At 35.0% G+C, this 127,399-nt stretch overlaps 7 protein-coding genes and 1 long non-coding RNA gene across 10 annotated transcripts; 1 reads left to right on the forward strand and 7 right to left on the reverse strand.

The window, feature by feature from the left end:
• Positions 1-396: 396 nt before the first annotated feature.
• On the reverse strand, positions 397-1,645 carry LOC130805566 (uncharacterized). Its single transcript, XM_057670344.1, has 2 exons — positions 1,573-1,645; positions 397-767 (listed from the first exon to the last, which is right to left on the reverse strand). The coding sequence occupies exons 1-2, from the start codon at positions 1,643-1,645 to the stop codon at positions 397-399; spliced, it is 444 nt and encodes a 147-aa protein (XP_057526327.1).
• A 41,354-nt stretch (positions 1,646-42,999) lies between these two features.
• On the reverse strand, positions 43,000-48,597 carry LOC130804992 (probable disease resistance protein At5g66910). Its single transcript, XM_057669585.1, has 3 exons — positions 48,506-48,597; positions 45,632-46,902; positions 43,000-45,327 (listed from the first exon to the last, which is right to left on the reverse strand). The coding sequence occupies exon 2, from the start codon at positions 46,764-46,766 to the stop codon at positions 45,993-45,995; it is 774 nt and encodes a 257-aa protein (XP_057525568.1). The 5' UTR covers positions 46,767-46,902; positions 48,506-48,597; the 3' UTR covers positions 43,000-45,327; positions 45,632-45,992.
• Positions 48,598-49,345: 748 nt separating this feature from the next.
• On the reverse strand, positions 49,346-52,916 carry LOC130804993 (uncharacterized). Its single transcript, XR_009040125.1, has 3 exons — positions 52,709-52,916; positions 50,646-50,705; positions 49,346-50,568 (listed from the first exon to the last, which is right to left on the reverse strand). It is a non-coding gene; the product is annotated as an uncharacterized LOC130804993 (long non-coding RNA).
• A 20,620-nt stretch (positions 52,917-73,536) lies between these two features.
• LOC130804994 (uncharacterized) lies at positions 73,537-78,639 on the reverse strand. The gene is made up of 6 exons (XM_057669586.1): positions 78,439-78,639; positions 75,688-75,970; positions 75,270-75,404; positions 75,061-75,117; positions 74,135-74,269; positions 73,537-73,938 (listed from the first exon to the last, which is right to left on the reverse strand). Exons 2-6 carry the CDS (start codon positions 75,964-75,966, stop codon positions 73,873-73,875), a joined length of 672 nt encoding a protein of 223 aa, XP_057525569.1. The 5' UTR covers positions 75,967-75,970; positions 78,439-78,639; the 3' UTR covers positions 73,537-73,872.
• Positions 78,640-82,860: 4,221 nt separating this feature from the next.
• Positions 82,861-84,349, reverse strand: LOC130805567 (uncharacterized). The gene is made up of 3 exons (XM_057670346.1): positions 83,876-84,349; positions 83,622-83,731; positions 82,861-83,455 (listed from the first exon to the last, which is right to left on the reverse strand). Exons 1-3 carry the CDS (start codon positions 84,347-84,349, stop codon positions 82,861-82,863), a joined length of 1,179 nt encoding a protein of 392 aa, XP_057526329.1.
• Positions 84,350-85,464: 1,115 nt separating this feature from the next.
• On the reverse strand, positions 85,465-86,621 carry LOC130805568 (uncharacterized). Its single transcript, XM_057670347.1, has 3 exons — positions 86,393-86,621; positions 86,060-86,281; positions 85,465-85,856 (listed from the first exon to the last, which is right to left on the reverse strand). The coding sequence occupies exons 1-3, from the start codon at positions 86,619-86,621 to the stop codon at positions 85,465-85,467; spliced, it is 843 nt and encodes a 280-aa protein (XP_057526330.1).
• A 2,334-nt stretch (positions 86,622-88,955) lies between these two features.
• Positions 88,956-100,886, reverse strand: LOC130804995 (uracil-DNA glycosylase, mitochondrial). Its single transcript, XM_057669589.1, has 7 exons — positions 100,406-100,886; positions 97,183-97,403; positions 95,676-95,834; positions 92,747-92,777; positions 90,327-90,462; positions 89,857-89,940; positions 88,956-89,531 (listed from the first exon to the last, which is right to left on the reverse strand). Exons 1-7 carry the CDS (start codon positions 100,776-100,778, stop codon positions 89,465-89,467), a joined length of 1,071 nt encoding a protein of 356 aa, XP_057525572.1. The 5' UTR covers positions 100,779-100,886; the 3' UTR covers positions 88,956-89,464.
• A 2,979-nt stretch (positions 100,887-103,865) lies between these two features.
• LOC130804996 (uncharacterized) lies at positions 103,866-114,232 on the forward strand. Of its 3 annotated transcripts, XM_057669592.1 has the most exons (5): positions 103,866-104,135; positions 105,530-105,599; positions 106,015-107,936; positions 113,456-113,525; positions 113,941-114,232. In XM_057669592.1, the coding sequence occupies exons 3-4, from the start codon at positions 106,535-106,537 to the stop codon at positions 113,482-113,484; spliced, it is 1,431 nt and encodes a 476-aa protein (XP_057525575.1). In that variant the 5' UTR covers positions 103,866-104,135; positions 105,530-105,599; positions 106,015-106,534; the 3' UTR covers positions 113,485-113,525; positions 113,941-114,232. The 3 variants fall into 3 exon arrangements, with proteins under 3 accessions (XP_057525575.1, XP_057525573.1, XP_057525574.1); XM_057669590.1 differs by lacking the exons at positions 113,456-113,525; positions 113,941-114,232 and having other exon boundaries at positions 106,015-108,412; XM_057669591.1 differs by lacking the exons at positions 105,530-105,599; positions 113,456-113,525; positions 113,941-114,232 and having other exon boundaries at positions 106,015-108,412.
• The last annotated feature ends 13,167 nt before the right edge of the window (positions 114,233-127,399 follow it).

Here is a 127,399-nt window from a genome sequence, read left to right on the forward strand (position 1 = left end):
CTCATGCAACTTAGTTGTACTCTTTATTTTTGAAATATGTTACCATTGCAATACTTTATGTACAAGGGTATTTGTGTCTTAAAAAATGTGCATTGGTTTTTGAAAACTAGTCGAGACCGGAGGAAATATTTACATTCGCTCCCTCGTCAGATCTACCTCAACTTCTCTTACCCTCTACTATGAGGCTTTCCACTATCCTCACGGGTGCGTTGGCAGTTTTTCTTTTCACATGTCCAAACCACCTCAATCTGTTTTCACACAACTTTGCCGATAATGGGGCAATCCCTGTCTCAGCTCTTGATTCCTAATTCTATCCATCCTCGTGTGCTTGCACATCCACCTTAGCATACGCATCTCTGCTACATCCATATTTTGTTCAAAGGACTTCTTAACGTGCTAGCATTCTGCCTCATAAAGCATTGCCTGTCTGATTGCAACTCGATAAAATTTACCTTTTAGTCTAGTGAGAAACTTCTTTTCACATAAGATCATGGTAGTCGCTCGCCACTTAAGCCACCCTGCTTGAATCTGATGTGTTACATCGTCTTTGATCTCCTCATTACTCTGTATCACAGATCCTAAATATTTAAACTTGGTCATACAAGCGATTACATCTTGACCAATGGTAACCTCGGGGACTCTTTCATGGTCTATCTCACTGAAATTGTATCTCAAATATTCTGTTTTGATACGACTTATAGGCAACCCTTTGTCTTCTTGAAACGTCCTCCACTCTAATTTTGTGTTAGCTTCCTCGCTAGTTTCTGCTATTAGCACAATATTGTCAGCAACAAAATGAATTATAGAACTAGCTTAATTTTTTGATCTAATATAGTGCATCTTAAATATAGCGTTAGTGTGCCTTTTTGAAATATTGGTTCTTAAAGTGAATTTCTTGTTAAAGATTGGTATTGGTTGACCAAAAATGTGCTATTCTTATAAACAACAAATTTCAATTTTGAAACTTGGTTTACAAGGCTTCTCGTAAAAAACTTTTGGCTATGATTATGGCTTTTGAAATGGGTTTTAGCAATGGTAAATGTGTTGTATGTCAAGGATGACCCATGGTCTTAGAATTACGTAATTTCTTCTTGAAATCTGAACTAAATGAACATGAACTGTTACATGGCAGCCCCGTGTTTGAACTTATAACTACATTTTTTGGTTTGATAAGGGCTTAGAATTTTTTTGAAGTCTGGTTAGTTTGCAAGGAATGTAGTTATTTAATAAAGTGGATTGGTAATTTGATAATTTGATAATTCTTACACATATTGCAGTGTATGGATTGGTAAAACTGAACAAAAGTATACATTTGAAGAAACGTAAATTAAGAATATAGTGTGTGGATACTTGGTGTAGCCCTTCACCAGTCAAAACAATATTCCCTAGGTTGTTTACCAAATCTACACGGCCAAATGAGTTTGTCAATAATGTTGGTGTATGGCAAGGGAATGAGTGGTCTTAGCAAATAAAATGGGCAAGACCACTATAGTCATGGGAACAAGGGGATTAGCAAGACCTATTGATAACTATACAGATCAAACCTCCACAATGGGGCAAAAATGAATCTACCTCTTGGAAATGGACATCTAGTGGGGTGTTCTCTGTTAAAAATTTGATAAACAAGATACGTACGCCCAACCATAGTTTACCTTCTCAGGTGACTAGAATCATACACCACCGAGAGCACAAGTCATGCTTTGGCTTGCAGCATTGAATATGCTCAAAATTGCTGAGTACCTCATGCGCATAAATGTGATTGACCATAACCAAGCTATGTGTCCATTTTGTGGTCACTTGTAAGTTTGCAAGGGAAACATGGATGGATGTATATAGTGGTGGAATCTAAAGGGTGTCTAGTCTAATCGGTGCTGCAACGTCATTCATGAATGTATTGGTATCATAATACACAGGAATAAGAAAATAAAGACAATATGGACATCAATATTGTTTTGTGTCAGTTAGAGCCTTTGGTTTGAACGCAATAGAACAAAATTTGAGAGCGTGAAACCAAACTGGGAAAATGTCAGGTATTTGATAAAGATAAGAGTGGGTATTTGGGCAAAGGATCTAATCAAAGATTTCCACTACACCACCTATGACATTACAAACAACGTGAAGGCAATAGTACAGTACAAGCAGTGGCTACAGAGCTTTGGGAGTATGGTGTGTTGGACATTTAGAGTATGATAATCGATGTAAATGTACTATGTATATAATAGGCCAAAAGTACTATGAAAATAGTAGGGACAAAGGTTAAAACCAATGTCCAAAAGGAAAGGATAAACAAAGACAAAAAAACAGAAAGGGAAAAGGCTGTTTCGCGGCACGCGAATTGCTTGGTCACGCAAATTTTTGCCCCTCGCGAAAAGTGTTCTGTGACATTATGTTTTGATCGATGTGATTTCGTGGTTCGCGACAAAACTCGCGGCTCGCGAGTTGCGGTTCTAAATAAGTTCAGAACGATTTTTCCTTTAAGTTCGCAAGTAAGGCATGACTTGTACTGTGGTTATTTGTCTTTGATCAGTCAAAAACCGATGGAAGTTGGCAATATGGTCTAGCCCTCAAAGTACATGGAGGTTACTAATTTCCACGATTAATAGAGGAAATTAACAAGCAAAACATACAACGTTTCTCATATTTTCTGAAATCCTTTTCAATTTTCTTCCAAAGTTCTCTACAAGTTTCTAAGTGAAAGAACTTGATCAACTCTTCTCATTTAATCTCAAAGATTGCTCACAAACTCTCTTATTCTTCACATTGTTCAAATATAGGTGCCTATATTTGAATGCAAACCGTTGTATCTCAAAAATGTATACCAAGTTGTAAAGCCTAAGCACCGTGTAGGCGGAATAACGTTTTTCGAAAAGCGAGATTCGTGCCTTGGTTTGTTATCAAGTATCCGAAGACATAATTGTCTACAAGATCTTCATTGGGATTCATTTGGTTGTCATTGTTGTAAGACATTTCTAAACTATAATTTGTAATAGGTTGTTAACGATTTGTAATTTGGTTTGGTGCTTGTAATATCACTTCAAGTTGTATTTAGATTCAATAATCTAAAAACATTAGTGTGTATTCACAAGTATACTTTACAACATGGTGGACTGAGTCGCAACAATGTAGCAGGAAGATGCGGTAGAAAACAAGAATCCAGAAAAGCCTCGAAGGAAAAACAGCAAAAATCAGTGAGTATTACTAACTGTACCTTGACAGACCTGAATTGTATTTTCGTTTTGTTTTTTGGTGCTTGTTGGTGTAGCTTGTGCAGGATTTTGGAATCATTGGCCTACTACTATCCGGAGGGGAGCTAAACTTGGAACCCAAGCTCACAGCATCACTCACCACCACATAAAGCATCAAAGGACTGCAATCTGAGGAAGAGGGAACAATGGAAAAGATCCTGCACTAAATATACCACAATAGTATGAAAGTTGTTGGACATTTAGAGTACATAATCCATGTAATTAAATTATGCCAAAGGTACTATGCAAATAGTAAGGACTAAGGTTTAAAACTAATGTCCAAAGGGAAAGGAAAAACAGTGCCAAAAACAGAAGGGAAGATGGCAGGCTCGCGAGTTCGCGGATCGCGAAATCTGTCGTCCCTCGAGATTTTGTCACTTAAACATTCTGTTTAGTGCAATAGAAAGTCGCGGCTCGCGTCAAAAATCACGGCTCGCGAGTTACGGTTTTTCTGAAAAGTTCAGAAACGGTTTGTCCTTTAAGTGGCATGTGAGGCTTGTAAGTAGTGCGTTTACTTGGCATTAACCAGTCAAAAACTGATTAAGAAAGTTGGCATTATGGACTACACCTCAAGGAACATGGAAGTTTATTTAATTTCCTATATATAGAGGAAGTTAAGAAGGATTAAACACAACTTCATTCTCTCATTTTCTGAAAACATATTTTCTGAAATACTCCCAAGTTCTCTACAAGTTTTCTAAGTGATAGAACCTGATCAACTCTCTCATTTAACACCTCAAAGATTGCTCATACACTCTCTTGTTCGTCACATTGTTCAAATATAAGTGCATATATTTGAATGCAAACCATTGTATCTCAAAACGTATTCCAAGTGGTTTAGCCTAAGCACCTTGTAGGCGGAATAACGTTTTAGGAAAGCGATTTTACGTGCCTTGGTTTGGTATCAAGTTTTCGAAGACTACAAAGTCTACAAGTTCTTCAAGGTTATTTTCATTTGGTTGTCAAAGGTTGTAATCATTTCTATTACTAGTTTATGTAATAGGTTGTTCATTTTGTAACTTAGTTTTGGTGCTTGTAAATCTCTTCAAGTCATTCATTAATACAACATTATTTACTAACAAAAGTAATAGCAGGTGTGCAAAAGTTGTGGAGGATACCTTGTTCCTGGAAATGGTAGCAATGAGTTTTCAAATGAAAAGTGGAGATCAAAGTTTCACTCGAAAGCAAACAACTCACAGAAGAGGAACCATACAATTAGATAGTGTGGTTTCCTGATTTGGGTTGAATACAGGCCTGCATACCTTTTATTCGAAAGCAAACAACTCACAGAGAAGGAACCATACAATTACATAGTGTGGTTTCCTGATTTGGGTTGAATACAGGCCTGCATACCTTTTATTCTATGTAAATTATACCTGTAAAAGTCTAAATGAAGAATGACTATGAATGCACTAGTACAGGTTCGCTGCAGCAGGCCATGGGTACTGGAGTGCACCAGTTCAGTCTCGCTGCAGCAGACGTGCAGCGTCAGTGCTGTGGTCCTTGAGGCAGTAGTGTGTATTGCTGCGTAAGTGTAGTAGCTGCCACAAGGAGGTTCAAAATATAGACGTTTTTGCTGCCTGCTGCTTGCTACTACCATCGAGTGCATCCGATTGCGGATGGGAACTGGAAAAGCTGCAAGGGAGATTTGGAGTAGACCATGTTTGCTTTGAAGAAACAGCAATAGGATACCTACTGGTACTAGGCGAGTGATGATGGGCAGAATGCGAGAACGCATACAGTATGCAGCTTGCATATGAACAAGTTAAATGGGCTATACTATCCATAGTAATGTTAGCATGTACATTTGTCTTTAGTAGGGTGTTTGACTAGAATGGATGTGTTCTTTTGTAGATGCATAAAATATATCGAAGTATAATACTAGATGTATACAGAGGCCGAAAGATACTTGAACCAGATAACACTAACAGAGGGTGTGACTTAGTAGTTCAGATTTAGAAATCTGTTTTGTTTTGTTGCAAGTAAATCAATAGTAATATTCTTCTTTTTTGTACAGATAGTAATGTATCCAGGGAAGGGTATGACTAAGTAGGTCAGATTAAGGGCTGTGTTGCTTGTGAAATGAACTCCGGAGAGGTGTTCGAGAATCAGTTAAGAGGAGCTGGAGCCTGAAGAAGCAAATGCCTTAATGTCTTGTGTTTTTTAGCAGAATATTTATGAGTCTTCTTTAACTCCCAAACTCTCTTTTGAAGTTAATATGCATCGACCACCGAGTGTTTGTTCGAGAATCAGTTAAGAGGAGCGGGAGCTTCTAGCTACCATCAGACATGTAGTGATCACATCTACTGGATTTACATAGATGTGGCAAATGTATTGTTTTGGTAAAGGGAAATAAAAATCCAAGTTAATGTATTAAATGTAATTAGAAATGCATTCGAAGCCATTCAAAAAGTTGTAAAAAAAATATGAAGAAAAAAGGGGGATGAGAAATATTTCTCCATCCTCCCCTAGGGTGAATTTATCCCCAAAATGAGGGAATTAATTGTTCTTCCATCCCTTTGTTATTTCGCAACCAATTCTTCCATCCTTCAACGACCGGATTCAATTAATTTCCTATCTAACAACTTTATTGTTTTAGTTTGACGTTTATTCTCTCTTCAATATTTACTTTCAATCTAAGCATGTCTCTATAAAGATAATTTAAGCAATGTTAGTCAAATAGTTGGTTAGGTACACAAGTTGTGTCATTTTGGGTATAGTAAAACGTAAAAGAGAGAATATGAGAACCGTTAATATAAAATTCATTGGTGTGATAAAGATGGTAAGAAAATCATGGAAAGATAAAATAGTATATGGGGTGACGTGAATTGGTGAATCACCATAGTGAATGGTCTTTGTAAGGTAGTATGTTTGTTAATTTTTGTAAAATGATCACCTTTATTCCAACCTTATAGCATGCTATGGAAACGTCTTCTAATTCCCCAAAAGCGTTGGAGAAAGGATGAGTAAAGCTTTTGGAGAGAGCAAGTAGAGCTAAGGAATAAAAAAATGAGAAACGTAGGCCAACACTTTGGTGCAATAACATTATGTTCCCGACACATGATTTCAGCACTTAGTGCTAATCCTTTTTGCATAGAGTGAACATCTCAAGCGTCGCTACCTCTCACGGAACGACACCAAGCTTTAAGAATTTATAATATTTTGTTACTTTGTTACTAAACGGATAACGGTAACACCCCTTAATTTCCGACCCCTTACACAAAACCAAAACCACAAAGGACGGGAGGAAATTCGGGTGTTACATTAAAAATAAAATTAAAATAATAATTATAATCTTTTTAAAACTAAGAGTAGAAATTTCGGCAGCATTTATTCTAAAAATCGAGTCCGTGATGAATTAGAAAGCGCAATACAATAATTAAACTTATATAGGGCATCATCGCCTTTATCTCACACCACGACGGAAAGATTCATCGCCGACTCTTCTACTCAACATGCCAAGCATAGATTGTGGTTCTAGTGTAAACGCTTGCGTTTTAAAAATGACATGATACTTTAAATCCATACAAACCAATAAACTACGCAGCGGAAGTATAAATAATACAAGGTGGACACAAGGCCTCATGCCAAAACATATACAATTCAAAGCTTACAAGAGGCATATAGGATGTACAAAATCAAAGATCAGTATCATAACACGAGTTATGCTTTGCACTCATCACTATCCCCCAAATGCAATGCAAAAGAAGCTCCAATAACTGTTACACCTATCTAAGATGATCCTGCTGCTCAACATCAAATCATAGGCCAAATGTATTATGGCAGAAACATCATAGAAAGTTACAATAATCAAACATAAACACAAACACGTACACGTTAGTAACTAACATCAAATATAATAAGGCCGGTGTACAACAATATAAGGAGGATTATAAGGCATAAAGCACAAAGTACAACTAATAACAAGTTCTCATTCATCTATACTTCTTAGTCTCATTTTTTCCTTTCCAGATAATCTTACACTTCTCTTATCAAAATTCTAACACCTCTATAAGTCACGTATGATATCAACTTAACTAAGGGCGTTAACACACTACATAACGCCTAGTGCTAAAGTATGATCTAATGGAGCTTATTTACCATAAAGTAAGAGTAATTAGAGTCTATCTATGGGTTTGTAAGTCCCACGAGGTAACTTAACTAAGGCGTAATCTTTCTATGAATGATAACCCTTAGGGTTCGCGAGACCCAAGGGGCACTTTCACTAGCATAAGCTATTATATCAATGAAGACCTTGGGGTTTGCAAGACTCACGACTATCTCAACTATAAACATTCTATCGAGGAATAAACTTTCTATCTATGAATAAACTTGAGTAAACTTTTTATCAATGAGTAAACTTTCTATTAATGGATAAACTTTCTATCAATGGATAATCTTTCTATCAACAAACAACCTTTCTATCAATAATGAACTTTCTATCATTGAGAACCTTGGGGTTTACAAGACCCACCGGTAACTCAAATAGTGACAATACCAAGGGCGTTATCGGCCAACCGACGGCCAATGGCAAAGTATGAGCTCATACCCCCTCCAGCGATTCACTCGGATTCTACCTTCGGGAAACAAAACCCACTAGGGTACCAATCCAATTGGGGGGGGGGGGGGGGGAGGCCACCATATTGGGGTTTGCAAGGTCCGCATGGTAACACCTCGGTCAAGGAGCGGTATCGGCCAACCGGCGCTTGATGACAAAAAGTATTCTCATACCCCTTCCAGCGATCCACTCGGATCCTACCTTTGGGAAACAAAACTAAACGAGGTACTAAGTTAGTGGAGTCATGTCAATCAAACATGAGAACAACTCTATGTGACAAAGCCAAGGGCGTTATCGGCCAACCGGCGCCCAATGGCAAAGTATGAGCTCATATCCCCTCCAGCGATCCACTCGGATCCTACCTTTGGGAAACAAAACCTGTTGGGGTACCAATCCAGTGGGGGGGGGGGGGAGGCCAACATATTGGGGTTTGCAAGGCCCGCATGGTAACACCTCGGTCAAGGAGCGGTATCGGCCAACCGGCGCCCGGTGACAAAAGTATGAGCATACCCCCGTACGCTGGTCCTCTCGAACCTCACCTTAGGAACTAAACCAACTAAGGTACTAAATCATTAGAGTCACAACAATCAAACTTAAGAACTCTATCTTTCTACTATTAATAAGAGCCCTGGGATAGCAAAGCCCACTGAGCAACTCAAATAAAATCTGAATTCATCTATAGAGGAATCATTCCAACTCTCGGTAAACATAATCTAATTCTATTAATAAGGGAAACGTTCTCAACTTCTACTAATACCTTCGTTCTATGCATCTATATCATTCTAGGTTCAAGAGAATCGAAATCAATAGCTAGGCTTACTTGCTAGTACTCCATAGTTCTAATACAATGCATAAAGTTGCAAATATGGTACTACTTTGAAACATAAGCATATAGTAGTTAGTTACTACGTGTGCGTACCTATAAATGCAGTTGCACGTCAAAAGTAACAAAAATCACCAAAGACGAGGTTTACATTGTCCTAAGAAACGAACACCTATACATATTTAAGGTAAAACTTATAAGTGTACTTGATTCTTTTTAAGAGTTTCTCAAGTTAAAAGAAGTTACTCATCAACCATTCAAACATGCTTAAAGTCATGCTAACACACACCTTAGCTACACTAACAACTCAAACATATACTCGTTCATGAACTATACCCTTAAATCCAACCAACCAGAACACAAGTTTTCCACTTAACAAAGTATGTTCTACGGATAATTTCATGAAAGAGTACGAGACAACCATAAAACTTGCAATTAAAATAATACCATGATTTATCAATATCTACCATGTGATACATTTTAATTAATTAACGATGATAGTACTCACAATAGCAATGATTTACAATGAACTTCACTACATTATTCAAAATCCTTTGTGATTACAAACAAGAATGTAAGAAGTTACTTGTATTGCTCACAACTAACTTATACCAAGGTTATGCAACCTACAACAACAAATAATTCAATTCAACAATGACAATGAACTTACTCACAACACATAACAATAACAATGCCCAACTAACAACCATAGAGTGCCAATGTGACAACTCTAAGCAACTAGTAATATCAACCACAATAACAACAACCATTAACAATATTTACAAAGCCAACCACCATTAACAAAGATAGTAATGACAACTAGCAAGCACTATTAAACCTACAAATAATGTTCACTACGACAACTAATATCGCCACCATTCCACAACAATAAAACTCACCCTCAGCTTATACAAAACTGTCCAGTAGAGCACCACCAAAATACACAAAAGTATTACATACAGCCATTAGTTTTACCATTAATAAAATCCCTAACTCACCCATGTTCAATCCATGATTTTAACACCCATAACCATTTTAGCAAGATTTAATAATTATAGCTGAAATTGACACTAACATTCAAGAACTTACAAAAACTTGAACATTAAAGCAATAAATAAACAAGAAAAAAAAGTAGCTCACAAAGTGGGGTAAGAGAGAGAGGGAGACTGCACAGTGGCAGCCAAGGTGGCGCGTGGCTATGGCGTGGTGGCTGTGGTGGCGCGTGGCTATGGGCATAGTGGCTGTGGTGGCGCGCGACGCGTGTTGTTGGAGGAGGAAAGCCTGCGTGTTGCTGTAGAGTGGGGAGTAGACATGGGAGAGAGACGACGGGCAATTGGTGGTGTTGCGGCGTTGGTGTGCTGTGTGGTGGTGGCGGCTGTGGTGTGTGCGCGAGCCGTGAGAGCAAGAGAGGGTTGCCTTCTTTGTGAGGAGACCGAGAGAAGAAGATGTGAGGTAGAGGGTGCAAGTCTTTCTTTTGTGAGGAACAATGAGTGGTTTTCAAAATCTAAAAGAAAATTTGAAAACAATAAGACAAAAAATAGAAAAAATAAACCAAATAATCTAACTTTCAAACTTATTCCAAAAGTAAGCATGAAAATCTCAAATTTGAGGTTTGGGGCTGTTCGCAGCAGGTCAAAAAAGAAAAAAAATAGCTGTTCCCACTTAGTAACTGGGAACAACTTTGACTTTTTTTGACCTGTTCGCAGTTACTAACTGCGAACAACTAGGGTTTTGAGAAATAGGAAAATAAGAAGGAAAGGAAGCTGCTGCGTATTGAATTTGTGTTTTTGTAATAGAAGCGGCAATCTCGATACATAATTAACATTAATAATAATATTTGCAACAACAATGCGGAAGTCTCAAAGTGCCGATTTGCTAAAAGCTTTTAAAAACTAAAAGCTTTATGACAAACGATAAATATTACATCCGAGAAGGCAAATGAAAATACATGTCGTTTGTTCCAAAAATACATAATAATTAAAACTAAATACGTCAAGATCATCAAACATCAAGTGAATAACAAAATTTAGCTAAGTCCTGGATTGGTACCTGAAACTAATTCCTGCAAAATGTTGCCATCCATAATACGGGTGACAGCTGGTTGAACCGGTCAGCACTTAACGCCGAGCATAACTCCCTATCCAGCTTAAAATACAAAAATTGTACACAATATTTACAAAATAATATTTAAAGTACGAACTTATAACTAATTGATACCACTGTATAATTTTACTATATTCTTTATTGTTCTATACTTTTAAGTCATTAAGATATCATTCTCAACCTTGGCAGAACCTTGGCAGAAGTACGTTACTGCCACTTATACTATCGGTAATCTTAATACTTAAGTAAGTTCATTTGATTAATACTCATAACCGTACCATCATACATCATTGCATCAACACTAATCAAGTTTATCACTGATCAACAAGCAAGCGCAACAATATGACACCTGATATATGTAAGGGTCTGGCTAGATTAGGGCCAAAGCCCTATATCTAACTGTGGTGAGGGTCGTCACCCCGCCAATGTTTATGCTCGAGCTTCTACAGGATAGGTAGGTAACCCCCTGTCTAACACCGCATTTATACATGCAGGCTAACACGGGTGCCGGGATTTTACATGCCGGTCCATGGTTCGACATTACCTTACTATCAGGGTCATTCAACCAATAATCAGATAATTTCACATAAGTTCATCACATTTTCATTATTACATGCTAACTTTGACTTTATTCAACTAAGGTGGTAACTTCTTTATTTAATATAGTTACTACTATAGACTTAAATTTTATGTTTAGGCCATTGTAGTTCATAAATTAATCTTTACTCATTATATTTTATTTATCACTCTATATTTAATACTTTCCTCATTTATCACTAAAAATTTTACTTATTTTATTAATAGTCTCAACTTTAATATTTTCTACTAGTAGCTAATAAAATTTATTTTTCTTGAAATAAACTCCTAAAATCGATATTACCTAACTTACAATCAATACAACTTATTCTTTTCGCATAATTAATTATTTTATTTATAACTCCGAGTTAAATTGTAATCTCGGGATAAGTTTTTCAAATCCAACAATTTCACAAAAGTCAACGTTTCAAGTTTTAGGGAAGCAAGAACTTTATTAAGTTTACAAAAAGATTAATATTTGTTGATTCAATTAGGAACGGGAACAGCAACAAGAGGGGGGGTGAATTGTTGTTGTTGCAAGTTTAAGCGATTGTGCCCTGTTTTTGCGGAATTATTCAAAATAAATAAAGCTTAAACTAAGAGCAAAATAATAAGAGAGAGACACGATTTTACGTGGAAACCTTTTGGGCCTAAACAAAAGGAAAAACCACGACCACTTGGGATTTCTAACAACTTCACTATGTTTAAGGCAATTAGTTACAATTACAATAAACACCTTACTTCACTCGAAGCGAAACAACTAGGCCAACTCTTCACTCTCTAATTGCTTTACTCAAAGCAACAAACTTAGCTTTACAATAAGCTAATCCTCTCTAGCTTCACTAAAAGCTATCTAACTTCCCCCTTAGACTCACCCGAGTCTAATTACATAAACTCTCAAAATCCCTTACAAAAAGGATAGAAATTCTCTAAAATAAATCAAAGAGTTGCACAAGTAAATATTATGAATTAATTGGCAATTTAAAAGCACAAAATATTACTTGTAGAATTTCAAAATCAAACGCACAAAAATTATTTTTCTCTTAAAGCATGCGTTAATTCTCCTTGAAAAACCGAGCTAGTTAGCTTATTTATAATAAAATAAATTTCTAAAAATAGAAAAATATTCCAACCCATTATCCTTAAGCATGGATCAATGAATGATGCTGAATGAATCACAAAACGGTTAATACTTCAGCCTTTGAATAAATCAAACAAACGGTTAAGGCAATCAGTAACCGCTATTTCCTGATAACCGTTGTTCCCTGATAACCGCTGTTCCCTAAAGTAGCAGTTTCTTCAGTAGTAATTCCTGTTCCCCAAATTAATGGCTGGAACTTCATGCTATTTTTAGAAAACGGTTTAGTAAAACGGTTATCTTTTGACTAATTCTAAAAACGGTTATCTTTTGACTAATTCTTAGAAAATGGTTATTTTTACTATCTTTAGGAAAAGATTAATTTTATTATTTTTCAGAAAATCCAAAAATAATTAAGACCTAACTGCTGTTCCTACTTTTTAGTAGATCCAAGTTTATCTCCTAAAAATAAGGAATTAATCTTGAAACCACCACGTAAGGAATTTTAGAAATTCTTTTTGCCAATTAACTTTAATAAACTAATGCAACCAATTAATTTAAATACATTAACTAAAAAATAAAAGATAGAATTTATTAGCTAACGCAAATTGACTTCAGTTTGGGAACACTGCGCTGTCTCCAAATTCCAACTTGCTAGAACATCAAACCTGGGAACAGTAGACTTCCTGTCTCCATTTTACATCCCACGTGATATACTCTTCTAACATCTCTTGAAACCTTTTGACATGTATATTCCCATGAACTAAGCCATAGGTACTATCAACGATCACAATTAATCGGATATCGACCTGCACAAAATCTCTAAACACATATTTGCTAAAGTGTAGTCATCATCAAAACTCAAGAGGTCCAACAAATTCCCCCTTTTTGATGATGACAAACTTTTCAAACAAACTTAAAAACAAAATAGAGTAAACCAATGTTGAAGAGTATGTTAGAGATCAAAACAACTCTTCTTAACTAAATGTCATGAAACAAGTTACTCTAGAAATAATCAAAACAACAACTTTATATTATTTCAGCATAAATTATCCTTAACTCAATAGAAAACCTAGTTTCAATATCAATGAGCAACAACTAACAGCTAGCAACACAAACATCCGAAACCAAACATCAGAAACCAAACCAGCACCTTAATCCATAAGTCCAACATAATAGATTTAACTAGATCTCAAACATGCTCAAGCATTATTTAAGTTTGTGCCAAATATTCCCCCTTTTGACATCATTCAAAAAGAAGATAAGCAATCAAACCACAGCACTAAACATATAGTTATAGTCAAAGAGAGAATAAGGATGCACAAATTAAAAAGCAATAACAATGAATGCAAGCATGATAAGCAATGACTAATCAAACCTAACAGTTAGTAGCATATGTAAAAAGGTTCAACAAAGTTAACAATGTTTAAGATATGTACCCCAGCTGGTACTAAAGACAAAGAAATTGTTTGGTGACAGAGATAGTAGCAATGAAACATAAAAGATATTAAAGGAGAACTAGGAAGCAGGAGCATCTTCATCAATATATTCTGTTTCCACCTCCACTGTGTCCAATTTAGCACCAAGACGAGCCTCCATTTGAGTCATCTGGTCAGCTAATGAGGTTAAGGAAACACGAATTTCATCTTGAAATTTGAAGAAGCGATCCTGCAAATCATCAAGCTTAAGGAGAATAGAGTATAAAGGAGCAGTAGGAATGGTTGTCTGATCAAAGCTTTGTTTTTGAAACGGTTGAACAGGTGGTGGTGATCTTGGTGTTGGTGATGGTGGTGGTGATGGGAAATGATGGGATGGTGGAGTGGTTGGCTTTGGTGAGGGAAAATGACTGGGTTCAGCCATAGAGTCATCATCAAGAGTAACTTCAGGTCCCATCCCCTTGTCTTCTTCCTCCTTATCAGAAGGAACAACCTCCTGTTCCTTAACTCCAGCTCCTTCTTTCTCCTGTTCCTCCTTTTCAACTTCTTTCTCCTGTTCCTCCTGTTCCTCCTTTTCCTTCCCTTCTTCCTCCTGTTTTTCCTTCTCCTTCTCCTCTTCCTCCTGTTCCTCATCATCAGAATCAATCTCAACCTGTTCCACAACATTTTCAAGGATCCCTTCCTCATTTAATTGAAGGCGCAAATTGCTCAAACATTTTGCACCTATCATGTTACTGGGACCCATTGGAAAATTATAATCACCAAGTGGAACATCAAATTTGGAGAAAATCCAGGACAACAAACCACCATAGCTTACCATACATCTTTTGGCTATACAATCATTTAAATGCGAAATCATCAAGGAAGGAAAATTAATCTTTATATTGTTCACCATACAGTAAATCAAAGTGGCATCTCGAAGACTTACCTCACTACGTTTTGAATTTCGTGGTAAAATAAACCTTCGAGCAATGTTGTAGAGTAACTTGTGTAAGGGGGACAAAACATTGTGACTCACTTTACCTCTCTTTTGCCTAACACCTAAACATCTCCAAACATCCTTCTCATCAATTCCAGAAAACGCAATTTTAGACCCAACGTAGTAAACATCAAAACCAGTGGCTGGCACTCCTAGCCACTCTCCTAACGTCAAACTATCAAATTCAATTTCAATTTCTTTAATTGAACTAGAACAAACTCCATCATGAATAGAAAAATTAGAGATGAACTCACGCATAATTTCTGGGTAAATGGGATCGCAGCAGTAATCGCACATGAGTGATTCCCAATGTTGAGTTTGTAGAATTTTGTGAAATTGAGGAAAGTTTGTAGTCTCATACCACTCTTTGTCAAGGCCAAAGTCAACTGACATTTCTTTGGAAAGTTCCTCAGCGTTTAAGTAGTGGGTTACCTTCATTTTCTTTACAGAACGTGTTGGAGGTTTCTTGGATCCTCTTGATCTCTTACTGCTTGCATGTATTTTCGGGGAGATGGGGGTTCCCTCCTGTTCTTTTGATGAAGACTCAGGCTTAGGAGTGTGAGAAGGTGGGTAGATGACTTGAAGAGGTACAGGTTGCTTCATTTTAGGGTTCTGGTTTTTGATTTTCATGGAAGTTTTGGAAGAGAAGAGCAAGAGAAATGGAGAGAATGACGGTTTAGGGTTGAGTGAAAGAGAAAGGGTAGTGATTATGAAATGAAAGATGGAACGTGAGGGAGTAAATATACTGAATGAAATGACGTTGCTTGCTGAACCAGTTTGGCTGAGGCAGTTTTTCAATAGATGCATATGTATATGAATTATGAAAGTGGAACACAACGAGGGAAGAATTATGATGACTCAACTCCTACTTCCAAAAAAAATGCTGGAAAAAAAAATTTTTTTATTTATTTTTTTTATTTATTTTTTATTTTTATTATATATTTATAATAAGAAAATGATAATATTATGCTACTACCGTTTGATCAAAATAATCATGCAATCATAAGAACATCCAAAGTATATACCTTTAAAAAATGCGTACTTGATCCTTTCGATAATTGATCTTTCAATCAAGTTTATTGTGGTTGATTGATCATTTTCAATTTTTATTTTGTCTCTAAGAATCATATATGACACTTCCTTTAATGCAGCTTGATCATGCCAAGTTCCAATCTCATTTTCTCATGCTGTTCCCTTGGAAGCGGTTTGGTCATGATATCTGCTATTTGCTCATTAGTGTTTACATGCTTAACAATAATATTTTTATTTTCAACATTATCCTTAAGAAAATGATGCCTAATATGGATGTGCTTTACTCGTGAGTGATGCACTGGATCTTTGGATATGCATATGGCACTGGTATTATCGCAATAAATAGGAACACATGCATACTTAATACCAAAGTCTCTTAGCTGCTGCTTTATCCATATCATTTGGGAACAGCAAGCTGCTGCTGCTACGTACTCAGCTTCAGCAGTTGATAATGCAACAGTGTTTTGTTTCTTGGAACTCCACGAAACTAAACATGAGCCAAGAAATTGTACCATACCTGACGTGCTTTTTCTATTAACAAGATCTCCTGCATAATCTGCATCACTAAAGCCTTTCAAATCAAAGACATCACTTTTAGGATAAAATAATGATAAATCATTTGTTCCCTTTAGATATCTCAAAATACGTTTCACTGCAGTTAGATGTGATTCTTTAGGGTTAGATTGAAATCTCGCACATAGACCAACACTAAATGCAATATCGGGTCTACTAGCAGTGAGATATAATAAAGATCCAATCATGCCTCTATATATAGTTTGGTCAATATTTGTTCCATTTGTATCTTCATCTAATCTTACATTAGTAGCCATGGGTGTATGGTTGGTTTTAGCGTTATTCAAGCCATATTTCTTAAGAAGTTCTTTTATATATTTTTGTTGATGAATAAAGATACCATTAGCAGTTTGTTTAATTTGCAAACCAAGAAAGAAATTTAATTCTCCCATCATGCTCATTTCAAATTCAGTGCTCATAAGGTTAGCAAATTCTTTACATAGCAATTCATTTGTGGCACCAAAAATAATATCATCAACATATATTTGAACAACTAATATATTGGAACCTTTATTCTTAAAGAATTAGGTTTTATCAATTTTACCTTTAATAAAGTCATTTTGGATCAAAAACTTTGATAGTCTTTCATACCATTGCCTTGGAGCTTGTTTCAACCCATAAAGAGCTTTATCAAGCTTATAGACATGATCAAGACACGAGGTATTCTCAAAGCCAGGCGGTTGTTCAACAAAAACTTCTTCATCAAGAAAACCATTCAAGAAAGCACATTTCACATCCATTTGATATAATTTAAAGTTCATAAATGCAGCAAAAGAAATTAAAATTCTAATAGCTTCTAACCTTGCTACTGGAGCAAATGTCTCAGTATAATCAATACCTTCTTGTTGATTGTACCCTTTGACCACGAGCCTTGCTTTGTTTCTTATAATTATTCCATGCTCATCTAGTTTGTTTCGAAATACCCATTTCAAACCAATTGCCTTCTTGTGTTTTGGTTTGGGTTCTAAATGCCATACTTTGTTCCTTTCAAATTCGTTCAATTCATCTTGCATGGCTATGACCCATTCCGAATCCTTTAGAGCTTCTTCGTGATTTTTGGGTTCAAGTGATGATAGGAACGCAAAATGTGCACAAAAATTTCTCATTTGAGATCGAGTTTGTGTTCCTTTATTCAAATCACTTACAATCAAATCAAGAGGATGGTATTTTTGATATCTCCAAGGTTTTGGCACAAAATCTCTTGTGGGAACAGTAGCATGTTCTGGTTCATCAGCTTGATTAACATTCTGTTCAGCTACTGGATTGTTCTGCTCATCTGTGGGAACAGCTGGATTGGGAACAGTCTGCTGTTCCTGATGTTCTGGCAGTTCCTGAACTTGATCAGTACTTTCTGCTTCTGCTGGAACCGGCTGTTCACCAGCTGTTTCTTGATCATGCACTTTCAATTTTTCATCATCTTCCTCTAGATTTGCAAGACCTATCTTAAAATTATTTGTATCCTGTTCACTTGACAAAAAGTTAGTTTCATCGAAAATTATGTGAACGGATTCTTCCACACCCATTGTTCTTTTGTTATAGACTCTATATGCCTTACTTTGAGATGAGTAGCCAAGAAATACTGCTTCATCACTTCTTTCATCAAATTTACCTATATTCCGTTTTCCATTAACATGTACAAAACATTTGCATCCAAACACACGAAAATAGGCAATATTTGGTTTAACACCTTTAAACAGTTCATAGGGTGTCTTAGAAGTGACTGGTCTTATCAATACTCTATTTAAAATATAACATGCAGTATTAACAGCCTCGGCCCAAAAATTTCTAGGTAAACCACTAGCAATTAACATAGTTCTAGCCATTTCTTCTAAAGTTCTATTTTTCCTTTCTACAACACCATTTTGTTGTGGTGTTCTAGGGGCGGAAAAATTGTGACTTATTCCATGTTCATTGCAATAACTCATAAAACTTGAATTTTCAAATTCTTTACCATGATCTGACCTTATGTGAACAATTTGATTATTGGTAGATTTTTGTATTTTGTTAGCGAAAGAAACAAACTCATTAAAGGCTTCATCTTTACTAACTAGAAATAAAGTCCATGTAAATCTACTATAATCATCAACAATAACAAACACATATCTCTTGCCACTACGGCTTTGTATTCTCATAGGTCCACACAAATCCATATGTAATAATTCAAGCGTTTTTGAGGTGGTCACAACATTCTTTGGTTTAAAAGATGACCTAACTTGTTTTCCTTTGGCACAAGGATCACATATTTCATCCTTAAGGAATTTTATAGATGGTAGTCCTCTAACTAGGTCTTTAGATCTTAATGTATTAATCAATGAATAACTAGCATGACCTAGACGCTTATGCCAAAGAAGTGGGTCATCTTCTATAACACTTAGACACGTTAGACTAGCTTTGGGAACAGTGTCCAGGTCCACTACATAAGTGTTCCCTTTTCTGTTTCCCTCAAGAATGATGTCTCCAGTGTCATTCCTAGAAATAATGCACTTTTCAGAAGTAAAGTTTACAGAGTTACCCTTATCACAAAATTGAGAAATGCTGAGTAAGTTGTGTTTCAAATTCTCGACTAAAAATACATTATCAATGGCGTGGGAACATGACCTTCCAACCTTTCCTTTGGCGATTATCTCACCCTTCATATTGTCACCGAAAGTTACTGTTCCCCCATCATAGGCTTCAAGTGAGAGAAATTTAGATTTGTCACCCGTCATATGCTTGGAACACCCACTGTCGAGATACCATGAGCTGTTCCCCCTCACTTGGACCTGTAAGATAATTAATTGTTAATTATAGGAACCCAGACTTTCTTGGGTTCCTTGTCGATCTTACATGAATCATATTTATCAATTTGAATGTTATCGACATAGTTTCTGTTAGAGACAGTATATTGTTCCCTTTTGGTGCACTGTTCCTTCAGATGGCCAGCTTTTCCACAGAAGGTACAGTACCTGTCTCTAGGAAGATCAACGTAAGCTTTCTTACTTTTGTTATTCTTAAAATATTTTAGGCCTTGTGATTTCTTACTTTTAGCATCTAGAATCCATTTGGGAGTTATTTTGATTTTCCCTTTTTCTCTTGAATTTAATTCAAGATTGTTATTGTTGTTACGGTTGGATTCCGAATTCATTTTTAAATATTGAAAATCATTGCATAAATCTTTGGTAGATGCATCTATCAATTCCTCATTTAAGCCTAATAATTTGTATTGCGATAGCTCAATGTTAAGAATAACATTTTCCTTCTTAAGTCTCTCCATATTTTCCTTTAGGATTATATTTTGGTCCAACAAACCGAAAAATCTGTTTTGGACATCATGTCTAAAGGTGTTTATGTATGAGACATGGTCTTTGCTTACCTTAAGTTCCTTTTCTAACTTGAGACACTTATCATTGCAATTTTCAAGTTTAACTTGTGCCTCTTTTAACAACTCTTTTAATTCATTTTTACTTGGATTGAATGAATGGTCAGAAAATGAATTAGAAATATTTACCTGCTTCTCCTTGCCTTTATGTGTAGCCATGAGACATAGGTTAGCTGTCTCCTCTTCTTCGGGAACAATAGTTTCATTCTCACTTTCAGTTTCTCCCCATGCAGCAATCATGGCCTTACGAAAGTCAGTCTTGTTAAAATTTTCTTTGTTCAACGGTCTTCTTGAATCTCTTGTCTTTCCCTTGCCCTTTTCATTCTTCCATGTTGGGCAATCCTTGATGAAGTGTTCGGTACTTCCACATTTGTGGCATTCAAGATTTTTTGTTCTTCTTTCTCTGTTGTTTCTTTGATTTGCATACCTGCTGTTCCTGAAGAACTTCTTGAATTTTCGTACCAACAAAGCAGCCTCTTCTTCATCACATTCTGATTCGTCCTGTTCCCCCGCTGCCAGAGCCAGTCCCTTGTTCCTAGAACTGTCTGCTGTTCCCAAATGCAATTCATGTGTCATTAGGGAACCAGCCAGCTCCTCTAGATTAAACTTTGTAAAATCTTTGGACTCTTGTATAGCAGTAACCTTGGCCCTCCAGCGCTCATCTTGAGGAAGGCTCCTAAGAATCTTCCTTACTTGTTCATCAGTGGGAATTATTCTTCCAAGAGAGACAAGCTCATTTGTTATGTTGGTGAACCTAGTGAACATCTCTTGGATACTTTCTCTTGGCTCCATAACAAATCTCTCGTATTTAGACATTAACAAATCAATTTTGGACCGTTTTACTTCACTTGTTCCCTCATGGGTAACAGCAAGCAGGTCCCAAATTTGCTTAGCGGATTTGCACCCCATAATTCTATTATGCTCGTTTGGTCCAAGACCACAATGAAGTAATTTTATAACAAGAGCATTTAATTCCATTTTCTGAAAATCTTCTTTTTCATATTCGGTTATAGGTTTGGGAACAATTTCATTGTTGGAGTTAGTAGTGGTTACCTCAAAATCTCCAATTTCTATGACTCTCCAAACTTGATAATTTTCCGCTTTGATGAAGATCTCCATCCTATTCTTCCAGTATGTATAGAATTTTCCATCGAACATTGGCGGTCTTTGAGTTGAATACCCTTCTTCCATTCGCTCGTTCATAATTGACATTTTTCGGGAACACCAGAATCTGCCCTCAGGGTTTCCTGATCTTCTGGGAACAGGGCTCTGATACCAATTGTTGATTCAATTAGGAACGGGAACAGCAACAAGAGGGGGGGTGAATTGTTGTTGTTGCAAGTTTAAGCGATTGTGCCCTGTTTTTGCGGAATTATTCAAAATAAATAAAGCTTAAACTAAGAGCAAAATAATAAGAGAGACACACGATTTTACGTGGAAACCTTTTGGGCCTAAACAAAAGGAAAAACCACGACCACTTGGGATTTCTAACAACTTCACTATGTTTAAGGCAATTAGTTACAATTACAATAAACACCTTACTTCACTCGAAGCGAAACAACTAGGCCAACTCTTCACTCTCTAATTGCTTTACTCAAAGCAACAAACTTAGCTTTACAATAAGCTAATCCTCTCTAGCTTCACTAAAAGCTATCTAACTTCCCCCTTAGACTCACCCGAGTCTAATTACATAAACTCTCAAAATCCCTTACAAAAAGGATAGAAATTCTCTAAAATAAATCAAAGAGTTGCACAAGTAAATATTATGAATTAATTGGCAATTTAAAAGCACAAAATATTACTTGTAGAATTTCAAAATCAAACGCACAAAAATTATTTTTCTCTTAAAGCATGCGTTAATTCTCCTTGAAAAACCGAGCTAGTTAGCTTATTTATAATAAAATAAATTTCTAAAAATAGAAAAATATTCCAACCCATTATCCTTAAGCATGGATCAATGAATGATGCTGAATGAATCACAAAACGGTTAATACTTCAGCCTTTGAATAAATCAAACAAACGGTTAAGGCAATCAGTAACCGCTATTTCCTGATAACCGTTGTTCCCTGATAACCGCTGTTCCCTAAAGTAGCAGTTTCTTCAGTAGTAATTCCTGTTCCCCAAATTAATGGCTGGAACTTCATGCTATTTTTAGAAAACGGTTTAGTAAAACGGTTATCTTTTGACTAATTCTAAAAACGGTTATCTTTTGACTAATTCTTAGAAAATGGTTATTTTTACTATCTTTAGGAAAAGATTAATTTTATTATTTTTCAGAAAATCCAAAAATAATTAAGACCTAACTGCTGTTCCTACTTTTTAGTAGATCCAAGTTTATCTCCTAAAAATAAGGAATTAATCTTGAAACCACCACGTAAGGAATTTTAGAAATTCTTTTTGCCAATTAACTTTAATAAACTAATGCAACCAATTAATTTAAATACATTAACTAAAAAATAAAAGATAGAATTTATTAGCTAACGCAAATTGACTTCAGTTTGGGAACACTGCGCTGTCTCCAAATTCCAACTTGCTAGAACATCAAACCTGGGAACAGTAGACTTCCTGTCTCCATTTTACATCCCACGTGATATACTCTTCTAACATCTCTTGAAACCTTTTGACATGTATATTCCCATGAACTAAGCCATAGGTACTATCAACGATCACAATTAATCGGATATCGACCTGCACAAAATCTCTAAACACATATTTGCTAAAGTGTAGTCATCATCAAAACTCAAGAGGTCCAACAATATTTTAGCAAATAATCATAAATTTAGAACTTCTCAATAATTAATATCTCCAGTTATAAAAACAGAGTGACACTTACAAATTTTTCACAAAAATCAATATTTCAAGTAAACTTTGAAATTCTTACGAAAATCCAATATTTTTAGTTGTAAAGCAAGTAAAACTTTAAAACTTCACAAAAATCATTATTTTAAGTAAACTTTATAATTTTCACGAAAATCAATGTTTTAGACATAAAACGGGCAAAACTTTAGTTTTTGACATTTTCATAAAAATCAATATTTCACTCATAATTTAAGAGACAAATTTCAAAAAATACTTTTATATCTTTGTACATAAATTTTTGCTCAAATAGTAAACTAAAAAAATAAATTATTTTGTACGACTAGATTATTTAATATCATAAAAGTTATCTTTATTAAAATTTCTCATATATTCAAGGAAACACTTTGAATGCTTATGAAAAGTTATTCACAAATATATTTTAACCTTATTATGGATACTTAGTAACTTATATTATTTAATTATTATTTTTATTTATTTATTTTTATTATATATAAACTAATATGGTCAAATGGCCTAGGTTACTTTTGGAGTATTTTTCACTTATAAACAACTTAATTTATTTTATTGTAGTATATCCTAAGTTTAAATAATTAACATAATTACTAAAAAAAATAAAAACTTCAACACAATAACTTGAAAATTCGATAACATAAATATCAAATAAATTCTAATAACAACTTTTTAAATATAATTCTAGTTAATATAACATGTTCATAAAAACTACTCACAACTTATTAAAATTATTTAAAACTAACATAAACATATTAAAAATAAATTCTAGCATAAACATACTTAATTATAATAACATTCCTAATTAATATAACACATAACCCATAAACATATTAACACAATTTAGACATAAGTAAAACTTAATTTTAGTTAGAGCTTAATAATCCACCCAACTTTCTAACATGTTCAAAATTTATTAAACAACATACTAACAATATTTTTAGCATAACATACTTAGTATAAACATAATCATAAATTCATCAACCCATTTCCCTAATTAATCATGCCCCATATATTTCATACTTTGCATATTATAAAGTAAATATAATGTAAAATTTCCACATAAAAAGTAGGGTAAGAAATTATACCATACTACCACCAAGGATTAATACTAAATACTAATTAGGAAAATGGATAGTGTGATCCTCCAAGCCTTCAAGCCCAAAACTCCAAAATGATGATCTTCAAGTACCCAAAATTATACCCAATTATGCTTCTTCTTCTTGATTTTCTTCAACTAATTAATTTTAGGAAATTAGTATATAATATAATGAAGTGAAATTAGGAGCAAATGGAAGAAAAGTAGATGACTTAATTCCTTAATATTACATAACTAGAATGATATATTTTAGGTGAGTTTTGTTTTAAGTTTGCAAGGTTGAATGTTAGGAAAATAGCTAGTATATAAACAAGATATTTATGGGACAAGATCTTATAATATTTGGATAAAAAAAAAATCATGGCTCCATATCCATCCAACATGATGGTAAGGATGAAGTTTGATTTCTTTTCAAACTTACTTTACTTATGTAAGTAAATAAGTAATAAAAAAATATAGGTAGGTTTTGACTAATTAGTTTTAGGTAGTTAGGATTAGTTTAGGTGTAAAAACAAGCTTACAAGTGTAATTAAATTTAGTATTATAATTATACTAGTTTTAAAATAGTTTAAGTGAAAGTGTTAAAGTCGTTAAAATAATTGTTAACGGAATTAATTAGGAATTAAGCATCTAAAACGTAAAGCTTTAGTAAACCGTAAGTTAATTAAATAATTTTGAAATTTTCGAAGTATATAAATTAGTAATTACAACTTTTGGGCTCAAAAAGAATATTTTAGAAATATAAAATGTCGAGTTGGAAATAATTTAAAGAACTCGGACGCGTATTGAAATTTTAAGGGAGTATAAAATTGGATATAAGAATTAAATTCCGAGGAATAAAATTATATAGGATGACTAAATTAAATTGGAGTTAAGGATTATGAATTAAGAATTTATTGGAAAAAAATTAATTGGATGATTAACGGGAAATTTCGAGTCTGTTACTGTTTCTACAGTGATAAAAGTGTTAATGAGTGTGATTGGAGTGTTTTATAGAAGTTTTAAGTTCAGGGGCATTTTCGTCATTTAAAAAAAATAGGGGTGACGATAAAATGAAAAGGGTGGCGATGTTTAAGGATTGGGATTTGAAAATTGGGGTTACATTGTAGAGCTAATCTAGGCTGATGATGATTATAATCATGTGCAAGTGGGAGCTTAAATTATTACAAAGTACTAAAGCAAAATAAATCTAAATCGAGTTCACCAGACTTGTACTAGTCGAACCAACTCATGCCAGTCGATCGATCGATTGGTTCAGTCGAATCGTATTTTCTTTTTACAAAATTTTCTAAGTGTCAAATTTTGAAAACTTGCATAGCTATGGGTCGACTCCTTCATATTTTTTTGTGTCAAAGTTTGACTTTTTTTTTGCTCTGTGGCTTGGGTTTTTGGTTCTTGTGATCTAACGGGAGAATTAAACAAACATTTAGTCTGACCTTATATCATCTTACGCTGTCCATTCACAACACATTTTAACTGCACACATTCTTGGCTTGGACGTTCCTAATATTAGGACGCGTCCTAACCAGCCAATAAACCAACAACACCCGTATCCTAAGTCACCCGTATGGTCATTTTTTATTGTAAGTGTTCAGTTTTATATTGCAAGTGGTTTTTTTTATACTATTGAAAAGTGACCACTTACATTATAAAACTCGTCACTTGAAATACAAAAGTGATGTATTTTATTAGTCGGGTAATCCCATTTATAATGTCCTAAAATTAGGATGATATATTAGAGCAATTGTGACAGCTTCTTTACCAACTTTTTACTTTTATTTCCTATTTTAAATTTTTTTAAAAAAATATATGAACCCTAAATTCCATGTTTTTTACCTTAAAAACTTTCTTTCTTCGATCAAACCTCAAATTCATTTAATACCAACTACCATATGGTTTTGGGAAAGAATGTACATCATCAAGTGTTTATGCAAGTCAACACTCGATACCCGTGGGTTTGTGACCTAAGCCCACGGGTGCCCCGTGGGCGTGTCCACACGAGTGGGCCCATGAGGTGATTCGGTGACGAATTCTCACAGCCTAATATAAGAGTAGCGAAAAGTTTAGGCGAGAAAACTTTGGGTGCAATACGTGGCACAAACTGCTTTTGTATTATAGTAATGTACTAGATGATACTCGTGCAGCGGTGCTATGCAGGGCTTACATAAAATAAAGTTGATATTTAGATATTAAATATGAGTATAATAGGCACAATTGAATGCAAAACTCATAACATTATTAATATTTTCACTGCATTCAATATTTTTTGTCAACTCATCCACTTGTTATCTCTTTTATTACATGTGAGGAAATGGTTTCACCAAGTCTAGAAGAAAACAAAGCTTAAAGAATTTCTTGAAATGAAATGCACAAAATAAAACATGAATTGGTCTGTCAAGATTTTTTGGATTATATTAATAAAGTTTGTAACACTGAACTTCTTGCCTAAATGGCAAAATTCAACAAATCAAAAGTGAATACCAAAGATTAAAAAAAAAAAAAAATCTAAAACTAATGAATAAAAATATTATAAAAATTATAATAATAGAACCAATATAAAGTTCAATAACATTGTAAGATAAAATATTTAAATATGTATTCTAAATAAAGTTAAATTCATTTGTCAAGATATAATACGGAGATTTAAAACTTCATCTTAATTACTGATATGATAAACATCCTGAGCACAAGATAGCATACTGCATCATCTTTGTTATATCCGCGTATTAAAACTCCATATCATCAAATATCAACGACAATATAAAAAACGATTAAACTGTTACATCCTCTAACTAAGCTAATACATACTTCTCCTTTTCAAATTATTAACTACACTTTAATTGTTACAAAGAAGTGAAATCATTTATTAAAAAAAGTTGAAAATATGAACTAAGATGCAAAGACATTGGCCAGTTGTTTGTACGCATACAAATAAGCAAAGAGAAGTTGATAAACTTTGGGTTGACTTGAAGGCATTATACTGCATGAATTAAACAATGTTCATCTATCATGTGTTTTGTCAGCTACGCAAATTGAAAATAGAACTTCAAAGTACAAAGAATTAAACCAAAAAAAAAGAAAAAAAGTAAGAAGTACCTTTGACGAAGATCTTTTTTGATGAAGATAGGCAGATCCAATGAAAATTTATTAGAGGTTATGTCCTTATTAGCAAACCTCTAACTGATTTGTTAAAAAAAGGAGCTTTTCAATGGAGTGCTTTAGCTGAAGAGCCATTTCAAACTTTAAAAAATGCTCTAGTTTCAGCACATGTGCTTGCTATTCCTAACTTCACTATACCATTTGAGGTAGAAACTGATGCCTCCAAGAGTGGTATTGAAGCTGTTTTGATGCAGAAGGGCCACCCTATAGCATATATTAGTAGAAGTTCGGGGCCAAAGAGTGGTTAAATTTGTCTGTGTATGAAAAGGGTGTTAGACATTTAGAGTATATAATCCATGTAGATGAATTATGCCAAAGGTACTATGCAAATAGTAAGGACTAAGGTTTAAAACTAATGTCCAAAGTTAAAGGAAAAACGGAGCCAAAATAGAATGGGGAAAAGCCTGGCTCGCGGCTCGCGACTTGCCTGCTCGCGACGCATTTCGCGACTCGAGATTTTGGCACTTTTACATTCTGTTTTGCGCAATAGAAAGTCGTGGCTCGCGAGTTATGGTTTTTCTGAAAATTTTAGAAACAGTTTTTTCCTTTAAGTGGCATGTGAGGCTTTGAAGTAGTGCGTGTAGTTGGCCTAGATCAGTCAAAATCTGATCAAAAGGTTGGCTTTATGCTCTCAACCTCAAGGAACATGGAAGTTTACTTAATTTCCTATATATAGAGGAAGTTAAGAAGGATTAAACATATAACTTCATTCTCTCATTTCTGAAAACATATTTTTCTGAAATTCTCCCAAGTTTTCTACAAGTCTCTAAGTGATAGAACTTGATCAACTCTCTCATTTAACACCTCAAAGATTGCTCATACACTCTCTCATTCTTCACATTGTTCAAATATAAGTGCATATATTTGAATGCAAACCATTTTATCTTAAAACGTATTCCAAGTGGTTTTGCCTAAGCACCTTGTAGGTAGAATAACATTTTAGGAAAGTGATTTTACGTGCCTTGGTTTGGTATCAAGATCCCGAAGACTACATAGTCTACAATATCTTTAAGGTTTCATTCAATTTGGCTGTCAAAGGGTGTAATCATTTCTATTACTATTTTATGTAATAGGTTGTTCATTTGTAACTTAGTTTTGGTGCTTGCATTGTAAATCTCTTCAAGTCATTCATTAATACAAACAATTTTCTAACAAAGAGGCTATTGGCTTTGGTCTTTGCTGTTGAAAAATGGGAACAATACTTAGTAGGGGGACACTTTATCATCAGAACAGATCAAAAGAGCTTGAAGTGGCTATTACAGCAAAGGATATCCACCCCTTTTCAGTAGTTTTGGCTTTCAAAACTCATGGGAATTTACTATGAAATACAGTACAAGAGTGGAAGTGAAAACCTTGTAGCTGATGCTTTATCAAGAGTCCATGGTTCAGAACTTTTGTGTATAGCTATATCACTCACTTCATCAGACTTAGAGCAGCAAATTAAGGACAGTTACTAGCATGATCCTATCCTTATGGATAAATTACAGACACTGTTGGATGGAGGATCTGTCCAGAATTTTACAGCCAATCAGGGCCTATTGAGGAGAAAAAATAGATTAGTGATAGGTCCAATTGATCAATTGAGGAAGTCCTTAATTGCTTGGCATCATTCCAGCCCTGAATCTGGTCATACAGGAGAGATTTTTTCACTAGAAGGGGATGATTAGATATATAAAACAGTTTATTAGGGAGTGCCATGAAGACAAAGATAAAACAGAATTAAAAGTGTTTCGGGTTTTTTCTTATAAATTCTCATGAATGGTTACAGCCTTATTAATACACAGAAATCTCCTAATTAAGGTAACAAGAAATATACTAAGAATAAGAGTAAAACAGCTAAACTAAATATGGTAAATGCAATATCCGTATATTCCTAAAATATAATATTCGTATATTCCTACACTCCCCCTCAAGTTAGGTAGTGGGATTTCCAATGCCTAACTTGGATAAAGTAGTCTCAAAGACTTCTGCTGTAACTGCTTTAGTGAGGATATCGGCTAGTTGATCTTCTGATTTCAGATGAGGGATTCGAATGATTTTATTCTCCAGTTTTTCTTTTATAAAATGTCTGTCAATCTCCACATGTTTGGTTCGATCATGCTGAACTGGATTCTCCGATATATCAATGGCTGCTTTATTATCACAGAACAACGTACATGTTTCTGATGAGGGGAAGTTTAATTCACCCATAAGCTTCCTTAACCACAAGATTTCTATTATCCCCTTAGCTACTCCCCTGAATTCTGCTTCAGCACTAGAAAGGGCTACTACTTTCTGCTTCTTGCTTCTCCAGGTGACGAGATTTCCCCCTATGAGAGTGAAGTAGCCTGATGTAGATTTTCTGCTATCGATATCTCCTGCCCAGTCTGCATCTGCGTACGCAACGAGATCAAGGTGACCATTTTTTCCGTAGAACACCCCTTTTTCACTCGTGCCTTTTAAGTATCTCAAGATTCTAGTGACAGTTTCCAAGTGTTGTATCTGAGGAGAATGCATAAAGCGACTCACAACTCCTACTGCATAAGCTATGTCAGGTCTGGTATGGGACAGGTAAATCAGTTTCCCTACTAGTTTCTGGTATGTCTCTCTATCAGCTGTTTCTCCTTCCGGTGAGGTTTGAAGTTTGTGGTTCATAGCCATTGGTGTATCAACCGGTTTGCAGTCAAGCATACCTACTTCTGCAAGTAGGTCCAGAACACACTTCTTCTGATTTATGAATATTCCCTTCTTAGATCTATAGACCTCTATCCCAAGGAAGTACTTCAAGTTCCCCAAATCTTTCATCTCAAATTCCTTAAAGAGTTTTTCCTTCAAATCCCTAATCTCTTCTTCATTATCTCCGGTAATGACCATATCATCAACATAAATAATCAAACAAGTCATCCTGTTATTTACCTTCTTCAAGAATAGAGTGTGATCAGAATGGCTCTGTTTGTACCCAAACTTTTTCATAGCGGCTGTGAATCTTCCAAACCATGCCCTTGGGGACTGCTTTAAACCATACAGTGCCCTCCTAAGTCTGCACCCTTCTCCTTGATCAAATTCTTTTGAAAAACCCGGTGGAGCCTGCATGTATACCTCTTCTTCAATTTCTCCATGAAGGAAAGCATTTTTTACATCAAACTGGTACAGGGGCCAATCTTTGTTAGCAGCAATAGAGAACAAAACCCTTATAGTGTCGATTTTTGCTACTGGAGAGAAAGTCTCAGAGTAGTCAATGCCATAGGTTTGGGTGTACCCTTTTGCTACGAGTCGTGCCTTATATCTTTCAATGGTTCCATCAGCATGATATTTTATAGTGAACACCCATTTGCAACCTACAGTTTTCTTTCCTTCAGGAAGAGTGCATTTGTCCCAAGTATTGTTCCATTTAAGGGCCAGAATTTCATTTTCCATTGCCGTTCGCCCTCGGATCCAGGAGAGCTTCATTGGTACTACGAGGAATAGAGCTGGAGTAGAGGCTTGCTTGAAAGGACTTTGCCGTCTGAACCAGATTACTCTCTAGCTTTTGGTTGATAGGATATCTCGACCTTTGTGACTCATATTCTAGATCATATCTCTTGGGAGGGACCCCTCTTGTTCTCCTTGGGGGTAATTCATACCTGCATGAATTTTCAGTAGCACTAGGAACATCATCATTAGTCAATACCTCTTGGGGTTCAGACCCCAATTCCACACCCTGTGATGCGTCAGACGGGACAGGGATGGTATGAGGAGAATGGATAACTATAGTTTCAGTAACAGCATCCGTGGGATTACCTGCTTGCTCTTTGGGGTCTAGATCATCAGATACAGAATAAGAAAGCCAGCTCAAGTCATCACATATAGTCTCCCCCTGAGGACGATGCTGGGGGTAGAAATACGAAGACTCGAAGAAGTCACAATCCATAGTAGTATAGAGTTTATTTTGAGTGGGGTCAAAACAACGATAACCTTTCTGATGTACACCATAGCCCACAAAGATACACTTAACAACACGGGGTTCAAGTTTGTGTCTCACCGGTTTAGGAAGATGAACATACACCACACAGCCAAAGATACGGGGAGGTAAGGAATGAGTACTAGGGATATTAAAGTGGTTTTGAAGAATGTCAAGAGGTGTTTTAAACCGGAGACTTTTTGATGGAAGCCGATTGGTAAGGTAAGTGGCAGAGGCAATAGCTTCAGGCCAAAAATGGGAAGGGACATGGGCTTCAAACATAAGAGCTCGAGCAATCTCAAGTAGAGTTCGATTTTTTCTTTCAGCGACCCCATTTTGTTGTGGTGAGTGTGGACATGATGTTTGGTGAATAATGCCGTGGGTGCTAAAGAAATGTGTCATTTGGTGGTTTATATATTCCCCCCCATTATTAGATCGAATGACTTTGGGCGAAATATTGAATTGATTAACGATCATATGATAAAATTTGGTAACCACATCAAAAACTTCAGATCTGTGTTTTAAGAAATACACCCAACACATTCTAGTACAATCATCAATAAAAGAAATGAAATACGAAAAATGTTGTTTATTAGACTCAGGAGCTGGGCCCCACACATCAGAATGTATCAAACAAAAAGGTTCGCTACTATGATTACTACTAGGATAATAAGATTGTTTGTGACTTTTCGCAAAAACACAAGCTTCACAGTCCAAGGGTACATTACAGTTACTAAAAGATGGAAAAAGGCGTTTTAGATACCCTAAGGATGGATGTCCAAGACGTCTATGCCAAGTCCATAACTGATGATCATAAGACCGATGAGCAAGTGAAGTGTGACCCTTTTGAGTTGTCTCGTCCACGTAGTATAAACCATCTCGTTCAGTACCATGCCCAATAATCTTTCCCGTCCGAGCATCCTGCACAATACAATCAGAAGATGTCATGAGCACAGTACAATTTAATTCCCGAGTTAACTGACTAATAGATAACAATTTATGAGATAAACTCGGAATTAAGAGACAATTTTTTAAACGCAAGGACGGAGAGATAGTAACGGGCCCAGATCGATCAACTCTCACATATTCCCGGTTTGCTGTTTGAATGAACGTACGAGTTTGTGGATTAGTGGACATAAGATCACGAGGGTCGAAGGTCATAGTATCGGTGGCCCCGCAATCAAATATCCATTGGTTGGGTGAGGAATTTTTGCACATAAGCCCAAGTGTTAAGGTGGGCCGTGGGTTTATATGGGTGGATGGTATGATTTTATTAGGGTATGTGGGAGGGTTTATTTGGGTATTTAAGTGGGAAAAGGAAAGTTTGTTTTGTGCCCTTCCCCCCTTTCTCTCTCATGGGCCGTCATCTCCTTCCCCTTCCTCTGTTACTGTTTCACCTTTGTCACCATTGTTGTGGGTCCGTGGCTCCAATGAGTGGGTAGCCTGATCATCTGACATTCTCTCCTGGTGTAGAACTCCGGTGGCCATGTTAGCCTTGCCGCCGGTCTGATTTGTTTGGGCCTTGGTGGCGGTTTTCTGTGGCCGCCGTTCATTCCACCACTCAGGGAAGCCGATCAGTTTAAAGCATCCTTCCTTGGTATGACGAGTACCTCCATAGTGAGTACATCTCAGGTGAGATTTGTCTTCTTTTTCACGCCGGAATGAGGGCAAGTCCGACCGGTGATGTTTCACGGCTAACCTATGTCCAATTTCTGAAGGATTTTTTTTCCGATGATGACACGTGGGTCATTATCTCACGTCTCGAGACCTCACGACGAATGGTGGCATAAGCTATATCAACCGTAGGGAGGGGTTCGAGATTTAGCAGATCTCGTTTTTCTTTATCGAAAACTTCATCTATTCCGGCCAAAAATTGAAAAAGTCTTTGTTTTTGAATGAATTGGTTGAAAATTGTCATGTCCTCGGGATGAATCATCGGATTCGGTTGTCGACGGTCTATCTCCTTCCAAATGGCAATTAGCTTACCATAGTAACTTTCCAGGGTATCCTTGTGCTGCTTGATACTATTTGCTTGACAGTTGAGATCGAACACTTGGAGTTCGTCTCTGCCGCTGCTCAAAAGGGTCTCAATCCCTTTCCATAAGTCCTTTGCTATTGTATAATCAAGAAAATGGTTTATGAGGTCTGTGTCAATATTCGAAATAATCCATGATAGGACTATTGAATCTTTCTGTTTCCATATCTTGTATGCGGGATCGGTAGGACTTGGGGGCTCGTCAAGGATATGGTTGAGACGACCCCTGCAGTCTAAGGCTATATGCATCATCTTACACCAAGATGTATAATTTTGATGATTCAATTTTTCTGCTACTTTGAGATCCGGTGAGACGGTCTCGATTTGGGTTGGTTTATGCATTCGTTCAACTAATTTGAACATATGCTCCATTTGTTCAAAGGTTATAAGTTGCTGGTTTGTGTTTGGTTGATTTTCGTCCATTTTGTCTGAGTTTATTGTTTTGGTTTTGTTTGGTTGGTTTAAAGGTAAATGATGACAACCGAGGTGTTACCGGTCCCGGAAAAACACCGTCGGCTCTGATACCATGAAGACAAAGATAAAACAGAATTAAAAGTGTTTCGGGTTTTTTCTTATTTATTCTCATGAATGGTTACAGCCTTATTAATACACAGAAATCCCCTAATTAAGGTAACAAGAAATATACTAAGAATAAGAGTAAAACAGCTAAACTAAATATGGTAAATGCAATATCCGTATATTCCTAAAATATAATATCCGTATATTCCTACAGGTAACTACCTCAACAAACTAACCAACTTCTAACAACTTATTAACAACTTCTTATTACAATTGTCTAAAATACCCTTACTCATAACATCCTATAACAAATACTCCCCTGTCCAGAAAAACTTGCCCTCAAGTTTATGTTTGAAAGGAAGGAAAAAATTGCTCAAAATCATCTGCAGAAAGCCATTGTGCTTCTTCTAATGGCAAATTGATCCATTTAACCAGATATTGAATCTGTGCCACATTATTGACTTTGATAAATCTTCTATCTATAATAGCCTCTAGATTCTTAGATGGTTTATCTAAAGGATTAGACCCTTGTATCCAGTCAGGGACATGTATTGCAGCAGGAAACTGTCCATAAAAAGGCTTAAGCTGGGATACATGAAAAACATTGTGTATCCTTGCTTCAAGAAGTAGTTGCAACTTATATGCTACTTGTCCTAAAAGTGCTATAATTTTGAATGGTCCATAGTACTTCTGTGAAAGCTTTTGATTGGATCTATGCTGGACTGAAACTTGCCTGTATGGTTGTAGTTTAAGCCAAACCCAGTCACCAACTTGGAAACTCCTTTCAGTTTTATGCCTGTCTGCTTGTACCTTCATTCTATTCTGAGCTTTGCATAATTCTTACTTACACAACCTGATCATAGCTTCTCTTCTTTATAAACTTCTATCTAATGCATCATTAGATGATTCACCAGGTAGATAAGGAAGATGTATAGGGGGTGGTTGGTTTTACACCACCTCATATGGGGTCAACTTAGTAGAGGTGCAAAATGGGTGTTATACCACCATTCAGCAATCGATAACCATTTATGCCACTCTTGTGGCTGAGAACCACACATGCATCCGAGGTACATTTCCAAGCAACGATTGACTACCTCAGTTTGTCCATCACTCTGAGGGTGATATGCTGAAGATAGACAAAATTGAGTCCCTTGTAAAGAAAACAACCCTTGCCAAAAATGACTCATATAGGATCCCTGTCACTTATTATACTCTGTGGCCAACCATGCAACTTGAATACATTATCCAAGTATAATTGTGTTACTTGTAATACAGAAAAAGGATGAGTGAGAGCCATGAAATGTGCATACTTACTAAATCGATCAACCACCACCAAAATAGTGTCTTTGTTACTGGACTTAGGCAGACCAGTTATGAAGTCCACGGATATGTCTTTCCATACTTCATTAGGAATAGGTAAGGGCTGTAATAAGCCTAGAGAAGCTACAAGTTCATACTTAGTTGCTTTACAATATCCGTATATTCCTAAAATATAATATCCGTATATTCCTACATGCCAAACTTGTAAAGCAACTAAGTATGAACTTGTAGCTTCTCTAGGCTTATTACAGCCCTTACCTATTCCTAATGAAGTATGGAAAGACATATCCGTGGACTTCATAACTGGTCTGCCTAAGTCCAGTAACAAAGACACTATTTTGGTGGTGGTTGATCGATTTAGTAAGTATGCACATTTCATGGCTCTCACTCATCCTTTTTCTGTATTACAAGTAACACAATTATACTTGGATAATGTATTCAAGTTGCATGGTTGGCCACAGAGTATAATAAGTGACAGGGATCCTATATGAGTCATTTTTGGCAAGGGTTGTTTTCTTTACAAGGGACTCAATTTTGTCTATCTTCAGCATATCACCCTCAGAGTGATGGACAAACTGAGGTAGTCAATCGTTGCTTGGAAATGTACCTCGGATGCATGTGTGGTTCTCAGCCACAAGAGTGGCATAAATGGTTATCGATTGCTGAATGGTGGTATAACACCCATTTTGCACCTCTACTAAGTTGACCCCATATGAGGTGGTGTAAAACCAACCACCCCCTATACATCTCCCTTATCTACCTGGTGAATCATCTAATGATGCATTAGATAGAAGTTTATAAAGAAGAGAAGCTATGATCAGGTTGTGTAAGTAAGAATTATGCAAAGCTCAGAATAGAATGAAGGTACAAGCAGACAGGCATAAAACTGAAAGGAGTTTCCAAGTTGGTGACTGGGTTTGGCTTAAACTACAACCATACAGGCAAGTTTCAGTCCAGCATAGATCCAATCAAAAGCTTTCACAGAAGTACTATGGACCATTCAAAATTATAGCACTTTTAGGACAAGTAGCATATAAGTTGCAACTACTTCTTGAAGCAAGGATACACAATGTTTTTCATGTATCCCAGCTTAAGCCTTTTTATGGACAGTTTCCTGCTGCAATACATGTCCCTGACTGGATACAAGGGTCTAATCCTTTAGATAAACCATCTAAGAATCTAGAGGCTATTATAGATAGAAGATTTATCAAAGTCAATAATGTGGCACAGATTCAATATCTGGTTAAATGGATCAATTTGCCATTAGAAGAAGCACAATGGCTTTCTGCAGATGATTTTGAGCAATTTTTTCCTTCCTTTCAAACATAAACTTGAGGGCAAGTTTTTCTGGACAGGGGAGTATTTGTTATAGGATGTTATGAGTAAGGGTATTTTAGACAATTGTAATAAGAAGTTGTTAATAAGTTGTTAGAAGTTGGTTAGTTTGTTGAGGTAGTTACCTGTAGGAATATACGGATATTATATTTTAGGAATATACGGATATTGCATTTACCATATTTAGTTTAGCTGTTTTACTCTTATTCTTAGTATATTTCTTGTTACCTTAATTAGGGGATTTCTGTGTATTAATAAGGCTGTAACCATTCATGAGAATAAATAAGAAAAAACCCGAAACACTTTTAATTCTGTTTTATCTTTGTCTTCATGGTATCAGAGCCGACGGTGTTTTTCCGGGACCGGTAACACCTCGGTTGTCATCATTTACCTTTAAACCAACCAAACAAAACCAAAACAATAAACTCAGACAAAATGGACGAAAATCAACCAAACACAAACCAGCAACTTATAACCTTTGAACAAATGGAGCATATGTTCAAATTAGTTGAACGAATGCATAAACCAACCCAAATCGAGACCGTCTCACCGGATCTCAAAGTAGCAGAAAAATTGAATCATCAAAATTATACATCTTGGTGTAAGATGATGCATATAGCCTTAGACTGCAGGGGTCGTCTCAACCATATCCTTGACGAGCCCCCAAGTCCTACCGATCCCGCATACAAGATATGGAAACAGAAAGATTCAATAGTCCTATCATGGATTATTTCGAATATTGACACAGACCTCATAAACCATTTTCTTGATTATACAATAGCAAAGGACTTATGGAAAGGGATTGAGACCCTTTTGAGCAGCGGCAGAGACGAACTCCAAGTGTTCGATCTCAACTGTCAAGCAAATAGTATCAAGCAGCACAAGGATACCCTGGAAAGTTACTATGGTAAGCTAATTGCCATTTGGAAGGAGATAGACCGTCGACAACCGAATCCGATGATTCATCCCGAGGACATGACAATTTTCAACCAATTCATTCAAAAACAAAGACTTTTTCAATTTTTGGCCGGAATAGATGAAGTTTTCGATAAAGAAAAACGAGATCTGCTAAATCTCGAACCCCTCCCTACGGTTGATATAGCTTATGCCACCATTCGTCGTGAGGTCTCGAGACGTGAGATAATGACCCACGTGTCATCATCGGAAAAAAAATCCTTCAGAAATTGGACATAGGTTAGCCGTGAAACATCACCGGTCGGACTTGCCCTCATTCCGGCGTGAAAAAGAAGACAAATCTCACCTGAGATGTACTCACTATGGAGGTACTCGTCATACCAAGGAAGGATGCTTTAAACTGATCGGCTTCCCTGAGTGGTGGAATGAACGGCGGCCACAGAAAACCGCCACCAAGGCCCAAACAAATCAGACCGGCGGCAAGGCTAACATGGCCACCGGAGTTCTACACCAGGAGAGAATGTCAGATGATCAGGCTACCCACTCATTGGAGCCACGGACCCACAACAATGGTGACAAAGGTGAAACAGTAACAGAGGAAGGGGAAGGAGATGACGGCCCATGAGAGAGAAAGGGGGGAAGGGCACAAAACAAACTTTCCTTTTCCCACTTAAATACCCAAATAAACCCTCCCACATACCCTAATAAAATCATACCATCCACCCATATAAACCCACGGCCCACCTTAACACTTGGGCTTATGTGCAAAAATTCCTCACCCAACCAATGGATATTTGATTGCGGGGCCACCGATACTATGACCTTCGACCCTCGTGATCTTATGTCCACTAATCCACAAACTCGTACGTTCATTCAAACAGCAAACCGGGAATATGTGAGAGTTGATCGATCTGGGCCCGTTACTATCTCTCCGTCCTTGCGTTTAAAAAATTGTCTCTTAATTCCGAGTTTATCTCATAAATTGTTATCTATTAGTCAGTTAACTCGGGAATTAAATTGTACTGTGCTCATGACATCTTCTGATTGTATTGTGCAGGATGCTCGGACGGGAAAGATTATTGGGCATGGTACTGAACGAGATGGTTTATACTACGTGGACGAGACAACTCAAAAGGGTCACACTTCACTTGCTCATCGGTCTTATGATCATCAGTTATGGACTTGGCATAGACGTCTTGGACATCCATCCTTAGGGTATCTAAAACGCCTTTTTCCATCTTTTAGTAACTGTAATGTACCCTTGGACTGTGAAGCTTGTGTTTTTGCGAAAAGTCACAAACAATCTTATTATCCTAGTAGTAATCATAGTAGCGAACCTTTTTGTTTGATACATTCTGATGTGTGGGGCCCAGCTCCTGAGTCTAATAAACAACATTTTTCGTATTTCATTTCTTTTATTGATGATTGTACTAGAATGTGTTGGGTGTATTTCTTAAAACACAGATCTGAAGTTTTTGATGTGGTTACCAAATTTTATCATATGATCGTTAATCAATTCAATATTTCGCCCAAAGTCATTCGATCTAATAATGGGGGGGAATATATAAACCACCAAATGACACATTTCTTTAGCACCCACGGCATTATTCACCAAACATCATGTCCACACTCACCACAACAAAATGGGGTCGCTGAAAGAAAAAATCGAACTCTACTTGAGATTGCTCGAGCTCTTATGTTTGAAGCCCATGTCCCTTCCCATTTTTGGCCTGAAGCTATTGCCTCTGCCACTTACCTTACCAATCGGCTTCCATCAAAAAGTCTCCGGTTTAAAACACCTCTTGACATTCTTCAAAACCACTTTAATATCCCTAGTACTCATTCCTTACCTCCCCGTATCTTTGGCTGTGTGGTGTATGTTCATCTTCCTAAACCGGTGAGACACAAACTTGAACCCCGTGTTGTTAAGTGTATCTTTGTGGGCTATGGTGTACATCAGAAAGGTTATCGTTGTTTTGACCCCACTCAAAATAAACTCTATACTACTATGGATTGTGACTTCTTCGAGTCTTCGTATTTCTACCCCCAGCATCGTCCTCAGGGGGAGACTATATGTGATGACTTGAGCTGGCTTTCTTATTCTGTATCTGATGATCTAGACCCCAAAGAGCAAGCAGGTAATCCCACGGATGCTGTTACTGAAACTATAGTTATCCATTCTCCTCATACCATCCCTGTCCCGTCTGACGCATCACAGGGTGTGGAATTGGGGTCTGAACCCCAAGAGGTATTGACTAATGATGATGTTCCTAGTGCTACTGAAAATTCATGCAGGTATGAATTACCCCCAAGGAGAACAAGAGGGGTCCCTCCCAAGAGATATGATCTAGAATATGAGTCACAAAGGTCGAGATATCCTATCAACCAAAAGCTAGAGAGTAATCTGGTTCAGACGGCAAAGTCCTTTCAAGCAAGCCTCTACTCCAGCTCTATTCCTCGTAGTACCAATGAAGCTCTCCTGGATCCGAGGGCGAACGGCAATGGAAAATGAAATTCTGGCCCTTAAATGGAACAATACTTGGGACAAATGCACTCTTCCTGAAGGAAAGAAAACTGTAGGTTGCAAATGGGTGTTCACTATAAAATATCATGCTGATGGAACCATTGAAAGATATAAGGCACGACTCGTAGCAAAAGGGTACACCCAAACCTATGGCATTGACTACTCTGAGACTTTCTCTCCAGTAGCAAAAATCGACACTATAAGGGTTTTGTTCTCTATTGCTGCTAACAAAGATTGGCCCCTGTACCAGTTTGATGTAAAAAATGCTTTCCTTCATGGAGAAATTGAAGAAGAGGTATACATGCAGGCTCCACCGGGTTTTTCAAAAGAATTTGATCAAGGAGAAGGGTGCAGACTTAGGAGGGCACTGTATGGTTTAAAGCAGTCCCCAAGGGCATGGTTTGGAAGATTCACAGCCGCTATGAAAAAGTTTGGGTACAAACAGAGCCATTCTGATCACACTCTATTCTTGAAGAAGGTAAATAACAGGATGACTTGTTTGATTATTTATGTTGATGATATGGTCATTACCGGAGATAATGAAGAAGAGATTAGGGATTTGAAGGAAAAACTCTTTAAGGAATTTGAGATGAAAGATTTGGGGAACTTGAAGTACTTCCTTGGGATAGAGGTCTATAGATCTAAGAAGGGAATATTCATAAATCAGAAGAAGTGTGTTCTGGACCTACTTGCAGAAGTAGGTATGCTTGACTGCAAACCGGTTGATACACCAATGGCTGTGAACCACAAACTTCAAACCTCACCGGAAGGAGAAACAGCTGATAGAGAGACATACCAGAAACTAGTAGGGAAACTGATTTACCTGTCCCATACCAGACCTGACATAGCTTATGCAGTAGGAGTTGTGAGTCGCTTTATGCATTCTCCTCAGATACAACACTTGGAAACTGTCACTAGAATCTTGAGATACTTAAAAGGCACGAGTGAAAAAGGGGTGTTCTACGGAAAAAATGGTCACCTTGATCTCGTTGCGTACGCAGATGCAGACTGGGCAGGAGATATCGATAGCAGAAAATCTACATCAGGCTACTTCACTCTCATAGGGGGAAATCTCGTCACCTGGAGAAGCAAGAAGCAGAAAGTAGTAGCCCTTTCTAGTGCTGAAGCAGAATTCAGGGGAGTAGCTAAGGGGATAATAGAAATCTTGTGGTTAAGGAAGCTTATGGGTGAATTAAACTTCCCCTCATCAGAAACATGTACGTTGTTCTGTGATAATAAAGCAGCCATTGATATATCGGAGAATCCAGTTCAGCATGATCGAACCAAACATGTGGAGATTGACAGACATTTTATAAAAGAAAAACTGGAGAATAAAATCATTCGAATCCCTCATCTGAAATCAGAAGATCAACTAGCCGATATCCTCACTAAAGCAGTTACAGCAGAAGTCTTTGAGACTACTTTATCCAAGTTAGGCATTGGAAATCCCACTACCTAACTTGAGGGGGAGTGTAGGAATATACGGATATTATATTTTAGGAATATACGGATATTGCATTTACCATATTTAGTTTAGCTGTTTTACTCTTATTCTTAGTATATTTCTTGTTACCTTAATTAGGGGATTTCTGTGTATTAATAAGGCTGTAACCATTCATGAGAATAAATAAGAAAAAACCCGAAACACTTTTAATTCTGTTTTATCTTTGTCTTCATTACCTTTGGAGGGAAATGCATAATAGAGAGTTGTAAATAACCTGTTGATGGATTATCAAAAGGATATCAGAAATAAAATCATACTTTCCCTTATTCTTTCTATTCCCTCTTCTTTTCTTCCTCTTTTCTTTCACATCCTTCTTTTCTCAACAATGGTTACTTGCTAAACAAGCCACCATAGCTGTTAGGCCTGTTAGCTTGATCAAAATGCAGGTAACATCTATCATAAGACTATTCATCTTCAAAACTTCGAAATTTGCAGACAATTTATTACAACTATAGAACTTCAATTTTCGCAAATTGGAAAGACTTACCATGGAATTGGGGAAGTAATCGAGGGAAGTAAGGTCTGCAATTGAACCTCCGATCTCAAGCTTCAAGTTCTTGGCATCCAATACCAAGTGTTTGACTAAGCGACGAGAAGAAATAGAGTTAAACCTAATCCATGGGTCTCGATTTCCGGATAATTTCAGGTAACCATTGCGATTAGCGGGCTGTGAAAGTTGATTAGGGTATCGAACACGCATTTTCAGAGATGGAGGATTGTTACAGAGATTGAAAGATGGAGATGAAGAAGAAGAAAGAAGAAGAAAGAAGAAGAAAATTGAGGTGGGTGGTTAAATTCCAATTAATTTGCAGGAAAAACTACTAGTAAGAACTGGTTTGCTTGATATAGGAATTACATTTTTATAGGAAATTGTATACTATGGGAAACAATTTTATGAGAAATTCCACGTGTAATTCTGAGGTTTTGGATTTTCTATGTGGTAGATAAAGTTTTTTTAAAATCCGTATGGTAATTCTGAGGTTTATCATAACAAATCTCCGTGATTTTTTTTAGTAAAAAATGTTAGGCTCCGTTAAGTACTGGTGCAAATGTGTTCATTGGCTGTAGACTTCAATCACTAAACCCTTTAAATTAATGGCTTCATTTTCCAACTCAAACTAACATCTTTTTCCCCAAATCAAAAACCCTATTTTTTTTTTCCCATTTTCTCTTTTCATCTTCAAATGTTAATCCAATTTGGTTCTGAAAATGCATTATTTTATGGGTTAATCTTCAAATTCTTTTGGAAGCAATAATGAACTGGTGTGGATAAGAGCAAGGAAATGCAATTGCATACCTCAAAGATTAGCAGAGGTTAGAATTTCAAATTTAGAAGCAAACCCTGGTCGGATGTATTACAAATATAAGTTTTGCAATCTTTTTAAATGGGTTTCAGATAGCAAGATGAGTAGAGTTGGTGGAGAGTGCAACATTTATGAAGATTACACCCAAGTGCAAAGGAGTGTGCAAATACTAATTGAGATTGCATCCAAGTGCAAAGGGGTGTGCAACATTCATGAAGATTACACTCAAGTGAAAAGGGGTTTCAGATAGTAAGATGATTAGAGTTGGGGGAGAGTGCAACATTCATGAACATTTGTAGCAGTACTTAACGGAGCCTAATGTTTTTCACTAAAAAAGGTCACGGGGGTTTGTTATGGTAAACCTCAGGGTTATCACGCGGATTTAAAAAAATTTTGTCTACCACGTGGAAAACCCGATAACTTAGGGCTACCACGTGGAATTTCCCAAAATTTATACTCCATTTTTTGCCTTATACTAGTCCCAACTACAAAATTCATTTTATAAAGATAAAGTGAATTTATTTTTATTTATAGTGATTTTTGTTAATCCGTTCATTTGAGAATCAGTCTAATTTAAATTAATATTCATTGATTAGTGGTAGTTTGATTATACCCTTTTTAAACCTATTTCTCATGAATATTAAGTATGTTACTTGATTGTTGATTAATTCTTATTTTAGTTTACATTGAATTTATGTGATGAAAAGTGAAAATCGTGACTTTTTTTTTTTATAAAATTCAATTTAAATGAATCATCATTGATTAGTAATAAATAATTACTTAATGAAAAAAACATTTACACAATAACCATCTTCTTAACAACAAGCGGGAGAAACCGATGAACACACTATGACTAATTCTAGAGTCATGAACACTTGCATAGTTGCATCCATTGAACATGATGTAGTAGCTTCCGTACAAAAAGGCCCGCTGAGTATGTAGGCAAATAACAAAACACTAGACAACCTCTAAGCTGAATACATATAAGATGCTCATACAACACTAAGCACACATTATAATAGCCTCTAGATAAGCAAAAGGCAACCACAACAAATTTAGTCACATCTTCACAGCCAAAAGCTCTGGATACGCAAGGAAGAAACCTAAGGCAAGTAATTGGCAAAAGTAATCAAGTTGCATTTTAAAATGAGACATAAACCAAGACTTCACTGCGGTGTTACAATGATTCTCCCAACGTGGCACAAGGGGTGGTAATGGGAGATCTCGGGTCCTCAAGTGCAATGGTATCAAGTGATCAACCCATATTGAAGCCAAATTAATGTACTCGGAAGGAGGTTGATCAACCGTCCTACTCTCCAGAGGCAAGATCGTTACTAGCCATGTTTTTGTCCAATATGTGCAAATTTTTTGATATTTTGTTTCAACTACCAAGCCTAAACGCATAACATCATACCAATGCTTCATAGGAGCAGGAGATTCATACCAATCCACTATATCTCGTGCCTTCTTAAGCTCCTCCTCACCACCAAGAGCTCTTTTATACAACTCTTCGTGGGTAGTTAGTTCCTCTTTCAAGTCTTGCCTCACATCTAACCACTTCTCCTCATCACAATACTCAAATACAACAATAGCTCTAAAACCACAATTTCCGTCACCCTTAACCATACTATACCTTTCAATGAATGGCACAACGCATGATACTAGATCGTCGAGAAAAGATGAGAAAAACTCATTTCCATCAAACTTTTCCCATGTGGCACATTAGAGATGTTACCATTTTTTATTAGAATTATGAAACTAACTATCTATAAACCGATTCTTGAATCTACTGCTCAGTGCTATCATATACAACTAAAAATTACTCCCTCATCCCTAAATCAAAGCACCAAAAAACCAAAAAAAGCTTTCATATGATATTGGTTTTAGTGCTTACATTTAGGAACAGAGGGAGTACGTATATAAGGGGTTTTTGGCAATGAGTTGTTGGTTGTTGTCTTTTTCAGTTGGCTTGTTTGACCTATAGAAAGTTTCGTTTTTTTTGTTGGTTGTTAAGGAAGCTGAAAAAGCTAAGTGTTTAAGGAGATGTTTGTTGAAATTGAGCATTAAATGATGGTTGTTTATTAGAGAAAAAGTGGACCAACAAGCCAAATACTAACCATAACACCCTTTGGCTGTTTGATCAACCAAAGGTCAAAAATCGAAAGCCAAAAGTCAACCAAAAACCCAACAAAAAAGCTAATAATTAAACACCCCCAAGAAACAAGAAACAAAAAGATCATTAAAAGAGGGAAGAGTAGTGGCATATATAGTGACATAAAAAGGTTCAATATGTACTGAAAAACTCACATCCATCTTTTTCCTCAAGTGTAACATCATTGCCTTCATAAGTTGAGTCCACATGCTTGTAGTATATTTCACTTGTATCATTATTGATGAACCCTTGCAAATTCTTTAGCAAACTTTCTTGTTTGAAACACCTATGGAGAATTAAGTGTTGCAGCTTCGGAAGCTTCATGATGCTATCTGGGAGGGACTTTATTTTCGTTCCACTAATATTAAGAGTATCCAATTCCATCAGCTCACCCAAATCTGGCGGCAATCGTATGAAAGATCTCATGTAAGTTCATTCATATGAAAGATCTCAAGATGGAGTAAGCTGACAGGCAGGGTCGTGATGATCCTATCAAGCTTTAGTCTAACAATGTTCAAATTTTGGCAACGATTTGAGGGAATTACATTCAAAGATTTCCAAAGTGATCAAGTTGGATAGTTGTGCTATGTTATCAAGGAGCAAGCTAATATTGATGCCATTTAGCACAAGATGTCTAAGACCGATGGGGTAATCCATATTTGTCGGCATGACTGTATGATCAAATCCAAAGTTTCCAAGTTGTATAGCTTAGCCAAGTTACTTGAATGGAATTCAAGGCCACAATATTTAATAGAGAGATTCCTAAGCCTTGTGATTGTCAAGGGAAGCTTATTGTTATCTCTACAATGAGAAATATACAGCTGTGTGATGTTGGACAATTCCCCTGAGGGTGCTGACTTGTCACGAGATTTATAGTTATCGTAGATCCATTGCCCTAGATCTTGTTGCAATGGGATGTAACCAGGGGGAGATATGATGGATGGATCCCGAGCTGCTTCCATTGGCATATCCCGAAACAATGAGAAGCAGAAAGGTGCCAGAAAAGACAGAAATTAAATTAGAAACAAATGAAGACAATACTCAAGTTTAAATAAAAAATCATATTCGCTCAGTTGTCATGATCAAACTTTTATAATTTTGACCATTAATATCTTATAAAACATTAGTATGTAAAATGTGTTAAAAAACCTTTGGACCAATTTGCATCCAAATATATTTTCAAATTCGCCCAAGTAACTTTTATAAACACACTTCAGTTTAACAAAAATTTCGAAGGAAGTAGAAAGTACACTTGCCTGACACAACTGGTAAGTTCAACCCTTGGTTGACTTCTTGCCAAGTTTTGCGACTTTGCCTCTCTAGCATAGATATAAGGACGGCATCATTGAGATGAAAAGGCAATAGTTCCAGTCTAAATTGATCAGGTAGCAATAGGAATCGTAATTTCTTTAAATCAGCGATGGTCCAAGGAATGTAATTGATTTTCGTCCATCTAATATCAAGCAAGATTAGCTCATCTAGCCCATCCAAATTTACAGGGAATTCAACACATTTTGTGGATAACAATGAGTTTAAAGAAAGGGACTGAAGGTTGACAAATTGATTTGAAATAGCGGTCAATTTCGGAATCTCAGCTTAAACCTCACTGCCGTCACACTAAATGCTAAGGTGATGAAGGTACACCGAATTCTTCAAGTTCTCAAACGAAGCTTCTAATAGAAAGTCAACTGAGACATGTAAGTGGCGTAGGTTGATTAAATCACTAGGAATAAAGTTGATACTAGAATAGATAAGCTTGAGGTGAGTGACTTTCAAATAATCAGGCAATTCGGTGAGGGAAGCGCAGCCTTTGATAGATAATTTTTTCAAATTGAGTAGCTTGGCCATGGTATAGGGAAGGGACTGTAACCTTTCACAATACTTGAGGGAAATATGGGTAAGTCTCCTCAATAGTGACAAACTTGATGGCAATTCTGTAAGGAACTCACATATAAAAAGAGATAAAGAAGTCAAGCGGAAAAGAAAAGTTAAACTCTTAGGGAAGGATGTGATCTCGCAATCTCGAAGCTTAAGACAGGTAAGAGTAAAAGTAAGCATTAAAACATCAAAATTATCAAGCAAGTTTATACAATATTCAAGGATCAATTTTTGCAGCTTCTTGAGGGTTGCCATGGATTTAGGCAAGCACTTGAGGAATTCAGTGCCATTAATAGTGAGTTCAGTGAGTTCACTCAGACTCCCAATGGATTCCCCAATCTGAAGCTCCTCATCATCTTTCATGCCCTCATAATCCAAGTGCAAGAATTTAACCAAGAGATGAGAAGCAGGGGTGTTTTTTTCAATCCATAGACCAGGATTCCCCTTTAAATGTAGGAAACCAAAATCAGGAGATATAGATACCATTGACATCATATTTCCATTATCACCCATAATTCTCTCTCCTTTGATCAAATACCTAATCTTTTTGTTTATTTAGCTCCTCAATCTCAACCTCCAACGAATAACCAAACTGAAAGCTGATTGGATCTTTCTTGTCTTGTTTGTGACCATTAACAAAGACGTCTCCCTAAATGACAAGGATAGACAAATTGTGAAAATTAAACCATTGGCAACAAGGGAAAGTTTCAAAATTGAAAGAATCATCATCTGCTGCTGATATGTTATCAAAAGAGGTATACAGCTGCTGAGACCATTGCTAAATTTGAAAAATTAAACCTAAAATTTCAATCAGGCCTTAAATAAACTAAATCAAAATATTTATAGAATAACGCAATTCCAAAAATATTCCTTTAGTACATTGCCTAATTGTTGAAGATAATAGAGTTATTTGAACTAAGTAAAGAGAGCTTGATTTAATCCTGTTTGCTAATGCATTCTGCCCTTTTTGCCATTAATTGTTGGAAATAGAATCGCACTTGTTTTTTGCTTGTAAGTTTACATGGAAAATTTAGACAACTTGTATGGATTGGTGGAGTTTATCCTTTCCTCTACATGAAGACATCTTGGTGAATATTGAAATGTGGTGCTCACTAGTTCAAAGTAATTTAAGAGAAAGGTATGGCATTGACTTTTCTTCGTGGTAGTGCGTACTAATTTGTTCCATCGAAACCAAATAAAGTTTCAAGGAAGAGAAATAGCCTTTGATGAGCTCATGGACTTTATCAAGCATAGATTTAAGGAGTGGATTCAGATTTTTGAAAAGCATTTTCCATATGGTAGCCATAATTTTAGAGGTAATTTGGATATATGTCTCACTTGGAGGAGGATAGGAGTTAGATGATAGTATAAGTGGTGTGTGGTTACTCTTGTTTATATTATAAACTTTGGTGGCAATTGATTGCACTATAGTTTTCTCTCCAATGGCTTTTTCCTTACAAGGTTTTTTTGTGTCGGAGGTTTGTAAACTGTATCACTTGCCATTTTATTGCATTTAATAAAATTCTTAGTTATCAAAAAGAAAAAGTAAACAGAGCTTGATATAAATTTTGATAATAAGGATTTAAAGGGTTTTATTTGGCTACAATAAAGTGTGAATCTATTCTGAGTTTTTTCTCGAATTAATACTCTTCATAACTAAAATTACAAGAGAAAAATGTCATTTAAGATGGTTAATTCATATGTTAAATTTTACTCCTCCATCCTAGCACATGTGTCTCATTTAGTCTACTCCCGAACATTTGGCAATTCCAGATGAGTACATATTAAATTTTTTTTATTATTTTGATGTTCGGACATAAATTCTATTAATGGTCAAAACAGGGATACACATTACACCACGATTTGTTCTTCGAAGAGAAATTTCAAGAAATACTTGTCAATGCACTAATTCGATCCTTAATGTATCTAACTGTACATAATAAATAAAATATAAAGTGTTTATATTGATAAAATTAGCATTGACATAAATCAAACAAAATATTTTTCACTTATAATCTAAGAATTAAAAATTAAGAGCAACTTATGAATGGTGCCAAAAAATAAGGGGTATAATTCACTAGACTAAACTACTGTAATTTAGGCCAATAGTCACCAGATATAAGCATTATTTCATGAACTGACAAGAAAGATGAAAAATAATTACCGAATTGAGAGATGAGAAATAGGAAAATATCAGTAAGAATGAAAACAGTAAATAATATGAGTATGAGAGATAAGAAATAGGAAAATACCAGTAAGAATGTAATAGCTGCGGTAGAACGAGAAAGATGAAATGAGGAAGACGACATACATTACAATGCCATAACGCCTATAAGGGGTAAACCCTACTCCTTAAGCTCACAAGACAGTACAGTAAAGTTGGAAAAGATGGAGTTTTGGTCTTTGGGAATTCGTTTCTAAACATTGCAGTTTTGAGTTAATTTTAAAAATTATATTTTTTAATATATTTGTTTCAGGGATGAGAATGGATATTAATTTATCCCATATTCAAGGATTCGTATCCGTTTTGAAGAATATGAGTTCTAGAGTTAAGTCCGAGAAAAAAGTTATCCATCTCCGAATCCGACTTCACAATCCGAGTTCGAATTGGAGCCGGACCGGAATTGGACCTTATAAAAAATCCAACACTCCGATCCGACTTCGAAGGAAATCCGACTTTTATCCAATATTTGTTTCCTTTAAAACTCGAATACGTGACTAATTGAAGCACCTTAAGTCCTTCTAAAACGCACTCATTAGTAGTCCCTCTTGTACAAATAATGAAATATAATATAAATTCTAATTAGGATTTACTTGGTATCATTATATATGTTAACCAATCAAAATATGATAAATTAGATTAAGAGGAATAAATACGACAAATCAAAATACGAGAAAGATTTGTTAAATTGTGATTATAGGACTATTTCTCTTGTTTAAGTTAAAATTGGAAGACATATGTTCTTTATTAAGTTCTATATGAAAAATTATTTTGTTAATTTTTTATGCTTTAAAATTATTAGTACCAGATCAAAACTCTACCCCATTTGATCACACACAAACAAAGAAAGAATCCACTTAATTTTCTTAATGATCATCACACACATCTAAATTTATCAGTAAAGTGTAATTTAAACTTGAAGATGCTCAAGTAACATCAATCTTATTTGCTAAAGGATTCCTAAACGTAAACAAACTAGGAAATAAAAATCAGTCTTACTTCATAACAACTATGGTCGAATAAACTCACTAAAATTCAGCTATTTTCACATAAAAAACAACCGAATTAAACCCCTAAATAAAACATCAAATAATTAAGTAATTCTACTTCCAAGAGAGATGAAAAACCTTCTCTTAACGAGCTCGGAAAACCTCTCTTGATTTACAATTCTAAACTATTTACAATTGTTATGTTGGAGTAAATCTAATCCAAATTGATCATCATGGCCGAATCCTTTTAACATGCTGTAGGATGAGATTTCTTCAACTCTAACTAAGTTCTCGTTGCATGAGCACCTTTGTAGTAACATCTCCACGCACACTTACTAATATGTTAAATACACATCATGGCTAATTTTAGGGTCCTGATCACTTGTACCCATGTAACATGATGTGTATCTAACACATCAAATCTAATCACATCATTACAGCCAAAGTTCCATCAGGAGCTCACAAAGCACAGTCAAGGATAGGTAAGGAAGAGATCCAAGTCACGTAATTGGCAAAAGTAATCAAGTTGCTTGCTAAAATGAGACTTAAACCATGACTTAACCGCAGTGTTACAATGACATTCCTAAAGTGGCAGAAGGGGTGGTAATGGAAGATCTCGGGTTCCCAAGTGCAATGCTATTGAGTGCTCATCACTCCATATTATAGCCAAATTTATGTACTCAGTTGGAGGTTGATCAACTGTCCTACTCTCCAGAGGCAAGACCGTTGTAGGACATGTTTTTGAACAATATGTGCAAATTTTTTGATATTTTGTTAAAACAACCAACCCTAAAAACATTGCATCATACCAAATCCATCGGAACAGAAGATTCATGCCAATCCACTATATCAAATGCCTTCTTAAACTCCTCCTCACCACCAAGGGCTCTATTATACAACTCTTTGTGGGTAGTTAGTTCCTCCTTCAAGTCCTGCCTCACATCTAACCACTTTTTCTCATCGCAATACTCAAATACAACAATTGCTCTAAAACCACAATTTCCATCACCCTCCCCCATCCTATATCCTTTAATGAATGGCACAACGCACAGTACTAGATCTTCATTAAAAGATGAGAAATTCTCATGTTGATCAAACTTCTCCCCTGTTGCACATTAGAGATGTTACAATTTCATTGTATTTCACATTATAGATGAATATAGACAAATATTAATCATGTACCTTCTGTTTTCAGGACAAAATCTTCACAATTCTCCTCTGAAGATCGTTTTCTCTTCTGAGCTGCAAATGCCAAAGTAAAATATTAGTCCAATTATATTAAAATATTAAAATATTAAAATATTAATATCATTTTGCATTTAGAGAAATCCTCACCTCTATTTAAAACCTTTCATCAATTATACACAATCTAACACAAGCTAAGACCCGAGACACAAAGGTTTCTCCAATTGTGATGTGCTGCTCATTTGAATTTAGTCTTTATCCTCATCCTAATACTTTAATTTAAATGTGCCTAACTGCCAACCTCATGTTCTAGCCTCTTGCCCACTTCTTGCTTTAGCTGATCAATATTGTTCTTCAAAGACAATTTAAAATTTACTGTATCATAGTAATAAGTAGTTTTTTTTTTTCACAGTGGATGTGTTTGAACTACCATTGTCGTTATTAGTTGTATTAGTCACCAAATCTTAGGGACTGGTTTATTTTCTTCTACATAGGCAGCCCATTATCTTCTAGGAATAGAGGGTATAAAGCTTTTGTTCAAGTTTTGAAGTTTCAATGAAAACAGAATATATTAATGTTTTATGAGATTTATCACTTGAGCAGTCAAAAACCATGTATGTTGCTAGCTTGGTTGAGTTCAACTTCTTTACTTCAGACAAGCCTTCAACAAGGAAAGCCAACCTACCGTGAAGTTCTATTATGAGGTTGGAATGACCGGTAAAAGGAATTGATCTTGGTTTTGTCTTTAGAACTTCAAAAGGGTTGTTGGGACTCAGGCACAGTTGTACAAGAGAGTAAGATTACAGAACATCTGTAAAACTCTAGGAATAGCAGATAGATCAGAAATTCATAAAATGTTTCGATCATGAACATCTCAACACGGCTTTGACTGGAAAAGAATTTGAAAAGCAATTAAACAACTATACTATCTTGATGCCCCTTCTCCTATAAGATAGCAAATATTCTCAATGAAGATGCACAAGTAGTAAGAAAAACATTATGTATCTTACATCAAAATATACATTTGAAGCAATAGCTAATTGGTTATTTGGAGTGAACTGCACGCCTTTAATTGAACAAAAGTATGACAATTGTAATTTATACACATTTCAATATTAAGTGGGAGAATCCAAAAGTTTTGGTGCAAGCTTGAACCATGCACCAAAGCAAGAAATTATTTTGCTTGGTAACTACTTACTGTGGACTGAAACATACCCTCAAATTGTTTCACAACATCTACCAGCCCTATGTTTTTTGGACTATAGTTAATTTATTATTATTTTTTTGAGAAATAGTTATTAGTTATATCTTTTTGTTACACTTCACAATATCACTAAGAGGGTTCTTGTTCTGGCCATTTTCTGAGGCATGAGGACTGTTCACACAAGCAAAATTGCTTGTGAAAAATAGTGCTATCTCTTTATTGTTTTTAAAAGTTATTATGTGTATAGCAACCCAATTGTTGATTGTTAACACTCACATCTATTCTATCTTTCAATAGCAAACCTGTTTGCAATAACGTTTTAGAAAAAAAAAATCACACAATGAAAGCTACGATTTTTTCTTTGGGGGTGTTTGATTAGGAGGAAAATGTTTTCCATGGAAAACACTTTTTCGCTCTTTGTGTGTTTGGCTATGATAAGGCAAGGGAAAACTAAGGTGGAAAACTCGAGTAGAAAACACTTTTCCATTGCAAGTAATTTTCATTTTCCATCCAAAATTGAAGGAAAACAATTTTCTTTAGTTGACCATCATCCTCAATTTGAGTTTTCCATCAAACTAAACAAAGGAAAAACTTATTTTCATTTGACTTTTCCACCGGATAACGTTTTTCAAGCAAAACCATTATCCATAAAAAAAAGTTTTCCATCCAACCAAGCACCCCCTTAGAATTCGAAAGACACTATAAACCAATTCTTGGATGTACTACTCAGTGCTATCATATAAAACTAGAAATTACATTATAGACAAGACAAAGGAAACAAGAAGCACATTTGAAGTGGGGAAGCGTTGAGGCATATATAGTGATATATGAAGCTCAGTAAGTATAAAAAACTCACTTGCATGAACCTAAACAGCATAATGTTCAGAGGCCAGCTCACCAGCCTCACCTTGCTCTGAATCCTCCTGAATGAAACCATCTTTTTCTTCAAGAACGGAATCAAGTGCAGCATTACTAACGGTTTAATCCTTAATGGTTAAGTGAATTTACTATGTTTGGGAAAGGATGGGAAATAAAAGGGGGAACTAGATGTCCTGGTGGGTGTGTAATGGGGAAGTGTCAAAAGTAGAAAGGGTCCACGTGAAAAATAAGTAGTGTTCGTAGTGACTGCATGGACATTGATGGATTTGTCTCCATTTATGTACTATGCCTTTCGTTTACAACCGCTTGTGGGGATTACGAGCTTGATGAGTTGGTTACTTCTCCACCTTAGTGTGTTGGGTACCTTTTAAATTAGAATAACTTAATATGGCTTTAATGAATTAACTTTTTAAAATCAAATTTCAATTTCAATTCATTACCTTTATTATGCTTGATCATTCCAAAGTTATGATTTATTCATTTTAGTACTTAGTCCGATCCATAATAGTTGCAACATTAGAAATGTTGCACTATTCATCAAGTAACCTTAATTTGTATTTTCATCTTAATTGATAAGTTAAAACATACTCAAGTGAGATCTTGTTTGATTTGTCTCAATGCAAATATTATTAATATCAAATTTTTATAATTTTTTTTATTATACATAGTTAGAGATATTAAGGGTTGAATAAGTGTATTGGACTGCGTGAAAAAGTAAATGTTGCAAGTATTTTGGAACGGATGAAGTATTATAATTAATCACTTTAATGATCCAATCCATCCTTTCAACTTTTTAAGGTTATAAACTAGCTGATAACTAATTATGATTCTATGATTTATTATTTTAAAATTATAATTAATCATTTCAAACTAGTTGATTATAAATTATCATCAATCACTATAAAAGTTGTGATTTATAATGTATCACTATATGGTTAGACATTGATTACTTTAAGATTGTAATTGATCAACTATATACGATCAGTATCATTAAGTTATAAACTGTTTATTTTAAGATTAAAATTAATCACTTTATAAATAATTGACAAGAATGTACAGATAATTGATCACAAAAAATATACAAATGAATAAATACATTATTAACATGTTTGTATACATAATTGGTTACATTTATACAAAAAAAGAAACTGACACTACAAAAAAAAAAAAAAAAAAAAAACAAACAAACCACAAAATCAATGTATCACTACTACCACCCCACAAACAACCATAGTCACAAACATCACACCCAAAAACCCACGAATGACCACAAAAACAGCCTAGATCTATCAACCCATAAACCCTAATCGAACAACCACCACAACCACTATCGAACAACCCAAAAAACAAAGGAGACTAGGTTCAAATTTCTTTTGAGATAAACACATTATTTGGGCATCTACATCCTACTGTCCAATGCCTTTTTCGATCCAACAATACTCATATCTTTACCTATAAAACGAGCATAATTGAAGTTAAACCGAAAGAAAAAGACTGATATAAAACATACAGAACACATAAAACATCAAAAAACCAAATAATTCAATTCCTTAATATTCCATTAAAAAGGTTAAAATTCACAAACTTGACGCAATTTTGTCTATGTAACCGCGAACAAAGATTGGAGAACAAACACCACACATTATGATAAATTATGGTGAGAAAAAGGGGGGGGGGGGGGAGAGAGAGAGAGAGAGAGAGAGTTGAGTTGAGAGAGGAGAAAGGGGCGAGAGGGGGAGGCAGTTCCAAAATAAGAGAATTAAGAGTGTTTTTAGTTTCTATGTATGGTTAAAAAAAATGAAAACGACCTAACTCATTTAGCCTCACCCAAGTTTTTGTGATTTCGAATTAGGTTAAGTCATATACTCAATTTTGCTTAATCACGTCAAATTAAACTATTAATTGCTCTATTGGTTATACGCTCCTACAATACTACTCCTTTCTTGTGCCCTTTGTTTTATTAAGTTGATTACATTTTAATCAATATTGTAAAAGCCTACTTATGAAAACGTCACATAATAAATGAATGTGGAAGTAGTACATAATAATAATAATAATAATAATAATAATAATAATAATAATAAACCTCAAAAACTCAACTTTTAAAAAAGGCACTGTGCAAATAGGTTGTTAGGATTTGTCCCCTACCATCCTATTGTGAGTTTATCCATGGTACTACTAGTATTATACTCCTCTATCCAACAATGTAAGTAACATTTTGAAAAGTTATTTTTTTAACAAAATTATGTTTGTTGTAGTTTTTATCTGTTTGTGGAGAAGATTAAGAGAGACTAGTCAATCAATCAACCTAGTAAGTCCCCATTCAAGGCAGGGTCCGAAGGGTAGTAGGTGACGACATATCATACCTGTTCGAAAGTATGTGGTCCAACAGACTCCAAATAAAGAATGTCCTCCAATGTGGCAAGTCACAGTCCAATTACATAGACTATGTTGGTTGAGATGTAAGTTAGTGGATTATTATAGTGTGGACCCATCTCTAAACAAAAGAATACGTTGCTTATAATTATGGTTAACCCAAAATGAAATATGTTGTTTAGATAGTTGGTGGAGTAGTACTCCTAGGAAAATTATTTAAGTCAACAAATTAGCTCGAAGAATAAAACTTCAATTATTTAATTTTTGAGGATTTTTTTAAATTAAAGATATCATAGGAGAAGAGCTTTCTAACAATTTTTATTTACAATAATGCACAACTTTCTTTGTATTTACATGGTAGGCTAGTGGATGTATCAATGAAAATGACTTATTCCCATAACAATTGTGTATTACAACTTAAACTACTATATTTACCCGTGCTAATGCACGAGTTTAGATAGGTTTTATAATTTTCGCTATTTATTATTTCGTTCTTGTTAAATATTTTGGATATGATTTATGTACAACATAAATTGTATATGGTTGCGTTGGAACAAATTGGATGCATGAATTCAATGTAGACAACAACATAACAACCCTAGAAATATTAATGAACATACATTCACTGAATATTTGAGGCTCACATATAGAGTACATAATTTAAGTATCGGAAACTTTAAATCTCTTGAAAAAATAAGTCTTGCCGACTTCTAAACTCTTATGTCTTTTCTTTACCAAAAAATTAGTCATAGTTCCCATTATTTTTGTACCCTACAAAATCAAATATTATAATAATATTATAAATTTAATGATAAATTATGAACTTTATTGGTTACTATTTTAATAGTTTGAATTTTAATTAGTTTTAATTTAAAAATATATTCGTTAGTTGATATTAGTCAGCTTGTTTAACAATTAAACTTATTGAAAAAAATATACTTCCTCCGTTTTTAAATAATAGATACACTTCACCCTTTTATGTGAGAGCTTTATGGGTAAAGTGTATCTTTTAACAAAAAACAAAGGAAATATAATTTAACATATTAGCCTGTATTTTATATGAACTTTTTTCATTTTAACAATGCTTGATTTCAACTAAATGTATTAATGTTTGTATTCGTTAATCAATATTAGTCAGTTTTTTTCAGTTTGAAAAATAACAGATGTAATGTTGTTTAAGGTTTTCATTTTATAATGATTATAACAATGATATTTTTTTTTATTTTGCATAATATATTTTCTTTCAAATTTAAATTAAAGGTTTTTACAATTATGCTAATGATATAGCAAAAATATTCTGAAAATAATAATCAGTTGTATATTCGGCAAGTATGTGTAATCTTCTTCAATATTCAAACTCCAATTAATGGAATTACCAAAATTAAAGCAAGCTTGCTCCATAAAACAAAAACAATTTTACTACATCATTTGAACTTGCCAATGTGTATGATTAGTGAGCATTTCATTATTAAAACACATCAGATGCAATAACCATTGAAAAAATTACACATCATCAAGCTCTCTAATCGTGACATGTGTACATAATGTCTTCGTCTTTAATATAATTAAGATTATTAAACACTAAAATATAGTTTCCATTCTATAATATGAAAACTAAATTTAGGCCTTTTCTAATCGTCTGTTAATCTTATGATTGAGCTAGGTACTTATTAGGTCGTGACAATTCGCTACTGAATCACCCCGTGGGCCCACTCGTGTGGACACACCCACGGGGCACCCGTGGGCTTAGGCCACAAACCCACGGGCACCGAGTGTTAACTTGCATACACACTTGATGAGGTTCACTTTCTCCCAAAACCATATGGTAGTAGGAGGTTTGGCCACCAAGTATTATATGCAAGTCTATAATCCACTACTTTATCGATGTGAGATCTTGCTCACATGTGAAGTATTTCCAACAATCCCCCTCACATGTGAGCCACATCATATCATATGGTAGTAGGAGGTTTGCCCACCCAGTATTATATGCAACTAATGCAAGTCTACACAGGGTCGGCCCTAATCAAGTGCAAGACGTGCCTATGCCCAAGGCCCCAAAAAAATATTAGTTTCAAATAATGCTAGGATTTGAATTTTTTAATATATACAATAGATAAAGGGATCATAAACAATTTTTCACCCCGGGCCCCTAAAAACTTAGAGCTGGCCCTGAGTCTACAACCCACTATTTTATCGATGTGGGATCTTCCTCACATGTGAACTATTTCCAACAGTACTTTGTTGACACCATAAACCATAAACCAAAAAGAAATATGGAAATGGAATTGGAGAAACTCTTGCACAAACCCAATAACATGTGTACTAATTATTGGCAAAAAGTATAGCAGAAGATTAACTTTTCTCATAAGTAAATGGATTAGCCTAATAGGTAAAAGTAAGTGTACTTTAACATAACTTCAAAAAAAAAGTGTACTTTAACATTACGGTTAATTAGGGGATCCCTTCTCATCTACTTGATGTATACTTGATGTAAGTAATTAGTGACAAAGTAATTGATATAAACTTCGCATGTCTGCCGAAGAAAATTGGTATTTAATCAGCCAAAGGATTAATTATCATTTTTAACTCATTCTCCCTCTTTGCAATAATCTCAATATAAGGGTATTATTAATTCAGATTATTATTACTGTATTTCTTAAGAGGAGATTCAGATATGATATGTTTATTACCCTCTACCAGATCCTAATATTGAGCGTAATGACTTAATTAACTATGTTACTCACCCTTAAAAAAGAAAGAAAGCATAGTGGAATGATGGAAGATTATGACTCACCCACAAAAAAAGAAAGAAAGCAAGTGGAATGGAAGCATTTCTCATAATTAATTAGAAGCATTAGGTAAACTATGACTGAATATCTGATAGTAATACAATTTTTACTTCCTTCATTTCAAATTACTTGCACCATTTGCATAGTATTGCTATTTATCAACAATCTTGTTTTTGTATTTCCCACTTATGTATAATAAACAGAATTAATATAATCAAGTGAAATTTTGTTTGATTTGTCTTGAACCCTAAATTTTGAACTATATAAGTTTTATATTTTTTAGTTGAGCGAAAATGAGATATTCAGTATCAAATATGCATTGAATAAAGTGTATAAAAAAATGTTGCAACTATTTTGAAAACAGAGATATTATAAAGTTTAAAACGAATTGAAAAACATTCCACTTGAATTTTTTTTTTTTATGAAACCTGGGGAGGGGTGTTTTCATTCAATAAACTTCAAATCCCTTACAAAAATCATCCCTAAAATCTAATTTTCAATGCAAATAATAATCATCCTTATACTAATGGCATTGCGTTTGATGTGCTTGTTGACTTGACCCCTTGATCAAAGTAAGTTTTATATTTTATGATGGAAGACAAATATCAATGTTTATTATTGTTGTATTAAAGTGTTAAGTCAAACCCTTGATCAGCAGCAGCAGCAAGGCGCGAGGAAGGAGGAGTAATGGAAGGAGGCAGCAGCTGAATGGGGAAGGGAATGGAATGGGAAAGTGAAGGGGGAGGTGGGGAATGGGGATTACCTAATTTAGGTAAACCAAAACCTAAAATTGAGTAAACGGAATCATTCTAAATGCGAACCAAACAACATCAAAGGGAATGGGGTATTTTCATTCCCTTTCCCTTTCCTTAATACCCCCAACCAAACGCCCCCTAAGTTTTTGATCAATGGGTTTAGAGTATGTTTGTTTATAGCTTAATATGGATTTGTGTACTTCCTCGTAGGTAGTGGATTTTTGTAAAACATATTATGGAGTTACATTGTTTGAGCACAAATATCACATTGTATTGGGTTCTATCTTTGAGTTATACATCAAGCTTTTAAGAACCAAAAAAAATCTCTCAAGGAATCCTCCACAAAATACTCACAAGCTTATAATTTTCAAGAAGACCTTCGATACTACATAGTGTTTTAGGTTTTACTTGTAATCATCCTAAGAGTATTTTATAATTAATATTTTATAACTCCTATTGGGTTCTATCTTTGAGTTATACAAAACTCTCGAACAAACAAACATTATTTTACTTTATTAAGATAAGAGGGAGATTGGAGGAAAAGGAAAGTGTCTTTAGTTCACTAGGAATTGAGTGTCTAGTTTGTGATAGCAAGAGGCTGTGGGGAGTTGTTAGAAGATAAGTGTGACCTTCTTCTAAGACTTGTAATACTAGAACTCTAAGTGAAAGTGAATAAAGAGACTTTGCCCAAAGCCTGCGAGCAAGGGAAAGCTCAAGGGTAGAGATTAGGTCCTATTAGAGGGCTGAACTCTATAATCATTGTGTTCTTTATTTTTGCACTTTACTTTCTGTTTTCATTCGCTAGCAACAAGTTCTTAAAATTATTTCCGCAAAACACTTAAAATTTTTTTAGTTCAAGGCCCTGATAAAGCCTTGTCAAGGCCCTGACTTGTTGTTTGCGAAAAAGCGTCATACTCTATTCAACCCACCCCCTGTGACCTTCTTCTAAGACTTGTAATACTAGAACTCTAAGTGAAAGTGAATAAAGAGACTTTGCCCAAAGCCTGCGAGCAAGGGAAAGCTCAAGGGTAGAGATTAGGTCCTATTAGAGGGCTGAACTCTATAATCATTGTGTTCTTTATTTTTGCACTTTATTTTCTGTTTTCATTCGCTAGCAACAAGTTCTTAAAATTATTTTTGCAAAACACTTAAAAATTTTTTAGTTCAAGGCCCTGATAAAGCCTTGTCAAGGCCCTGTCTTGTTGTTTGCGAAAAAGCGTCATACTCTATTCAACCCACCCCCCCCCCCCCCCCCCTCCTCTAGAGTATTCCACCACCGTTATTGAATCTTCAACTGGTATCAGAGCCTAACTCACATTGATTGATTTAACCATCAGTGAGGCATTTTAAAATGAATTCACAAGGTGATGGTGGCTTTGCTCAAGGACGTTCTTCTAATCGTCCTCCTCTCTTTGTGGTAACAATTTTGCTCATTAGCGTTCCCTTATGCAAATGTTTATTATTGACCAAGACCTTGAAATTTAGGATATTATTAAGAATGGTCCTAGGAAACCTGTGATAGAAAGGGATGGAGTCAAGGTCTCAAAACCTGAAGAAGATTTAACACAAAACGACCTTGAACTCGTAGCCAAAAATTACAAAGCCATAAACCTTCTTTACTGTAGTCTTAATGGTGATGAATTTGAACGAACTTCCTCTTGCACTTTTTCCAAAGAAATTTGGGATAAACTTGTTGTAACTTATGAGGGCACTAGTCAAGTTAAGGAAACAAAAATTAGCATTTTCCTTCACAAATACGAATTGTTTAAAATGGCTCCCAATGAATCCATTAAGGAGATGTTCACTCGTTTTAGACTAATAGTAAACAATCTTCATTCCTTGGAAAAAACCTTTACAAATGAAGAGAAAGTGAGGAAGATTCTTAGATGTCTTCCAAAGGGTAAATGGGGACCAAAGGTGACGGCTATAGAGGAAGCTCAAGATTTGAAAAAGCTGCCTCTTGATGATCTCCTTGGAAAACGTCGCACACATGAGCTTATCATGCAAGAAGATGAGGGTGATCTACCTTCGAAGGTTAAGAACATGTCTCTCAAGGCCTCGAAAGTTGACGAACCCTCCTCATCCGATGATAATAGTGATGATGAAGATGATGATCCATTTGCCCTAGTTGCTCGCGGACTTTCACGTATCTTGAAGATGAGAAGAAACTTCAAGAAAGGAGAATCTTCTCAATCTTCAAGATATCCTCGAGGTAAGCCATCTAACTCTTCTAAATCCAATGTACTAACTTGTTTTGAATGTGGTTCTACAGAATATTTCATCAAGGATTGCCCTAAGAAGAAAGAGGAAAGGAAGAAGGATGATAAAAGAAAGAACTACAAAAGGAAGGACAACTATAAAAGAAATGACAAAAAGAAAGCCATGCTTGCTACTTGGAGTGATTCAGATTTCTTAAGTGATTCCGAGAATGAATAGTGATGATCTTTGCCTCATGGCGCATGAAGACTCCACCAAAGGTCCAGATTCTCCTATTGAGGTAACCATAGAACATCTTATTAATGGACCTAAGGAAGTTCTTAAAGATATATTGTTAAATCTTCTTAAGAATGAGGAACAATCAACTCTTGGAATGAACTCTCTCAGAAATGAAATTTCTGAATTTAAAATAAGAGAAGAAAGTTTATTACAAAAGTTGGATGTACTTCAGTCAGATCTAGAATCACAAATTGAAAAATCAAAAACTGTTTTCGAACTTAAGGTCAAGGCCTTAACGACTGGCCACGATAGTAAGGTCAGGGCCCTGACAGATGACAATATTTCTTTAAAACGAAAACTGACTTCCCTAAACTGTTCAAAAGACTGGGAAATGCAAATCTCTTAATGACTCACTTGCCAAATTTACAAAATTCAAAAAAGAACTTAATAAAATGTTAGATTCAAGTCAAGTGCCTAAAGACAAAAATGGTATTGGTCATAATCGAAACACTTTTCCTAAAAAGAATAATACCACTTTGCAAAAGCTAAAGGCAATTGGCTTGGACCTATTTGTTCATATTGTGGCAAGAAGGGTCATATGAAATTTGCATGTCTTTATCCGACCCTCAAATCATTAAGAACACTTATCCGGTCCAACTTAGATCTCATGTTAAGCAAATTTGGGTTGTCAAAGGGATGAGACCATCTAATATGGTTGACTCCGAATTTGACAACAAATTTAACAAGTGGTTTAGCCGAAAAGTATGATGTTTTGGTTATATAGGTACCTAGCAAATGGATCCTTGATAGTGGATGTTCAAGGCACATGAGTGGAAAGGCATCTTTATTCACGAAACTTAAAGAACAACATGGTGGAACTATCACTCTTGGTGGCAAAGAAAAATGGAACATTATTGGTGTTGGTAAAGTTGGTTATGATGCATCTAATTCGATTGAGGATGTGCTACTTGTTGATGGACTTAAGTATAATCTCCTTAGCATCTCTCAACTTTGTGACAAAGGAAATCAAGTAATTTTCGACAAGGACAAATGTGAGGTAAAATGTATCAAATCTGGGAACATTATTCTTAATGCTCCTAGGTATGATAATATCTATTCTTTGTTCACTAATAAAATTGAAAGCTCAAGTCTTAAATGTCTCAAGGCCTTGACAGATGATCCGAGGCTTTGGCATAAAAGACTTGGACATTTAAACATGCATTCTATTAAATTACTTCCATCTCATGACTTAGTAAGAGGCCTACCTAACTTGTCTTTTCATATTGATGAGTTATGTAAGTCTTGTGCTAAAGGTAAGCAAACCAAGGGTTCCTTTAAACCTAAAAAGATAGTTAGCACCACAAGGCCAATTGAACTTTTTCATATAGATCTTTGTGGTCATATGCGTGTCAAATCTCCCAAGGGTAAACAATATGTCTTTGTTATAGTTGATGATTTCTCTCGTTTTACTTGGTTATCTTTTCTTCGTGAGAAATCTGAGGCTTTAATTGAATTTTCAAAACCTTGCAAAGAACATCAAGCTATCAAAAACCTACCTATTGCTCACGTGAGGAGTGATCATGGTTGAGAATTTGATCAACTCGGTTTTGACACCTTTTGTGCAAAATATGGAATTTCACATAACTTTTCGGCTCCTAGGACACCTCATCAAAATGGAGTTGTGGAACGTAAGAACCGCACTCTTGAGGACATGTCAAGGACTATGCTTTTAGAAAATGGACTTCCTAAAACATTTTGGGCCGAATATATCAATACCGCAAATTATGTTTTGAATAGATGTTTGATAAGACCTATTTTGAAAAAGACTCCCTATGAATTATTCAAAGGGAGAAACCAAATATTTCTTATTTTAAACCTTTTGGATGTACTTGTTTCATCCATGGCAAAGACAACCTTGGAAAATTTGATGCACGTAGTGATGAGGCTATCTTTCTTGGTTATGCTCTTAATAGCAAAGCTTATCGTGTATAAAATCTTCGTAGGAAAGTGGTGGAGGAAAGTATACATGTTATTTTTGATGAGCATGATAACGGAATCTTGAGTAAAGGCTTTGCAGATTTGAAGCTGTGTCATGATGATTATGATGAAGATGAAGCAACAAAGGAGAAAGGAACAAACATGCAGGAACAGATTCAAGCCCTTGACGAAGCTAATCTGGTGACAAATAAAGGTTCTCAAGGCCCTAACAAAATCATCCAGGAACTTGAGCCTCGAGAACAAGTCTAAAATGTGATAGCTCACAGAATAACTCTCAAGGCCTTGAAGCTGAACTCCGAGAACAAATAACATCTCCTTTGGCTATCAAAAGGAAATTCAAGCATGCATCTTCACATCCTTTGGAGAATATCATCAGGGATCCACAAAGCGGTGTTCAAACAATATCAAAGAGCTATTGTGCCTTCTATGCATTTGTTTCTTTCATAGAACCAAAGAATCATGATGAAGCTCTACAAGAGGCCGAGTGGATAGTTGCCATGCAAAATGAACTCAATGAGTTCGAAAGGAATAAAGTATGGACATTAGTTCCTAGAACTAGTGACCGTACTATTATTGGCACTAAATGGGTATTCCGCAACAAACGTGATGAAAATGGTAAGGTTGTTCGTAACAAGGCTAGACTTGTTGCAAAAGGTTATAATCTAGAGGAAGGAATTGATTATGAAGAAATCTTTGCACCTGTTGCTAGACTTGAAGCAATGCATTTGCATCATTTATGCACATAAAACTTTTTCAAATGGATGTTAAATGCGCTTTCATAAATGGTTATCTTAATGAAGAAGTGTATGTAGATCAACCTCCCGGCTTTGAAAATGATCAATTTCCAAATCATGTCTTTAAATTAGAGAAAGCCCTTTATGGTTTAAAACAAGATCCTAGAGCTTGGTATGAAAGGCTTTCAAACTTTTTAATGGAAAACGATTTTAAAAGAGGGTTGATAGACAATACACTATTCATTAAAACCAAAGGTAATGACATGCTTATTGTTCAAATTTAAGTTGACGATGTTTTGTTTGGTGCTACTAACGAATCTCTTAGCAAGGAATATTCCGATCTTATGAGTAAAGAGTTCGAAATGAGCATGATGGGTGAATTGACATTCTTCCTTGGATTGCAAATCAAAAAAGAAAGGGAAGGCATATTTATCAAGCAAGGAAAATATGTAAGAGACCTTCTCAAGAAGTACAACTTAGATCAATCCAAGCCCTCGAAGACCCCTATGAGTTCTTCATGCTCACTTGATCAAGACCTCAATAGCAAGTCTAAAGATCAAAAACTCTATAGAGGCATGATTGGTTCCCTACTATATTTGACCGCAAGTAGACCATATATTATGTTTAGTGTTGGTGTGTGTGCTCGTTTTCAAGTAAACCCTAAAGACTCTCATCTCATGGCCGTGAAGAGAATCTTTAGATATTTGAATGGGACTCGAGACCTTGGTCTTTGGTATCCCAACAATAGTGACTTCTCATTGGTTGGATATTCGGATTCGTATTTCACAGGTTATAAAGTTGATAGAAAAAGCACTACGGGAAATTGTCAATTTCTTGGATCCTCACCTATTTCTTGGCAATTAAAGAAGCAACACTCCGTGGCACTCTCCTCCGCCGAGGCCGAGTACATAGTTGCTGGTGCGTGTTGTGCACAAATTCTATGGATGTCACAACAACTAAGGGATTTAGAATTGGACTATAGAGAAGTACCTATCAAATGTGACAATACAAGTGCTATTTCAATTACAAAGAATCCAGTACAACACTCTCATACAAAGCATATTGATGTAAGACCCCACTTCATACGAGATCACTACAACAACAAGGACATCACTATTGGCTTCATTCCAACACAATTTCAAATTGCGGATATATTCACAAAACTATTATCCGAAGATAGATTCAATTACTTGGTTAGTGAATTGGGAATGTTAAACAAGAGTGCTCAAACTTAGGGGGAGCATCACAATAAGGTTCGCATTTAATTTGGTAAACATTCATTCATTGCACCTAGTAAGCCTTAGTTTTTCAAGGCCTTGACAACTCATGTCAAGGGCCTGACAACTAGGGAACATTGAAACTAATGCTTTTCGAAAATTAAAGTTGGATCAAAATATTGACCAGAATATCTTCCTAGATATTTTTGGACAATATTGTTTTCAAAATTTGAATTTCAAAACTTAAAGTTACAACCAATTTTTAAAATTCAAAATGTAATATTTTTCATGTAATTTTTTTAAAATATTCTTTCTATTATACTTGTACAAAATATTCTTTATTCTTTTTAAATATTCTGATTTTGGCAAAATATTTTTTCCTAGTATTTTTGCAAAATAAGGAAACAAAATAATTTTCTAATATTCCTAATACTACACGGCTAAAGGGGGAGGGGAAGTTTTAATTTTTGAAAACCTTTCCTAAAACTACCCAAACCCAACCAAAAAACCACTCCCCTCACTCATAACCCACTGCAACCGTATCTCTCTCTCCCTTACAACTCACCCTAAACTGTCTAATCAAGCCAACCCTATTATCCTAACCAACCCAATCACATTAAACCACCCTACACTCTCACATCACATCACCCCTTACACCTTCCATAATTACCCCCTAAACCGTCATCTCACTTAACCCCAACCCCTCTTTATTTACCCTCCCCATGCAAACCTCCCTTCACACAAACACTCAACCTCACTTTCTCACTCAAATACAACCCCAAAATCGAGACCAACTCTCTCTCTCTCTCTCTTTCTCTCTCTCTCTCATTCTATCTTCTTCCTCCATTTCTCCAAACTCCATTAACAACACTCCTTCACTATGGCTCCCAAGCGCAAATCCATTGCAACAAAAGGAAAATCAACCACTCCCACTCCACGATCATCCAAGCGTAGAAAATTAAAGCCCAGAGTGTCCTACAAGGTGGATTCTGATTCGATCACCACTCCTACTGCCTTATACCATAGCTCTTCCTCTAATGATTCAAGTCCAAAGATCACTAAGGTAAACACTACCGCCATTGATGAATCTTGGTTTAAAAGTGAGGAACACAAGAAAAACTGGAGTAACTTTCATAATCGAGACATATGTTCTTCTGATTTCTTGGAGATTGACTTCTTTAAAAATCAGAATTTGATATGCTTCGACAAATTGCAAAGTTCTCCATTTTGGAGCATTGTTAATTGTGGTGAAGAGCAATAACCCTTGTCCACAAGACTTTTCTATGCAAACTTAACTATTTCGGACGAAAAGGGACTATTGCTTTACTCCACTCAAATTAAGAATCGTTCCTTCTCATTTACCGAGAAATTGCTTGGTAAATTTCTTGGTGTTCCTTCTGGCAATCATTTTAACTTGGAAAAAGAGAAGAGTGACCACATTGCCCGAGCCCAAACCAAGTACTATAATGTTCCTCCTCCCTACCCACGCAAACCTACCCACAACATTCTTAACCTAGAGGGTAAGTTGCTCCACAGCATCATCCAAAGGTGTTTGCTTTATCGAAGCAACACCACAGACCAAGTTCTTCACTCCACATTATCCATCATGGATAATGTCATGAATGGTCAGGACATTGACATCCCTAACCTTATAATAACGTCCATGCATACGGCCATAACAAGCAAAAGAGGCTCACCCCTACCTTCTGCAAATCTTCTCCCAAAGATCTTTGCCCATTTTGATATAAATTTAGAGGATGAGGAGAAAGAAAAGGTTAATGGGAAATTTGATGAAAAGGCCTTGAAGAATTTGGGGATTATTAAGGATGGTGATACATGGACAACAAAGTTTGCGGCCTCTAAACCCTCACCTATAATCGAGGAGAGATTTGAGAGTTTATGCCTAGAGTTAGAGGAAATCCATTCTGAGCTGGGACTTCTCAAAATGTTGGTCAAAGGTCGTTTCCACGAGCACACGAAAGCTCTCAAAAGAATCATTACCTCCCTTCATAATCTTGATTATTATTTGGGTTTTGATTCTAATGAGGAAGTTGGTGAGACTTCAGGTGCTGCGAAGGAGAAGGCACCAACGAAGGAGAAGGAGAAGGAGCAGGAGAAGCAAAAGGAGAAGGACAAAGAGAAAAGCCCGGAACTGCCCCTTCCAGCCCCTAACGATGATGAGCCACTTCGCACCCGAGTCCTGCTTCATATCGTTTACCCCCATGACAAATGACTTGACCCTCTGCCGTGATCAAACTATATTTTCAATATTTTCAGCTTATGTCTCAAACATTCGACATGGTTGTAAGAACTATTAACTCTTTTTATTTTTTTTTTAAACTATGATCCAACAATTTTCTTTCTTTCCCCTTCCTTGATTAGAAGACAAAGGGGGAGAAGAAAATAAAGACATTAGAACTCTACTACTACTGCATGATGCATGAACTCTACTGCTTTTGTTATTATAATTATCTTGCGTATTTTGTTATGATGTTTTCTGCTTTATCTTTGAGTACGTATTTCGACAGGTATGATTTATTATGGTCAAGGCCTCGAGCTTCAATGTTGTTGATCTTTCAAGGCCTTGACATGCTTTAATATGTTCTGTTTGGACATACCTTGTCTCATTTTGAACCCATATTTGGATAAGTATGGTTTCACAAACTCAAGGCCATGACTTCGAAAGATTTTAATCTTTCAAGGCCTTGACAGGACAGGATTATTGTTTGTGATTGTTTTATCTTAAACTGTCCGTTTTTGAAGGAAGTGTTCTACTACACTGTTTTATTTTAAAATTTTTGGAAACTTCAAGATTTAGAACCTCCCTTCAAAACCTTAACACTCTAATGTCTTATTTGAGTTTGTCTTCCATCAAGGGGGAGATTGTTGACTTGACCCCTTGATAAAGTAAGTTTTATATTTTATGATGGAAGACAAATATCAATGTTTATTATTGTTGTATTAAAGTGTTAAGTCAAAACCATGTTTTATGTATTAAAAGGTTTTAATTGTTGTGACATGGTATATAAGTTCTTGGAACTTATATTGTTATACTATTGTGGTCGATTATTTTAGTGTGGCATAACACACTGTGCTGCCTTACTTTACACGATTTATGGAGATCTTTGATCACCATATTCCAACGGCTACAATGGTAAGTAATGGTAAGATTTTGATTGGTATTTATTTGGATTAAAGGATATTATCCTAGCTTTTGATATTCGAAATCTTAGTATATGGCAAGATATTCATATGATATTCTATCTTATACACTTGCCATATATAAGAGATCTTATTCTCTTATAATATAATCTTTGCCAAATCTTTTAAAATGAAATATTCTTTATGCAAAGATTATATTCTGAGGTTATCTTAATTATTCCTACTGCCTTTATTGTTTTTATGCTGACCAAGTTTTGTAGGAAAGTTTCCTCGGATAACAAGCTCGGCTACCCAGAGTCAAGGCCTCGACAGAGCCAATTTTGGAAAGTAGTCGTTTGGATTCTAGAGCCTCAAGGAGTATTTATTTCGACCTTTGAAGCTCAAATGAAATACATACAAGTATACCACTGCATCATACAACACCATATACATCAAGCTTTCAAGAGCCAAAAAAAGTCTTTCAAAGAATCCTCCACAAAATACTCACAAGCTTATAATTTTCAAGAAGACCTTCGATACTACATAGTGTTTTAGGTTTTACTTGTAATCATCCTAAGAGTATTTTGTAATTAATATTGTATAACTCCAATTGGGTTCTGTCTTTGAGTTATACAAAAGTCTCGAACAAACAAACATTATTTTACTTTATTAAGATAAGAGGGAGATTGGAGGAAAAGAAAAGTGTCTTTAGTTCACTAGGAATTGAGTGTCTAGTTTGTGGTAGCAAGAGGCTACGGGGAGTTATTAGAAGATAAGTGTGACCTTCTTCTAAGACTTGTAATACTAGAACTCTAAGTGAAAGTGAATAAAGAGACTTTGCCCAAAGCCCGCGACCAAAGGAAAGCTCAAGGGTAGAGATTAGGTCCTATTAGCGGGCTGAACTCTGTAATCATTGTGTTCTTTATTTTTGCACTTTACTTTCTGCTTTCATTAGCTAGCAACAAGTTCTTAAACTTATTTCCGCAAAACACTTAAACTTTTTTAGTTCAAGGCCCTGACTTGTTGCTTGCGAAAAAGCGTCATACTCTATTCAAACCCTTGCACCTGACTCCATTCATTAAGCAAGGGTTTAGGTTACTCTGGGATGGATGGAGCAACCCTTAAGCAATGGATGGAGCAACCCTTCTACTAAGTCTCCATTCAAACCAATATCAATCAACATTCCACCATTATCAAGCCATCAACAAGGGTTGAGCAAACCTTAAACCCTAACTAACTACTCACTACTCATAATCATAACCAACAAAATCATAAACAACATATAACATAAGCATTCAAACACCAATAACATAAATATGGATAAGATAAGAGTAAAATAGTAAACAAAAATAAATCAATATCATGAGATAGCTAAAATGAACAATTACATAATAATGAAATACTAAAAATAAATAAGATTAGAAATTACCAAAAAAAAAGGAGAGAGATTCTAGAACGATAAAAACCCAAACTTAAAGTTCCATGAAAATGATTTGCAAGTTTCAAATAATCACCAATAAAAGCTAATGAAAGTAGTGAAAGATGAAGAATAACACTAAAAACTAAGCTTTGATTAATTTAATTAAGACTAGAATAAAGAGAAAAATGAAAATGAAAAAACTAGGGTTTGTACAAAAAGAGAGAAAAAGATGAAAAAAAAAAAACCGAATGAAAATTGCTGAAATACTACTTAGTTCTAAGCTATTACAAATACCCTCTATTTATACCCCTTACAAAATAGAATATTTAACCCCCAATAAATATGAGAAAATTACCCTCAAAAACGCTGGAAAAAAAAATCAGTTGAAATGTTTGGAAAAATCTACTATATTCGCGTATTTTGAACTTGGGCCTGGGAATATATGATATATTAAATACGCGCTGTCTCAGTTGGTCCAAATCACCTTATGTCGTGCAGCAAGTCCCTATTTCGAGACTTGATGGAAACATTTTGCACCTGTGTTGTGTTGCTGCGGTTTTGCGTGGAAAATTGGTGCTAGCTGCGATTTTCGATCAATCGATTGATCTCCTATGTAAACTTTTTGCACATTCTGGAACGTCATCCAAAATAAGATCAATCGATCAATCTATGTAGATCGATCGGTTGATCCTCTTTGACTAACTCAACAACATTCTGGAACTTTTTGCTTACAAGATCGATTGATCAATCCAAATAGATCGATCGATCGATATCCTTCTCCTTAGGCATGCCATTTTAAAAATGCTCTTTCTCCTTCTTTATAACTTTGAATTCGACGTGTGACCAGTCGATTTGAAGCTAACAAACTCAACTTTTACCTTCCATCAAGATATATACCAAAATTAGAGTGTGTTGACCTCCATCAGCACTTAAGTTGACTTTTCATGAACAATACTTTTGCTTTGCTTGGGTTGAACTTTTCTCCACCTCTTGGCTTTTTTCTACCTCAGCTTCGGTCCCTGCCTTCTCCATGCCTCCGGCGAATATAAGATGGCGCCTCTCTAGCATTCTTTAAGGCTTGAAAATAGGTGATCAATCTGCAAAAGCAACAACAAATATGCTACCCTATAAAAGGACGTAAAACCAACCAAAAGCAATAGGAATGCACGGAAACTAAGGAATAGTAAATCAATATTATGCCCAAATAAAAGGTAAAAATGAGGTTTATCAATAGATGATTAAAAAAATTTGATTGTTAGAGAGGTGGAATAATTTTTTAGAAATGAAGAAATTAATCATGTGAGAGTAAGAGTTTTGGGTCAGTGAATACTGATTTTTGTATATTGTTTGATATGATTTACAGCCTACATTTATACACAAGATTAGCTACTAAACTAGGAAAGAACAATTACAGCAATATTATCATTCCTAAACTTATGTTATTAGAATATTTGATTTTATTTTACTTTCCTACACTCCCCCTCAAGTTAGGTTGTAGGATTTGCTGAGACCCAACTTGCATATTGCATCATCAAATACTTCGGATGCTACAGCCTTGGTGAGAATATATGCTAGCTGATCCTTTGACCGAACAAATGGAAGGCTAATGATCCTCTTTTCGAGTTTTTCCTTGATGAAGTGCCGTGAATTTCAACATGTTTAGTGCGATCATGCTGAATTGGATTTCCCGAGATTCTAATAGCTGCTTTGTTATCACAATAAAGGTCACAAGGCCCCTTCTGTGGGAAGTTTAGTTCCCCTAGTAGCTTCATGATCCACAAGAGTTCAGTGTTTCCCTCAGCAATTCCCCGAAATTCAGCCTCAGCACTCGAAGGAGCTACTACTTTTTGTTTCTTGCTTTTTCAAGTGACAAGATTTCCCCCTACCAAAGTAAATTATCTTGAAGTCGATTTTTTGTCATCTCTATCATGGGCCCAATCTGCATCTGTGTAAGCTAGGAGGTCGAGATTGTCATTTTCCCAAAAAGAAGTCCTCTACTACTAGTTACCTTAAGATACCTTAGGATCCGCATCACAACCATCATATGTTGTATCTGAGGCATGTGCATGAATCTGCTTACCACACCAACTGCGAAGACAATATCGGGTCTTTTGTGTGATAGGTAAATAATTATCCCTATCATCCTCCTATAGCGATCTTTATCTGCCAAGTTTTCCCCCTCAATTATCTGGAGTCCATGATTCGCTGCAAGGTTGTCTCTGCAGGCTTACAATCAAGCAATCGGTCTCTGCTAGGAGATCTAGAATGTACTTTTGTTGACTAATGAAGATCCCCTTATGTGATCTTAGAACATCAATGCCAAGAAAGTGCTTTAGGTTTCCCAAATCATTCATCTCAAACTCACATGATATTTTTCTCTTTAAATCTCAAATTTCCTCTACATCGTTACTAGTAATAACCATATCATCTACATAAATAATTAAACGAGTGATCCGATCTTTTTCCTTCATGAGGAACAGAGTGTGATCGGAGTTACTCCGTGTAACACCGCAAATTTTTGGGAATATAACTAATGTTATTTTATATAATCCCCAATTCATATTTAATATTATAGAAATAATAATAATAATAATAATAATAATAATAATAATAATAATAATAATAATAATAATAATAATAACTATAAAGAAAGATATTATATAAATAATGGTAAAGAGTAAATGAGTAGTTTTATATTTTTTTTTTTTAAAAAAAAAACAAAAACAAATGAAACACGGTTATATGATATCTCCTTCACCGCCATTTTCTTAATTCCCATGTCATAGAAACAAATAGCTTCATCTTCTCTCATTCTTCTACTTGTTTTTTTTATTTTATTTTATTTATTTTTCATCTTTAATCTTTATCCGATAATGATAAGTCGACTTTTCATGCTTTGTACATTTTTGTCTATTTTCTCTTCTTACTTCATTTTATCTACTACATTATGATTCTTGCTTTCGCTGGGAGTGAGTTTGATAAACTCCTTCGGAGTTTGATAAACTATTTACTGAGTAAGGTCTAGCTAATGACTTTAAAGAAGCGCTTGTTGGGAGGCAACCCAATCAATTTTTTTTTTCTTTTTAAGTTTTTGTATTTTTGAGTTGTGTCTTGTGTTTTTTGGAAAATTGGAGGGATTGGTTGGCTTAATATGTTATGAAATGGATTGACATTTATTTATCCCTTAAATATTTACACTTAATCCAAATAAATCCTTACAAGAAAATTTCCACCACGTGATATCTTTAATTTTATGATTTTGGCTTGTTTATTATTGATCCGTGGAAAACAATAATTTTATGAACATGATTTTCACAACTAACGTTCAATGATGAACATGGAATACGAAACATCTTTTCATGAGGCCACAATTAATCCTTCATGCATGAACATGATGATGAAAATTCCTAATCAGATGAAATTGCTATTTAAATTCTAGCTAATGATTAATATAATGATGATGAAATTGTGGTCTAGTTTTTATCTAATGCTTAATGAAGAAGAAAAGTTTTTGGTAGTTCGAATTTTGGGAGGAAAATTAGTTAGGGAAAATAACTAAGGTTTCTTTTGAGGCTAATTAAGTTGTTTAATCTTTCTTTAGATTAGATTTCTTACCGTCACTTTATTTTAACACTAATTTTGAGAAAAACATTGAAATGACGCTAATTATATTGTTTTTACAAAAAGTTTTTGTTTCAAGTCACCAAATTTTTTGGTGTATGTAAATACCAAAACAATTAAATTTGATTATAGCAATTGACAACTAAATCTTTCGAATCCTTTGGTTTGGATTATAGAGTATTATAATAAATTGAAGCAATCAGCAATTTTTATTTATGGAAAGTTGTAGAAGATATCTGCTATCAAAAATCAATTAAAAACATAATAAACTAAAATATTAGAGACTCGAGACATAGTGAAAGCCGAATGGATGAAGAATACAGGAACCAAATAAGCAAGATTAATTTAAATTTGGATGCATATTGTATGTCCAAAAATGGTGAATGTATAAAGTTCAAGATTTGTTTTAAGAGAAGAGATAAAATGGAGTGCCATAAATAATCATTTAACATTCCACAACCTATGTACTGGTATAGTATATACATTTTCTCAAGCTAATGAGAACATTAACACATCAAAGAATAAGCAGCAGAATAGATAGGATTGGTGCCTTCATCTCTGCCTTGTGCCTTGTTTTCTTTAAGAGCAATGATCTGTTTCCACAAAAAAGAGTCGTCTACGTCTGATCTACAAATGCGCCATTCGTACAAAAACTCATTTGTAGATCCATTCATTTGAACGCGCACCGGACTCATCCATGTCTATAAATATGCTCACAGCCTGCACCAAAACAAACAACATTTTCCTCCTTAATTCGCTTTGTTACTTTGACGTCCTCCCCAAACTTAACTTTGTTGATTCATTCATACATGACTAGATTGCATTTGATAGAACTGACATCATATTTACGGAATAAAATTGATTTAACTGATTAAAATGAAACCAGTATTGAGTATAATTGATGCTCCTTGCTTACCTTTCCGATCCGTGGCCTCTCTTTCAACTTTGCGAGGCTGTTTCTGATATGTGAGACGGCACCCCAACATCTCAGATTGTTGGCTACATCATCAAGCCTCAGTATGTATTCCTCTTCGGTTAATGGGAATGATCTCTGAGGTGGTGGTTTATGTTACAAAAAGAACTTTCAGCTTTTAGATATGGTTTCATACAATTTCTAGATATGGGAAAACAACATTATGATTTGCATAACTCATTAATGGATGCAGATATATATACGAGAATAGAATCCATTCTTAAATTCTATGCATCGTGTTGACAAAAAGTGTTGGCAATACTTCACATGTGAGGAAGATCTCACATCACTAAAATAATAGGTTATGGACTTGCATATAATGCTTGGTAAATAATAAGACTAATACCATAAGGTTTTGGAAAAGAGTGAACCTCATCAAGTGTGTATGCAAGACAATGCTCATTACCCATGGGTTTGTGGGCTCGAACCCATGGGTGTGGGCCTGCGGAGTGATTATAAGACGAATTGTCACTGCCTAACAGAAAATTCAAGATGCATCTTCTTGCTTTGCCCATGCTTGGGACCAGCTGGAGTAGCAAAAGAACTGATACCTGCCTTCTTCAGGCATTAGTTGATGCCAATTTCTAAAGCATCACATTTCTATGTATTCTTAAAAAGAAATACTCATAAAAAAAGGCCTTAGAGGCACAGAAGAAACAGTAATCCATAATTCAAACAGCATTTAGTTAACTAGGTTAATGACCATACCTCTGAAGTACTATGTATACCTAACCTAAGGACCTACAATTTCAGAATGCATCTCAACAACAAAAAGTATGTGACTATAATTCATGAAATTACAGAAAGCTAAGATTGACAAAATAATGAGGCTGCAATGACATTTTAAAGAAATCGAAGTATTTACGTACCTGCTCTCGGTACTTCCACATAACATTCATAGCAAGAAGGTTTCTTCCCATGAACTCCTGCATTATGGTACAGAGAAATTACATCTAAAAGCCAAAACCAAGTAGAGCTAGAATGAAGCAAATCAACCCAGGATCACTAACTCAACGATTGACGCTGTGTGTGTCACAATTAGAAGAATCCTGGTTAATCAGCAAAAGGAAAAAAGTACCTTCTTTATAAGTTGAACGTCGTAGGACCTTCCATATTTGTTTCTTATAAGAGCTGCAAGGTCTGCCCCACTGAACTTAGAGTCATCAATTCCAATAATTCTTTCCAGATTGTCCCTAAAATTGTCACCGCTTGCCTAAAACAGGCAGCCAAGAATTTTGTATATTCAGATAAATTCCTAGGAAAACAAGACACTCAACAATGAAAAACTCCCCATATGCTAATATCAACAAATTACATACCTAAACAAAGTAATAACATGAGACACAACCACTTTTACAATAATGCACAAAAATGCCACTAGATTAATTCAGATGACCGAGATCATAGAAAAAAGCGGCCTACACATGTAATTTTGTGATTTCGTTAAGAAGAGATGACTATGCAGCCATAGTATAAATAAAAGAATAACCATATACCGGTTGGCTTTCAGGATTTGATGATTCTGCATCTGAGTTTTCATCTTCTGGCTCAATTGGATCATTCTTATTCAGTGAGCTGCAACAAAAAACATGATGTTTTCCAGCTTTATGACAGTGATTGTTGTAGAAAACATCACAACTCCCAGAAAAGTTTGATTTGTGAGGAAGTACAGCTCCTTTATATCCTGGTCTTCTGCCTTCACTAAATCTTCCACTAAAACATTGTCGAGCTCCAGACGACCATAGACTGGAATGTGTTGTAGCAATGCTCGCCATGTCTCTGCAATTAAATCTTGTACGGTAAAATATATGTTTCACAGACAACATTACAATCTAGAACATAAGTTTAATCACAGATAAAGCACACCCAGATACATATTAGACTAGAAGGAGCTTTCTACATTTGTTTTGGACCAGGAAACAGGCTAGCAACTAGCATAAAAAGTAGTTTCAGAAGTCTGTTGGTACTTCAAACTAAACATGGATAAGCTTTCACAAAGCTCCCTACAATTCTATCAGAAGTTCAATAAGGCCATAAAGTGAACTGATCTTAGTTGAAGAAAAATGGTAATATGATTCTTAAATTGTCCAATGTGTGTGAACAATTGTTAGAATATCACTAAAAAAGTTAAACTTTGAATGCTACTTTTTTGAGGATCAGTCATCAAACTTAAAATGAAACCATATTCGAAACAACTAAAGAAATCCATTTCCATTACATGTCACAGCTTGTAACAATTATGATAAGTATAGTTGATATTGTTACACTTGTGATTTTGTTTATATGATATCAAATGGAAACACTTGAGAAAAGGGAAACTATAATTACAAGAATAATTGTTATTATTTGTTTTGAAACACTTGAAAAATTGAAATGGTAAGACTCGAGAACAAAGATGAAGGGGAGGAAGAAAAGGAGTTGTTATCAGTGGAGGAGGGGTAACAAATGAAAGGTATTTGTTTCTTTTTTTAATGAAATTGGTCACTGATGTTAGAAAACAAATAACCGATAATGGATGTACTTTCTTGATTCTGTTTTCAATCTAAATTTTTGGCTGAGCAAACATACTCAAAAAGTGTGTAAGTTCAACTTTAGTTGATAAAGTCTTAAGACATTGCATCCCAAATATCAAATGGACTTGTAAACTGAGCCTTAATTCTCTCCTCAACAACAACAACAAACCATTAACCCAAACTCATAACAAGTAACTTATGTGATGTAGAATCATCATAATAACTTATTATGAGAGCTGAGATATTAACACTTATATTATGGAGTCATCCATATTCCAATGCCATAGATATTCATTGCCTCAAAACTTTAATGAATGATTTTGCAAGTCTTGAGCGAATCCAAGACATAAGTATAGCGTGTACTTAACCAACTTGACCACCATTATTTGATCCTATTTTACGTTGTGTTTGGATAGAAAGAAATGGAGAGAAAGGAAGGGGAGCGATCTAAAAGGATAAAGAATCCATTGTTTGAATAAAAAATAGGAAAGCAAGGGATTTGGAGGAAAAATATGGACAAATTTTATTAAGAATACCATCTCTCCTAAAATGAAAAAATTTAGAGGAAAACACTCATTTCCTTTTTTTCCTTTTTTTTTCTCTTTTAAACAAAGTATACTCTTCCTCTTTACCCCTCCCCTTCCTTTCCTTTCCTTTCCTCCCCCTCCCCTTCCCCTTCCCCTACCCGTTCCTTTCTTTTGTTTCCTAATTTACATTCTAATTTGCTATCTAAACATAGTGTTAACATTACTTATACAATTCAACATTAAGGAGTTGCTTGGATCCCTGGGAAAACTATAAGGAGTAAATAGTTCAAGGAAAATAATACTAGGGAGTAGTAAAAGGGAGAAAAATATATTGGGGCATTAAAAGTACTTGGTTTGGCATTTTTTCCTTTATCTCTTTTTCTTTTGCCATTTTCAACCATCTCTACTTTCTCCTTCTCTTCTCAACCATATATATCCCATAAACCTTCATTTTTTAGATCTCCCTTATCTCTCTCCTTCACTTGCATTACATCCCCAACCACTATATAATTCTTCAATTTAATGTTTTGATTTTTTACATTTTCAATTTTCTTTTAATTTCTTTTATTTAATTTTATTTTTGAAATTTAATTTGAAAATCTTTGTTATCTTATTATCTGAGATTTTAGGGTTAGTTTTGATTGAATAAACTAAAAAAATAGAACATAGAAAGATGTGAAATGAAAAGGAAGAAGAAAGCTTGAATTCTGCAACTCAATTTCGACAAGGAAAAAATTTGCTTTAGGGGGGATTAGTGTAAATATTTACCTACTAATTGAGGGTATTAGAATAGAATACCCCTGTTGCATTTGCTCTTAATCCAGACATATAACAAATTCTGAAATATTTACCCCTTTACTCTTTACCCCTAATACCCCCATTCCAGGCAACCCCTAAGAGGGTTTTGAATCAAATGACCCGGCCAAGGTTCCTCTTCTCATACAAGATTTTAGGGTGTAGCAAACCTGGATCTTAGTAATCAAGCTAGCTACTTAAATCATTGGTAAACATACAAAAAATGATATAATTTAATACTAATTAAGCTACAGATTTAAAACAAGAAACAGACTAGTACGGAGTACATTAAATAAAATGCAAAAAAATACAGTGATGGACTAGATTTAGGAAAGAATTGAAATCAATTAATGATCAAAAATAAGAAATAAACTATTCAATTAGTAGCACAAATCAATTAATGCCTGCGTACCTGAACAGAGGAACGATTACTGAGTTCTTTGATTGTGGAGGAGAGACCAGAAGGAGAGAAAAAAAAAAGAGAACCTCAAATATTATTAGCTATTCTTTTTATTTTGAAAAACCAAGCAGATGTTAGTTGTGAACCGTTGATTTTGATTTGAGAAAATTAGAGTCCGTGGGGCAATCTCCCACCTTGTATTAACGACATTTTTTTGTAAGCAAAAGCAATAATGATTTTCTTTTCTCCACAAAGTATAGGAAAACTCCATAATTGTCTTTTTTCAAATATAGGGGATTATCCTAAAGTTATTTAATTTAAGAACTAAAATAAAGGTATACTCCAAGTAAAGGAGTTTAAAAAATTAATCGCACGATCCGACTCTTTAATGGTGTGTTAAAAGAGCCGATAGCTTAGTACGATGAGTGACAAGTCCATATCTACCAGGTTAGACACTTAGAACATATTCTCTTCAACTTATTTTTTAAACTTATTACATATTTTTATTGAAATCAAATCAGATCAGATTTATTCAGATCAGATCAGACTAAATCAGTCCAGATCAGGCCAAACCAGACCAGACCAGATTAAATCATATCAGATCAGACCAGACCAGATCATATCAGATTACTATTATTATTATTATTATTATTATTATTATTATTATTATTGGAGAGTGAAAATATATCATTACAACAAACAAAATCCATACAAGCTACAAAGACAAAGGGACTCACCCTAAAGTATAGACAGCATCAATATTGAACAAGAGTCCACCTTCTAGGAAGGGTTGCTCAAGCCTACTCTTCACGTGCATAACCAAGGGGAGAGAGCTTCAAGAAGGGAACCTACTGCCTATAGATCTCTAAACCACAAGTCGATTTGATTCCTAGTTTGCCAAAGATGATAGCATAGGCTACAGATTTCTTCACAATATCACCCAAGTTACAAGGGAGAGTGCTAATTTGAAGTCACTTCTGAAGTTCCTTTATGAATTTAGAGCTAAAAGGGCATTGAAAGAACAAGTGTTGGATGGATTCAGTTGCTGAGAGACACCTAGGGCATGTATCATCATCCAACACGTGAATTTGTTTGAGGTATTGCTTTGTTCTCAGTTTGTTTAACATAATCATCCACAGCACAAATTTATCTTTGGGGGTAGACGTCCTGTTCCATGCAAACTTGTCCTAAGGGAATTTGGGCGTCTCCTCAAAATAGCTCATATAAGTGTCCTATATATTGAACTTTCCTTGCCTCATCCAGGGACTAAACTTATCTCTCACATAGCAGATCTTCTTGAGGGACCAGCTTGTAGTAATAAGGGGATTAAATCTCATCCAGTCTGCCCCTTTGGCGTATATTCCATGAATCCAGCGAACTCAGAGAGATTTCGGTCATGTTGTGCACGTGCGGGGCTAACTTGGCTATAGCAATTTCGAACCACAGGCCAAGATTTCTGATACCGAGCCCACCTTTCTTCTTTGGTTTACAAAAGGTCATCCCAGTTAACCCTTCTTGGAGCAGTATTATTGGGGTCAACATGCCACATATATGCTCGACAGATGACATTAATGTCCTAATAACATACTTTGGGAGGATGAAAAGCTGACACCAATAGGAACTTATGCTCATTAATACAGAGGACACCAGGTGATTCAGGTGCTTTAGGTTCAGTCGTTTGCATCTAGGATGAAACTTGACATCACTGAGGTATTCCATACCTATAACAAATAAGAGAGGACAGAGAGGATCTCCTTGTTTGAGCCCACGCTTAGGGTGGAAAACTTCTGACGGACATCCATTAATCAACAGAGAGTATTTCGTTGAGGAAATGAAGACTATGACAATTTTTCGAAAATGAGCAAGGAAACTCAACGCAATAAGCATGTCTTGAATAAAATCCCAGTCCATAGTGTTGTACGCTTTCCTCATATCAACCTTGATCATGCAGCTAGGGTAGTAGTTGTAACATTTGGGAAATTAATAATTTAAGACGAGTGAGTTTAAGGGAATTATTAATGCGAGAATGATCTTAAATACACACGACTTAAAATATTCTCAATTTAATTTCTCTCTTCTTTTTCCTTTTCTTTTAATTTGATTTAAAAAAACAAAAACAAAAACAAAAACCCAAACCCTTTCTCCCCCTCTCACTTCGACAAACCCAAAAACCAACCAAACCACAAACCCAAGCACACCTTCCTCCTTCTCGACACCTTCCTCCTTCACGAAATTTCCTCTGAAAATGGTCTAAATCCTTGCTTGAGTTCTTCTAAAGTTGAGCAACCTTCTTCCTCATTCAATTCGCTGATGTTCGAGTGCAACCTATGTAATCTTGATCTGAAATTTTCAAGGAATTCAGCCCCAACATAGCCTTCTTTGAAGCTTTACTTCAAATAAAAAAGTGATAACAATGGCAGGACTCACACCTTCTCCTTCCCTCTGAGTTTCGAAGGATCTATGTTGCGAAAATCAGTTAATTCTTTTCTCTATGCGATATTTTTTTTAAGGTAAATAATCAATGCTCTACATTCTTGATTGTTTTATGTAAATTATGGCTAATTGATCTTTCTTGCTCACTCTCCTCTGATTTCGAACCCTAGCCATCTTTGATTGGATTTTCATGTAATATTAACAATTTTTTTTTGTAGGATTTTATTCCATTGAAATGGTAAACAACACAGTAGAAGTAGAAACCCTTTTCCCTTGATCTAATTCTACCGAAATGGGGGGGAAGTGAAGGAGATTTGGTCGTTTTTGTTTAAGCATCGAAATCCAATTCATAAACCAATTTACGAAACCCGTTTTGTTTGTGTTTCTTATTGCCGCCAAACAGAGGTAAACCCTCCTTGATCTTTATTTTTTTCTTTTATTCTCATTCATAAAAGATTAGTTTCATTGGCATATTTTCACTTGCATATTCTTTTATCATGTATTAAACCCTAAACTTTGACAAATCTTAAAAATTTGTATGAATTAATTAGATGAGCTTTTTAATTGAGAAATTTATGGATATGAGTGTTGCTAGTATATGGTGAGATTAATGATTTCAAGGTATATTACCAAGAATCATTTTAAAATCAAGGAACAAGAGAACCTTGATGTGGATTGATGTTAATTAAGTAAATTTTAGAGTAATTTGCATTGTTTTAAAGAAATGTTGAGATTATAGATCTTATTGATATTATTGTGGAGGTTTCATGTTGAATTAAAAATTGTTGGATGTCGAACATTAGTGGGAAATGAGGAAAACTATTGAGAGTTTGCTTTGTGTGGGAAAAGGGGGTGAATATTAGAGAAAGTAGTGAATAATTTGAATCCTTTTTATGAATTAGGAGTATTCTTGATTTTAGTATGATTATACATATAGATTTTATTTAGAAAATAAAAAGAGATCAATTAGAGAAGCAGGTAATCTTTAAAAGAAGTTAAACAAAGTCTAGATTGCGGTTATTATAAGTTGATGAAATGGTGGGTTTGACTTGGTAGTACACAGACCTTTTTATGTTTAGAAATGTTAGAATATAATCCTTGGTTAAGTCGCAGTCTTAGGAAGAAATGCAATAAGTTATATAGATCTAAATTGTAGTATCGAACGCTCTTTCGTGATGTTGTGTTTGTTATACTTCAGGAGGCGACATCATCGAAGAACCCTTCTAGTTGATAGTTGCGATCTGGTTTCGACTCCTTGAAGCATCTTTTGCGGTGAGTAGTAGCAGTCCCTTAAACGGTCTGGCTAGACTACAATTTTGAAAATTGTTTTATAAAATAGTGAATTTTATAATGTTGAGACAAATTTGTTATGAATGATTATGCTGATATTGATATGGTCAATGGATCGGGTTCATGAGCTGGTCATTGACGAAGTAGAGGGAAAATCTCCCTTACTCCCTATTTTGAGGGGAATTGTCATTCAATTATTGTCTAGCCTCACCCGAGAGTGACATAGCCTTAGAGCTATGGATGTTCCTCTCAATTAGACTCCCTGTGCGCATATAGATCTAGGAAACTGATGTTGCTTTTAAACCTTTGTTTGGAAATTACTGTGTTTTGTTGTTTTGGATTGTTACTTCTCATTCAGTTTAATCTGATCCCCTATTGTTTGCAATTTTTAGTTTGATTGCAGATCGAAATCGGTCGGGACGATGGGTTAGCGGTGTTGATTAGAGTTCCAAGTATGTCATATTGAGCTGAGCATGTGGAATTTTGTAGTTTTGTATTAGGTTTTTGGATAAATGTATATTAGACTTGGTTATGTTGGTTATATTGAACTTAAAGTGATCTGTATGTTTATTTTGTGTTTTAGTTAGATTTTTGGTTTGAGAATTAGTTGAGTTAGTTACGTTAAAGAGCTAGTGACCCCTTTTCTCGAGTTTTTGAAGTGTGATTTAAGTTTCTTAGAAAATGAACCCCGCGAGGACTCTGTTTACTCAGTCAACGGTAAGTCGGGTTCTTACAACAGTATTTCTTGGAGTAGTGTTTTACAAGGTCCTGGCATAGCAAAATGTTGTGGGAGATGAGTCTTCCTGCAACAAAGGCACCTTGTGTCTGATTTATTACCCTTCCAAGGACTCTCTTCAGTCTAGAGCATATGGGTTTGGAGATACACTTGTATAGGGTGTGACAACATGAGATAGGTCTAAAGTCTCCAGGCTGGGAGGGGCAGGGGACTTTAGGAATAAGAGTAATAGCTGGAATGTTCCAGGACTTCAAGAGTTTACCGTTTCGAAAAAAGGATTGAATAGCGTTAACCAAATTAGGACTTACCACAGGCCATGAAGCTTTGTAGAATTTGCTATTGAAACCATCTAGACCCAGGGCTTTGTTATCATGGATACTCCAAATAGCTTCTTTAATTTCTTGAGGACTAAAGGAGAGATCAAGTAAGGGCCACAAGTCGGGGGTGAGGATAGGCCCAGAATGAATAGTAGACATATTGATTCTTCTCCTATTCTCTAGTTTGCTGCACAACATATTAGAGTAGAACGAGATGAAGGCCTCTTGGATTTGGTTAGGGTGGGTGATTTTCCTACCATTCAAAAGGAGCATGTTAATCTTGTTACGTTTCCTTCATTGCTTGATGCTATTATGAAACACAGCTGTGTTTTCGTCCCCATAGTGTAACCAATTGATCTTGGCTTGTTGTTGAATATAGGATGCGTAGTCAGCTTTGGTATGGCTGATTCCTTATTCACCAAAGTAATATCATGTGGGTTTTCATGCAGTTGCATTTGAGCTTCAAAGTGGGCTCTTTCACTTGAGCAACAGAGGCTTGAATGGGTTGTTGGAAATTGGATTTCAATTCCTGTTTAAGGTGTTTGAGCTTTTGTTGAATTTGGAAACTCATACACCCCTACACTTGCTCGTTCCATACTTTGCTAACAACATGCATAAAGTTATAATTGTTAGCCCAAAAATTAAAAAACTTGAAAGGCTTTTTTCCTTGTACCTGTTTAAAGAATTGGAGGAGCATAGGAGGGTGATCAAAATCCCCCTCAGGAAGGAACGTAACCTCGGCCTCTAGGAATTTGTCCTCCCATAGATGATTGCACATAGTTCTGTCAATTTTGCTAAAGACTCTTCGAACCCCTGCTTGTTTGTTGTTCCAGGTGAAGAGTCTTCCATTACCTTTCACGTCATGAAGTCCATAGGTGTGCATACAACTCTTAAGGGGGGCGATTTCAGAGGCTCTAACCACTTGACCTACTCCCTCGTTAAGGTTTGCGATGCAGTTGAAATCACCCATGACAAGCCATGGAACATTAATAGTCCGTGCAATCTCAACTAGAGAGTCGAAAAGGGTAAGCCGCTCCTTTTTTGCAGTATAGGCATAGACAAAGGAGGCAACAAAAGGAGGTCCTACCTTCGGGTGGACTTCGACATGAATCAATTGATTTGTGCAGAGTTTTATATCAATGTGCATATGATCTGCTATCCAGCCTATGACAATCCCTCCACTTCTATCCCAAGAGAGGTTGTGGGAAAAACACCATCCAGGGCAAAGATTGAGGTATAGAGGGCCAATACCGTTGGTCTTTACCTTTGTTTAAAAAAAAGTAAAAAGACACACTATGATGAGCAAGGAACGAAGCTACTATTGATTGTTTCTTTTTATTCTTTAGCCCTCTTACATTGCAAGAGAGGATATTATTCATTAGGAACGGGATGGGGTGAAGCCCCCAACGCTGTTTCATTTAAATCCATGCTTTCCTCGTGCACTGACTCAGTTCTAGCAAGTATTTAAAACCCATTGCTAGTGCTCAGTGTAGCAATAGCAATAGGTTCCATAATTTGTTTGTGTCTCGATTGGACAGATGAAGAAGATGAAGCTTTGGACGACGAGACTGAAGGTAAACGCTTCTGTACCGACGGTTTTTAAGGTCGTCCCCTCCCCTTGCCATGGCCGATTCAGGGGACCAGGAGAGGGAGCTTTTAGAGAGGGAAACTAAAGGGAGAAGCGATTTCTTTACTATTATTATTATTGTTGTTGTTGTTGTTGTTGTTTTTGTTGTTGTTGTTGTTGTTAATGTTGTTGTTGTTGTTGTTGTTGTTGTTGTTGTTATTAGTATTAAAATAATAATAATAATAAATAATAAGAATTATTTTTTTTTTTGAAATAAGAAAAAATTTCATTAAACCTGAACAAAACAGTACATAGTACTCTAACATGAGAACAATCTCCCTTTTTTGCATCAGCATGAAAGAGGAGCACCCCTTGTAGGAAGGGTTTTCCAACTTCCACTCTTCATGTGCATAAGGAAAATAAAACTCCAAAAAAGTAGGCAAAGAAATTAGTTATACAGTATACTCTATTTACTTATAGTCCAAAAGATTCCTAATCCAAGGGTGTTGTATATTAACGCTTTTGATTGGAATATGCAAAACTCTACTCTTTACTGCAAGTTTCACCTGCCTAGTAACCCTGCTTACCATGGGAACTTTGAAATTCCAAACCGAATAATTTCGAGCACACCAGATTTCATACGTAAGAATGCATAGTGCAATAGTAGCAATCTTCCTCTTAGCTTTAGTACACTTTCACTTCCGAGATGCAAAATCAGCAAGGGAATCACTAATAATCCTGATACCCAACCATGTCAAAATGTCTCGAAGACATTGAAGGCTATAGATACAAGCAAAAAACAGATGATAGTGAGATTCTGATATCAAACCACATGATGGACATGTGTCAGTAAGGATGAGCCCTAATGTAGCCAACTTGTCCCTAGACTTCAATCTCTCATTCACCGCTAACCATAATATGAATCGAGCTTTGGGAATGGAGCTTCTATTCCATACAAAACTCACCCAGTTAACTGGCTGCCCAACCCCTAAGAGCTCATGATAGACTTCTTTAATAGAGTAAGAGCTATTATGCACCCATTGACCCATCCTATCTTTAACCTTGCATATCTTCTTAAAAGCCCAGCCTGAGGTCATGAGAGCATTAAAGACCCTCGAATTTCCACCCTTTGTATAAACACCATGCACCCATTTGACCCAATGGAGTCAGTCATAGAGGATACATGCCATACATGTTTACCCACTGCAGCTAGATTCCACACTTCCAGGTTACAAATACCCAGGCTGCCCAACTTTTTTGGAGTACAAACCCTAGCTTAATTCATATTACCAGGGGTATCAGAATCAACTTTCCCATGCCATAGATATGCTCTACAGATTGCATTCACCTGCTTTAGCACCTTCTTAGGCAACACAAAGATTTGACACCAAAAGTTTGTGATATTCATCAAAACAGTGGAAACAAGTTGTAGTCTAGCTGCATAAGAGAGATTTCGGACTTGCCAAGATCTAATCTTAGAGGTCATTCTCACAACAAGACGTTCACATTCAACTGTAGAAATTCGTTTGGAAGAGAGCGAAAACCCCAGATAACGAAAACGTATAGAACCCAAAGGAATATTACAAGAATCCACTATATACTATTTCAATGAAGTAGGGATACCTGCAAGATACATGTCAGATTTTGAAGAGGTTGCAACCAAACCAGAGGAATTCGCAAAAAACTCTAATTTATCTTGAAGGATTCTAACAAAAGCCAAGTCACCCCGACAAAATATCATTAAATCATCCGCAAAGCACAGATGGTTCAGTTTGAGTCTATTACACCTTGGGTGAAATCTGAAGTTCTCATGATCCCCAGCAACCTTTAGTAATCTAGAAAGATACTCCATACAAATCACAAAAATCAACGGGGAAATTGGGTCTCCTTGTCTAATTCCCCTCTTTGATCTAAACAAAGGCATGGGGCTTCCATTTAGAATCAAGGAGAATTAGGCTGTGCTAATACAAGTCATAACAATATTAATAAAGTTGGAAGGGAAATTAAAAGAGATCAGCATATCTTTAATAAAATCCCACTCCAAAGTATCATATGCCTTCCTCAAGTCAATCTTCAATAAACTACTAGGAGGGTAGTGTTTCCGACCATATTGCTTTACAATATCCTGGCATAGAAGTATGTTGTGCATAATGTTGCGCCCTTCCACAAAGGCACCCTGAGAAGGGCTGATAATATGACCAAGAACCAATTTGAGTCTGCTACAAATCAGTTTAGTAATGCATTTATATAAAGTATGACAACAAGAAATTGGTCTATAGTCACCTGAATTGTTTGGGTTAGGGACCTTGGGGATGAGATGAACAGCAGTAGTGTTCCAAGCCTGAAGATGCTTCCCATATCTGAAGAATTGTTGAACAACCTCAACTACATCATCACCAATAACGGACCAAAAAGCTTTATAGAATTTGCTATTGTATCCATCTAGGCCCGGACTTTTTGTGTCAGGGATACTCCATAGCGGATTCGTGATCCCCTCTGCTGAGAAACATAGAGATAGCTGCTCATGGTGAGAATTCTCTAACAAAGGCCTTCTCTAATAACATTCATGTCGATACGCCTCCGGGATTTAAGATTATTGCACAGAAGTTACTGATAGAATGTAACAAAAGACTCTTGAATCCTTCTGAAGTTTGTTACAGTTCCCCTTTGTCATTAAGAAGAAAAATTCGATTTAAAATTTGTCTTTGTCTAACGCTTTGATGAAAGTAGCGGGAATTCTCATTTCCAAATTTCAGTGAATTGAATTTGGCTAACTGGCTAAGGTAGGTGCCTTGATCATTCTTAGTCTTCCTAAGCCTATTAGCAGCTGCGCACTCTTTTGAGGAGAGTTCAGGATCATAAGGGTGTTTATGTAGTTCGTTTTGAGCGCTACAAATTATTATTATTATTATTATTATTATTATTATTATTATTATTATTATTATTATTATTGTTGTTGTTATTATTGTATGTGTTATAATAATAATATTATAATAATTACTTAATCAACAAAATTATTTAATCAATTATTTAATTAAATAATAATAATAATAATAATAATAATAATAATAATAATAATAAAATTTAACTAATATTAATATTAATTAACTACTTAATTACTTAACTAATAAAAAAAGTTATATATACATAAATAATGATTCTAATAATAATAATATTAATCAAAAAATATTAATATTAATTAATTAATAACTTAATTAATCAAATAAAATGAACAAATAAATTATAATTCTAATAATAATAATAATAATACAATTAATTAATTAATTGATTAAAATATAATAATATCTAATTAATTAATTTTTTAATTAAACAATAATAATAATAATAATAATAATAATAATAATAATAATAATAATAATAATAATAATAAATTCAAATTAGATCATATCAGATCAGATCAGACCAGACCAGACCAAATCAGATCAGATCAGACTAGACCAGATCAGATCAGATCAGATTGAATCAGATCAGATTAGATCAGATCAAGCCTTAGTAAATTCAGATTAAAAATCAGACGAAGAGAACAGACCCTTAGAGTTAGGTCATGGGTCATTCTATTTTTCATTCGGTTGTCTAACTAAAAATCTTTTTGTTATTTTTTATTTGGATACTCGATTATTTCTTGGAATTTAGAGAATATTAGGACATATTCTATAAACTATATAGGGGGACATAAATTTTTTTTATCTAATATGGTCTAATAAAGTGTTTTAGAAAAAAAAACGCAAAACATCAAAGAAATAAAAGGTTATTCGAGCAGTGCGACGCTTCAAGAGGCAGTTCCTACTTCATGTGGTGTGAAGCCTTTTTTCGTGAAGATAGTTTTATTGAATCAAAATTTTTTAGATTAGTGTGAAAGGTTAAAGAGAAAGTCAAAAGGTAAATTTAAGATTCAAGCAGTCTTAGAAATTTGAGTAGGTAGCAATATATTATCACTTTCCAAAATTTAAGGTGTGTAATTCGCAAAGATGAAACTTGAAATATTATAATTTTAAACTTGAAATATTTGTATAATCATCAAATCAAATGAGTTACATCAAATAAGCTTACATTCAAAAATGACAATATAATAAGCTTATTGAGAGAATTAAAAAATAAATTTATTAGAAAAAAAAAGGATTTCAAAAACATTAAAAAAAAATGTTATTTTTAAAATTATTTGAAACTTTACTTCATAGAAACGAAATATAGAAAAAGCCAGAAAACAATTGGAGACAATGTGAAGTTATAACTTGGTAAGACACGCTACGGTTTGATGCTGAATTAGACTTGCTAGTTGTGAGTGTTAGTTGCGTGTGCATATTCTTTAACTATGACAATCATAAAATCAAGCACAAAAGATTTGGTGGATCATCTCTAATTGCTTTACTAATCGTGAGTACCAAAACCCAAAATTAGGAGGCTTCACTATCCTCCATCGGACAACACTACATTCCTTGATATTCAACTTAATACTGCTACAAGATCCATTTTGTTGTTACTTGTTTGGATGATAGTCACCTTACTCTAACACCCATATAAGTGAATCCCACCATAGTTTTTGCTCATCTGCTTCGCACATAACCCAACCATACATTTAAAAAGCTTGAGCTGAGATCACAACGAAGGGCAAGCGACAAGCTTACCAGCCTACTTAACAACATATATGAAACGATAAACTACTAATTATCAGTATCACAACTGCCAATCAATAGGCAATTCCCCGTTCTGCTTCAGAATCTGGTTTGTACGAGAAAAGTGCCTGTTCAAGCATTGTGAAAAAGACAACCCATTAGTCCAAGTGTTCTTGCTTTCATGTTTTTACCACAAATTATCAATGACATTATGTTCATATGTAAAGAAATGAAGTTGAGAACAAAGTGATAACGCACTCGCAAGTAATCAAGGTGGTAGTTCAACAATTGACGTGAAGGAGAGTTAAGTCAATGTTTTCATTAAACGAAAACCTAGATAAATCTCATACATAACCATCTTTTTAGCAATCAAGTACCAAGAGTCAATCATACATTCATACTAGCAAGTAACAGAAACTTAATACTCTAATCATCATGAACAGAAAGCAATACCTGCATCCAAAGAAGCCTCTGTTGGCAGAAAGACCGGAAGGATGAGCTGATGTGAGAATATGGTGCTTAGACTCATCAATCAGCCTGTAACAATATCATCACCATAAATGATGTATCAAACTTCAAAAAGATTTAATTTCTCTTTCATCTTTTGAATTTATCCAACATGATTGTAAAGCAGCATGTATCTTGCTTCAAAAAGAGTTGAGGCGGTTTATCAAAATAGCAAACTTCTACAAAGGAATTCTAAAAGACACAACATTTGAATTTACTAATCAGATGTTGAAGAACATATTGTAGCCAAAAAAAACAAGTTCAAATATAATCTAGTCCACAATATCAAAGTGAAAGTGTGAATTTATTGCAGCAGTGACCTTAGTATTTAATGTGAAAACAACCTTTTATATCATAAGAAAGAGTGCAAATACAATAAATGCGAAGTGAGACTTGAAAAAAAGTCGTAAGCAAACCTGGATTTTTCTCGAGCGCAATTTCCCCAAAGAATAAATACTACTCCTCTTCTCTTTTCAGAGATTGTTTGTATTACAGCATCAGTAAACTGCTCCCAACCTTTCTTAGCATGGGAGTTTGCTTGATGATTCCTAACTAAGAGTGGAAAACAAGTCAATAAAAAATAAGAAGTTACCAAGGTGTAAATCAGATTTATGTAGATGAAACCAAAAAGGTCCAATTTCACAAGTTCAAGATCACAAGAATTGATTCTAGTGGATTTAGATCCAAGACATCTCCTTCCTTCTATAGATAACTCCTAAGCGACACTATATCACACCAGTTGATCACCAGGGGTGGACGTACTAAGGGGCCTGCAGCTTGGGAGTGTCCAAGCCCCCACCATAAATCATAAATTATGCCGAATTTCTTGATAAAAATTATAAAAAAGGTTAATTATCTTTAGTAAAATATGTCGTGACCCCTTGAAATTTCTTGAAAATTTAAAATACTTAAGTGAACTAATAAAAAAAATTAACAAAATAATCTAAGAATCAAACTTATTCCAAAAGTAAGCGTGAAATTCCCAAACCTGAGGTTTGGGGCTGTTCGCAGTTACTAACTGCGAACACGTAAAAAAGACAAAATAGCTGTATGCAGTTAGTAACTGCATACAGCTATTTTGACCTTTTTGACCTATTCGCAGTTACTAACTGCGAACAGAATGCTGCACAAAAACAGGTCAAAATAGTTGTTCGCAGTTACTAACTGCGAACAACTATTTTGTCTTTTTTGACCTATTCGCAGTTAGTAACTGCGAACAGCCCCAAACCTCAGGTTTGGGAATTTCACGCTTACTTTTAGAATAAGTTTGATTCTTAACTTATTTTGTTCATTTTTTTTATTTTTTCACTTAAGTATTTCAAATTTTCAAATTTCTTTTGTTTTTGTCTAATTATTATTATTATTTTCAAGGACCCCATAATTAAAATCCTAGGTCAACCAATGGTGATTGCTGAATATGTTCGGCACAGTGATTTTTACATTTTAAACTGTAACATACAAATAGTTAATAGTTTTCATGGTAGAAAACTCTCCTCTCACTCTTCCTATTTAACTTGGCACAAGGGATGGAAAGGTTACCCATTGTCGAATATTCTCAAATGATGTTAAAGTGACAAACCAACTCTATACTTAGGAACCACCTCGCAGCGACTTGCAACCACTTAAATTAAAAGTCATTGATATCAGAATTATCTGAGACTTTACACTAGGCCATTTTACTGGAGCTATCGAACATATAAATTCTTGGTTTTTAGCAATTCAAGCTATCCCTGGGGCTAGGAACAAATTGTCATCTTATATCCTAACTAAAAACTTAAAACTTATCCAACCAGAATCCCTCAATCAACATGCAGATATCAAGTGAGGCCACACATTAAAAGCTCTCTTTTAGTTAGAAACTCTAGATGGCAATCTAATGTCAGGAAAGGTTACTGAAGCATTTCAGGCACCAATATAGAACTCTCAAGAATACAGGGGAGGATCCAGCCCTAAACCAGCCTGGGCCATGGCCCGCAGCAGGGTTCAGAAATCAACTAAAGTTTAAGAGGTATTAGCTAGTATAATATATTAATATCGTCTTGGCTGAGATGTTTTGAAGTTGTAGCTAAAAGCTAGTGGATCATTTGAGATTGCAAGATTGAAGTTCACAATACGCAACTGCAGCTTCTGCTACAATTTATAAGCTAAATTTAATATCAATTATTTTACAAAATGTGTAACCTAATTTTCATTAACATTTTTTAATAATTGTGTTCAACTGAAATCAAAACTTTAGATTAAATAAATCTTTGATCTTTATCACTGAACTGGGCAATAAACATATTCTGGATTTGCCACTCACAATATTAACATGCAGTGCACCTTGTTATCCAATAATATGACACTGTCAAATTTACTAGTGGACTTATCCCTCAACATGATATTTCATGACCTCAATATTGTGGGAGAGCTTTACTAGTGTCTAATAACATTGCTCAATGTAATGCAGATTTGTTCCACATTAACTTGTGACATAGAACCTTTATCTATGTATTCTATATATGACTAACCTCAACCCTTCAGTATTTTTAGTTGACTAGCTGAACTGACTTCAGAGGATGAGATTAGGATTTAAAAGGGTCGATCAAAATCTCATATACCAACTTTTAAAAATTATATTGACAACTTGAGGAGAGAAATGCTTTTAAACATGTTTATCAAGAAGTCGTGAAAGCAACTTAAGTAACACCAATGCCAAAGCTTTGATTCCAACAATATGGGGAACTTAGGAAAGAGTAGTAAGAAGTCACAAGAGGTTCAAGCAAGATGCAGAACTAAAACTTTGGACAGTGGAGAAGCTAGTACATACATACTTCAGTGAAGTGGAGCAGCTTACCTGTGAGGACTGTGTTAAGCAGCAGAACACCCTGCAGTACATCAATTGTTCTCTCAGAAACTCTATCTAATATTTATAATCCCATCCCACAAAAATCATATTCAATATATTGTTTAGTCTCTGAGTTCAATTTTTAGGAGTTTCACAATAATAAGCTGAGTAACTCACAGATCCAGAAAACATCCGATGTAACATCATCACGTGAGTTTGAGTTTGAGGAGAAAATTTATGAAACTGATCATGTTAAGTACAAATCATCACAAAATTACACACATTCCTTCTTTAGTTCTTGTGTTCATCTTTAGCAACTTCAAAATAATGATAGTATTGTTAAAATTTCCATTTATCAAGCACATCATAAGGACTATGGAGGTCCGAGGGTGTGTCCCCGGGAAAAAGGAGAAGTTTGAGTTCAAAATTTGTCATAGATATCATCCATATGCGTGAGATAAAATAAGGAAAAACAAGTTCCTTTATATCTCACATGAATTAAAAAAGGGAACCAAATTCAGTCCAAGACAATCAAGCAAGCTTGACATCACTGAAAGGATTTCAAGCAATTAGAACGGAGACACAAGAGTTAGGCCTAACTCTTCAAACGATCATGCAAGCACACTAGAGGGAATCCCAGAGAAACATCAAGTCGCTCATTGTAGTCAAAATCATCAATTCATCTTAATGCTAGCTACTTGGCTAATGTGTAATGCATCAGATTTTGTACTTATTGTAAGGATTATCCGTGAGTGTACTGTATTATCATGTAAGTACATACTGCATAGCTTGGAAAATAAGTTAGTAATGAAAAGTAGTATTAATAGAGGAGAGAAACAGACGAGATATCAGAAAATATTTGTATTGAGTTCTTAACTCACTTAGGAAAGTACAGGTCTCTCAAAAGCTTGTACATCCTTTTTAGTGTAATGGTCAAGGCTACATTATCAGTTTACTAATACAAATTTGCTATCACATAACAATTTCCAATCTCAATATATTTGATATTCTACAATCTATCAAAATGAGTGCAAAGTGAATAAAAAATATTTTCTGATTTACTTCAAAATTTCTCTCCTCTATTCATACTACTTTTCAATACTAACTCATTTTCCAAGCCAATTATTTAATAGATAATTACTATAGTACCCTCATGGATAATCGCTACAAAACCCAAAAAATGTGATGCATTACATAAAGTTTGTTGCAAAGAAGAGAATTTCTACTCTCTTAGCCTTTCATAAACTCAGGGGAGCTTCAATATGGAGTTAAAAGCAACAAGTGGAAGGAGTAAAGAGCCATCAATTCAAGGGTTCAATGAAGACATGATGGACACTAGTGTGGTTGTCCATGAAGAGAACTGTTAGCTTAACTTTGTTGTATTAAGAGCTAAATTAACTCATCTTATTTAAGTTAAGCAACTTAGGGAAGTAGTGATGACTATCCTTTATTGGACCAGGAAGTCAATTAGTGTCTTTGTATTCGTGTAATAAGAGCTATTAGTGCTCATAGTAATGGATTTTACCTTAGTAGTAAGTAGTTAAAAGTTGATGCAAATCATAGTCTAGATTTCTTGGAGTTGTAAGAGCTCTTCTTGGAACATATGACCTTAGAGTAACTTTACACTTTGTTTGGATTGAGCGAATTAGAGGGAAAGGAAGGGAGGGATATAAAGTGACATAATTTCCTTTGTTTGGATTAATAATTTTTGAGGTGAGGGATTTGAAGCAAAATAATCTCTTGATTTTGTTAATAATCAAATCTCTCCAAGCATGGAATGTTTTGGAAGGAAAATGTTGTTTCTCTTCCTATTCCTTCATTTCCCTCCTAAACAAACAAAGATGTTTCTTATTATTCCCTCCCTAACTCCTCTTCCTTTCCCTTTCCCCCCTTCCCTTTTTCTTCCTTTCCTTTCCTTTCCTTTTCCTCCTAAACTATTATCTAAACAGATATGTTCTTCAATAATTAACCTTAGTTGAAGGGTCATAGAGTGAGGCGTGTGAAGTCATGTAAGCATGCCTAAGAATTATTATAAATAGTAGCCAAGCTAGCCATCGAAGGGTAAAACTTGAATTGAAAATAAAACTTGATTCTTTGTGAATTAAAACAGGGCAAACTTTGTGTAGCTCAAACCTTTTCTTAAGAAGTTCATTATGAAACTTGAGAAATGATTAAGGCTTTTGTTGTGTGTCTTCCAAAAGTGCTTAAAAAAGACGTGTTTTCGAAGAAACATAGGTTATATTGCTTTATCATTATTATCCTATTCTATGTATCCTTTACAAAGCTCGTTAAGCTATATCCTTTTCCAAACCATTTGCATCAAAATTAATCTCAAGAGGCACTAAGGGATGAAGAGAAGGGGGGAATACAGAAACATGAATCTACCTATGCTAGACTGATTCACTGCATGGAAAACTAGAGTCTATGCTTTCATAAGGCATGCAAAAGTCAAAAGAAAACGTAATAGTTATAATGGACAAATCAAAAAAGGAAATTTAATGAGTTCATGTTAACTAGTAGCAAAAAAGTCACTTCAAAGAGCCAAGGAATTGATTATATGGGGATGTAATTAGAATTATAGTAGATTTTGTTTGAGAATTGGTTTGGAAAACAGAGCAGAAGAGTTAGTAAGAGGAAAAGAAATGTTATCATATTAAGTAGAGTATTAGGGAGAGAAAAATTAATACCAAAAACTGATAGGTTAAGGTGTAGGTTTCAATTGCATCCTCTCAAAGGCAAGAACTACTGTTTAGCCTGGTTTTCATTTAGTCAAATGTAAGAAGAAATCAACCATTTTCCTCTGAAATCTTGTTTGATAACCAATTAATACAAGTCTTTAGTGTCCCACTTTCATCTTCACATTTCCAGTTACTACGCCAAGTAAAAAAAAATCAAATGTGAGATGAAACACAAACCAGTACACTTAATAGAAATATACCTGTACAGCCCATCTCTCTAAATTCCCATGAGATGGAATATTACATCCAAGATCTTGTTTGAGTTCCTTGAATATGTTTCCAAGACTTGAAGGAATCTTGACACCCTCAGGTACTGAGAAAGAAAGACCCATTGCCTGTCCTGGTCCATGATATGGATCCTGGCAAAAGAAGTGTAAATTTCCGATTCTGATGTCATCTTATAAATACCTTATGCACATAACACTCTCTCATATTTCCAAATACAAAGATGCAAATCATTTTCAACAGCACATGTCGTTGCCATTAACCTAATGCCAAGTGGCTCCCATATTAGTGAATAATAGTTTTAAAGAAAAACACTATTTTTCACAAAATGGGTTTAGCTGGTGGAATACCTTGTTCCACTAAACACTTGCTAAAAGAGAATATTTCACAATCAATGACCTCACCTGATTGCCACATGATGATACCAGCAAGGATAAAGAAAACTTCCCACGTTAAAAGATGTTTGCATCTTTCAAAAGAAAACAATGTTTTGAGAAGTCCAAATACAACTGATTTCACATTTCAATCACTGTATATCATTGACATTAAACACATTACTTTAATCGACACTAGTTTAAGGAGCCAAGGGATACACAGAAAACAATGAGTGCCACTCAAACAACAAGGTTTACCTAAGAAGTTACTTCCCTAAATTAATTGAAACAGTAATCACAATATCAATAATGAAAATCTATGAGGCTCAGGCGTCAGACAAAAATAAAAAGCCTTTATATACATTATCTCAAATTACATCAGCTACATTCACCCAAACAAATTTCCATGTTATATAGCCATCAAAATGACTTTTTGTAGGTGATGCACTGATGCTACTGTACTACAAGTCTACAACACAGTTTTTCAGCTAAAACATAGAATCATTGCACTCCTTTTAGAAAACATTAATTGAAAGAGCATATCCCAAATGAATTACAGCACTACATTTACCACGCATCATTTACCAAGCAAGCAAGCTTCTTGCTTAGGCCAGCAGTTCCCTTATTTCACATGGGATAAGTTAGTTGCTACTTGCTTCCCATGACTTCACAAGAAAGCATAACAATGTAAAACTGTAAATAGTCAATAATAAATTCATAATTATAAAAGAATTGTTAGGTAGTTCAAAGCAACAAGGGAGCCCTAGATAGCTCATTGATAAAGAAAATGGATGTGAATCCCAAGATACTGATTATGGCTCTACGTAACTTCCTCAAACTAGGCATGCTAAGAAAAGCATTTCTCATAACAAGTAGGTGAAACATTGAAACAAAGAGTTGTGGGAACTCTTATTTATACCTAACAAAGAATAGAATAGGAGTAAACTTGTTAGGTATACAGGGGCAAAAATACTCACAAATATAGCATTGTATTTCTATATAACTTGTATGTGTCATGTTGGACGCTAGTATGGATTGGAGAATCACACATGCAATAATACAGAAGAATTGTGTCAAATGAGATAAGCAACCAGCAATTACAAAGTACCTGTCCAAGGATGATGGCCTTGACTTTATCAAATGGTGTTGAGTTGAGAGCATTGAAAATCAAGTATGGAGGAGGATAAATGGGTACTTGTCCACCACATATTTCAGTTTCAACAAATTTGCACAGATTCTCAGCATATGGTTTATCAAACTCCTCTGAAAGTGCTTTCAACCATGATTCCTCCACTAAGAGCTCCTTTAGCTTCACATAGCCATTACCCCCTTCAACAGAAATGTTTGCACTTCACAAATCAATTGTATTCCAGGAGAAAATAACCTTTAGAGAAAGAAAAAGTTTTACTTTTCACACCCATGACAAGCCTCTTTCAATTTGCAAACCATACTCTTTGGCCAATTACAGTTTAACCATACATGAATGATGAATCCATCAACTTGATGAAAATGAAGCTAAATTATCAGTTATTTTACTTCATGACATCATTAAAGGCAACACTAAAAATTACAATAATAATATTCGCTAATAGGCTAGATATTTCATTAGCTTATGTTCGGAAATAAGCATTTCATTTCAAATTATAGATTTTAACTATGAAATTATAAATGAAGAACTTCCAAATGACAAGGTTTGGAATATCATTCTCAAATCTTCAGTTTTAACTATGTTTAAAGCAATGGCGGAATTATCTCAAATTCAAATTTGATTTTTTTTATTCATCAAACACTTGATTTGAGCCAATTTTAGCAAATGAAATCGTCGTCGCCAAAGATAAGAGAAGAATAATTCCTATAAAATCATAGGATGTGTTTGGTACCACATTTCAAGCTCTTGCAAACAATTTAAATCATGCCATTTGGTTTGAGAAGTATGCAACACAATTTGTTTCGACAGGGTAATCCAAACCCTTCCATCAGTACCGATGAAAAATGAGCATAAAATGTTATAGTTGTTGAATCTCAAGCAACCATGTGAATAGGGAAGAGAGAGAGAAGAGAAGAAATTTAGAAGAAGAGAAGATTGTTTTATTTTATTATATTTCCTAAAATCTAATACACCCTTATATCCCCTTTTATAGTACTAACTACTAAGACTATCACTAATACCCACTTATAACTAATTATAATCTTACTACCAAATGTACCTATAACATACTTTCCCCCTTCAAAAGACTTGTCCTCAAGTCTATGTTAAGAAATCTGAACAAAAAATACAAGACAACTTTTTACTATAACTAAACACTACAAAAAATGCCCAAAATAGTGAGAAATGAAGTACGATCAATATCGGTAATTTCTGATTCCATGCCAAATGAGTTCGAGCACCAGATTTGAAACTTATTATTAGTCGAATCTTCTTTGCCAATAAATGAGCAAGCAACATCATTTGTGTTGAAAATTGTGCTACAGTACTTCTATTTTCCCCAACACTTGCTTGAATTTTAAGAGTAACATTGTGTTTTTGAGACTCGGATTGTTGATAATGATCAAGTAACAAGGCATCTTTATTGTACTTATTCATCACTTCATGAATAAAACTAAAAACATGCATAGAAATCTTCCGTTTCTTGATTTTTAACAACCAAGGTGGGTCAAGAACTACTTTAGTATATTCTGCCCAAACTTTTCTCTTTTTCTTGCACATCTCATGTCTTCTTTTAACCTTCTTGAAGCTTGATTGCACTTCTGACAAAGTACCCCATTGATGAGTTTCTCTTAGCAGATTCTTAGTTTGAAGAATAGAACTTTCAATTAGATGAACTTCAAGAATTTCCCCATATGTTGAAAATAAATTTTTAGGTTCAATTGCCACAAAACATTCATGATTTTTATCTAAATCATGTTCACTCATGTCATCAATCACACAATTAACCAAATCCCATCCATATGAACAAAGCCTTTAGAACCCAACTTACTTTTTGCACATGAATTCATATGATCAACATTTAAAGATTATTGAGTATCAATTTTTAAATCACACGTTGCTAATTCTTGAATGGTATTTACTTCAATCACGCTATCGAACATCTCTAATGCAATCACATAATCATTCGCTTCGTCATATACTACAATAAATCCCTAATTATCACTATTATGTTGGCAATTATGATCAAGAATTGGTTCGTTACACCACTAACACAATCCTTTATCCCAACTATCAAAACATTCATCTTTCAAAAGTTTTTTAAAAGATTTAATAACCTTCTTTTGTTTGGCTTCTTAAAGTTGTGGGATAATTGGTTCTTCAAATTATATGGTTTTGTAAAACTCTTCACTTCTCATCTTTGCAACCACTAAAAGAAATATCTAGTTTGGGGAAAAACTCCAAAAACTCAAAAGGCCATGGCAATGCTTTTTACAAATAGATTCTATGCAATTTAATTGTAGTATTTAATGTCAAGAAATGAATGTTTCAATAGGATAAAGAAAGAAAAAGAATGGAAGAGAAGTATTAGTGCCAAGGAAAGAATGGCTCTTGATACCAATTTTATGGTTGTTGAATCTCAAGCAACCATTTGAATAGGGAGAGGGAGAAGAGAAGAAATTTAGAAGAGGAGAAGATTTTTTTATTTCATTATATTTCCTAAAATCTAATACACCCTTATATCCCTTTTATAGTACTAACTACTAAAACTATTACTAATACCCACTTATAACTAATTATAATCTTACTACCAAATGTACCTATAACATCAAACGAAACATTTCTTATTTCTTGTCTCACGCAAACTCAACCATATCTTTGTACTAATCCCCCCTCTCTCTCTCCCTCTCATCTTCCTTCAACCCTCTTCCATCAAATCCTTAAAATCTTCATCTTACCCTCCCAAAACCTAATATTCTTTCTCTGTTCAATTAGCAACATTGAAAATTTTTGAACTAACCCTTTGTCGAAAAATCTCGTTACTTAATTTAGAAAAAAATCCGGAAGGATAGTAAGAGTACAAAATTGCCAAAGCATTTTAAATATTTTGAATTTATTGCCATCGCTTATTAAAACAAAACAAGAAATACCAATAACACATTTTATACCGCTTCCCTCAAAAAAAAAGAAAAATCATTCTATTCCAAGTATAACAAAATGTAGACTTCAAACTTTGTCATCTTTGTCACAAAATCATAATTATAAGAAGCTATTTCTTAAACACAAATTTCAACATAACTATAGCCAAAAAAAACATTATCATCAGATCACAAAAATCAAAAATAACCTAATATTATTAATCATAAAAAGAAGATTAAGAAGCTGGAAAATAAGAGAGACAAACCTTTAGAATTCTGAACTTTTTTGCAGCAAATTCGGAGATTCCTCTTAGACAGAGCAATAGATTTTTTCAATTCCATTCTAGACTTCTCATCGGCACTGAGTATGGAAGAATCATCACAAGGGTTTACGCCATCGTTAGAGTTAGCGAGAACGGACGGAGTGACATGCTGCAAGGTGGTGGCATTGTTAGTAGTTTTACGACGTTTGGAGTTGGACTGAGCGAAGAAGTCCATCAGGGTTTTAGAAGAAGATGACATTTTGAAGGTGTTGAGGGAAATGGTCAAAGGTTGAGAAAGAGAGAAAATATGGTGGGAGAAGGAAGAGGAAGAGAGAGAAAATGGAGGTTTATGAAGTGATGTTAATGGTGATTTCATGGCTTTTTAAAAGAAAGATGAAACTAATGAGTTGAAACTGCATATGGGATTGGGAAGCCATTTTGATTCTGGGTGGTGCTCAATTTTGGTATTGTTCTTTGTTTTGGCGCTCAATAGTCAATACTAGTTGGGTACTTATTTAGGGCAACTTGTTTGTTGAGTTGTTGACAAGTCTGAAAACGGGTAGGAATCGGCATGAGTCAAATCTCGTTCTGGTTTAACTAGATTCATATTCAAATACTAATTTTTTTTATTGGATTTAGACTCGGACCTAGATTTATAGGATTTGAAAATTTTGGAACCGAACCCAGACAATTAGGGTCCGGCAAACAAAGTTATTAAAATCGAGATTCTACTTGCAATCATTTGGACTTTAAGAATCAAATCGGCAGAATTGAATCGTAGGATCGTAAAATTCACTTTATTTTTAAAGATGAAATAGTAAATCATTTGATTATTAGTTTAAATCTTCAAACAGATGAAGAAATTTTTTTTTAGAAATCATGATGATGGATCACTAAATCGTAAGAAAAATTAATGAAAGAAGGTACATAAGAAAAATTAATGAAAGATGGTACATAAGAAAGATTTTATTAACATATGATTCTACCTACGATTTGAATCGCTCTCTTGTTTTTGGATCGTAAAATCATAGAATCGTAAACAAAACCGTGATTTTAATAACAATGCTAACAGGTCCAGGGTCTGAATCTGGGTCCAAAATAATTTTTATTAAACTTTTTCCTGAAATTTTTTTAAAATTATATTAGACAATTTTTGACCATTCGTATAAAATTATTTAAACATTTTCGACTAACAAGGATTTTCTAATGCTTTATACTTCTACCAATTGAACGAATAAATATATGAAGCTTTCTAACATTCAAGTTCTTATAACGAAATATTCATCAAGTTTTTTAATTTTTAAAATATAGATACAACGACTACATTTCAAATTATAAATATCGATAAAGTTCAAAATCACATAATGTTCAACTATATTACAAAATTCAAAATCAAACAATTAAATACACATCATAACTAATATTTAATTTTAAAAAAAAGATGTAAATGGGTCCATGGGTCGGATTTGGATCTCAAAAGTGCGGTCTCGGATCCTAAGGTCGTGGATCCAAATCCAACCCAGATCCGAAAGTTCGTACTACATTCTTACATTAATAATCCAAACACAAGCTGTAAATAGCCACTTTGAAACTGTGCATGAAGTTGTTGCAAATATATACGAAAGCTTCATCTTTTCTTTGAGCAAAATAAGAAGTAAGTAATTAAACAAGTAAATTAATTTATAGAGAATAAGAAAACTAAAAGTGAAGGACAGATAATTCAAGTGTTCAGTAAATTAATAATGCATGCAGTTTTTTAGCGGAATTGCTAAAAAATCAGAAAACAGCACATAACCAAATTGAAATGAAGTGAGCATCAAATTTAATCAATTTAAAAACTAGAAAAATATATAGAAGCAAAGAATCAGATTTGAGTTCTTTTGAGAAATGTAAAAGTGAATAAGATTTGAGGAATTGAAAATATCCAGACATGAGCAATAATTTAAAACTAATTTTACAAAAAGAATCAGATTTGAAAAATTGCATAAGATAAATAAAAAAAAAGGATAAATAAATTGACAATAATGAGATTAGGGTTCATCAAATGAAAATATATAATTAAAGTTTCCTAAAACTCGAGAATGAAATGGAAAGACTGAAAAAGGACCAGGAAAATAAGAGGAAAAAAAATGAGAAAGCAGGAAAATAGGAGAAAAAAATGAGAATGAACGGTGAAAACACTATTCATTTTTGTTGAAATGAATAGTGTCTTCATGTTTGCCATATTTTATATATAATAGATAATAGATTATAAATAATAGAAATAGATAATAGATAATAAATAATAGAAATAGATAATAGATAATAAATAATAGAAATAGATAATAGATTATCCTAAAGATTTTCCCAGTTCTTTTTTTAGCCCAGTGTTCAATTTCTCAACACTTTTGAATTAATGATGAGATTGATACTTATAACTTTTTCTTCATTACTTCAGTTGTTTGTTAGATTTGTTATAGTACCATGATATTTTTGCAGCGATGTTCAATATAATCAGTTGACTGGTACTCTTTCCGTTCTCGATACAATAACCTGTAAGTTTATGTTTTTGAATATTTCACTGAAAATTAACTGTTGGTTCTTATCTTCTGAGGAAATGAAGAGGATGGTGAATAATAAGCAACAACTTATAGCAATGAACATCAGCAGAAAAATGATAAGTAACAACAGACAACAACTTGCACCATCGTCTAACAGTAACGCCACACTATAGCTTTAATAATTTACAAGCAGAAACGCATTTGATAAGAGATGTACCAACATTATAACAACTTTTTAATAAAACGACAACCCCACGCCAGCGGCCACATTAAGTTAATGATCGAGTTGGACAGTGACGACCATTTTAGTAGCTGTGAAAGTCATATTCATACAGATAAGGTGAAGTTTTTTTTTTTTACAACGTTTTAATTTGACTAATTTGAGATTTTTTAAAAAAATTATGCAACTCTAAATAGTAATATGCTAATCCTTGATGATATCTAAGCAAAGTCATATGAGGAGTATGATGAACAAAGAATAATTACAACAATGATGAGTACTTGGATATATTTTAGCATACTTTTCGAATGATACAAACAATAATATAATAGCAACAAAGGCAACACAATTCCTCCAAAACTCCACTTGTTTTTTAGAGCTCAAAAAAAGCCTTTAACCAAGCAGATAGTTTGGTTTTTCTTTTGTCCAACAAGGTTGATCTAAACCAAGAGCTTAGAAGAATAACAGCCTTAAATTGGTACCTGGAATAGTGTCAAAGCCTACTTCTGAACACATTGACTGGATTTGCGACAACAACAACCGTGTCATTCGGAAATTTAAAATAAATAAAATTATTTTGGGCTTTAAACTAATTAGAAAATTTATCATGATTCAAGTGAGTTAAGTAGGTTATAATAATAATAATAATAATAATAATAATAATATATAAAAAAAAAAAATTAAATACCCAAAACCCCAGAACCCGGTACCCCATTTTCCCTTTCCCCATTTCCTTTCCTTCTCCTTCTTCTTCGAATACTAAGCAGCAAGGACCGACCTTCACCATTTTTTTTTCTTTCTTCTCTTCTTCCTCTTTATTCAAACCTAGTTCTCTCTCTTCCTTCTTCTCTGTGCGCCATAATCGGGCAGTAGACCCAGCACTCACCAAAGCCACGAACACCACTTCTCACGGTGGTTTTTCAACCCTAACCGGCATCCTTCTTCGTGTTTTTTATTGGTGTAACAAGCTAAGGTTTGAATCTCTTAATTTCTATGTGTAATTTTATTTTACTCTTTTTTAGTAATCTGATTTTCTTCTTAAGATTCGAACCCTAGTTTTCTTTACTTGGAATTTCATGTAATATCAATTTTGAAGCTTGTTTTGGTGGTGTTCATTGCTGATTATCGAAACAGAAGGCAAACCCTTCTTGATTTCTTTTTTCTTCTTTCACAGTGTTTATGTGTTCTTCATATGAGGTTGATTTCATTGGCAAACTTTCAATTTCATACCCCTTTACCATGTAATAAGTCCTAATTTTGATGAATCTTGATGTATAATAAATTAATTAGATGAATTTTTGTTGATTGAGATTAGTTGTTGGATATGTATATTGAGTTGTTGTAATTACTGTGTTAATTAGGAGTTGTGGCAAGTTAGGTTAGTGGTGAATAATTAAATGGATTGTTACTCTTAGATGAATACTAGATACTTGTGAATTTGAGAATTGTAGGGAAAATACTTATTCTTGTGTTTATAATATGTAAATTGGACAACTTGAAATTTTATGGGAAGATGATGATTGTTGGAATAAATTCGTAGAGACTTGATGGTTTATACGTAGTGGTGAGAATTTGGATTTGAATGTTGTTAATGATAAATATGGGTCAAAGTGGTGATAAGAACTTAATTGTGGAATTATTAATTAGTATGAATTTACGAAGATTAGAATATCGATAGGATGTTGAATGTGGAAAGTTTATGGAAACTTAATGTTCTTGGTTGTGTAATAGTCTTTTCGAATATTCGATGGCTTAAAATGGTTATACTTGCTAATAAGATGTATAAAGAGGACTATGGGTATTAAGAATCCTCTAGGAGAATGTGAACAACCCTAAATTCTTTAAATTGCTCAGATATGACCTTATGACATGAGATGTTGGAATATTAAGAATCAAGTCTTGGATTAAGATAGAGTAGGCATACCATGACAACTTGGAATGTTAAAAGAGTAAGAGTTTAGAGAACTTGATTGATAAAAACATAAGGTGATGAGTAATAGGTGGATGTTAGCTTTGTTTAAGTCATAGATAATTATTAGTTCAATGGATAAATTAGCTGTGTTCTTCTTTTTAGATAGTTTGTTAATCTTGTTTAGTTTCTTGGTTTTGAGTTTAAATGAACTGGAAGTGTCTGAATAAAGGGAATTGTGGAGACGTGTGATTTTTACAAGAATATAAGCTAGTTTTAAACAAGGTTATATATTAATTTTGGGGTAGGAATTAGAACTTGCGCAATCTTTGATAATAGAATTATTAGAATAGAAGATGGAACTAAGATGCGATCATAGGAGGAGATGTAACGAGTTATGTGAACCTAGTTTGTAGTATCGAACGCTTTGTTGTGATGTTATGTTTGTTATGCTCCAGGAGACGACGTCATCGAGGAACCTTTCTAGTGATCGCGGAGAAACGGACTTCGCTTCTTAAAGCGTCATTGGTGAGTAGTAACAGTCCCTTAAAAGGGGTCTAGCCAGACTACAATTTGTGAAAATGTTTTATTAAAGTTTGTGAAATTTATATGGTTGAGATAAATTTGTTTATGAATGATTATACTGATATTGTTATGGTCAATGGATCGAGCTTACGAGCTGGTCATTGACGGAGTAGTGAGACATTGCCTCTTATTCCCCTGTTTTGAGGTGAATTGTCATTCAAATATTGACTAGCCTCACCCGAGAGTGACACAGCCTTAGAGCTATGGATGTTCCTCTCAAATAGACTCCCTGTGCGCACATAGATCTAGGAAACTGATGTTGTTTTTAAACATCTGGTATGAATTACTGTGTTTTATTGTTTTGGATTGTTACTTCTCATTCAATTTAATCTGATTCCTTGTTGTTTCCATCTTTTAGTTGATTACAGATCGGATCTGGTCGGGAACAAGGGGTTAGCAATGCTGAATTAGAGTGCTAAGGATGTCCTTTTGAGCTGAACATGTGGGAACTTAATAGTTTGTATTAGGTTTATGATAAATGTATATATTAGACTTGATTATGTTGGTTATTTTGGACTCGAAGTGAATTGTATGTTTATCTTATGTTAAGTTAGATGTTTTGGTTTGAGAATTAGCTGGATGAATTACGTCGAAGAGCTGGTGACCCCTTTGCTCAGATTTTGGAGATGTGATTTAAGTTTCTTGGGAAATGAACCCCGTGATGACCCTGTTTACCCAGTCAACGGTAAGCCGGGTTGTTAAAGTTGGTATCAGAGCCGAAAAGGTGAATTGAGGACCTTTAGATGAGTAATAAGGATATAGGACAAGTGTGAGTTAGAGAAATATACTAGGTGTGAAGTTAGAGATTGGTTAAACACTAGTTAGTGGAGTATCGTGAGGCGGACGTTTAATTCAATTACTATTTTACAGTGTTACATATGCTTATGTGCGCATGTGTCTTTATCGAGTTGTTTATTGTTGTTAAAAACGTATGTTCTTTGTTTATTTGTGCACGTATAGCGATGGCTGAAAATCGTGCGCCTCGTCACGAGAGTCATGAGACGAGGGAAGAGTCTAAAAACTCCCATGACTCTGAGCGTACGGTCACGTCACATGAGGCATCTCATGCGCAATCTGATCATACCGAGACCTCTATACCTGTCGTTCCGGCTGCCATCACTGTCGAACAGTTTGAGACTATGTTGAAGATGTTCCACACGCAGCAGCAACAAAACCTTCTTCTGCAACAGCAGGTGCTTCAGTCAGTTAACACCGGTTCTTCAAAGGGTAATTCTGGGCACGATTTAGCGGCGTCACAAGCAGAGGGCATTCAAAGGTTAGCCCCTAAGACGTATGATGGCAAGGGTCCTCCCACTAAGCTAGACGATTGGATCCGGGGGATGGAGAAGATATTCGCGATACTGAAGACACCCGAGGATATGAGGGTAGATCTGGCGGTCCATTATCTGACCGGTGACGCCGATACTTGGTGGGTTACCCATAGAGATGCTCTTCTACCCGCTCCTTCCGCGGATACATCGGAGCATCCTTCCATCGTACCTTCTCTTCCTTGGAGCTTGTTTGTGTCAGCGCTTCGCGACGAGTTCTTTCCTCTACATCTTCAGCGGAGGATGTTCGATGAATACTCTCGGCTTACGCAGGGAACCCAGACCGTTCACCAGTACTACGTTCGATTTATGGAGTTAGCTAAGTATGTGGATGACATGAAGATTGGGGAAAGATTCAGGGCTCAGAGGTTTTTATCAGGGTTGAGTCTGGATATTCGGGAACGTATGAGGAGTTTGGGGCACGAACATGTTCCGAACGTATATCATGATGCTTGTGAGGCTAAACGCCTATGGGATGAGCGAAAGATCACTCAAGGGCTGAAGCGACGTAGAGAGGACACCCACGAAATATCACAAAGTATTGGGGGTCGGCGATTTTTAGCACCTACACAGTTACACCGAGAGCCCAGATCTAGTTTTGGGAGATCAACATTGAGCACTCCTCAGAGTAGTAGGAACATCGAGTGTTACCATTGCGGGAAAAAGGGTCACAAGAGGATTGATTGCTACAAGTACATACGTGAGCAAGGTTTAAGGGGTACACTGCAAGGTTCAGCGCGGAAACCGGTCGGCAGTCAAGCTAGTGTGACTCAGGATAGAAGACAAGGTCGACCACAAGCATCTTTTGGGCATGGTCCGCACAGTCAGGGGTCCGCTATGGGAAGTTCATCTAGACCATCTGTCGGTACACCGGTTTCCGGCACCAAGGCTATAGGGAAGCTTATGACTCTCAAGAGAGATGAAGCAGAGGTTACACCAGGAGTTGTTACGGGTACGTTCTTAGTCAACAATAAACCTGCATATGTTTTATTTGATTCTGGAGAATCTCATTCATTTGTTGCATCTTCATGTGTATCAAAGTTGCTCTTATCTAGTTCGCTTGAGATAAATAGTGAGTTTACACAACCATCGGGTGAGAGAATTTTATGCCAGCAAGTGTATAGGGATATAGCCTTAAATTTCATGGGAATAGATTTACGCATAGATTTGATATAGTTTCCTTTAGATAGTTTTGATGTTATCTTGGGAATGGATTGGCTGAGGAAGTACAAGGCAAGCATTGATTGTTGGATGAAGAAAGTAGTTGTATGAGGGCCTAAAGGGCAGAAAGTAACTTTTAAGGGTTTTGTGCCAAAGAATCACACCAAGATCATATCTGTTATCAAACTGAAAACCTATTTGAGGAAGAATTACCCGATGATTTTATGTCATGTAGTAGATACAATGATGAGCACACCCGAGATAGGAGAGATACGTGTAATACGTGAGTTCGAGGATGTCTTTCCTTCTGAGATACCTGGATTACCACCTCCGAGAGCAGTTGATTTGACGATTGATCTTGTACCGGGCACAAGTCCTATATCTAAGGCTCCATATCGCATGGCACCTAGAGAGACAGCAGAGTTAAAGGTGCAACTGCAAGAATTGTTAGATAAGGTTTATATACGCCCAAGCGTGTCTCCTTGGGGCGCACCCGTTCTCTTCGTTAAGAAGAAAGATGGATCCTTTAGGTTATGTGTAGATTATCGAGAGCTTAATCGTGCAACTGTGAAGAACAAATATCCTCTTCCTAGGATAGATGACCTGTTTGATCAGCTCAAAGGTGCATTGGTGTTCGCTAAGATCGATTTGAGGTCTGGCTATCATCACTTGAACATCTCGCTAGAGGATATCCCTAAGACAGCCTTTAGGACACGATATGGGCATTATGAGTTTATGGTCATGCCCTTTGGTTTAACCAACGCACCGGCGGCATTCATGGCCCTCATGAACAACATCTTTATTGCGTACCTTGATCAGTTCATCGTAATTTTCATCGATGATATTTTAGTTTATTCTAAAGGTGAGGATCAACATGTCGAACATTTGAGGATCGTATTACAGACCTTGAGAGAGCATAAGTTGTATGCCAAATTCTCAAAGTGCGAATTTTGGCTACGCAAAGTTCATTTTCTTGGGCACCTAGTGTCTAGTGAAGGTATATCGGTAGACTCGACGAAGGTGGAGGCAATCTCGACTTGGGCTATACCCAAGAACGCGTCTGAGGTTCGAAGTTTCTTAGGTTTGGCGGGGTATTACCGAAGATTTGTATGCGACTTTTCCAAGATTGCGCGACCGCTAACGCAGTTGACCAGAAAAGATATACGGTTTGTTTGGGATGAACAGTGCGATAAGCTTTTAGGATTCTCAAGACACGACTAACTTCTGCCCCTATCTTAGCACTACCTGATGGAGAGTCAGAATTTGAATTGGACACTAATGCATCGAAAAATGGTTTGGGGCGTGTGTTGATGCAAAATGGGCGCGTCATTGCGTATGCTTCACGGCAACTAAAGACCCATGGGATCAACTACCCGACACATGACATGGAGTTAGCTACTGTAGTCTTCGCTCTCAAGATATGGAGACATTATTTGTATGGTACTAATTTTAAAGTCTTGTCTGATCACAAGAGCCTGAAGTACATATTCACCCAGAGGGAGTTGAATATGAGGCAGCGGCGATGGCTAGAGCTGATTTCAGATTATAATCTAGAGATCCGATATTATGAGGGAAAAGCTAATGTCGTCACTGATGCTTTGAGCCGGAAAGCTATACATAGTTTATGTAATGCCTTAGCTAGAGTGCGTTTAAGAGAAGAAATCGAGGAGATGGGTATTGAGATAGTAGACCATGGGGTAGTGGCGTCGATGATGGAGGTAACATTTGATTTGTTTGAGGATATTAGGATGAAACATACTGATGATACACATCTGATTGAGAAGGCATCTCCGGTGGTAGAAACACCCGACCCACATTTTGGTATACACGAGGATGGTAGTCTGTGATATGACCATAGATGGTGCGTGCCTAACGATTCAGACTTACGTACTCGCATTCTGAGAGAGGCGCATAGTACATGTTTCTCCATACATCCGGGCACTGACAAGATGTACCAAGACCTCAGGAGAACGTTTTGGTGGCATGGAATGAAAAAGGACATCGCTAACTTTGTTGCCAAATGCTTGACCTGCCAGAAGGTTAAGATAGATCACCGTCGACCTCAAGGTTTACTTCACCCGTTGCCGATACCTGAGTGGAAGTGGGAATCGATATCTATGGATTTTGTGTGTGGACTACCGAGGACTACGAAGGGCAACAATATGATTTGGGTCATAGTTGATCGACTGACAAAATCGAAACATTTCATTCCGATGAAGGACACCTGGAACAAACATCAGTTGGCTTTAGCGTATCGACAGCAAGTGGTGAGACATCACGGAGTTCCACGAGACATAGTCTCAGATAGAGATGCTCAGTTTTTGTCTAATTTTTGGCAAAAGCTACAGGATTCTTTGGGTACTGAGTTGAGGATGAGCACAACGTTTCACCCAGCTACAGATGGACAGATAGAGCGAACTATACAGACGCTTGAGGATATGTTACGAGCATGTGTCTTAGATTTTTGGGGTTCATGGGATGATAAGTTGGATATGATTGAGTTCTCGTATAACAACAGTTATCATTCGAGTATCGGAATGGCACCATTCGAGGCACTTTATGGTCGTAGTTTTCGTAGCCCTGTATGTTGGGATGATAGTTCAGATACGGTAGCTGTAGGACCGCCTTTGATTCAAGAGATGATTGAACAAGTCCAGTTGATACGAAAGAGAATGAGAGCAGCGCAGGATAGGCAAAAAAGTTACGCAGACCAACGACGTCGACCTCTTGAGTTTCAAGTTGGAGATAAAGTCTTCCTTCGAGTTTCACCAACTAAAGGAGTGATGAGGTTCGGGAGGAAGGGTAAGTTCAATCCAAGATTCATTGGACCCTACGAGATCCTTGAGCGCATAGGCGAAGTAGCATATCGACTTGCGTTACCTGCGTCTATTGATCGAGTGCATGACGTGTTTCACGTATCTCAGCTGAGGTAGTACATTCGGGATGACTCACACATCCTTCAGCCCGAACAATTAACCCTGGATGACACCTTGCAGTATGAAGAGACTCCCGTTCAGATTCTAGATAAGAAGACGCGTGATACTCGTGGAGATAGTGTAGCACTTGTTAAAGTGCTATGGTCTAATCATGTTACCGAAGAAACCACGTGGGAGGCAGAGGATGCCATGAGACGCGATTATCCCTGCTTGTTTACGCAGGTATTTGTATGTTTATCATTTTATAACTATTACATTTCCTTAGTTTTAGAGAGTTAAGTTCGAGGAAGAACTTTATTCTAAGTTGGGTAGAATCATTGGTTTCAGAATAGTTTTGGTTTTCAGAATAGTTTTAGTAAGTCTGGATGGGTAACATGGTTAGTCGCTGAATGTAGATTCTTATAGGACACAAGTATGAGAACTTGGTCAATATAGATTTGCGATATGTATGATAGCTGGATATTTGAGTATATGCTTGAGACTTTGTTCAACTTCGAGGATGAAGTTCTTTTTAAGTTAGGTAGAATGTGACATTCGGGAATTTAAAATAAATAAAATCATTTTGGGCTTTAAACTAATTAGAAAATTTATCATGAATCAAGTGAGTTAAGTAGGTTATAATAATAATAATAATATAAAAAAATAAAAAATTAAATACCCAAAACCCCAGAACCCGATACCCCATTTTCCCTTTCCCCATTTCCTTTCCTTCTCCTTCTTCTTCAATTCTCAACAGCATTTTTTTTTCTTTCTTCTCTTCTTCCTCTTGATTCAAACCTGGTTCACTCTCTTCCTTCTTCTCTGTGCGCCATGATCGAGCAGTAGACCCAGCACTCACCAAAGCCACGAACACCACTTCTCACGGTGGTTTTTCAACCCTAACCGGCATCCTTCTTCGTGTTGTTTATTGGTGTAAAAAAGCTAAGGTTTGAATCTCATAATTTCTATGTGTAATTTTATTTTATTCTTCTTTAGTAATCTGATTTTCTTCTTAAGATTCGAACCCTAGTTTTCTTTACTTGGAATTTCATGTAATATCAATTTTAAACCTTGTTTTGTTGGTGTTCATTGTTGATTATCGAAACAGAAGGCAAACCCTTCTTGACTTCTTTTCTCTTCTTTCACAGTGTTTATGTGTTCTTCATATGAGGTTGATTTCATTGGCAAACTTTCAATTTCATACCCCTTTACCATGTAATAAGTCCTAATTTTGATGAATCTTGATGTATAATAAATTAATTAGATGAATTTTTGTTGATTGAGATTAGTTGTTGGATATGTATATTGAGTTGTTGTAATTACTGTGTTAATTAGGAGTTGTGGCAAGTTAGGTTAGTGGTGAATAATTAAATGGATTGTTACTCTTAGATGAATACTAGATACTTGTGAATTTGAGAATTGTAGGGAAAATACTTATTCTTGTGTTTATAATATGTAAATTGGACAACTTGGAATTTTATGGGAAGATGATGATTGTTGGAATAAATTCGTAGATTCTTGATCGTTTATACGTAGTGGTGAGAATTTGGATTTGAATGTTGTTAATGATAAATATGGGTCAAAGTGGTGATAAGAACTTAATTGTGGAATTATTAATTAGTATGAATTTACGAAGATTAGAATATCGATAGGATGTTGAATGTGAAAAGTTTATGAAAACTTAATGTTCTTGGTTACTTGCTAATCAGATGTATAAAGAGGATTATGGGTATTAAGAATCCTCTAGGAGAATGTGAACAACCATAAATTCTTTAAATTGCTCAGATATGACCTTATGACATGAGATGTTGGAATATTAAGAATCAAGTCTTGGAATAAGATAGAGTAGGCATACCATGACAACTTGGAATGTTAAAAGAGTAAGAGTTTAGAGAACTTGATTGATAAAAACATAAGGTAATGAGTAATAGATGGATGTGAGCTTTGTTTAAGTCATAGATAATTATTAGTTGAATGGATAAATTAGTTGTGTTCTTCTTTTTGGATAGTTTGTTAATCTTGTTTAATTCTTGGTTTTGAGTTTAAATGAACTGGAAATGTTTGAATAAAGGGAATTGTGGAGACGTATGATTTTTACAAGAATATAAGCTAGTCTTAAACAAGGTTATATATTAATTTTGGGGTAGGAATTAGAATTTGCGCAATCTTTGATACTAGAATTATTAGAATAGAAGATGGAACTAAGATGCGATCATAGGAGGAGATGCAACGAGTTATATGAACCTAGTTTGTAGTATCGAACGCTTTGTTGTGATGTTGTTTAGAATAGAAGATGGAACTAAGATGCAATCATAGGAGGAGATGCAACGAGTTATATGAACCTAGTTTGTAGTATCGAACGCTTTGTATTGATGTTATGTTTGTTATGCTCCAGGAGACGACGTCATCGAGGAACCTTTCTAGTGATCTCGAAGAAATGGATTTCGCTTCTTAAAGCGTCATTGGTGAGTAGTAACAGTCCCTTAAAAGGGGTTTGACCAGACTACAATTTGTGAAAATGTTTTATTAAAGTTTGTGAAATTTATATGGTTGAGATAAATTTGTTTATGAATGATTATGCTGATATTGTTATGGTTAATGGATCGAGCTTACGAGCTGGTCATTGACGGAGTAGTGAGACATTGTCTCCTATTCCCCTGTTTTGAGGTGAATTGTCATTCAAATATTGACTAGCCTCACCCGAGAGTGACATAGACTTAGAGCTATGGATATTCCTCTCAAATAGACTCCCTGTGCGCACATAGATCTAGGAAACTGATGTTGTTTTTAAACATCTGGTATGAATTACTGTGTTTTATTGTTTTGGATTGTTACTTCTCATTCAGTTTTATCTGATTCCTTGTTGTTTCCATCTTTTAGTTGATTACAGATCGGATCCGGTCGGGAACAAGGGGTTAGCAATGCTGAATTAGAGTGCTAAGGATGTCCTTTTGAGCTGAACACGTGGGAACTTTATAGTTTGTATTAGGTTTATGATAAATGTATATATTAGACTTGATTATGTTGGTTATTTTGGACTCGAAGTGAATTGTATGTTTATCTTATGTTAAGTTAGATGTTTTGGTTTGAGAATTAGCTGGATTAATTACGTCAAAGAGTTGGTGACCCCTTTGCTCAGATTTTAGATATGTGATTTAAGTTTCTTGGGAAATGAACCCCGTGATGACCCTGTTTAGCCAGTCAACGGTAAGCCGGGTTGTTACAAGAACAATCCATTGTTGCCACTTATACCAACAACCTTAAAGTGGCAACGACAAAGACAATAGTAAGTAACATGTAAACGTCATAACAAGCTACTCCCTTTCAATTCAGCACTAATATCTCATTTACTTTATGCATTCTATCCAATGCACTTATTCAATCCTTAATATCTCTAATTGTATATTATTAAAAATTATGAAAAGTTGATATGAATAATCCTTACATTGAGACGAATCAAACAAGATTCCACATGACTATATTTCAACTTGTAAATTAATAATAAAATACAAATTAAGAATAAGAGATGATTAGTGTCTAAAAAGCAAATGAAAAGTCAATGCTGAATTGGAAGGAGTATAAAAATACATTAATGAGCAACTCAACATATACAACATCACCATGTGGCATCTTATCTTTCTCAATAGGGAAATAGCATCAATCAAAATAAAATTAGACCTTTTAACTTCAATTTAATTACTTGATTTATTACATTTACATTATTTCATTTTAAGTAAATTTCAAACATAATAGGATTTCTTGAGAAGCTCCGTGCAAAGCACGCGCCCCATCAACTAGCATTATAAAAGAAATTCAAAGCCAAGCTTTGAAAAGCAGATCGGAATGGCTTTAGATGAAGAATTAGATGAAGGGATTGTTAGTAATTTTCAACGGGAAATGACATCATTTTTTATTTGGTTGTTTAGAGAAGTTTTTGCTAAAACCCTTGGTTTAAGGTTGCAAGTTATGGTACTTACCTCTAATTTTGCTACCTATTCACTTGAAACATTGCAACCATTTACAAAAACTCTACAAAAATCAAGGGAAGAATATGAAGATTTGGCACCAAATTCGAGGACAGGGAGTTTGGTGTTTAGAGTTCGGGAAATTAGTGGCACCCATAAGCCATAAAAGAAATTTCGAAAAAAATGGAGGAAAATGAGATGGGTTTGTGGAATTCAATGGTGAAAGGAGCTAACCATATAGAACAAGGAGATTTTGATAAGATTGAAGGGCTTAGATTTGTACTTGATAATGGTAATCTTGTTAAACATCTTGATGATAAGTTGATGGAGAAGAGGATTGAATTTATTTCTCCACTGAAAGTTGAGATTGAAGGGGATGATTATGAAGAGTATTATAAAACTGATCTTCTCTATCAAATGAGTTTATTTCAAAAGCCAAATAACACTCTTTTCCTCTCTAATTATGCTCAAGACCTTATTAAAAGGAGGGGTTTTAATGGCGGTGGTGATAGTAGTGATGGTGGGTAGAAGGAGGGGTTTTAATGGCGGTGGTGATAGTAGTGATAGTGGGTAGGAGAATGAAGGTGATTGGGGGAGGGCTAGAGAGTGGTCGGGGAAAAAGGGTTTAATTGGGGGTAATTGGGTAATTAATTTAAATTAACGAATTTAATTGGAATTCGTTGTCAAGAACAACATTTTCATTTTAGTAAATTATTATCTCTAACAACAATTTCTTCATTTTCCTTAAAATCCAACCTCTCGCTCTATAGAACTCAAAATCGTTGCTCAAAATGAAAATTTCTCAGAACGCTTATTTCGAAAGATATTTTTTTCGGAGCTTAGTTAAAAAAAATTTATTCTAAAAGCTTATTTGTTTCAAATTTTCAACATTAACAACCAAATGTAGTGATATTTTCGATTCACCTTGATCCCGCAAAACTGATTTGTGAGATTTCAGTGCACAAATAAGTTTCTACCACATTTATTGCATCAATAATAAATCAGTTAATTCTTGACTCATTTAATTTATTGTATAATTATCGTGTGCGGTGTACCTTATATATTTTTCGAGTATACTCATCCATCCCAATTAATTTACCTTATTTTCTATTTTAATCTGTTTCAATGAATTTGTGTCATTTCATTTTTGGATATAATCCCGCCACTTCTAATAAAATATCCTCCCAAATTTTTAAATATCTAACTATTTTAACACATTATATTCAACTTCTTATTCTCTGTCAAGAACAAATTGAAACTTTTTAATTAAAAAAATCAATTAATAAGCTTTGGCAAAACTTATTTCAAAAAATAAGTGTCTCTTATCCCAGAGCTAAGGTTTGGTTTTGTTCGCAGTTAGTATCAGTGAAAAAAGCTCTTTGGTAAAAGAAAGTCAAGCCTTTTATTCGCTATCAAACCTTTGTTCACAATTAGTAACAACGAACATACTCCTAACCCAAGGTCTAAACTACAGACTTTTATTTTTGGAATTAAATTTCAAACCGAAGCTTATATATTGAAATCTTTTGCTTACAAAGCTTATCTTCTTCTGATTTTTGAGCAAATTGGGCAAAATGGCAAGGACAAAGAGATATCTATGTGTCCCTTCGAGATTACTAATGACATTGTTATGAGAACTATCAATAACAATCTCAAAGTAAAAGAGTAAAGAAAGAAGCATATATATATATATATATATATATATATATATATATATATATATATATATATATATATATATATATATATATATATATATATATATATATATATATATATATATATATATATATATATATATATATATATATATATATATATATATATATATATATATATATATTAGGAACTTGGGACATATAAGTAAATCGATGTTTGCATCAACCACTAGGCTACACTCAATGATTTGATTCTTTATATCAAGTGGATTTATTAATACTATACCTACTTTCACTATTGCATTTTATTAAGAAGCAAGGAATGCCTTTGTTATGTTTCATTAGTTTTTAAATTTTTTTTTCTATTTTATCTATTAAATTGTGTCTTATATTTTCAAATTCTTTATTATTTTTAAGAATTTAGAATTTATGGTAAAATTTTGTGATTTTTTTAGATTGAATTTTATAGAGGACTAAACTTAAATTAGTATAATATTATTTGTAAGGGTTTTTTTTTGGAAAATTGATATTAATAATCCACATTTCAACTCTTCCTAAAAATAAACTCAATTTTTAATTGTATTCAAATAATCCTACCTATTTTATGTATTTGCCCATCATAACCAATGCTGAGATGACATGTTATTTTCGATTATTTTTAAAAAATTATTTAAAGAACCCAAAAATAAAGTAAAATAAAATATTGGCAAATAAATACTTATTTCGGTCGAATTTTCGAAATGCGTAAATTTTAGATCTTATAATTATTTTTACCTCTATCGTAATTTTCGAGAGCAATTTTTCGAAATTGAAGTCTCTAAATCTACTTAATATATTCAATCTAACAAAAATCATTTAAATATTTTGCAAGCTTATATGCATTATAATGTTGACGTTTTTAAAATTATTTTTGAAACAAGAAATAAGGGGGCCCAAAATTTATCTCTCGCCTAGGGCCTTCAAAATCTAAGGACCGGCCTTGATGCGCAGAATATTTACACTGAATATTTACACTCTTACGCAATTTTCAATCCAAAAGCTCTCGTACTTTGTCTTTAAAATTAGATTTGTTGGACACAGGTACCATTTCTGATAAATTCTCAATTTGATTTCGTTTGCTGCGCTCATAGTCAAGCATGAATTTATCAGTTATAGCATCAGTCTTCCCCTCCACTTCTTCTGACTTCTTCAGCAAATGACCCATCAACAAATCAATCATGCTTAAACTACCACCATCATCAGTGGTATTCAGATTAATGTTGCTTCCTTCAGTATATTCACACTTCAACAATGAAGAATCTGAAGAGAATGGCCGATCAGTGACTGACTCACTTTCTCTGTAGGAAGTCAGCTGGTTTTCTGAACTAACTTGACAGTCAGCTAGATGTGCAGATTCTGTCGTCGTTTTGAATTCCAAATCTTTAGACTTTTGAAATTCCTTCCTATTAGCCTCCACAAGCTGCAAATATATGATGAACCCAAGATAATTGAGACCAAATTCCAAGCCTAAATCTTGAATAAGAATGACAATCACATGAAGTAATGAAGATCACATGAAGTAAAATCAACTACAGCCAGTTGTATGTACGAAAGCACTATCACATACATAAAACAATTCGTTCAGTGTGTCGCCTCTTTTAATAATTCAAGAAGTAAAAAGTAATTTTAAGAAAAACCTACAGGTTATAGCTAAACAAATTATGTTGGTTATTTGTTCTGTAAAATAACAAACAATTTTGAATTCAACTAACAGTTAAATGAATTATACAAATTCGTACACCCACTCTACCCATTATCTCAGATCTTGCCTGAGTCAGTTTGAAGAATCAGTTTCCTAGTTAAAGGCGGGAAGTTATTGCCTTATTGGGGTATGTGATGGATATACTCTTATAGATACAGAGGTTCTAATGCGTAGGTCCCCAAGCACTAATAGTCTAATACTCATCTTCTAGTTACTAAACCCATCTATAGAGTGGTACTGAGATGTCTTGGAAGATCCTAGCATAATTGTTATCTAAAGAACTGTTGTCATTTAGAGCGTATAATGGTCATCAGAAATTATAATTAATTAAATTAAATAATTAATTTAAATAAATTAATTTGAGAATATATCAAGGTTGCAAAGTTTCTGTTTTGAGCAAAAAGTAGTATTCACGGATCGTGAAACAACTCGCGGATCGCGAGAAAGGAAGGAAAAGCTACTGTATTGTGGAAGAAGCAGGTCGCAGCTCGCGAGTTTTGCTCTGTTTTGCGGGTTTTCTTTGCAAAGTTAGTTTATCCTTTTTGTTAGTTTTAATGTAACTACCAACGGTTAAATATGGTTATATTAACTAAGATATATTGGGATGGTTTGGTTAAAAGATGACATTAGTTCGTGAATCAATCTTGTATTTCATGGAGTAACATGTTGCTTCGTGAAAAGATGTAAGCTATTCTATAAATATAGAAGGCTTGTGTGGTTATTTTCTACATGCAATTTCTGTTCCTTTCTTCTCTAGCACTTTACATAGAGAACTTGCAATCCTCGATTGTAATTTTCCGTACCTTCTTCCATTTAAGTTTTCCTTACATCCTTCTAAATTCCGTGTGCTAGGAATTTAGTGTAATTCTTTGTATCCCAGAACATATTTCAGCACCGTAGTAGGGAGGAAATAATGTTTTAGGAAAGAGCATCTCGCCTAGAATTAATATCAAGTTCAAACAAAATCTTCTTGTTACTTTGTTCGGAATTGAAGATCGGTTTCTCGGGGTTCTCGATGGTGTACATAAGCATAGTTCTTGATTGTCATATGTAATTTGTTTTCTACTACAAACTTTTAACTTTATTTTATTGTTTATTTAATAAATTAAAGTAACATTTTACAACAATCTAAAACATCAGTTTCTTTGAATTACAAAATGGGAAGTCTCAACGATTTGACTACCAACTTTGTCAAACTTGACAAGTTTGTAGACAATGAGTTTAGGAAATGGAAAAAGAAAATGTTTTTTCTCTTAACTACTTTAAAAGTTGCTTATGTGATAAGTACTCCAGAGGATATCCGTGCTAGAAGTAAATGGGATATTGACGACTTCATCTGTAGGGGGCATATCCTTAATGGTATGAGTGACACTTTCTTCGATGTTTACCAAAATGCTGAATCCGCTCAAGAAATGTGGTCCTTGCTTGAAATTAAATGTATGGCCGAAGATGCATCAAGCAAAAAGTTTCTTGTAAGTAATTTCAATAATTTTAAGTTTGATGATAATCGCCCTATTATGGAACAATTTCATGAGATACAAAGGTTGCATGATAATCTTAAAAGGCATGACATAAATATGGATGAACTCTTTGTTGTCTCTAGTATTATTGATAAATTACCACCATCATGGAAAAATGTTAGGAGTATCCTCAAGCACAAAAAGGAGGAAATCAATCTTACCTAACTTGTCACTCATCTTCTCATAGAAGTTGGAATCCGTGAGCAAGAGAAAGGGAAGGATCCATCCTCGGTTTGTACTATTAACATGGTAGGAGAAAATTCAAACAAGTCTAAACTTGTGAAAAATAAGAAAAGGGGCTCGAGTTCTTTCAAGGGGAAATCTACTAATTTTTCCAAGAAACCTACGGTTGGTGGGTGTTGGTTTTGCGGAAAACCGGGACATCGCAAGAAAGATTGTTTTTCTTTTCAAGAAAAAGAATGGTAACAAGGGTGAGGCTTCTAATAGCCAAGATCCCGTGAATGAATGTATTTCCTTACAATTAATTAAATTTAATTCCAAATTGGAATTAAATGGAACAAATTATAATATTTGTTGTGTGCAGGATGATTCATGGTACATCGATTCGGGTGCCTCTAAGCACGTTTGCATGGATAGGAGATGGTTCAAGACCGATCACAAGTGTGATGGTCATGAGTTTCTCTATATGGGAAATAATTCTACTATTCAAGTTCTTGGGAAAGGTTCGGTTGAATTGCATTTCACTTCGGGGAATCTTCTTACTTTGAAGGAAGTGATGTTTGCTCCTAAGATTGCAAGGAATTTAGTGTCGGGGCCGACCTTGAATCGCATGGGATATAAATTAGTATTCGAATCTGATCGATGTGTAATTAGTAGGGGTGGTGTATTTATTAGAAGACGTTATTTGAATTGTAATTTATTTAAGCTTTCTATCAAGACATATTTAGATAATAGTTTATTTCATGTTTATGATAATAATGTAAATATGTATGAATTATGGCATAATAGACTATGTCATGTAAATTATGAAAGTATGAAATATATGGGTAAATAGATATTATTCCCATGTGTGACTTTGATAATAAAAAATGTAGTACTTGCATGTTGAATAGGATCATTAGAAATCCTTTTAAGAAAGTAGAAAGATCTTCTAACATTCTTGATTTAATTCATAGTGACTTGTGTGATTTCCATAGTACTCCATCTTTAGGTAACAAAAGGTACATGATCACTTTTATTGATGATTATTCTAGATTTTGTTATGTGTTTTTATTGCATTCTAAAGATGAGGCATTAAGCATGTTTAAAATTTTTAAGAATGAAGTTGAAGTAGAATTGGATCTAAGATCAAACGACTTAGAACGGATAAAGGAGGGGAATATTATAACCCTTGTTATTTCCAAGAAATGGGAATTGTCCATGAAACTACGGCAGGTTATTCACCACAATCAAATGGTGTTGCCGAAAGAAAAAATCGAACATTACAAGAAATGGTTAACTCCATGTTATACTACTCAGGATTGAGTGAAGGATTTTGGGGTGAATGGATGTTGATCGCGTGTCACATCCTTAACCGGGTTCCCACTAGAGGGAAGAAGGCTATTCCTTATGAGCTTTAGTACAAGAGGAAACCAAACTTGACCTATCTTCGAGTTTAGGGATGTAGGGAAATTGTAAGAGTGCCCGAAAATAAAGGGAAGAAACTTGGTGAAAGAGGTTTCGATTGCATCTTTGTAGGCTATGCACATCATAGTCATGCTTATAGGTTCTATGTAATAGAATCTAATGACTACATATCGGTTAATTCGATAATTGAGTTTAGAGATGCTATTTTTGATGAAACTCGATTTTCATCAATTGGTAGGCCCAAAGACCTACAAGTTAGTACCAATGTTCAAGAAATTGATGAAGATCAACTTGAATCCCAAAATGTTTCATCAAAAGATGAACATGTAGAGATTTCTCTTAGGAGAAGTAAAAGAGGAAGGATTGCCAAATCTTTTGGTCCAGATTTTGAAGTCTACTTAGTAGAGGGTACAAGAGATTCTCTTTGTACATCCACACCTTATTGTATAAATGTGGAGGACAATCCATCAACTTACGAAGAAGCAATGTCTTCTCGTGATACACTTGGGTCTTAACCGACCTACCTCCAAGTTGTACTCCACTTGGATGTAAATGGATATTTACAGTTCAACGTAGACCTGATAGGTCCATGGTTCGGTTTAAAGCAAGATTAGTGGTGCAAGGCTTTAGACAAAAGAAGGATATTGATTATTTCGATACTTATGCACCAGTTGCTAGAACTACTACTATTCGGCTCTTGATTGCCTTAGCTTCTATCCACAATTTGTTGATTCATCAAATGGATGTCAAAACGTCATTCCTTTATGGTGATCTGGAGAAGGAAGTGTACATCCAACAACCCGAAAGGTTTGTTGTTAAAGGACAAGAAAAGAAGGTGTGTAAATTGATTAAATCCCTTTATGGAGTTAAACAAGCACCAAAGCAGTGGCATCAAAAATTTGATGACACAGTGTTGTCTTTTGGTTTTGTCGTCAATGAGGCCGATAAATGTGTTTATAGCAAGTTCGATGATAAAGGAAATGGGATTATCATTTGTCTTTATGTCGATGACATGCTCATATTTGGTACAATTATAGAGCAAGTGGAAATGACAAAAGAATTTTTGTCATCATCCTTTTCCACGAAGGATTTAGGAGAGGCTGACGTTATCCTAGGCATTAAAATAATAAGACACAATGGAAGTCTTATGTTGAACCAATCTCATTATATTGAGAAGATTCTCAAACAGTTTAATATGTTTGATATATCTCCAGTTTCCACTCCCATGGATTCATGTGAGAAACTAGTACCTTATAAAGGAGAAGCTATTTCTCAATTGGAATACTCAAAGATTATTGGATCTTTGATACATGCAATGACTTGTACAAGGCCAGATATAGCTTTTGCCGTGGGTCAGTATAGTAGGTTTACTCAAAAACCTGGTCCTACCCATTGGAGAGCTGTGAGAAGAGTACTTAAATAATTGATTAGAACCAAGGATTATGGTCTGTATTATCGTGGAGATCCTCCTGTTTTGGAAGGATATTCTGATGCAACTTGGGCATCCAATAAAGAGGATAATTCTTCTACAAGTAGATGGGTGTTTATGTTTGGGGGAGGTGCCATCTCATGGGCTTCTAAGAAACAAACATGTGTTGCAGATTCTACGATGTGTTCTAAGTTTATTGCTTTAGCATCTACTAGCAAGGAAGCAGAATGGTTAAGAAATCTCATGTATGAGATCCCTCTGTTGGTTAAGCCAATTTCACCGGTGGCTATCCATAGTGATAGTGATTCAGCTTTGAACAGAGCGTATAGTCAAACATACAATGGTAAGTCAAGGCATATTGCACTAAGACATAGTCTTGTGCATGATCTTATCAAGGGAAGGGTCATTTCTGTTGACTATGTTAATACTAAACTCAATATGGCGGATCAGTTTACTAAGCCATTGAGTGGGAATTCTTTTGAGTTTTCGGCTCAAGGAATTGGTTTATGCCCATCTTCAACACCATGAGTGAAACCCAATTCGACACTAGAAGAAACATCTAGTCTTGAAATTCAATGTGGATTGATCGCTCATCAGATGTTCGGAAGCAATTTTGAGACCCTTTAGTTGCTTTGTTCGTGATGTTGAATAACGAGGTAGTAGAGAAGTCCCTCGACGTCTCCAATTTCTAGAGTTTTTAAGATCTCGAGATTGAGTGCTTTATTCACGAAAGCAGGGTAACCAGGAGAAGCTACCTATATAAGTTCGGGGTTTGGCCGCCTCAACGAAATCAAGGGGCATACTTATGATTTTATTGAACTTATGAATAGATATGGACACATGGCCTTTAACGTGTTACAAATGTGAGTTTAATGAATTATTTCATGTGTACTACTCCTTCAATTGGTTAGATATATCTGCTTAATTCAATCCGGAAGGACATTAGGGGATATGATCAATTGTAAAAATGCGTGGTACTAGGTGTCAATTCAATCCGGAAGGACATTGCATTGATGCATGAAATGGGTTGGAGATTATGAATCGCGAAAGAAGAAAAGGATTATACACTCTAAATGGGGGAGGATTGTTGTCATTTAGAGCGTATAATGATCATCGGAAATTATAATTAATTAAATTAAATAATTAATTTAAATAAATTAATTTGAGTATATCCCAAGGTTGCAAAGTTTTTGTTTTGAGCAAAAAATAGTATTCACGGATCGTGAAACAACTCGCGGATCGCGAGAAAGGAAGGAAAAGCTACTGTTTTGTGGAAGAAGCAGATCGTGACTCGCGACCCGCGAGTTTTGCTCTGTTTTGCGTGTTTTATTTGCAAAGTTAGTTTATCCGTTTTGTTAGTTTTAACTACCAACGGTTAAACATGGTTATATTAACCAGATATATTGGGATGGTTTGGTTGAAAGATGACATTAGTCCGTGAATCAATCTTGTGTTTCATGGAGTAACATGTTGCTTCGTGAAAAGGTGTAAGCTATTCTATAAATATAGAAGGCTTGTGTGGTTATTTTCTACATGCAATTTCTGTTCTTTTCTTCTCTAGCACTTTACATAGAGAACTTGCAATCCTCGATTGTAATTTTCCGTACCTTCTTCCATTTAAGTTTTCCTTACATCCTTCTAAATTTCGTGTGCTAGGAATTTAGTGTAATTCTTTGTATCTCAGAACATATTTTCGGTTTATTCCCAAGCACCGTAGTAGGGAGGAAATAATGTTTTAGGAAAGAGCATCTTGCCTAGAATTAATATCAAGTTCAAACAAAATCTTCTTGTTACTTTGTTCGGAATTGAAGATCGGTTTCTCGGAGTTCTCGGTGGTGTACATAAGCATAGTTCTTGATTGTCATATGTAATTTGTTTTCTACTACAAACTTTTAACTTTATTTTATTGTTTATTTAATAAATTAAAGTAACATTTTACAGCAAGAACAAATTGTTTCCAGTATAGTTTCTGTTGCATATCATGTGATGCATTTATAATATAATTGATATATGCGAAGTATTTATTTTATTGTTAATGTTTGACCATAGTGGTACATATACGGCATAATGTTTCACATCCTTCTTGTTCATAAGTTGAAAATTTATTTTGGTTTATTTAATGTACTACATTCAGATTGTATAGGAGACTTCTAATTTATTAGAAAGTATTAATGGGATAAAGATATAGATAAATTATTTGATTAAAGAGTGGCCACTGGCCACAACATCTTTAATTAAAATGTGATCCCATAATCATAAGGATAAGTTATTTGATGCCTTCTCATAATGACCCACAACCCACAGGTAGAATGAAATTGTATCTCATAATTTTATCATAAGGAGGAATTATCATTGAATTATATAGTGATAATTATATTTAGGGAATTAAATCTAATTGAATTAAAAATTTTAGTCCACATGTTTTATGACACAAGATTCAACTATGATTTTCATTGGTAAATCATACATTAATGTACCTCAATAATAATATCAAAACTTCAAAATTCCTAAACTGAATGGAGAATTATAAGTTATGAAGGATGCAATACTCCTCCAAATAGGAGTCATGGATGTTGATTATGATATTCCGAAAGAGTGGAGGCACTAGATAAACAGTTTGAAACTTTAGAGAAGGCACTTGCTAGCACTCTAATTATGAAATTCCCATCTGCAAGTATGAGATGTGTGTGTCATCACATCAGTAATAAAAGAGACATTGCAGCTCAATTGAAGAATCTTGAGGTTGACATACTTGAGTCTTTCCTTGTGCACTATATATACTGAACACACTTTCTAAAGAGTATGCTCCATTTAAGATGTCTTAAAAGACACATAAGGATAAATGATCATTGAAAGAATTATTCACCATGTGTATACAAGAGAAGGGACGCTTGAAAATGGAAATGAGAGAAAGTGCAATACTGACTACACAAGAAAACAGGACGTATCAAGCCAAATTTAAGAGGAAAAATAAGTTTCTGCCCAAAGGTGACATCAAGAAAGAATCCAAGTGTTTCTTCTGTAAAAGGACAGAACACATGAAGAAAGATTGTGACAAGTTCAAAAAACGGCTAGAAAAGAAGGATAAGTCAATTTCACTTGTGACTGAATCTAAGATGATAGATGTTAAGTGTAACACATGGTGGATTGATTCTGGTTCTACGATCCATATTTCTAATTCATTGCAGGGACTAGATACTAGAAACAAGATGCAATCTGAACTTAGAACATGAACTTTAGCTCCTAGTAGTGGTTTTTTGTTGAAATTAGAAATTTTTTTTTATTTTCCTAGTTATTCTAGAAATTTGATTTCAGTTTCAAGACTTGTTTGTTTTGTTTATTCATTTACCTTTTTCAGAAAATTCATTTAGTTTGTTTCTAAATTCAAAACTTAATAGAAATAGAAGTTTAATTGATTATCTTTATTCGCTTGGGTTGAAAAATGAGAAAATTTATAATGTTATGCATGTTCAAGCTCATTCAAAAAATATGTGTCACACATGAGGACTCTTCGATTTTGTCGCAGAGATTATGCCATGTCTCCATAGAGTGAATAAAGAGATTGTTAGAAGATGCAGTACTTAGTACTTTAGACTTACTGATTTTGATACTTGCATAGATTGCATTAAGCTCTAACAAGTCCAAAAAGGGTGCTAAGAAGAGTTCATCAATATTGGAAATCATACATTTAGATATATGTTGTCCAGACATGGATAAACATGGTCAAAACTATTTTATCACCTTTATAGATTACTCATATATATGTATCTCTATGTTCTTCATTATAAAAGAGATGGATTAGAAGCGTTTTAAAGATTTTAAGGCTAAAGTTGAAAAACAATGCGACAAGCAAATTAAGATAGTGAGAATATATAGAAATGGCGATACTATAGTAGATATACCGAAGATGGACAAGCACAAGGTCCATTTACGAAATTTCTTCATAAAAATGGAATCGTTACCCAATACAATGCCTGGTAAGACCAAAATGATGTAGCTGAAAGAAAAATCAGACCTTTATGAAAATGGTGAGTACCATACTTGGTAGCTCTAGGATTCCTGAATCATTGTAGATTGAAGCTCTCAAAATTGCAGTCCATATTTTAAATCGAGTTCCAACAAAGGTTGTAATAAAGACACCATTTGAGTTATTGAAGGGTTGGAAACCAAGTTTAAGACATATACGTGTATAGGTTATCCATCTGAAGTGGGCGTTTACAATCCATCGGAAAAGAAACTAGATCCAAGAACTATAAGTAGATAACTCATTGGATATGCCGGAAATTCCAAAGGATATAGGTTCTATTGTCTCTCTCTTAATATTGGGATTGTGGAATCAAGAAACGCTAAGTTTCTTGAGAATGACTTGACTAGTGGGAATGGTCAATTTCAGGACATTGTTTCAGTAAAGGATCAACTCTCTACTTTAAAAGGAACAA

This window comes from Amaranthus tricolor, chromosome 2 (genome assembly GCF_026212465.1).
Source record: "Amaranthus tricolor cultivar Red isolate AtriRed21 chromosome 2, ASM2621246v1, whole genome shotgun sequence".
Taxonomy (NCBI): domain Eukaryota; kingdom Viridiplantae; phylum Streptophyta; class Magnoliopsida; order Caryophyllales; family Amaranthaceae; genus Amaranthus; species Amaranthus tricolor.

What these genes read in the sequence shown, in the direction of transcription:
- LOC130805566 (XM_057670344.1), bottom strand. Translation starts at nt 1,645, where the DNA reads ATGGTTGGGCGTACGTATCTTGTTTATCAAATTTTTAACAGAGAACAC. An exon ending in TAGATGTCCATTTCCAAGAG is followed by an intron (nt 768 to 1,572) that starts GTAGATTCATTT and finishes TTGTGCTAATAG; the next exon opens with CAGAAACTAGCGAGGAAGCT.
- LOC130804992 (XM_057669585.1), bottom strand. Translation starts at nt 46,766, where the DNA reads ATGGGTGATAATGGAAATATGATGTCAATGGTATCTATATCTCCTGAT.
- LOC130804994 (XM_057669586.1), bottom strand. Translation starts at nt 75,966, where the DNA reads ATGGCGAGCATTGCTACAACACATTCCAGTCTATGGTCGTCTGGAGCT. An exon ending in ACGTTCAACTTATAAAGAAG is followed by an intron (nt 75,118 to 75,269) that starts GTACTTTTTTCC and finishes ACCATAATGCAG; the next exon opens with GAGTTCATGGGAAGAAACCT. An exon ending in TGTGGAAGTACCGAGAGCAG is followed by an intron (nt 74,270 to 75,060) that starts GTACGTAAATAC and finishes CCACCACCTCAG; the next exon opens with AGATCATTCCCATTAACCGA.
- LOC130805567 (XM_057670346.1), bottom strand. Translation starts at nt 84,349, where the DNA reads ATGCACATTGATATAAAACTCTGCACAAATCAATTGATTCATGTCGAA. An exon ending in TCCTCCAATTCTTTAAACAG is followed by an intron (nt 83,732 to 83,875) that starts GTACAAGGAAAA and finishes CACCTTAAACAG; the next exon opens with GAATTGAAATCCAATTTCCA. An exon ending in ACCCACATGATATTACTTTG is followed by an intron (nt 83,456 to 83,621) that starts GTGAATAAGGAA and finishes TTTGAATGGTAG; the next exon opens with GAAAATCACCCACCCTAACC.
- LOC130805568 (XM_057670347.1), bottom strand. Translation starts at nt 86,621, where the DNA reads ATGGAGTATCTTTCTAGATTACTAAAGGTTGCTGGGGATCATGAGAAC. An exon ending in ATCTGACATGTATCTTGCAG is followed by an intron (nt 86,282 to 86,392) that starts GTATCCCTACTT and finishes GAATTTCTACAG; the next exon opens with TTGAATGTGAACGTCTTGTT. An exon ending in AGTTGATTCTGATACCCCTG is followed by an intron (nt 85,857 to 86,059) that starts GTAATATGAATT and finishes TCATGACCTCAG; the next exon opens with GCTGGGCTTTTAAGAAGATA.
- LOC130804995 (XM_057669589.1), bottom strand. Translation starts at nt 100,778, where the DNA reads ATGAAATCACCATTAACATCACTTCATAAACCTCCATTTTCTCTCTCT. An exon ending in GCTTAACACAGTCCTCACAG is followed by an intron (nt 90,463 to 92,746) that starts GTAAGCTGCTCC and finishes TTCCACTCTTAG; the next exon opens with TTAGGAATCATCAAGCAAAC. An exon ending in TGCGCTCGAGAAAAATCCAG is followed by an intron (nt 89,941 to 90,326) that starts GTTTGCTTACGA and finishes ATATTGTTACAG; the next exon opens with GCTGATTGATGAGTCTAAGC.
- LOC130804996 (XM_057669590.1), top strand. Translation starts at nt 106,535, where the DNA reads ATGCTTATGTGCGCATGTGTCTTTATCGAGTTGTTTATTGTTGTTAAA.